Source organism: Carcharodon carcharias, chromosome 22 (assembly GCF_017639515.1).
Source record: "Carcharodon carcharias isolate sCarCar2 chromosome 22, sCarCar2.pri, whole genome shotgun sequence".
Classification (NCBI taxonomy): Eukaryota; Metazoa; Chordata; class Chondrichthyes; order Lamniformes; family Lamnidae; genus Carcharodon; species Carcharodon carcharias.
Genome location: NC_054488.1, coordinates 6,739,882 through 6,884,060, shown reverse-complemented (window position 1 = coordinate 6,884,060; position 144,179 = coordinate 6,739,882).

Sequence of the window (144,179 nt, the reverse complement as noted above, 5' to 3'; positions counted from 1 at the left end):
GTTTCCACCTGATGAAGGTTTAATCATTCAATTTGCTTTTAGCTGCTTTTGTTTAGTCTGTCAACTGGCCTTTATGTTAAGTTTGTTCCTAATTTAATGTGCACCTGTAACTCATCTTCTCTAATCTGTGTGTTTTAACTATTGTTAAATTCCCTTCTGCGTTCTGCCACACCTTTTGATTTAAAGTCTGCCTGTATGAGCCGACCTGGTTGGCCTTGGCTTCAAATGGGATGTTTGTATTGAAACACTTAAGTGGTGTGGTCTCCTAATCACAAAGGTGTTTTTTCTCCTGTAATTCAAAAGCAGCTAATGTATTGTTTGAGAAGAGGAGTTCTGATCATGAAAACTATGTTTGAAGCTTCTGAGTGTTCCTGTTTTAACAGTGAAGAGAAACTTAGTGAAAAATCCAATGCTGCATGAGCAGAAATTTCCTCCGTTAAATATTGGGAAGACTGAAGCCATTGTCTTCAGTCCCTACTGCAAACTTCATTCCCTGGCAACTGCCTTAGGCTGAAATTAACTGTTTGCAACCTTGGTGTTATACTTGGCCCTGAGATGAGCTTCCAGCTATAATTGTGCCATCATTCAGACCCCCTATTTCCTCTTTAACATTGCCAGACTCCAGACCTACTTCAGCTCGGAAGTTGCTGAAAACCTTAACCGTGCTTTTGCTACCTCTGGACACAGCTAAGCTAACATACTCCAAGCAAGCCTCCCATGTTTTATGCTCCATAAATTTGCTGGCATCTAAAACTCTGCTACATGTGTCTTAACTTACACCAAATTCCATTTGCCATTGCCACCTGTACTCATTGGCTCCTGTTTTGAAATACCTATCCTTGTTTTCAAATCTCTTCATGGCCTCACTCCTCCCAATTTCATAATATTCCATCCCACAATGCTCTGACATAACTGCCCTCCTCTAATTCCAGTCTTAAGCACCCATGTTTTAATTTCTCCCCCATTGGTGGCTATGCCTTCAGCTACCTAAGCCATAAATTCTAAACTTCCCTCCCTATAAATCTCTGCTTCTTTATCTCACTTTCCTCCTTTAAGGTGCTCCTTAAGATCTACTTTTTTTGAACAAGCTTTTGGTCATTTGCACTAAAATCTCCTTATGTACTTTGGTGTTATACCTTGTTTTATAATGCACTTGCACAGCACCTTGGGGTGTCTGATTATGTTGAAGTTGCTATATAAGTTGTTGAAATACATTTTTTTGAATGCTAGTCTATGGAGCGGGAGTAGTTTAACTTGATTGTTGCGTTAAACAAAAGACTTGATTTCTAAATTTGTAAGACTGTTAATTCTTCCGTGCTTTGCTGCAGTTGGGGAACAAAGAAGTTGTTTATGAATATCTACACATTCTTAACACATGTACCAGATCAGAGGAACTTGTATCTGAGAGAAGATGAGCATTCACTGTACCTCAATCGGATTTTACACACTTTTTCTTTCTTCCGCCCCAACCTTATCTAATTTTTATTAATGGTTACCACCCACCTGGTATTGGACCAGACTATCTGTTTTTAGTGGGGCTGTCCAGAGATTTCTAAAATAGAAACCAGACACCCAGAGGTCTGGATTTATTTCTCCCCCACTTGCTGTCATTCCTATGATGTGTGGCATTAGTTTTAAAGATGCCAGGGCCATGAGGCCACTTTCTGCCTCCCTCATCCTATCACCCATTAATATAGTTTTGTTAATGCATGTGATGTTTTAAAGTCAACAGCAAGTGGGCACACCTATCTTATCATACCTACCAAACCGCACTGAATTAGTTCTGCATCCTTGGTGGCAGCCCTTTCAGGAGAGAGTTTTTAAAACTCGCCTTTATAGAGTTTTGAATGTTGAAAAAAGGCAGGAGTCGCGTAATGTTTTTTGTTTGTATTTCAAAATGACCGAGCTGTATGTTTTCTGATTATCTGGTTGCGGGGGGTTGGGGGGGCGGGTGGCGGCGGTGGTATAAAATGATCTATGTAATCAATCCCCCAGTTTTGCTAAAACCCAGTTTTGCTAAAGTCCAGTTTTTCCGGATGGATGCAAATCAGGAATTGAGAATTCCAGTTTAAAATCATCAAAATTGGTGAGTGTTAAGTTCTTTAGTTCTGGTTGTGTTGATGTAACATTCCCATGGCTACAGGGTTGTGCCTGGGCATTGAAGTGGGAATCAAGACAAGATTCTGTGATTTAACAGAAAACGAGACAAAGACGTGGAAATAAACCTGGAAAGAAAATAAAGAGGAGGTGAGGAAGGAGTTTGGGAGAATACATGGAAATAACTAAGGTAAATGCTTCTGGAATTACAAGCAAAACACAGAGGAAGCAAAGTTTACCCAGTCATAGAAACCATCTAGCACAGAAGGAGGCCATTCAATTGATCATGTCTGTGTTGTTTTTTTAAAGTGCTGTATTTTGTTTTTGACTATGGTTCAATTTGCCTGCAGTGTCTGGAGCCATTAAAATGAAAAGTATTAAGTTTCACATTTATAAACCTGTGCATTATAGTCCAGCAAATGGCTATAGTTACTTTTGGAAAGAGGAGAGAAGAGTTTAGATTCCCAATTTTAACACAAACCCGTTGGCCATTCCTGTATTCCTACTCCCAATTAGCTGTTGTCTCTCAAACCTTACTAGGATCGTCTTTTAGGGTAGCAAACATAATAGTCCCTTTGCACTTCGCAAAAATGGAATGGTATGAAAGAACTGAACTTCAAAAGAAATTATTTTCTGAAGGTTGACATTAGTGTAGCAGTTCAATATTGAAGCCCACCTTTTTAAAAATTAAATCAAGTCTCAAGAGATGTCCATATTTTCTTAATATTGCACAGGGGCATTTGTTATAAGCAGGAGCAGTGAGTGTTGCTTGGTAAAAACTGGAAAGAAAGTTACTCGAATCAGCCTTTTCAATTCTAATAAATTGCAAAAATCAGCACTCAATGGACCTCTGAAGCTCATCTCCTTTGTATCCAGCAAAGTTAGCTGCTGCCTTAAAACTCATAAATATTAAAAGGATGCATGGTATTTCTTCTTTCGTGTCTTTGGTGATGATTGGTTACAAAGCCAGGATTATGGGTTACTCTGTGGCTGCCTTTGTGTAAAGGATAAATCTGAAAAGCTATTTGATCTGTTTTAACAAATTCCTACTTCAGAACTCCTTTACTTCTTTAACATGCAAAGATGGATGCACCTGTAGCTTTGGTCAGGTACCTGTGCAAACATGAACTCGTAATTGGATTTTCAAAGAATTTCCTGTGCTTTGAATGGCTCATCCACATTGGGAATGATTTTCTTTAATAGGAATGTGGAGGTGCACTTGTCAATAGTTTGATTCCAAAAATAACTGTCATCTGGAAAGTTTGATCGAATGTAAACGAAGCATTTACTTCCTGTCTGCAGGCATCATAATTTTCTCCTTTATACTTGGTTTAGATCAGGCTATTCCTACTTGTGTATGAGGAAACAGGAACGAGTACAGAAATTGTATTCTCCAAAATACTCAGCTGTAGATAACCTATCTAAAGATGATTGCCGGAAAACCATCTGCCTTTTCATTTTGATGGCCTCAAAGTCCAAGAAACTCTTCACTGGAAAATCTTACGTCAAGGCAGATTAAATAATCTCCTAACTGACCCCACCCTCCTTAAAAAAAACTATACAGCACACACCACCTTTGTGTGTTTACAGTTTGGAGCCCCTTACATCTTGGGTCCAGATTTGATAATGTCAGGAAATAAAGATAGTTTAAGTAAGTTATATTTGTATTTGGATGTGCTAAGAATAAGGTATATCTTTAAGTTTAAGTTCAATTTATATATTTTTTCTATTTGTGGGTTAAAAGGTGAAATCTGGGATCTAGTTTCATTTTTGAGTTGAGACAGCAGGTTTACAAATCTGATTTTATACCTGCATTTCTGATGAGATTTTTATGACTCTTGAAGAAAAGTTAATGCCAACAGAGTAGATAAAACAACTGTGCTGTTGCCTAGCAACAGGGTCCAGAGAAGGAGGCCCCACCCACACATATACAGACAGACAGTGGGGAAAAAAAGCTGTTTGAGTTCAGTTGGAAGCAGATGATAGAGAGACTGGACAGCAGAGGGACAGATAGCAAGTCCCAAACTGTAGTTGAAGCCAGGATTCCATAGAGACTGGATACTGGGGCAGGGAATTGCAGCGAGAGCAGATTTCCCAAAAGAATTGAAAGGTCCCAAGCCAAGGAGTAAGACAGGAAGGAGGGGTCCCAAGGAGACCTACTAGTCAAAAGAAGAACAGGAGTCTGGAAAAGGTCCTGTTCTGTGGAAATGAAAGAAAGGAGCAGAGAGGAAGGCTTCAAGCTTAAAGAGAAGAAGGCTGGGGGACACAGATTTAAAGCAATATAGGCGTGCGAGAAGCCGGAAGGTCCAAGTATACAGCTGAATGGGCTTGTGAAACAGTGGTGTACTATTGGCATTGACCACCTGTGCCCATGCAGGGTTGGTTTCCCTGCTCAGCCTCCTCCTCCCATCAGCCGAGTAAAGTATATTTCTCTGGACATCATATGGTCCAGGAGAACGTGCAGGTCGGCATCACTAAACTTCGGTGATAGGCCTTCACCTCCCCTTCCAGACATCTCCGTAGTTTGTATTGACAGTTAGGATGTCTGGGTGCCTTTTAAATATGGACCCGGATATGACAGTGAGCGCATGTCATCCATCCCACCTCACCATGGAATACGTCAGGAAACTCCCGGCTGCATAATTAATGATGCTGGAGGGGGAAGATACTGCGGGATTTCCCATCAGCCTCCTCAACGGGAAACATTCCCCACCCCCACCCCCAGCCCCACCCCCGCCAACACCCCCACCTCCGCCACCACCCCCACCCCCACCTCCGCCCCCACCCCCACCACCGCCCCCAGCCCCACCACCAACCCCACCACCACCACCGCCCCCACCCCCACCACCAACCCCACCACCACCACCGCCCCCACCCCCACCTCCGCCCCCACCCCCACCACCACCTCCACCACCACCACCGCCCCCAGCCCCACCACCAACCCCACCACCACCACCGCCCCCAGCCCCACCACCAACCCCACCACCACCACCGCCCCCAGCCCCACCACCAACCCCACCACCACCACCGCCCCCAGCCCCACCACCAACCCCACCACCACCACCGCCCCCAGCCCCACCACCAACCCCACCACCACCACCGCCCCCACCCCCCCCACCCACACCCCCACCACTGCTGCCACCACCTCCGCCACCCCCACCCCCACCACCACCCCCACCACCAACAACACCACCACCTCCGCCCCCACCCCCACCACCGCCACACCCACCGCCCCCACCACCACCTCTGCCCCCACCCCCACCACCGCCACACCCACCGCCCCCACCCCCACCTCCGCCAGCACCACCGTCGCCACCCCCACTCCCACCCCCACCCACACCCCCACCACTGCCGCCACCACCTCCGCCACCCCCACCCCCACCAGCCCCACCCCCACGCACACCCCACCCCCACCCCCACCACCCCCACCCCCAACCCCACCCCCACCCCCACCACAACCGCCACCACCACCACCACCCCCACCCCACCCCCACCCCAACCCCACCCCCACCACCCCCAGCCCCACCACTCCCACCCCCACCCCACCCCCACCCCCACCACCCCCACCCCACCCCCACCCCCCCCACTCCCACCCCCACCCCACCCCCACCACCCCCACCCCCACCCCCACTTCCACCCCCACCCCCACCCCACCCCCACCCCCACCACCCCCACCCCCACCCTCACCCCAACCCCCCCCCCACCCCCACCCCCACCACCCCCACCACCCCCCACCCCACCACCCCCATCCCCACCCCCACCCCCACCACCACCCCCACCTCCACCCCCACACCCACCCCCACCCACACCACCCCCACCCCCACCCCCACCACCCCCACCCCCACCACCCCCAGCACCACCACCCCCACCACCAACGCCCCCACCACCACCCCCAGCACCAACGCCCCCACCACCACCACCACCACCACCACCCCCACCCCCACCACCAACACCACCCCCACCCCCACCACCCCCACCACCCCCACCACCACCACCGCCACCCCCACCCCCACCTCCGCCACCACCACCACTGCTCCCACCACCACAATCCGCCCCACCACCCCCACCCCCACCACCACCACAGCCCCCACCACCCCCACCCCCATCCACACCCACACCACCACCCCCACCACCCCCACCCCCACCCACACCACCACCCCCACCACCCCCACCACCACTCCCGCCCCCACCCCCACCACCAACGCCCCCACCACCCCCACCCCCACCTCCACCACCTTAGAATTATAGAGGTCTACCGCACAGAAAAAGGCCCTTCGGCCCATCGAGTCTGCGCCGGTCAAACAAGTACCTAACTATTCTAATCCCATTTTCCAGCACTAGGCCCAGAGCCTTGTTTGCCATGGCATTGTTGCATATTACAGAAAAAAATAATGAGTTCATGGTGCAAGCCAGTATTAGTGCATAAAAATTACAGCAACTTGCAACTGGGGGAAGGTGATGGCGTAGTGATATTTTTACTGGACTAGTGATTCAATTAATATTTAAAGATAGAAGATAGAACTTCTGCTTTGGGCTCAATCAGCAATCTCAGCACAAAATGCACCCAGGACTGCACGCACCTTGAAAAGATTCTTCTTCCCCCCGTGTTTCTGGTCATGCACATCAAAAATTGCAAAAATCTGCCATGAACCAGAATAATCTGGCCATGTTTTAAAAGTGCAATTAAAAACTTTGACATAAAAATATATATAAGGCTCGCAAAAGATTCAATTGGTGATTAATCAGGATGTGGTTTGTATTGTGGACAGGGCTTGTTTGCAGTACAATATTTCAAAAAAGAGAGGCAAAGATCCTGGAAAATGAATTTCACTGAATGCAATTTTGTTTAAAATTTGACAACCTTTTGCACCGGTCACACCGATATTGGGGAAGTTGCGGTGAAAAAAAACTCAATAGAGCAGGAAGTCGAGTCATTATCTGATGGCTGGCGTTTGATTTTATTTGTGAAATTAGTCCCAAAGCCAATGATGATTTGATCCAATCCGATATGATGATGTACAGCTAACGACCCTGACATTGCAATGACTTAAGGGTAAAAGGAGAAAGAAACCAATAAGAGCTCAGGCAAAAGCACAACAAAAAGATCGGCACAAAATGAGACCAGAAGTGCAAAGATTCCTGTAAGTAACAAAGAGCCAGACACTGGAAACAATGTAAAGATGAAAAAAGCACAGGATCGGCAGAGAGAAGAAAGGGTGAGTAGTACAGAAAAGAATTCCAATTAGTTGACTGAGTTTTTAAATGTTGTACAGGGTTTTTCTGCATGAATATTTTTCCAGTTCTTGTGTTGAGTAGAAAGCACATTCGTGTCAGATAATTTCAGCCATATGTAAATTGAAGTTTTATTATCCTGAGTTTGCATTTCAAATTCAAGATAATTCTTGAAGTTTGCACAATTTATTTTGCTGCTTTTTAGTGGCTTCAGAATGAAATTTCAGCCAATACTTTTCCTTGCCTACAGAGCATAAATGTTTATAACCTTTACGTATTGGTGTATACAAAACTATATTTTAGTTCAAATATTGAAAGCCACAGTGAATGCCCAAGAAAAGTATTCCAATGAGTAAAAAGTCCCAAAACTTGATTTGGTTAGTAATCTGGCACTTTTTAATTTACCTGAGGTGATCTGTCTCAATCTAAAGCCCTAGAATCCATTGCCATGTTAAGGGAAGTCAGGGACACATGAGGTCCATGCTGTTTCAGTGTCTCCAACCTACGGCAAATCTAATGATCTAATGGTTAAATGTGGGGTCTAGTCAAATTTGCTGGGGATTTGGGGTTTACATAAATCCGACCAAGAGCTCTGCACTGTCTTAACTCTTTATTATGTTTGGAACAAAATATTCCTCAAAACTAAGATGTAAGAGATAACTTTGATCTTAGCCTGTCCTCAGGACACCACAACACGTTTCACAGGCAATGAATTACTTTTTGAAGCGCAGCCTCTGTTATGTCAGCAAATATAGTCGTCAACTGTGTACACAAGGGCCCCAGAAACGACAAGTGATAGTTGATCTATTTCTGGTGCTGTTGTTTGAGAGGGAGATTTTGGCCAGACACTTAGAGGATTCTCTGCTCTTCTTCATTCGGTGCACTGGAAATGTTTATTCTTATCTGAACAGACTGTTGAGGCCTTGGTTTAATATCTTATCCAAATGATGGCACCTCCAATGACATTTCTTCCATGCTGCACTGAGCTGTGACCCTGGACTCCATGGTCAACTCTTAAAGTGGAGTTTTGCAATCATTTTAAAATAAAGTGTGATGATTCCAAAATTAGGAGCCTGGAAGTAGCAATGACCATATAGAATCAAATGGCACAGAAGGAGGCCATTCAGGCTGTTGGTCTATATTTCTTGAAGGGGTTTAAACTTTTGTTAAGATATCACTGGCATGTGAAGAGGATTGCTTAGCTTTCTATCTTTCTACTCATTGGAGAGTCTAGGACTAGGGGGCATAGTCAAAAATTTAGAGCCAGATCCTTCAGGGGTGAAATCAGGAAACACTTCTTCACACAAAGGGTAGTAGAAGTTTGGAACTCTTTCCACAAATGACATTTGATGCTATATCCATTATTAATGTTAAAATGAATAGATTTTTGTTAGCCAAAGGTTTTAATGAATTATGGGGTAAAGATGGGTATGTGGGGTTAGGTGACAGATCAGCCATCATCTCACTGAATAGCAGAACAGGCTTGAGGTGTTAAATGTCCTCCTCCTGTTCCTATATTAATATGTTCCTACAATCCAATGGGGCAATATTTTGAAATGTAATTATGAGAACATTTAATTTAGTTTATTTTCATGTTATTTATAAAGTAATCTTTATATTTGGAGCAAGTTAGGGTGTATCACAATTATAGTTATGTAGAGTGGCTTTGTTTCACACCCACCCTGTTGTAGCCCTGTTGTAGTTTAAACTTAGGCCAGGATTTCGTGGTCAGTAAGCAGGGGGCGGGGCCTGCTCGCTTCACGTAAAGTGATGCGGGATGATGTCAGGCGCATCTCCATACACCTTCTCCTAAACATCCCCCCCCCCCCCCCGACCAGGGGAAAGTTCTGCCTTAGAGTCAGAGCCCACCCTGACTCTCGGACAAAAGTGAGGGAGGCACCATAGGAGAGTGTCAGCTTCTCTCTGGAATCAGTCCATGACTGTGGATTTACACTGCAGCTTCTTAATGTCAGCGCAAGTAAAACAATTTTGCATCGATAGTAAAGCAAAATCGTGCTGATACTGGAAATCTGAAATTAAAGCAGAAAATGCTGAAAACACTCAGCAGGTCTGGCAGCAACTGTAGAGAGAGACACTGAGTCAGCATTTCACGCCAATGACCTTTCATCAGAACAGCCATCAAGACTACTGTTGTGGTGATGCAAAATAGCTGATCAGTTTAAAATGGGGGATCTAATTGTAGAAGATGTATTTTCCTGGTCCTGTAATGCTGGATTTATTGGTTTATATTTGCGGCCAGTGGCAGAGGGAGTAAATGACTCCAATTCCACCATTAACTGAAGTAGATGGAAAATTGTGCAGATTCCCTTATAAGTGCGTACTCCTATCTGAACTTCCAATTTTGTTGCTGGACTAGAAATCCAGAGACCCAGGGTAATTCCCTGGGAACCTGGGTTCAAATGCAGATGGTGGAATTTGAATTCAATAAAAATATGGAATTAAAAGTCTACTGATGACCATGTAACCATTCTTGATTGTCATTAAAACCCATCTGGTCCACTAATGTCCTTTAGGGAAGGAAATCTGCAGCCCTCACCTGCTCTGGCCTACCTTTGGCTGCACACCCACAGAAGTGTGGTTGACTCTGAACAAGGGCAATGAAGGATGGGCAATAAATGGTGGCCTAGCCAGCGACGCCCATATCCCATGAATGAATAAAAAAAAGTATTTACTGTGCTGAGCTGATCTAATTATGTCAGGCACAGGACCAGGAAAATTTACTCTCAAATACAGAAAATGTTGGAAGCATTCAGATGGTCAGGCAGCATCTGTGGAGAGAGGAAGGTCGGCTCAACATTTCAGGTCTTTGATTTTTTTTTTCTGAATGAGCCTTTTTATTCTCATGTCTTTAATGTAACCACACAGATTTTCTGGATCACACCTTTCTTTATCCCCTTGTAGAAAACTGCTATGTCCTACTCATCTTTGTTACTTGTAAACATCAGATCTGTCTAGACAGCACTTCCCTTTGCAGCGTTTTCTTTTCATGATGTAATGATTCATAGTAAAGTTCACCGTGTAACAATACCTTGGCCGCAGCAATCTATCATTAACCAGTCTGTCATGTCACACAGTGACAGAATCCCAACCCACTATATTCTTCAAACGGGTTATTATCTCTATCATTAGCAACAATTGTTTGATGTCTGCAGGCCAGCCTGCAGAGAACATAAAGATAAACATATAATTTAGGCAGTATTGTCTAATTTTTTGTCTAACAATTAGGAAACTAAGCAGAATTTTGACCCAGTTTTCTTAAAATATTGTAGTCATTTTCTGAAATTAAGCCATAAAATGTTTTATTTATATTTGTGGTAAAGACGTTCAATGTGATTTTTATTTCCCAACAACTTACTGTGACATCAGTTAAAATGTAGAATACATGAAAATATTCCCAATATGTTTATTAATAAGCACATATTTCTTGGCCAATACACTGGTGAATTACAAATTTAAAACATGAAGTTTCTTGTTACGATTCTTATAGAGACTGATAACATTTTAAATGAAATTAATTTCTCAAACGACCAATGGGAATAACTGAAAGAAAATAAATTCATGTTTTAACACTTTTACTGTAACAAACAAACTAAAATCCACATATAGTCACTTGGTAGTATAGAACTTGAATATTGCTGAAAAAAGAGACTTGCTGTCAAAGCTTTTCATCTTGCACTCATCAGTACAGATGCAAGAATGCCAAATTTCAACGGGAACAAAACTTTATACTGCATGAAAACTGGATACTGATTGGTTGGCAAATGGAGCCTGATTGCTAGAGGTGTTACCATGGAGAATGCACCAGGGAACAGTTAACTGCCAAGCTTTTGTTTAAATTCAAGCCAGGCAAGTCAACTCTGATTGATCAAGGCATTGACATGGGGACTAAATCAAGGAATAACTGTGCCCCAAACTTTTGTTCAGTTGAAAAGTTTGCAATGCATGGGCATGCTTTTTTTTATGAGAAGGACAGGGTCTTGTGCGTGAATATGTGTAGCTTCTAGTACGTGTAAGTGAGCCACACTGCGAGCTGGACAGATAATCTTACATCGGTTGTCAGTGTAATTCTTAATGCAACCAAGATTGTTTGGTAAGTGTTGTTCAATTGCGGAATCACATTTAATGTTGGATACTATGTTCTGAGTTTTGTAAGCCCGGGCTGGTTGAGTATGTTCAGTACTTTGCCTGTTGCGAACAGCCAAAGGGACATGCTATTTGATACGATGCACCAATCATTGGGACTTACAGCCCACATACCTGGCATCACACTAGCACTGAAATTCATAGTGCACATTACTTATTTGTGTGATTGGCAGAACATCTTTTCGGCTTGATGGCTGACTGAGATCTGAAGAACAACACTTGTGCTGCTACTGAATAGTACAGTGTAAAATAACACAATGATAAAATGATATTTGAATCCTAGAAGACACTTTTAATTTGTATTGCACTTGGACATTAAATGACATTGATTGAATTTCAGTTGACTGCATTATAGTTTTCAGCACTAAGAGATGCTAAAGCCATTTGACTTTGACAGCTGGGAGAAATGGCCTGAGATAAGATAAGTGACTATTTTCCTCTTGTATTCTCTTCTGATCTCCAATAGCATCTTTATCATCAAAAGGATTGGCTTGGATTCAAGTATTTTCATTGAAGAAGTCACCTTGTGGTCTCATAATGGCTATGTGTTCAATTTGTGAAACGATTCTCTTCCTTACTCCAGAACAGTGAGATACAATTTAAATATATTTCAACACGTGGTTGACACCAGGGGAAGAATTTTCCCCCTGTTGAGGGGGAAGTTGATGGGCTACGCGCTCCCTGTGCAGTTGGAGGGGATTCTCTAAGCCGAGAGTGCGCTCTTTCACGCATGCACATGAAAGAGCACACTCACCTCCCTGAGGCTAAGTACTGCCTCAGGGAGATCGGCGCCAAATTCAAAAATGTTAAAGGTAGAAAAATTAAATTGCCCTGAATTGTCCCCTCATGTGACACTGTCACATGAGTTGGGACATGTCCATCACTTTCAATTAAACTTTTATTAAATTTTTAAAAGCCTACAGGAAACCTCATCCTGCCCATGGATGAGGTTTCATATTTTCTCTAATGCCCGCCAGTGCTCCCAGCCTGCCCGCCAACCTTAAGGTTGGACAGCCAGGTCCTTTAGCTACTGCAATGACTTTTTAAATGGCCTCAATTGGCCGTTGACAGGTCGGCGGGTGTATAACTGATTCAGCTGCGCCCGCGCCGACCTGAAAATTGCAAAGACATGGGGTGACGTCAGGAGTTCCGCCCGACATCATCCCGCGCCATTTAACGTGTCAGCGAGCAGGCCCCGCCCCCTGCTTGCCGACCAGGAAATCCTGCCTCAGGGCACAGACATATTAATCATAAATTATTCCTTTATGTAATGCAGGAACTAAATAATAAAAATTCACAGTGATGACTGAACCGATCTCCATCCTTCTCGATATAACGTGTGAGAATACAGAACAGGTGCACTGACGTCAGATTTGGGAAGTGATGTACTCGGAAAGGGAACTCCCGTGACAGGAGCAAAAGCCTTGGGCGGAATTTTATGGCTCCGTTGTGGTGGGGGGTGGGCCTGGAAAATGCACGAGCTGTTCAAAACTCCATTGACTTCAGCAGGACTGTAAGATCCTATCGGCAGGAGGGGGGGCCATAAAATTCTGTACCTTGTTCAGCTGTGAATATGATGCGTAGATGCTCCATAAATCCGAACATTTGAAAAAAAAACCTGGAACCTTTCTGGACAGGGATAAATCACACTTAACTGGTTTACTGTTGATTTGTAAAGTTGTGCTCAAGTGTTAGACTTTTGATTGGTTACATGGATAATGGAATCATATTTGGTGAACCAAACTTGCATCAGCATGTTGTTGGACATACCAACTTTTTATTTTTTAATCTAAATTTTCTGCCTTTCTCTCTATCTCCTAGTACTTCTACAGTTAACTTACATATGTTAATTGATTCAGCTTTTGCTTGTTTTTAACATTTTCACAAACAGTATAAATTTTGCTGGATTTGTTTTTAGTTAGCTTGGTTCTCATTCTACGATTAGTTCTCTTTGTTCTGGATTCTGTAACCGAGATTCTTCGTCTATCTTGAGGCATCAAAAGTAATGAAGGAATTTGATAATAACCTTATTCCTTAATTTCCTCATTTCTGGGGGATATAGGGCAAGTTGACACAGCCTTCTCTCATAATTACCAAAAGTCTTTCTATCTATTTATGAATTGTTTAACTCTAGGACTTAAAATAAGAATCCAATTGGTGGGTAAGAATTAACTTCTGGAAGCCTACTCAAAAAGGAAAGAAAATTCATTCGTTCGTTTCATTTAATTGGATGATTGTTTAAAAGTGCATGAATACAGTTCTGTAGCTTGCTAACAATTTAACTGGATTCGAGGGAGGTTAATAATAGATGAACTGATCCCTTTTGGAAGAGTAGAACTAGGGGATAATTTTCCCTTCAAGTTCTAATCCCATGTAAACACTAAGGGATGTTAGAAACTTAAGAGTGAAGATGTTATAGAGTAATTGTCAAACTAGTGACTTGACCCTGAATCAATCATTTAGAGGAACTGTCATTTCTCAAAGACGATCTACAACAGTACTGACTCAGAAAGGAAAACCCTTAGGTAGCCAAACGTGCTTGCAAAAAAAAAAGTTCTAATTAAATTTTCCATTCACTCTCTTCTATCCCACATGTGTAAACTTTATAATATGAAGCACAAGGTGGCAAATTTCACTTGAAGCCCTTGCTTCTGTTGAAGTTCTGTTAAAGAGTCATGCAGACTCGAAATGTTAACTATGTTCCTCTCCTCAGATGCTGCCAGACCTGCTGAGTTTTTCCAGGTATTTCTGTTTCTGCCTGGCTTCTGCTTCTCGTTTTAAAGATTTGTATATTTTCTTTTCCCTAAATTGGATGTCAGTGGTAAAGACTCTTTGCCTGATCACAAGAAGAATGTTACTAGCCCTATAACTAGCTATGCCAGAGGACAGTGGACAGTGAAGTCTTATTATGCATGCATCTCTTTAACAAATGTTTAAATAGTGGAGTTGATTTTTGTTTTCAGGTCTCAGTCAGCTGTCATGTCCATTAGACCTGAAAGAGATCATAAACTGTTTAAATCAAATCTAACTTTCTGCTTATTCAAAAATGGGCTGTGCTGGACCAAAAAAATGGCTGCTACACGTCACATGATTTGCAAGATGGCTACAGTTCTGGAAACTTCCAACAGTATTTACAGGACGAAGCTCAACCCTCCTCCTTGTGGAATCTCACACCTACCATCATGGGGACCCATTACAATTAACAAAACAAGTGAGCAGCAGATGGTCTGTCTTCCCAGCCAGGGTTTATAACAGATAGAGAGCCACTGAAGCTTGTTATAACTGTGGAGGTGCTAATAGCCAACATCTATATGATAATGTGAACAATGGATTATGACTAGAGACATAGGAGAGAATTTTCTTTATGTTGGATAGGCCGAGCAGGTGCAGCTGCGGACCTGATTGGCGCCTGCGATCGGGTCTGCGCCGCCATTTTACATGGCCAGACCAATTATGTCCCACCCAGTGTATTTCTCAACTCCCGAGGATAGCGGGAGTGTGTGGGCTGTGGTGGGCATGCACAGACTGCCGGGTCCAATGGCCACCCAGCGGCCTGTTTAACTGAAGGCCTGGCAGCCTTTTCTAGGCTGCTCACAATGGCCGGGAGAAGAGCACAGCAGAGGGTCACTCTGCAGCACACAAGTCCGGAGGATAGGCCAGTGGGGCAGATCAGGCTGGAGGGTAGGCCAGCGGGTCAGGCCAGGCCGGAGGGTAGGGCAGTGGGGCAGATCAGGCCGGAGGGTAGGGCAGCGGGTCAGGCCAGGCTGGAGGGTAGGGTAGCAGGGCAGTGTGCCCCTCGTTTCTTGGATGAGTGCCTAGCTGCCCTCCTGGCAGAAGGAGGTCCTGATTCGGAGGGACAGGAGGTGGAGGCCTCCCCACCTGACCAAACATGCGTGGGAGGAGGTGGCTGAGAGTGTGAGCTCCTATGATGTGGTGATGCACATGGGTCCAGTGCTGCAAAAGATTCAACGACCTCCTGTGCTCAGGGAAGGGTGAAGTCACTAAATGCAGCCGTCACCCTTTTCCCCCCAACATCCCCCCACACCCCCCCAATAACTCTGAGTACAGTAATGGCATTGGATCCTTCACAGCTTGTATCCCTCGCTGGGTGTGCCAGCAGATATTGCCCATGCCTAGTTCACGCTGAGAGGGTTGAGCTAAGATGGGTTCTGCACCCGCAGCATGTGTGACACTGACTCCCAGAGTATAGAATGGGGGTGAAACTCAAGGATCTGCACCTAGGCAGAGTGCTGGAACTGGGAAGCATGTCAAAGTCAGGATGCTAACACGCTGGGAGGGGAGATTCCTGGTGACGGGGCAACAATCCATCTGCTGGACTTTGTGTCCCACGTGCTTGGGCCTCCTTGTTTAGCAAAGTTACACCTTGTGGTGCCACATGTGAAGGAGGCAGCATTTGGGCAATGGTGGGGGGTGTGGTCAGCCCTGGCTTGTTTGGGTGAGTGTGCGGCAGCTGCAGGGTAACGAAGAACTGGAGTCCTGCAATGTCCCACTCTGGCTGGGTTGGCAGGGATGCGATGGGAATCCAGGTACAGGCTGGACTAATCAATGCTCTTCTCTCCTTTTCAGGAGAAGACTGGGCGCAATTCTGCAGAGCAGATGCGAACTGGCGGAGGCCAGGCCCAGTTGGCCATCCTGACACCTTTTGAGCAGCCGGCCATGGATCTGGAGAGGTGCCATGCCCCCAGGTCCCCTGGTGGCGGTGAGGCTGGGGTGCCACGGGGAGGTATGTTTGCCAAATGCTCAGCTCACCGTGTGTGTCCCAGCAGCCATGGCATTGCTGAATACTCAGTGATTGAAGCTTCCAACATGGGTTGACCATTGATTATGGAAGGACAGGCACATAATGATCCGGGGGATTGGGATGCACATTGACGTTGTCTCCACTTTAATGAAATGTTCTTGTTCTTCCTTTCAGCATCACAGGAGCAGGGCTGGGAGGATGAGGCAGAGGAGCCGCATCTCACCCCTGAGAGCCCAGAGGAAATCCACTCACCAACGTCACACCATCTCTGCCAGGTAGGCGCCAGCACAGATACTAGCACCTCGGTGGGAATGAGGTCTTCGGCAAGAGTCCCGGGGCACGGCGGTGAGCACACTTTACACTTGCTTGAGATGCGGGGCAGAGACAGAGAGTCCCTGGGCGCCGATAGTTGGAGGACTGCTGGGGACCAGGCACATACTCGGTCGGTGGCCAATGATGTGCCTCTGGATTCATCCATGAGGCAGCAGACTCTAGAAGTCCAGCAGCGTATGTGGGAGGATCTGGCAGAGATACATGAGGTTATGTGTGGCATAGTGCCCATGCTAGAGGGGTCCATGCAGAGCGTCACCGATGCAAAGAGCCTCAGGGTCAAGCACCATGCTTCGTCCATGGAGAGGGTGGCAACTCTCATGGAGAGGCTCCTCCAGGAGAACAATTAGGGCCTCCTGGGATTGCGCTCAGATCTACAAGCCCTCACAGCGGCATTGACCTCAGCTGGTCATTGCCCGTGTGGGAGATGGTTTGGGCACCAAGTATCCCAGCTCGGTGCCCATCCATCCACAATGAGCAGGGAGGTCTGAAGCAACATCACATTGGCACCGCAGCTGCCTGGCGTCTCTGTGGGCTCCTCTCAGGGCGCTCTGGATGACGGCAGCAGCTCCTCCGCCCCTCTGCCAGTGACCATGGCATCAGGTGAGGCTGCGGTGACTGGGGAGATGCCAGCTATGGAACTGGCCAATCCCTCCCAGGTGGGGTCAGCACAGGCTCCACGGGCCAGAGGACGCCCACCAAGGTCATCGAGGCCAACAGGACAGCAGAGTGAGCAGGCTGTCTCAGATACCACTCCCAGCGAGGGGGCAGCACCAAGACGTAGCACCTGAAAACGTAAACATAAGGCACGTTAGGAACACCACGGGTTTCTCACTGATGCTTTCATGTTGCCCCATATTAGTTCATTTAAGACTTGGTGTGATGTACAACAACTTTTGTTTTTGGTTTATGAAGTTACATTTGTTCTCTCCATAAACTTTGAAATGTAACCATGGCTCAGGGTGATTCCTTATTTCTGCAGATGGACGGGAACACATGATGTTATGGGTGAGTTGTTTGACGTTGAGCTTTATTGACAAGGGCTTTGGTTAATGTTACTATCCAGGCAGATTTAGCACTCAGTTATCAAGTATGGAGCCTGCAGCTCTGGTGTGTGTTGAAGGCCCATCTGTGGTGGGCTAGCTGAAGGTTCATTGGATTGAAGCCTTCCAGGTGTCCCTGCCTCCCTGGTGTAGTCCCGGGTCAGCGTCTACCCCCTCAGCATTTCCTTGTGCTCATCCTCGGACTCACTGCTGGACTCATCATGTGCAGCTGCAGACACTGCGTTGACATCTTCATCGTCCACTGCGTCCCCCCTTTCCAGCACAAGATTGTGGAGAGCGCAGCATGCAACCACTATCACCAACACAGGACCTGGGGGGTACTGGAGTGTGTCCCCTGAGCATTCCAGACATCGGAAGCGCATCTTGAGAAGACCAATGTTTCTCTCCACCACAGCCCTTGCGGTGCCCTGGCTCCTATTGTACCGCTGCTCAGCTTCTGTTCTTGGATGGTGGAGAGGCGTCATGAGCCACCTTCTGAGGGGATAGCCCTTGTCACCCAGCAGCCATCCATCCAGCCGGGCTGGAGCACTGAAGAGCCCCAGCACCTGGGAGTGTCTGAGGATGTAGGTGTCGTGGGAGCTGCCTGGGTACCTTGCACAGACTTGTAGAATCAGCATTCTGTGGTCACACACTATCTGCACGTTCATGGAGTGGAAGCCCTTCCTGTTGACGAAGGCACCGGGCTCAACTGCTGGCACCTTGATGGCCACATGTGTACAGTCTATAGCACCCTGGACACGGGGGAAGCCAGCAATGGCCGTGAAGCCTCTGGCTCACTGTGTCTGACTTACCTGGTCCCAGCAGAAGTGGATGAAGGTCAATGCCCTTCTGAACAGAGCATCTGTAACCTGCTTGACACAAGTGTGGACAGCTGATTGGGAGACTCCGCAAAGATCACACACCGACATCTGGGAAGAGCCAGAGGCATAGAAGTTGAGGGCAGCTGTGACCTTCAGAGCCACTGGCATGGGGTGTCCACCCAAACAGTTAGCGGAGATCTCAGGGCCCATCACCTGACAGGTATAGTTGACTGTCTCCCTCAGTCATATTGAGGTAGCTACTTTGCAGCCTGTAAACCGTGGCAGCAGGATAGTAGCATATTCTACGGCCCCTTGCGCCTTGGACATCCTCTTGGCCCTGCGCCCCTTGTGCCTGCGAATGTCCTCCCAAAGGTGGTTCCCCTGGAGGCTGAATGTGGACTCCTGACCTCCTCCCCCTTCTGGCCCTCCCTTCCTTCTCAGAGTAGGTGCCTCCAGTGGAGAGCACGACCCCATTCCCAGGCTAAGGGAAGGCTCCCTGAAAGCTGCAGGCCCCAAAAATGATCTTTACTGTAGAGTCCTGACCTGAAGGCTGTTACTCCTGTCCAAGCAGCTGGTATGAGCTTTGAAGTATCAGTAACTTTCATAATCAAATATCTGACAGATAACATTCTCGACCCCACCCTCCCATCTTATCCCGCCCGTGAATGAGGTTTGTACAAATATCTCCTACCCACCTGCCCATTGCACCCATGTGACATCCTGAAGATCACGTGGGCCCCAAAAAATTGCAGTCAATTGCTGTTTCAAGGGCCTTAACTACATGATTAATTAATGGGGGGCGCGCATCGGAGAGCATCGCGCGCCCTCCCACCTAAATATCGTGACAGCGTGCTGTGACATCGGGAAGCTCGTCTGACATCACCGCGCGTCATTTTAAGTGTTGGTGTGTGGGCCCCGCCCCTGCATTCCAACAGGAAAATTCTGGCCATAGAAACTGATTGTTAACCTGAAACTGACTCATCAATGGGCAACACCACTTGACCTAGGCTCCTCTGGCTTTTCAGAAGCTTTAATGTGACATTACCGGACGCTCAGTCTGCTGTTAACATCCAGCCTGTCAACAATTAAGCAGGACTCCAGGTTGACAACAAAGTCTGCCTCAAGTCTAAACCTCCTTGAAGCCTTGGTCTCTGGAAGATTACTGCCATCGCCTGTACAGAGGACCAAGTCTCTGGATACCAACCTCACCTTGCTGCATCATCACCACCTTTAAAGGAATTCGGCAACTCCTGCTTTCAGCTAGCTGAACCCGCCTGAACTTTAACTCTTACGTTAATTAACCCTCTCTGGACTCTGACATTCTGGACTCCAACATTCACATGAATTAATATTCCTATCCTTGCTTTCTTTCCCTTTGTTCTAAGTTATTCCTAATTGCAAAGCTCTTTTCTATTCTATTGGATCTGGAAAAATTTATTAATTTTGTTTCCAATCTCCACCCTTCCATCATTTTCACGTGGTCCATGTCTGAAATTTCCCTTCCCTTCCTCGACCTCTCTGTCTCAATTTCTGATGATAGACTATCCACCAATATTCATTACAAGTCCACCGACTCCCACAGCTACCTCGACTACAGCTCCTCACACCCCGCTTCCTGTAAGGACTCCATCCCATTCTCTCAATTCCTTCGCCTCCGTTGCATCTGTTCCGATGATTCCACTTTCCAAATCAGCGCTTCTGACATGTCTTCCTTAACTGACATTTCCCACCCACTCTGGTTGACAGGGCCCTCAACCACATCTGGCCCATCTCCTGCGCATCCGCCCTCACACCTTCCTCTCCCTCTCAGAACCATGATAGGGTCCCCCTTATCCTCACTTATCACCCCACCAGCCTCCGGATTCAAAGGATCATCCTCCGCCATTTCCGCCAACTCCAGCATGATGCCACCACCAAACACAAGCACCTTCGGTCTGTCTGCAAGCATTACCCAGACCTCCCTGTCACTTGCCATTTCAACACTCCACCCTGCTCTCATGCCCACGCGTCCATCCTTGGTCTGCTGCAATGTTCCAGTGAAGCTCAACGCAAACTGGAGGAACAGCACCTCATCTTCTGATTAGACACTTTACAGCCTTCCGGACTTAACATTGAGTTCAACAACTTCAGACCATGAAGTCTCTCCTCCATCTCCTCCCCCTTTCTGATCCCCTTTTTCCTAATAATTATTGTATACATTTTTAAAAATATATTGTTCTTTTCCCAACTATTTCTATTATTATTTTAAAATTTATTTCCATCCACTGTTTTACCTTTTAGCCTATTTTGATCCCCCCAACTAGGGGCTATCTGTCACTTGCTCAACCTACTTTCTACCCTTAACATCGCTATTAGCACCTCTTTTAGCCAGAATCACCACCATCAACACCCCTTTGTCCTTTTGCCTATGACATCTTTGGCAATCTCATCCTTGCCTCCACCTATCACTGGTCCTCTATCCAGCTCCACCTGTCCCAGCCTCCCTCAAACAACTTATATTTCACCACTTTTCTATTTCTCTTTAGTTCTGATGAAGAACTCGAAACATTAACTGTGTTCCTCTCCACAGATGCTGTCAGACCTGCTGAGTTTTTCCGGCTATTTTTGTTTTTGTTTCAGATTTCCAGCATCCTCAGTATTTTGCTTTTATCTTTTCTACCCTCACCTTGTGTGCTTATGGTTGTGTGTATGTAGTTGTGATGACCATCCCCCAGGATTGAATGTATGAATAAACAACACTAAAGAGAGTTTTCTGCGAGTCACTTTAAATTTGAATTCACAAACAGAGGGTCTGGGCAAACGCACCACAGTCTGTTTCAAAAATTAAAACACTTCTGCTTACGGACTGACAGCAAGAAAAAAAGAGTTCAGTTTGTCTCTCTCCCCTGTCTGTTGCACAGCTTTAAATGGTTAATAATTGGTGCAAATCCAACCTAAAGAGATTAAGTGTAACTAGCGCTCAAACTAATGTAACCTCATTCACACAATTATTTTCAGCATCATAGGCCGGCTTTGAATATTGGGAGCAGAAAACTGCATGGAAGTTAAATTAAGAGAAATGGAGCCATTAAATGGTCAGCAGGGGATAAAATTTAGGAAACTTTGAGCCTCAAAAGACTTAACCCATTAACAGCTTCTGCCTATTAAGGCATAAAGAAGAGGGTTCCGCACTTGACAACCTGCCCGTCTTCCCCCACCCCTAACCCCCCCTCTGATAGGTAGGTGTATTGTTGAGTTTCCCATTTTTAAGAATTAACACCCACCATCACCACCACCACAGCTGTCCTGCCCATCCTGTAGATTTAAATTCCACTACAACCTCAGGTTAGAGTGTACACCTGGCCTTAACATCCAGCACATCCATTGGCTGGGAAATTAAGCATGGACATTCTGCAACTTAGTTTTGTTATTGCAACAAAGGGGATCGCTTCTTGGCCTTTTGGCTAAGATCAAGTGTAGTTGTGAAGCGATGGCTATAACCAGTCGAACCCCAAACCATGGGGTACATAATACCATTCGGGTAGCGGTGAAGGACAGCAAAGGACAAGCACCCATGGATCGTGCCTTCTTCATCAAGCGGATCCTGTTGCAGTCGAATGGATTTGAAGCTGTGGAGATCTACTGACTGCAAGACTTCCCCAGCACTGGATATTTTGATGTGACTTTCAAGCGTGTGGCTGCTTGCGTCAAGTTCCTGAAGGTTTTCAAGGAAAAGAGAGACCAACCAGAGATGAAGATCCTGATGGTGGAGTCGCTCTTTGCTCTGCCGTTGCAATGGGACCGTGTGGTGATGGTGCATCTCTACAACCCCCCACATCCCTGTCGCTAACGTGTTCACCTTCCTCACCAGGTACGTCAACAAGGTTGGGAGCTGCACCGAGGTTAAAGACGTCTTCGGGATTTGGACCAGCAAACGCCAGGTCAAGGTCAAGCTCAAAGCCAATGGTAAGGGAGCCATCCTCCACCCTCCTTCCAGCTTTGCTATCGGGGGAAGCCGTGGTTACCTTGTCTACTCTGGGCAGCCCAAACTTTGTCACTCATGCGGCAAGTCTGGTCATGTGGCGGCCAACTGCAGCGCCGTCCTCTGCAAGAACTGCAAACAGGAAGGGCACCAGACAAAGGACTGCAAACAGACTAAGTGCTGCAACCTGTGTGGCGAGGCAACTCACCTCTACAGGACCTTCCCCAAACGCTGTCTCACTTATGCACAGGCAGCCAAAGCCAACGAGGGTGAAGCAGATGAAATGCTTCGTATCACTACTACCAAGGACACTTCCAACCACCAAGGCCCCCAATGAGAACAACGGGACAAAGGAGGACATGGAGAGAGACAAGGTAGAGGAAAAGATTGAGGCAGAAGACAGCGAATCAACTGCACTACCCCCTGAACTTCCCACTCCTCAGGAGAGCGAATCAATGGAGGAGGAGGAAGCAGTGGAAAATCAGTAGGGGGAGCGGCAGCTGGTGAAGAGAGCCAAAAGGAAGAAGGGGCTAAGAAGGGACCAAGCCACTTCCCAGACAAGTGGCAAGAGGTGTCTCCCATCCGACACAGATGACAAGGGCAGCAGCTCTTCGGACGAGTAAGGACAAGGGTGGCATCTACAGAAGAAGCAACAAAGCTCTAGAGAGTTGGAGGACTAGACACCCGAGCTCCAGAACATTGGAGACAATGAGGAGACCAGCGCACCCCAACTTTGCCCACAACCCGAAGAGGCCAGTGCACCCCAGCCCCAGGAATCTGGGAGCAGTGAGGCACTCAGCGCACCCCAGCTCCGGGAAGCCGGGAGCAGCAACGCCCCAGAGGGCGGGAGGATTGGAGAGACTTCTCCAACAGAGGATAATTCAAAACTCGTTCCTTGCAGAACACCTCCAAAGGGGTGGTTCAGGACAGTTTCCTCAGCCCATCCAAATTGAGCCAATTTGTGAACACCAATTAAGGCCCACCCAGCAGGCCACCTGACGGGAAGTGCTATGCACTTCCTGTTCTGGGGGGGGGAGGGAATCCCCGACTGTCAAAGTGCGCTCTTTCTCGCATGCGCACAGAAGAGCGCACTGCTCCTTGAGGCTAAGTGCTGTCTCAGGGAGACCGCTGAAAGTTTTATAAACTTAAAATATAGAAAAAAAAATTATTAACATGTCCCTCTCATGTGACAATGTCACAGGAGAGGGGACGTGTTAATAAATATCACATAAAGTTGATTAAAGCTTTTTAGAACAGACATGAAACCTTATCCCGCCGGCTGATTTCACCGTCCGCCCACCTTCCTGAATATTTAAATAGGATGGGATAACGTTGGGGTTTCCTCCGACATCATCTCGCATCATTTTCACATTGGCGAGCAGGCCCCGCCCCCAACTCACCAACAGAAAAATTTCTGGCCTATGGGTATGCAAGAGCCATAGGGCACCGAGGGGCTGGGAATTGTATAGACCCCTCGGGCTGTATAGCTCACAATGAATGTATCCATTGAACACTAATTGTATTATAATTGTACTGAAGCACCTCAGAATGCAACATGATGTATGTTGATAACTCCAATCCCATTGTCTGACTGTCTGTAATGACCAGATTGAAATGATTGTAATATTCATTGATTGTATTGAAGCCCCTCGTGATCCATGTGTAAAAGTTGGATCTGATTGCACTTTTTGTGATGGCAATTTAGAAATGTTTGTAATGTTTCTTCAGATATTTTATGAATAAAGTATATTTTTCAAAAAAAAAAGGCAGAATTTTCCCCTCCAGCCAAAATTGGCCACAAACTGGACCACCCACTGGTGGGAAAACAGTTTGGAATTTTCCCTCATCAAGTTCATGGTGGGTGGGCAGTGGGCCGGTTCCCCACTGATCCATGGCAGGAAACCCAGTTGCGTGTATTACCATGTCATGAATGCACGTTAAAAATGCCACTTGCCAGAATCACGTAGTTCTTCCCAATCATATCAACGGGAAATTCGACTGGTCTGGAACATGTTCAGAAATAAGTAATGTGCAGCTGTCGGCCCCTCACTTTGCTTCAGGCTTCGAGGTGAGTGCAACATTCAAAGCCAACCTGCAACCGCTCGCACAAAAGCCAGGGGGACACTACATTGGTGGGGTTGGCAGATTGCGCTCTTCACTGGCTTCCTCCATTGTCCAGGAGGCTGTTACCTGGGGGGCTCAGGCAGGGCAGCAACCCAGACAGAGACCAGCAGAGAAAGAGTGGGGGGAAGGAGGAAAGAGACACTTTGGGGGGGGGGGGGGGGGGGGGGGGGGGGGGGGGGGGGGGCGCAAGGGGCAACAGGCAAAGGTGGGTTTGGGGGAGTCAGAGGAAGGAGACAGGGGGCCACGGGCAGATTTGGGGCTGGGGGAGTGGTGGAGGGGGTGAGAATGATAGCAGTCAGATGGGAGTCCTAGGCTGTGGAAGCTGGAGCCCAGCATGACAGACTGGAACACAGACATAGTAGGGGGTGGAATGGAGACAGAACTACACAAACTGGAAGGGAAACATGCAGACTCAGGAATCCAAGGGAGTGGAGGGTGTTGCCTTAGTTTGGCACAAGAAGGTAAGGCTTGCACAAAGATTCATGGAGGTCGGGGAGGGGAAAGGATTGCACATGAAGGATGGATTGCACAGAGACTCATGGAAGCAGGAGACTGTGTTGTCAGTAGTCAATTAGGAATGGGAGAGCTAAGAGAAAGACAGTCATAGCCCCTAGTCTGGGGCCAAGTGGTCAGGGTGCGAGAGTGAAGTCAGTCCTGGGGCTTTGCGGGTCATTCTACAGGACTATGCATGGCACGCACGTAATAGTGAAAGAGTGAAATGAAGTCAGAGTGAGAGAAAAGTGAAAGGTCTCCTTGAGAATGTTCCATTGGAGACATTGCCTTTTTTTTTAGCACTTTAAGAGAGACTGTAGGAGTCACTGGCTTCACAATGAAATCACTCCATTTGAGCTTCACCAGCGAGATATGTGAAAATGTTAATGAACACAAACATCTAGGAAGCACAACTGCTACCAATGTGGCAGATTATCAATGAAAACCTCTAATGTGCTTTATCCAACAGGCCAAAGAGCATCTATTCAAAGCTGAAGTGTTAGTTAAGGTTGATTAGCCTGCATGATGAAAGATCGCAGGAGTTCCTTTGGTAAAGTCATATATTTCATGATGTCTCCAAACCTCTCACAAGTTCTGTGAAATTGAGATGTAAAGCATCAGGGTTGGCATTGTGGGCACCTAGATTTGTAAATGTGCCCCTCAGCTGTAAGACTGTATCAACGAGAAGCTATTAGGGCAGATGCAGCTCTGGGGCATGACATTGTCTTTCTGTGTTCAAGTGGGAGGTCCACTATATCTGCCCTGTGTTCATTAATCTCTTGCACCAATCATTCCCCAGGGAGAAGGAGAGCTGAAGAATGGAGCTGTGGTCAACGTTGCCATATTGATGGCTATGATCCAACTGAGGAGGAGGAGAAGTTCCCAACAGCGCCTAGTGCAGCTTCAAGAGGAGGCCCAATCTGAGGTCCATGGTCCACGGGAGCCCCAGCAAGACCCAGAGGATGAGAAGGTTGGACCTATTCTAAGTAGGCAACTTGCACAACCAAGGATCTACTACAGAAGGCTCTCCTATCTGGAGGTGAGCAACAGACAATGCTGCGCACATCTGTGCTTGTCAAGAGAGTTGGTGGATTGTATCTGCCACATTCTGCCAGAGGATCTAACGCCCCATGGACTGGGAGGACATCCCCTGCCAGCGGCCCTGAAGGTCAACGCCATGCTCAATTGTTTTGCCTGCGGATCATACCAGGGATCCACAGGGGATCTATGTGGGATCTCACAGTCCTCAGCTCATAAATATATCAAGGGTGTGCCAGATGCCCTTTACAGTAAGGCTCATCATTATATCAACTTCACACTCAAAGCTAGCCAGGCTGCTAGATTTTGGGTGTTTGCAGAGATCTTTGTTTTCCCTGGAGTACAGGGTGTAATCAATTGCATACATGTGGCTTTGAGGGCTCCATGTTCATTAACAGAAAAGGGTTCCACTCCCGAAATGTTCAGCTGGTGTGCGACCATCAGAAGCACATCATGCATGTTTGTGCCCGGTACCCTGGGAGTTGCTGTGATTCAAACATCCTCAGTCACTCCCAGGTGCCTCACATATTCGAAGGGCCTCTGTTAATACATGGCTGACTGCTTGGGGATAAGGGATACCCGACCAAACAATGGCTCATGACACCAGTGTATCATCCTCTGAGTCACTCGGAGAAGGGATATAACGAGGTACATAAGGCGACACAATCCACCATTGAGCAAACCATTGGCATCCTGAAGATGCGCTTCCGATGCTAGGACCGCTCAGGTGTGGCTCTGCAGTACACTGCAGAGAGAGTGTCCCGCATCATTGTGGTCTGTTGCACCCTTCGCAACCTTTAAAGGAGGGTCCCTTTCCAGAAGAAGATATGGAGGAGGCTGAGAGCTCCTGGGATGATGAAGAGCAGGAGGGGTAGAGAGCTGAATTGGAAGATGAGGGTCAGCTTCCACATTTGGGTGCCCTTGAGGAAGCATGACATGGAAGCCATGCCTGTGCCACACTGTTAGCTACAAGATTTCAGGAGAAGTATGGTACAGGTAATGGACACATCCACATTGCTTCTGTCCCTTACTGCCATGTCTGTGGAATGAAAGGCCTTCACAACCAGTGACAATGTAGGTGATCTCAGCATTCGGCCTTCCACCTTCAACCCTTCTGATTCACTCAGCTCTATTCATTGGAAAGTTTAGTGAACCCTCCATCGGTGCGCTCTGAGAAGAGATAGTCACCACAACTGTGCAGACGCTGCATCAAAAGCCTTGGTGCAATGGTGACGATCTTTCTGGGAAGGCTTTTGCCAACACTGAGATGAGCACATGGTTGGAGAGAGCATCACGACTGCAGGTCTCGTGCTTTGGTACTTATAATGAAGGCAGCCTTCTCCATTGGAGAGACAATTACAGTGACCACTCCAAGGCTGGTGAGCACACAAACCTCCATGTTGTCTTGTACAGAGTATGGTTGCTAGCGCATTTTGCAGACTCTTCAATAGAGCTTGACCCATCTCCCTGACATGACACACACGGGTCAGCTACACATCGCATGAATGTGAGGCTCACAAAGGGAGACGAACACTGAGTGTGAGCATGATCACCCGCACAATAAGAGGGTGCATGGATGTACATGCACAACACTTTCAAATGAAGATACCACTCTTATGAACAGCAAATGTATTTACAAAGGTGCATGATATTTACAATGATTCAACATCCATGACCCAGGAGTGAAATCAAAGCTTCTTAATTTTCCTCACCCTATCTCATTCTTGACATCTGCAGCAGATGTGGAGGTATCCATGTTGTCTTTGATAACTTTAGCAGCCATCTTCTAGATGGTCGGGAGCAGGAGAGCCACAGCCTGCTTTGGGTGTCCTGCTGTGGGGCAGGTGCACCCTCCTCAGCCATTGGAGCTGGAGGTGGTTGGGTCACAGGCAAAGGGAACTGGGATCAGCTGGACACTCTTGCAGTCCCCTGGGTGGATTGTCCCAGGGTGTCCAGCCGCTGTCCTCCTCCTTGTGGATGCCCGGAGGCCCCTGCCTGACTCCCTGAGGAGAAGGGGCTCCTGGAGGGAGGTTTAGGTGCTCCACTCCCTCTTGCCTATCCACTGATGGATCCCACCAATGCCTATCACCATGGAGTGCAGATCCAAGTCAAAATCTGGCAGGATCTGCTGGACCAAGGCATCCAAGGCGGTTACCCCACTTCCCATAGAGACCTCAGATGTTCGCATTTCAAAGCTAGGATATCAGAGAGAATTCCTCCATCCTTTGCTCTAGTCAGTTAACTGCCTGTCACAACTCTACCTGATTTCCCACCACCTGTCATTGCATCTCAAGCATGTTTGACATGGTCATTTCCAGAGGTGCATCATCAGACTCAGACTTAGCGGGTGCCTGATCTCCAGCAGTCCTCCGAGTGACAGAGACCTGGGCTGTCAGTGCCTCTGACTGCTGTGGAGACGTGTCTGTGAGGTGTTCCCCAGAACGCGACCCCGAGCCTAACCTAGAACGAGGACCCACCGGGGTATGTGTCTCTGAGCTGGTGGAGGGTGCAGGTGAAGGCAGTGATGGGTCTTCCTCAAATGGATCCTCAGCTTCCTCATCTGAGGTAGCCTGGGGGCTGGAGCTTATGTTGGGTCCCACTGTGCGTGTGGACCTGCTGGTGCCTGTAAGAGAGAGCAGATAGATTTAGTTCAGGAACAGACTGAATACGACATTGCATGTCAGTCACTGAGAATATCAGGATGTGGTGCACGTTTGGTGGCCTCATCTGTACTGACTTGCTGGGAGAAGCCGATCCTGCCTTCCCTACCAACTCGGTGGCAACCTCCTCGAATTTAGTCAGGTCCATTATATCAGCCCTCCTTCCTTCAGTCTGTGTTGTGCACAAGCTTGGCCAGGAAGAAGACAAGTAGATGGAATGTGATGAGAAGAGACGGAGGAGAGGTTGGGAAGCATGCATGCCTAATGTGTGTGCTGTGCCCTCCCCAGTAAGGACTGAGGATGGAGTTTGTGCAGCTTGATAGGTGAGATGCTGTTGATGTTAAAGTGTCCATGCGACAATCAGTGGTGACATGTCCCCCGTTAACATTGTGTGAGATCCCTGGGCAGTGTAACCCTTTGAGTGCATGGTGCTATAATGAAAGTGTGAGATTGGAACGAGGAGAAGGTTGACTTTTCCTGGCGGAAGGGATGAAATTATTCATCCTCTTCCTGCACTGGATTGAGTTTCAAGGGCGGTTACCCAATGTGCTCACCACCCACGCAATGGCCTCCCAGGCCAGTAAAGTGATGCTAGTGGGCTTCCTGAAGCCATCCCTGGGGTAGAGGGTATCCCTGTGTTTCCGTACACCATCTATGAGAGCCTCTAGGGAGTCATTACAAAACCTCGGAGTGGCTTTCTTCCTTGCAGCAGCCATTTCCACACATCATATTCTGAAAGCCGGGCTGGAGAGAGTGAGGGTAGCGTTTAAATATGGCACCCGGACCTCCGAGCCCATTAGGTGTTGGCGGGGCGGACGAATCAGTTCCCAACCTGCCCCGTGATTCAGAGAGAACTCACCTCATAATTATTTAGCTTCCGAGCGTGAAATCGGGCACGATTTCCTGTCACACTGCCCAGGGGGAAATGTACCACGGAACCCACCTGCCACCACACTTAGGGCAGAATTTTGCAGGCAGGGACGGGGCTGTAAAATGCAGCGGGGCCATTATAAATCCCATTGGTGACAGCGGGAACGTAAAATCCCGCTGTTGTAAAATTCAAAAGCGGAAAATTCCACCCAAAGCTTCTGCCTGTTTCAGATGTAGGTGTTTTATAGAAATCACCTGGTGCAACATTTAGGAGGTAAAAAATGGGTGGATATCATGGAAAATGGATTCAGAAACCCGTTTTTCAATGCAGATGGCACAAAATGATTACTAAAATTGACTCATTTGCCTGAAATATGATAAATACTCTGGAACTTTTTCTTAAAGATAAAGTTTTCAGAAAATGTTCTTTTCTCAGATTTGTGTCCATATTGCACAATGTCCTTTTATTAAAGATGTTAATGAGGAAATGCCTCACCTCCAACATAATAACCTGATAGTTTTGAGCTGCCTACATAAAAGGTCATGGTTCAACTCCAGTCTTATGTGGCAGAACTTTATATGATGGCTGCTACCTTTAACCTCAATGTTAGGACTTTAAGAATTGACCTAAGCTGGGTACTACTAAAAGTTCTGTAAAGCCCAAAAGGCCTTCACTGAGTTGTGGTCTCAGCTAGGCTGGCAGCACGACTACTAAAATTGGTATTAGCGTTCCTGAATTGAGGAGTGGAAAAAAAATCAGGCCATCCTGCTGCCCCCAATAGCGATTTAATCACTCCTGCTGCAAACTCCATCCATGTATCTTGGGTGAAGTCAGTGTCAAGCTTGGCTCGATGATCAGGCAGCCACTAACATTTGTGATCTAAGCTCATGTGAAGAATGGCCGTGTGAAGAAACGAGGACACTAAAAGTAGAAACGAGACACAAGGACACCGAATGTGTACGTCAAACTTGACCTTGGTTTCAGAACTGGTCGGTAATTGCACTTGTTTGATACCAACATTAACATATTTGTAAAAAAAAAGCCCACTTCCAGAACTGAAGGTTTGCAATGATGTTAGATGTGGCGGGGGAGGATGATATGTTGATGGAGCGGTGACTGGGTGGTTATCGTACAACAAAGTTTCTCTTAGACTTCGGTTTGAACTGAATTAAACGAACAAGGTTTTATACTTGGTTGGTCTGTTCATTTCCAGGTAATAAGAGATGCTAGTATAAAAATGTGATGTAACTACACTGGCATCTGTTTATACAGCAGCAGAACCCAGACTCAAAGAAGCAGTCAAGTGAAATGATGTGAAGCCGTGTTGAGCAGGCCCATTTCATCCATGTAAATTCAGCTGTAAAGAAATCAGTGAAAGACAAACTGTTCTGGTAATTCCTAGCCAAGGGTAACAACTCGGGAATGTCATTTTGTTTAAAAAATCCAAAAGTTAAACTAAATGAAATGAATCAAAAGACTAACTAGTTTAGCTCAATGAGCTCTTTTAGGTTCATGATAATTTAGTGTTTTAGCTGAATAGAAATTACATATGATGCATTATAACTGGTGCCATGAGTGGCATTTCATAGATGTACGTGTATTCTATTCATATCCCACGTTAAATACTTAAAGATAATAAAGTATGTAAATATAAATTTAAATTACAATTTCTAATAATGGGCTAGTTGCAGTAATGTCATTGTGAAACAATGCTACTCACCATGTTCTCTGTTCTGCTTTAGGAATTAACCTCAGTTATGAAGTCATCTCCATTAAGCATTTTAACTATGAAACACCTATGGTCCTGACATCAAACACTACAGAGCCCTACTAAATTCACAAATAGTGTGACTTGTCACACACATTTCAAGATGATGGTTGTTATAAAATTGCCTTGGACTTAATTTACCTATTTCTACCTTTATCCTAAAAAAACAGTTAATGCAATAATCTTCACTGTTACCTAGTTTATTTTTAAATTTACAATTAAGAAAGCTGTTGTGAATGTGTGGATTTGCTTGTGCCCTTGTGAAATAAAGGTCCTGTTGAAAGATTGAGCACAAAGTGTTTGCTCTGGTACACATAATATACTTCTTAAAAATGCTAATGGCTGCATCAGGTGAGGGACATAATTTCCTGTGTCTGGAACAGGCTAATGAGCTTTCTGTTCTGTTTCTCTGGTAATATGTAAATGAAGTCAAGGTAGGTTGGTATCTTGGCTTCAGTGGCAGATTGTGATTAATTGATCGTTAAAGGAAGCTGTGCATTTGCAGGAACAGAGAGACCTGGGGGTATATGTGTACAGATCGTTGAAGTTCGCAGGACAGGTTGAGAACGTGGTTAAAAAGGCATACAGAGTTCCTGGGCTTCATCAATAGAGGCATAGAGTACAAGAGCAAGGAAGTTATGGTGAACCTTTATAAATCACTGCTTCGGCCACAACTGGAGTATTGTGTCCCAAGGTGGGCACCAAACTGCAGGACAGATATAAATTCTTTAGAGAGAGTACAGAAAAGATTTTAAGAGAATAGTTCCAGGGATGAGGCACTTCAGTTGAGTGAATAGACTGGAGAAGCTATGGTAATTCTCTTCAGAGAAGAAAATGTTGAGAGGTATTCAAAATGATGAGTCTAGACAGAATAGGGAGAAAGAGAAACTGCTCCCATTGGTGGAAGGGTTAAGACCCTGAAGGCACGATATAAGGTGAATGGCAGAAGTGACATGAGGAAAATCTTTTTGAGCAGTGAGTGCTTACATCTGAAATGCATTGCCTGAGACAGAGGTTGAGGCAAATTGAATCATGACTTTCAAAAGAGAATTAAATAAGCACCTGGAGCTGCACTTTATGCGCACCCGCTGGGTGTGTTTTCAGTGTGGGGGGAACACAAAATAGGGCAGGTGCCCATTTCATCATCTTCCCACCCACCCCGGAGCTCACCCTCGTAATGTGAGGAGGTCAGGCACTGAAATCAGCAGTCCATCCATCATACTTAAATAGATAATCAAGGGTTAATTAGGCTTGTTACCAAGCCATCTGACCCCGATAATGTGCTGCCCAAGCCATAAAATGGTTGGCGTGGGCAGTTAGGCAGGAATGGGGGATCCAATTTTTTAAAAGAATCTTTCAAAGAGTGAGAAGGAAGCGGGGGAGCTTCTACCTTTGCACTTTACACATTGGGGGGCAGCCCCGTACAAGATAGAACCCTTCCATTTCTTCCTATCTGCCCGCTGCCTTAAACCCACCACTCCCACCAATATCTCCCCCCCACCCCACCTTAATCTACCCAAACACTACTTATCCAAGATCCTGAACTTGCTTGTTTCTGGGGATCCATTGGTCCTTCTTCCTACCCGGCAGCTCCCGAGGAAAGGGCTTCCACCCTAGTAAAGGGCAGAAGTCCTGCACCCACCCTGTTTAGTATGCCTCTCGCGCTTTATGGCTATGATGCAGGCTGGGGTAGAATGGATCAGCTCCACACCAACTTTGCTTCTTTTGGGGGGTTGGAGTTGGGGTGAGCCATCTGAACCCCACCTGTAATGTTCAGCCCCTGGAGAGAAGCTGCAGGGAAAGGATGGGGGAATGCAACTGGTTGAGTCGCTCTTGCAGAGAACCAGTACAGATACAATGGATTGAATAGCTTCCTTCAGTGCTGTACCTATTCTTTGATTCTATGAAGAGTAATCACATTGTATCTTGAATGGAAATTCATCTTATTTCATCTGATCATTGCAACTTCTTTGCTAATTATATTGATGAAAATCAATCTAGTCAGGCTTCAATTCAACAAAAACCACTTGCATTTATATAGTACCTTTAATTTAATGGAATGTCCCAAGGTGCTTCACAGGAGCACCTCAAACCAAATTTGACACTGAGACACATAAAAATAAAGACTTGCATTTAGATAGCACTTCTTCATGACCACAGGACGTCTTAAAGTGCTTTACAGCCAATGAAATACCACTGAATAGTAATCACTGTTGCATTGAGTTGTGCTCAAGGTGAGGTATGAGTGACTGCCTTTGACATCAAGGCAGCATTTGACTGAGCATGCCAATATTGAAGTCAATGGTAGTCAGGAGAAAATCTCTTCACTGGTTGGAGTCATACCTGGCACAAAGAAAGATGGTTGTGGTTATTGGTCAATTATCTCAGCTCCAGGACATCACTGCAGGAGTTCCTCAGAGTAGTGTCCTAAGCCCAACCATATATAGCTGCTTCATCAATGACCTTCCCTCCATCATATGGTCAGAAATGGGGCTGTTCACTGATGATTGCACAATGTTCAGTATTATGTGCGACTCCTCAGAAACTGAAGTTGTCCATGTCCATATGCAGCAAGACCTGAACAACATTCAGGCTTGGGCTGGCAAGTAGCATTCATGCCACACACGTGCCAGGCAATAACCATCTCCAATGAGAGAACCTAACCATCTCCCATTGACATTCAATGGCATTGCCATCAGTGAATTTCCCTGCTATCAGCATTCTGGGAATTGCCAGCCATATAAATACTGTGGCTACAAGAGCAGGTCAGAGGCTGGGAATTCTGAGGTGAGTAATTTACCCCCCTGATACCCCAAAGCCTGTGCACCATCTTCAAGGCACAAGTCAGGAATGGGATTAAATACTCTCCACTTGCCTATGCGATTGTAGCTCCAACAATATTCAAGAAGCTCGAAGCCATCCAGAACAAGGTAGCCTCCTTGAAAAGAACCCTATCCACCACCTTAGACACTCACTTGCTTCACTGCTGAAGCACAGTGGCAGCAGTGTGTGCCATACACAAGTTGCACTGCCGCAGCTCACCAAGGCTCCTTTAACATCATCTTCCAAACCCTTGACCTCTACCACCTAGAAGGATAAGGACACGACCTGGAAGTTCCCCTCCAATCTACACACCATCCTGACCTGGAAATATATCACTGTCACTTCATTGTGGCTTGGTCAAAAACCTGGAAATCACTTTCTAACAGCACTGTAGGTGTTCCTACACCACTTGGACTGCTGCAGTTCAAGAATACAGCTCACCACCATCTTCTCAAGGGTAATTATGCCTGGACAGCAAATGCTGGGCCTAGCCAGTGAAGCCCATATCCAATGAAAGAATATTTTTAAAAATGCGGCAGTCAGTTTTGCGCCAAGCAAGCTCCCACAAACAGCAATGTGATAAATTACCAGGTAATCTTTTTGTGATGTTGATTGAGGGATAATATTGACCGGAAAACTGGGAATAACTCCCCTGCTGTTCTTCAAAATGGAGCCGTGGAACATCCTCGAGAACTGACAGATGGGGCCTCGGTTTAACCTCTCACCTAAAACTAGGCACCCCTGGCAGTGCAGCACACCATTATACTGCATTGGGGTATCAGTTGCTATTTTGGCGCTCATTTCCTGGACTGGGACTTGAATCCAGAACCCCTTGCTTCAGGCCTGAGCGAATGCACTCAATTGGGCCACAGACAACATGTGAGGTAATATGAGCAGGTAGCCAAAAGCTTGGTTAAGGAGATAGGTTTGGAGGGATGCCTTAAAACAGGAAAGAGAGGTAGAGCCAGAGAGGTATAGGGAGGGAACTCCAAAACTTTGAACCTCGGCAGCCGCAGGCACGGCCACCAATGGTGGAGAAATTAAAATCAGGGATGCTCAAGAGGCCAGAATTGGAGGAGTGTGGGTTTGGAGAAGATTACAGAGATGGGGAAGGAAGCTGCCATGGAGGGATTTGAAAGCAAGGATGAGAATTTCAAAATCGAGGTGTTGCTTCACCAGGAGTCAGTTAGATCTATGTTGGTAGCACTGTGCAAGCGGCAGACAGCCATACCCACAGGCCTCACTGAAAGCATGTCCCGACTCAGAAATTCGGCCACTGTCCCTAATTCGATGGAGCTTCTGGACACAGCGTCCTATTTGGTTGCCTCCAAGGATATCTACCAGGCAGGCATACCAGCGCCGATGCACCTCCCTGTCCTGGGCTTTGGCCAACTCCCCTGCTGTATGCAGAGCCGACAAGCAGCTCAGGCGAAGAGCATTCAGCACTGGAACTGCCTTGGGTCAGCACTACAATGATGCCAACGAAGTGGTACATGAAACTGGCGTGTCATCCACGTCGATCTGCATTGGGGTAGGTAGGCCTTGAATATCACTGACCCCATCCCCCATTTACCCAAGAAAACCACAAAAAAACAATTGTCAACCGTATTTGTTGGAGCAGAAAAATTAAGAAGAATTTGATCAGTTTGAAACTGCTGAAAGGGAAAAAAAATCAGCTTGAATGTCCAAGAAAAGTGTAGATTAATTAGGTTAAAAGCAAAATACTGCGGATGCTGGAAATCTAGAACAAAAACAAAAATACCTGGAAAAACTCAGCAGATCCGACAGCATCTGCGGAAAGGGATACAGTTGACGTTTCGAGTCCATATGACCCTTCATCAGAAAAAAATAGGTGTAGGTTTAATGATGTGAAGAAATTGAAAGGAAAAAATTGCTTCATCATTTAAAAGTTATTTAAAGATTTAGCTTCACTCTTAAAGTGAAAGTTTTATTATACTGCTTTGTAATAAATTATAAGGCTGTAAAATGCTGATGGTTGACACGTATGTAAGTAATATTAACCAAGTACTGGAGAAAGCGGGAAAGCAAATGTCTTGAGGCTGGGAATCAAAAAGAACTTAAACAGGTTCTTGCACAAACCACAGGAGAGGGTAAAAAGATGAGACACATTCTTTTCAAAGCTTTTGTTCAATGTCTCAGTTCAGGTGAAATAGTTTCCAAGTCACCAGTGACTTGAATGGGGTCAGGATCCGGAGATGGTCCCAGGTCACTATTATTTTCTAAGTCCGGGAGAGGAAGAAAATCCCGGCTGAATGGGAACCTGCTTCTGACTCCCACTTTTGTGTGAGTTCCACTGAGGCCAGCTCCTGGTGTGCGCCACCAGAGGAAAATGTGAGGCCAGTGTTGGTTAAGCCCAACTCCTTATTTGCCCTGGTCCTCTCCCTCTTCCCTGGTGACCAGGACTTGGACACTAGTCTGTCTCTCTCTAGATCAGCTTCTTAAGCGAAAAGGCAAAAAGGGTTCTATCCATTAGATCTGCTGCTTGGCACGTTTTAATGGTCATTTTTATTAATTACTCATTTTTAGAATTATCAATTTATTGTTTTGACATTGATATTTTTTTGTTTAAGCAAGTTGTTTATGTTTTCTTCATTCCTTAAACCTTTTTTTTTTGGAATTCATGTTTAATGTTGTGCCAAACCAGATCTCAGGCAGTTGCTGCTGTGTTTCTTGCTGCAGGGGAGTGAAAGGCTCACTAGAGCCCAATTGCTTTTTGGAGGGCTGGAAAAAGGGGTTCTTCCACAAATAGAAACGAGAAGTATTGGAAATGCTCAGCATGTCTAGCGGCATCTGTGCAGAGAGAAACAGAGGTCAGTGTCTTTTCGTGAGAACTAGCACAGATTGTGGACCTGAAGTACAGACTCTGTTTCTCTGTCCACAGATGCTGCCTGGCCTGTTGAGTATTTCCAACATTTTCCATATACTTTTCAGATTTCCAGTACATTGCTCTCATATCATATACTCCATGCTGACCATTTGTAAATGTGATTAGTTTCAACATAACATGATAAGATATTTATTGCTCAATGTAAAATTATTTTTTCAGTCAACAAAGGCCACTTGAATGGATAGAAATAGCAGATTATTGCAGGTGAATTGGTTTGTGCTAATTTACTAGAAGGCTTTGCCATTTTTAAACTTGGAAGTGAAACCAGGAGTCATGTGCAAATTGAATGTGTCACTGTTTGTTCAAGATATTCTCATTTGTGCATGGGATTGTTGTTTGCAGTGCTTGTGAGGTTCAAGTCTTTTGCATGTTGCTGTCCAGATGTTACATAGGACCATGTTCAAAGAAGCAGAGCTAGTTGCATTATATAAATGACCATGTTGTGTGTGATTGTCTGCGGTTGGAGGTTCACACGGGCCTTCAAACAACTCATCCACCCAACCCTCTGAGCACCACCTGCCCCACACATGGCAGAGTTGCAGATTGAACATTTGACTTAACAGCCATCTCAGAACCCATCAAACCTGCTTGGAAACAAGCTATCCCTGAGGCACTGCCTAAGAAGGAGTTGAGGTAGAAGATTAGCCATGATCTTATTGAATAGTGGAGCAGACTCGAAGGCTCATATGCCTATCCCTGTTCCTATTTCTTATCCTCTCTTATTCCTATGATTTTCTGCTAGTTTAAGGATAATTAAATGAGACTATTTTCATTTGCTCTGATTATTACAAATGGAGTAACTGCTAATCCTACGCGTCATAAAAGCAATAGCTCCCAATTCATAGGTCCACCAAACAACAGTTTCAGTGAAAGCATTGAGAGAGAAAACTAGTTCAATTAAAAACTCCAAAATTGCTACGTGCTTGAAGGCTCCAACCTTGAATTGAATTCTGATTAAGAATTACATCATGTTTAAGTTATTTTGCACATCAATCTTAGTTGCGCATCACATATATTTTGGTGTCGAGTTGAAAAAATAATTCTTAGATAAGAACAGTAAAGGTTTAACTGCAAAGCTCCATTTATCCCACACAGCCAGATTGAGAAATTATCTTAGACAGAGATTTCCTTCACTGATATTTGACTCCAGCCTCAACCATTCCCATATAAATTAGGATCTCACCTGGCTGTCTCTTGACTGGTGTATTGGTTTACATAACTCTGCTTTGTTATATCTTACTTTGTAAGATTGTGGCTTAACTTTCATGGAGCATGTTGTTTCTTAATCTTATAATTGTTATCTGTTTCTGTTTTCTTTTTAAATGTTGTTCTTCTCTTCATTTCTTCAGCTTTTCCTGAAGGGGCTACATCTTTTTTGGAAAAATATACTTTACTCATAAAATATCTGAAAGAACATTACAAAACATAAACTTTTACACATGGATCACGAGGTGCTTCAATACAATCACTGAATATTACAGTCATCTCAATAGGGTCATAACAGACAGTCCGGCAGTGCAATGGGATTGGAGTTATCAACATACATCATGTTGCACTCTGAGATGCTTTAATACAATTATAATACATTTAATATTCACTACATACATTCATTGTGAGTCATACAGCCCGAGGGGTCTATACAATTCCCAGTCCCTCGGTGCACTATGGCAGAAAGGTCTTAGACAGCGACCTTTCCCCATTGGGCCTTTGCAGTGGCTGCCCCAAGCTTTAGTGCGTCCCTCAGCACGTAGTCCCTGACCTTGGAATGTGCCAATCTGCAACACTCGGTCTGGGACAACTCTTTACACTGGAAGACCAACAGGTTTTGGGCAGACCAAAGAGCGTCTTTCACCGAGTTGATGATCCTCCAGCTGCAGTTGATGTTTGTCTCGGTGTGTGTCCCTGGGGACAGCCCAGAGAGCACAGAGTCCTGTGTCACAGAACTGCTCGGGATGAACCTCGACAGAAACTACTGCATCTCTCTCCAGACCTTCTTTGCAAAGGCACAATCCACAAGGAGGTGAACAATGGTCTCTTCCCCACCACAGCCACCCCAAGGGCAATGTGCAGTGGGGGTGAGACTCCTGGCTTTTTGGAAGGATCTGACGGGCAGGGCCTTTCTCACCACCAGCCAAGCTACGTCTTGGTGTTTGTTGGAAAGTTCTGGCGATGAGGCATTCTGCCAAATGACTTTGACAGTCTGCTCGGGGAACCATCCCACAGGATCCACCCTCTTCTTTTCCCGCAGGGCCTCTAAGACATTACGTGCTGACCACTGCCTGATGGACTTGTGGTATGAAGGGGCTGCACCTTGTTTTTATTAATAAAATATCTGAAAGAACATGACAAAACATTTCTAAATTGCCATCACACAAAGTGCAATCATATTCAACTTTTACACGTGGATCACAAGGTGCTTCAATACAATCAATGAATATTACAGTCATCTCAATATGAAGAGGCTACATCTAAAACTTTGACTCAGCCATAGGAGCTGACTGATCTGCCTAGTGTTTCCAGCATTTTCTGCTTTTGTTTAATGATTTGCTCCTCAAGGTGGGGGCTGGTGTGGGTGCAATATGGCTCTCGAAGTTGCTGAGGAACATAAGCTCTTTCTGTTTTTCTATGCAAAGTGTCTCAGTGATTGACTTGATTACATTATGATAGCGCCAGGTTAATCAGTATTCATGGCTCTGGTGGTTGATTATGCAAAGATTCAAATTTCAGGACTTGTTAACTAATCATTTTTAAACTGTTTCACGGAGACAAATGAGATATGAAAGGGATGACCTTCCAAAGAAAAAAGAGTTTAACAGTAAAACATTATCAAACAGATAAATTGCATTAGATGAGATTGGAAGAAAGGCAATTCTAGAAAAAAAAGCGAGAGAATTGGCGTGGAGGGAGAATGGCTGGAAAACCAGAACAAAAGTCTTCAATTTTAAATGTTTTATTTATAATTAGGATTCATTTTTGTCGTTTAGCATTAGTACTGCAGCGAGCAGATCCTGATCTGAGTAATATGTTACTGTAATAACTTCACCAGAATCTAGATGCATGGCTTGAAATCTTTCAAAATGGCTGACCAAAGGAGACCTTCACTTCCTTGTCAGTCAGTAAAATCAAAGACTATGCTTAGATGAAATAGGATAATATTGCATTCTTAAAAAGAAAAGAATCAAAATAAACTTTTAATTACATTCTACTTGTCCTTTGATCTGGGTTAAAAGTCATGCAAACAGCAAGTCATGGCATGCACGTTCAATGTCTAGCCAGCCTCACTGTTAATCATACAGTGGAGAGGTACATGCTGCGAGCTGTGATCTGAATCCCTCCAGCTAACAGTAACGGCTCTGAATCTTGGTTAAACTCTTGGCTCAAGCTTTTCGCATAAGAATATGCCTTCAACAGATCATGTAACCGAATACATTTATACACAGAAATATTATTGCAAGGTTAATTATTTTCTGGTAAATTTTGACAGTCTTTAAGGCTTATTATGTTAATACTTTTTATTCACAGTGTGGTCAAGTCCATGTAAATCTTTTTACAATTAGTTTGAATTATTGGTTTGTTATTTTTAAACAACTAGAATAAAACAAAACCAAGGGCTGAATTTTCTGGTTGGCAGGGGGGAGGGTGCGGAGTGGGAGTGGGAGTGGGTCTGCGCCACCATTTTATGCGGCTGGGCCAATTAAGGCTCGCCCAGCGTACTTCACGACTCCCGTGCATAGTGGGAGTGGGTGGGCAGCCGCGGGCACACTCAGCCTGCTGGGTCCAATGGTGACCTGGCGGCCTGTATAAAGGAAGACCCTGGGCTGCCTTGGAAAGGCTGCTTGCAATGGCTGGGAGAAGGGCTCTGCAGGAGGGGCAATGGAGGTGACGCAGGTCCGGAGGGTGGACCATCGGGGCTGGCCAGGCCAGAGGATAGCCCATCGGGGCAGGCCAGGCCAGAGGGTAGGGCAGGGGGCCAGAGTGCCCCTGGTTTTTTTGATGACTGCCTTGCTGCCCTCCTTGAGGAGGTGGCAGCACAGTGGGAGGTGCTCATACTCCAGGATAGGAGGAGGAGACCCCCCCCCCTCATGACCAAACGTGCCTGGGAGGAGGTGGCGGAGGTGGTGAGCTCCCATGATGTGGTGCAATGCAAATGGATCCAGTGTCGCAAGCGCTTCAACGACCTGTTGCGCTCTGGAAGGGTGAGCACAATGTTGGCATTGGTCACTTAACCCAGCAGGTAGGCTTTCCCCCCCTGTTGCCCCCCCCACTCCATCCCACCAAGCCTGAGTGCATTGAATCATTGGGGTGAGCCAGCAGATATTGCCCATGCCAAGGTCAGCTGGAGAGGGTGATGAAGAGATTGAGTGGTGATTCTCATGAAGAGGCTCCTCCAGGAGACCCATCAGGGCTTCCTGGGGATGCATGCAGACCAGCAAGCCCTCACATTGGCATTGATCTCAGCTGGTCACTGCCAGTGTGGGAGATGGTGTGGGCACCAATTTTCCCAGCTCGGTGCCCATCCATCCACGGTGAGCAGGGAGGTCCAAAGCGACCTCATGTCGGCACAGCATCCAGTGAGGCTGCAGTGACTGGGGAGGTGCCAGCTGTGGAACTGGCAGCTCCCTCCCAGGCAGGTCCAGCACAGACTCCATGGGCCAGAGGACGACCGCCAAGGTCATTGAAGTCAACAGGACAGCAGAGTCAGCAGGCTGTCTCAGATACCCCTCCCAGCGAGGGGGCAGCACCAAGACGTAGCACCCGGAAACAGAAACATAAGGCACCTTAGGCACCCCACGGGTTTCTCACTGGTGCTTTTGTGTTGGCCCAAGATGAGGTCTTTATGATTAGCTTTGAATTGGAACACCATTGTCATTTTTTTCGCTTAAGTTTCTTTGCTTGTGATATTAAATTCAGACATGTGACCGTGAGGGTGCCTCTTTTCTTCTGTATGTGTATGGCTTCCAAAAATGTTAGGAGTGCTTTGTGGGACATTCAGCTTTATTAACAAGGCCCTTAGTTAATGTTCCTGACCAGGCAGATTTTGCACTTAGGTATCGAGTATGGAGCCTGTAGCTCAGGCTTATCCTGGAGGTCCATCTGTGGTGCGCTAGCTGAAGGTTCAGTGGATTAAAGCATCTCAGGTGTCCCTGCCTCCCTGGTGTAGTCCCGGGTCAGCGTCTACCCCCTCAGCATTTCCCTGTGTGTGATCATCCTCGAACTCACTGCTGGACTCATCTGGGCTCACCTGCTGGCGCCTTGATGGCCACATGTGTACAGTCTATAGCACCCTGGACACGGGGGAAGCCAGCAATGGCCACGAAGCCTCTGGCTCACTGTGTCTGACTTGCCTGGTCCCAATGGAAGTGGATGAAGGTCAATGCCCATCTGAACAGAGCATCTGTAACCTGCTTGACACAAGTGTGGCAGCTGATTGGGAGACACCGCTAAGATCATCTACCGAGCCCTGGAATGAGCCAGAGGCATAGAAGTTGAGGGCAGCTGTGACCTTCAGAGCCACTGGCATGGGGTGTCCACCCACACAGTTAGGGGAGATCTCAGGACCAATCATTTGACAGATATGGTTGACTGTCTCCCTGGAGAGACAGAGCCTCCTTCGGCACTGCACCTCAGTCATATTGAGGTAGTTGCTTCGCTGTCTGTAAATCCTGGCAGCAAGATAGTGGTGTCTTCTGCGGCCCCTTTTGCTTTGGACTACTTCTTGGCCCTGCGACCCTTGTGCTTGTGCCTGTCCTCCCAAAGGTGGCTCCCCTGGAGGCTGAATGTGCACTCCTGGCCTCCTCCCCCTTCTGGCCCTCCCTTCCTCCTCAGAGGAGGTGCCTCCAGTGGAAAGTTCAGCTCCCATTCCCAAGCTAAGGGAAGGCTTCCTGAAACCTAGAGGCCCAGAAAAGATTCCTCACTGCAGAGTGCTGACCTGAAGTTTGTGAGTCCAGAACAAGCAGCTGGGATGTGTTTTGAAGTATTGCAGATCACACAGGCAAGTATCAGTCACTTTGAAATATCAATACTTGACAGAGCACACTCGCGACTCCACTGAGCCCTCTTATCCTGCCCGTGGATGAGGTTTATACAAATGTGTCCACCCCACCTGCCCATTGCGCCCGTGCGCTGACCCGAAGATTGCACGGGTGCCGAAAAATCGCTGTCAATTGGAGCGACAAGGGCCTTAAGTGGCCCGTTAATTAATGGCAGAAATGCATCAGAGAGCATTGCATGCCCGCCCAATGAAATATCGCGATGGTGCACGGTGACTTCGGGATGCTCGCCCGACATCACCACGTGTCAGTTTACGCGCGTGCCTGTAGAGCCTGCCTCTGTATGCCAAAGGCTTTTAGGGACAATTTGAATTTGCTTATTTGCTCACCATGCAAACTTGATGCTGAAATAGGGTAGATTAAAATTATCCTGCAGGCTTTTGGCTACCCTGACCTGATCATCGCTCACTGTGCCCAGTCTACCCTGGAAGGGTCAGGTGTCTCAAAAATCTGAGCAACAGGTGAAGTTAACTATTTCTTGCTGCCACTATACAGTAGCAACATGAGCGGTGTTCTCTGCTAACAGGATGCTGCTGTGAAACCAAAAAGCAGCCTGCCTACCATACAAATGAGCCGTGTGGTATATAAATTTTGGTGCCAGTGTGATGTCAGGTAGCTAGGCCATGCATCCCAATGACTGGTGGATCGTATCAAACAGCACTTCCCTCCGGTTGATCGCAACAGGCAAAATTCTGACCATACTCAACCAGCCCATGATTGCAAAACTCAGAACATAGTGTCCAACATTAGATGTGATTCCATGATTGGACAACACTTGCTCAACAATCCCAATTGTGCTAAGATTTGTACTGACAACGAATTTAAGATTATCAGTCAGGCGCACAGCGTGACTCACATGTACTACAGGTTACATATATTCAAACACAGGGCCCTGTCCTTTGCAAACAGAAAGAGAATGTCCACACATTGTGCCTTTTCAACTAAGCAAAAGCTTCGGGGACAACCATTTCCTGGTTCATTCCCCATGGCAATCTCTTGAGCAATCAGAGTTGATCTGCCTGGTTCGAATTTAAACAAAAGGGCTTGGCAGTTAATTGTCCCCATGTGCATTCTCCATGGCAATGCTTCTACCAATCAGAGTCCACCTGCCAACCAATCAGCATCGTCCTCTCATGCAGTGTGGATTGTTGTTCCCTTTGAGATTTGGTCCTGGTGAGTGCAAGACGAATGCCTCTTTTTTCAGAAATGATTTGAATTATAATTCAGTAACTCTGAATTATAGGGAGTAGATGCACTAAGCTTTTCAACATGTGAGAGTTCTAAGTATGTGCATTTGAAGCCATTCGATCGACTTCATTTCTGCCCCCTACTATTCATATCTGTTGAGGGTGGTTGATTTACAATTGGAAGTTCCTGGTAATTGTGTTAATTAGAATGTTCTGTATCTGCATTGATTTGCTTCTGTCATTCTGAATATGAAACCTTAGCCAGTTGAAACTGTGACATAAAAATACGTTTGAGTCCTAATACCTGTCATAGAATGGGCACAAATGTATATTGTCTAATCAACTTTTGGTGATGCTTACAAAACCTGTCAAGTCCTGAGCACAGTTGTGTTGTCTTGCTGCTGACACTGCACAGATACATGTTGTGGGGAAGTTCTCTAAATAGGGATGCTTCAGTAAGGAAAGAATAACAATGTTAGATACATTATTGTATAAATAGCTTTTAACTATATAGTAGAAATAGACTGTTCACAGTTTAGCTATTGCTATTATCTATTGTTACTGATTTCAATCTTTCACCTGGTATCACCTACTATTTGAGTTTAGATGCCAGGAATATGGTGTTCTTGATCGTTGGGTGGTTTTTCATATTTGAGTAATTTTTAAATTGGTGAACTAAATTTTAGTAAATCATAATTTGCAATGGTTGATCACCTGACTCCCTCCAAGATGACAAATCTCTAACCCCCATCCCTAATAATTTTCCTGGCATACAATCTTTAAATTATTGAACTGCAGATTGCTTAATGATCTCTTCTTGAGTTCTAGTGGTTTCTCTAAGGGTTTATTGTGGTATTTCTTTAATCTATAATAGTCATTTGTCTATAAATGTATGTATAAATGTCCTGCAAACTCCCTTAAGGCCATTTTAGCACTACAAGTAGCATTTAACGAAGTGCTAAGAAATATAATGGTAACATTAGATTCGATAATATATAAATATAACTGCATCATTAATAGATAATATATAAATATAATGGTATCATTAGATTAGATAATGTATAAAAATTGTAATATTGTGGAGGGTCAATTGTGGATCTCATGGACCAGTTTAGGATCAATATTGAGGAGTTATTTATTCTAAGGATCTTTAGATCCAGGAGATAAAGCTTTTGAAACTTTGGTTTCTTTAGACTGCGACTGGAAAGGAGTGTTTATTTGTTTGACTGCTCTTCCCAGTAAGTATTGAACATAGAAAATGGCAGACGTTTGTTTAGTTTGAGTTAATTTAGAAAAAATATTCCTTGATCTGATATTTATTTAAGTGTCATCTACCAGTATTGGGAGCAGTAGATTTCTTTCCCCTCGAGGTCCACTGAACCCATTTATCAAACCAAGATCAAGAGATGCACTGATGAATACACAAGAGAAAATATGGTACTGTGTTTTAGGAGAGTCTGGCAGAAGTTCAAAAGTGAGATTAAATGGGAAATCCTACAAAGCAAATTTTTAATAGCAAACATACGTTCAGATGTAGCGTTAGATTACAATACATAAAGAAGCACTGTCTCTTTTGTTGCTTTACAAAGACTGCATTTCAAAGCGATCAAAAACGTAGAAGTATTCGTCATCCTTTTACTTATCTCAGCATGTTGATCATAATTTAAGCATTTTTTTTGTTGCTCCATGAACTCTCCAGCTTCACTCTGCTGATTCTGATTGTTGTACAGTGATGGATCATGGCATTGTAAAGTGAAGATCAATAATGAGTCATATTCAAACACAGATACTGGCCAGCTCGTCATGGTGATCAGAGGTATTTGGCAGCAGTTTGAAGATGGGCAATAAAATTCTCAGTTTTAAATTTCTTCTTTGTCATGTGAATACTTTAACCATGCATTTACCTGCCAAAATATGCCAGCCTTCACTTGTAGTTGATGCATTTTCCCTCATAAGTATTTCCTCTTCCTTTATCCTGTTGCTGTTATTATTCAGCCTAGATCTTCCATCTAGATCGTTCATTGCCCAGGAAGTTACCAAGGTTCAAAAGAGTAATAGGAGGAAGTTATAGAGTGATGGGGAAAATATTACATGAACTTTGCATGTTAAAGTTTGTACAAGGCACATGTAAGAGAAAACTTTAGAATTCAATTTGTTCCATTGTTTGAGCCCTTTGGAAAGATTGAGTTAGCATGCAAGCTGAAGCCATAGAGTCATAGGGCTGGACTTTCACTACCAAGGCAGGTAGTCACAGTCCGTTATGGCATAAAAGGAAGCCATCGGGCCACTGAGTCCATGCCAGTGATCTGTGGAGCAACCTAGTCAGCCCTATTCCTCCACTCAATCCCTGTGGCCCTGCAAGTTTATTTCCTTCAAGTACCCATCCAATTTCCTTTTGAAATAATTGATCATCTCCACTTCTACCATGCGCAACATAGGCAGTGAGTTCGAAATCATTACCACTCTCTTCATAAAAGAAGGTTCTTTCTCATATTGACCCTGCACCTCTTGCCCAAAACCTTAAAACTGTGTCCCTTAGTTCTTGTGCTAACAGCCACTGGGAACAGTTTTTATTTGTCTACCTTATCCACACCTGGCATAATCTTGTACACCTTTACCAAATCTCCCCTCATTCTCCTTTGTTCCAAGGAGAACAACCCCAGTTTCTCCATCCTAACCTTGAAACTAAAATCCCTCATTCCCAGAAATATTCTGGTAATTCTCATCTGTGCCTTCTCAGGGACACTCACATCCTTTCTAAAGTGTGATGACCAGAACTGGACACAACATGTTAGCTGCAACCTAAGCAGAATTTTATATAGGTTCAGCATAACCTCCCTGCTTCTGTACTCAATGTCTCTATTTATGAAGCCCAGTGTCCCATATGTTTTGCTAACCAGTCTCACATTATGTCCTGTTACCTTCAAATATTTATACACATGAACCTACAGGTCCCTCTGTCCATGGACCCTCTTTAGACCTAGGCCATTAAGTCTATATTGCCTCTTACAGTCAATTTGTATCATCCTCACTGTTTGCCACTCCTCAAGGTTTATTACCTGCAAATTTTGAAATTTTACTCTGTATTCCAATGTCCGAGCCATTTATATACATTTTTTTTAAAAAGCAGTGGTCCTAGGACCAACCCTTGGTGAACACAACTGTCTGCCATTCTCCACTCTGGAAAAATAAACACCTACCATGACATGCTGTTTTCTGTCCTTAAGCCTATTTTTAATCCAAGCTAACATTAACCCTCGTATTGCATGAGCCACAATTTTATTAATCAACTTCTATGTGGTACTTTGGCAAACCTTTTTTTTATATCAATATAGGCAACATCCACCGCATTCCATTTGTCAACCTTCTCTGTTATTTCATCAAAAAAGTCAATTAAATTAGTCAAACTCCATCTGCATTTTATAAATCTGCCCTGGATATCCTTTATTAACTCAAATCTCTTGAAGTGCCTGTTGCTTTTTCACTCGGATTATTACTTCTTATTAAGCCTCACCCGCTGCCGATATTAAACTAACTGGTCTGTAGTTATGAGGACCGCCCTTACACCCTTTCTTGAATAAGGGTGTCACATTTGCCACTTTCCAAACATCTGGCACTTCCCCATATCTGGAGAAGATTGGAAGATCCTGCAAGCACTTCCTCTATTTCCACCCCTCTTCCTTGGGATGCAAGTCAAAAAGACGAGGTGATTAGTCAGACTTCCCAATACCTGCAGCCTCTCAACTTTCACCTTTACCATCTCCAATTATATCTATTTTTTCAGGTTCTTTATCATTAGTAAATGTTGATACAAAGCACTCGTTAATTACTCTAGCCGTGACCTGGTCTCTAATCTTATTTCAACCTCTTTGTCCCTAATATTACCCAATCAAACCTGTTGCTACCAATTTACATTTTCCATGTAGATAGAAGATTTTTAGGTTCCCTTTTATGTCGACTGCCATTCTATTCTCATATTTTCTCTCTGCCAGTCATAATTTTCTCTTCACTTCACCTCTCAATGTGTTGTAATTGACCTGACATGCATCATGCACTCTCTTTTTCTCTATCTTCCTCAGCATCCAAGAAACTCTGGCTATGGTTCCGCTACCTTTCATCCTTGTTGGAATGTATTCAGCCCTTAACCGAAGCATCACCTTCTTAAAGATCACCTGTTGGTCAGTTACAGTCTTTCCTGACAGTCTTTGGTTCAATTTTGCCATTGCTAGGTCCCCTCTCATTCCATTGAAATTAGTCCTCTTCCAATTTTGACATTCTATTTTAGACTGTTCCTTGTTCTGATAAGTCTTAATTTCAAACTGTGGTATGGAAGCAGAATGCTGTGGTGACCTGATAGCTGAGGTGGTTTAGGGATAATGAGTTCAAGCTCGGAAACTGCTCTCCCATTGTGGGAGGGGAGCAGCAGAGGGACTGCCCCTGACAACATGGCAGTATTTGACTGAGTGTGGCATCAAGGAGTCCTGGTAAACTTGAAGTCAATGGGGAAAACTCTCCACTGGTTGGAGTCATACCTAGCACAAAGGAAGATGGTTGTCGTCGTTGGAGACCAATCATCTCAGTCACAGGACATTGCTCCAGGAGGTCCTCAATGTAGTGCCTAGGCCCAACCATCTTCGGCACCTTCATCAATAACCTTCCCTCCATCATAAAGCCAGAAGTGGGGATGTTCGCTGATGATTACACACTGTTCAGTATCACTTGCAACTCCTCACATACTGAAGCAGTCTGTTTCCATATGCAGAAAGACTTGGACAATATTCTAGCTTGGGCTGATAAGTGGCAAGTAATATTCATGGCACATAAATGCCAGGCAATGACCACCTCCAACAAGAGAGAATCTAACCATCTCCCCTTGACATTCAATAGCATCACCATCACGGAATCTCCCACTATTAAAGCCTTGAGCTTACCATTGACCCTAAACCTAAATGAACCAGCCATGTAAATGCTGTGGCTGCAATAGCAAGTCAGGGACTGGGAATTCTGTGGACATTAACTCATCTCCTGACTCCCCAAAGCTTGTCCACCATCTACAAGGCACAAGTTAGGAGTGTAATGAAATACTCTTCACTTGTTTGGATGAGTGCAGCTCCAACAACACTCAATAAGCTTAACACAATCCAGGACAAAGCAATATGCTTGTTTGGCACCTCATCCACCACATTAAACATTCAGTCCCACTACAGTGGCACAGATGCATGGTGACAGCAGTGTGTACCATCTACAAGATGCACTGCAGCAATTCACCAAGGCTCCTTCGACAGCACCTTCCAAACCCATGACCTCTACCATCTAGAAGGGCAAGGGCAGCAGACAGATGGGAACACCACCACCTGCATGTTCCCCTCCAAGCCGCAGATCAGCCTGATTTGGAATTATATCGCTGTTTCTTCACTGTCGCTGAGTCAAAATCCTGGAACTCACTTCCTGACAGCACTGTGGGTGTACAAATGCAACATGGATGGCAGTGTTTCAAGAAGATGGCTCACCACCAGCTTCTCAGGGGCAATTAGGGATGGGTAACAAAGACTGGCTTTGCCAGCGATGCTCACATCCCACTAAAGAATAAAGACAAAGATTAGAATACCTATTGCACACACAATACTTTTCCATGTAGATTCTATTGATGAACATGTGCAGATCCAACATCAAGACTTTGTTTGTCCTTGGAAGAACAATCTGGTCCTTAATAGCCTGAAGATAAAGATAAATGTGAACAAATTGTTTATTTTAAATGAACAAAATAACTGTTTCCTATTCCTATTAAAGTCAATGTTAAACTAGATGTCTGGAGCTGGCCTCCCACATATTTAGGTACTTGTAAGCACAAACTATAGATCCAAATGCCTGTAGCACATCAAACTGTTTACATGTGCTACAGATGTCACTGTATTTTATGTAGTGTCAAACCATGTTCAGCAAAAGCTCCCTGGAAAAAGTCAACATGAAGTGTTTACATGTGGCTAAATGGTATAAAGATACATGGCTGTTAGAGAAGTGTTGATGCAGAGTCTCCATATAAACATAGCTGTCAACCATGTATAAAAACACTGGTGATTATATATTTTAAATGTTTTTCACTGTGTGCATGAAGCAAAGTAGCATTAGTAGTGATGTTTGGTATTAGGCAGGATTAACAAACAAGGGTGTTACCTTCATTCCAGGACTGCTGTGTCCTCCTTCAGATATGCTTTAAAGTATCATTATATTACCTGAGCACATTGAAATAAAATCAACTCTGCTTCTATTTGATATAATAAAGTATGTAATTAACATAATGACAACTGTTTGATCTCTATGCTTTGTGAGTTAGTTAATTTCAATTATCGCAATAGTTGAATATTATTGTTTGGTTTATGTGTTCCTGGACTTGGAGTGGTCAAAGATTAGGGCCAGGATTTTACGACCCTGCTATAGCTCAGCAGATGTGGCGAGCCATTCAAATCTCCATTCAGTTTGGCAGAACTATAATACCCTGCCGGGCAGGATGGGCTGCAAAAACCTGGCCCAGGTTTCTGTTTATGCTTGCTATCCAGTACTGGAAAATGGGCTTGTGTAGGAACTGAGTAAAGGCAGGAATGCGCTTGACTGTGATATCCTCTTTGGGAAGCCAACCTTCCGGCTGGACCCAAAAATATTCACTTCAGCGAGATTACAAGAATAATGTTGTTTCTCTGACCGCGGAGGTCTATTGACAACTAAAATGATGAAAGCAATCGGTGTTGTTTTAGAAAACAAAATGTGTTTACTTAACTGATTTAATTTTCTTTGGCTTCTATCAATGGTATGTTAAAAATCTCATAGCTAAAATTTGATTATGCATTATCATTCCTTTCGATCTATTGCTATTCCCATTCTTCCAGACTATTATTATGCTGGATAATATCTTGGTTTGCTTAAGTGGGATATTTCCGCCCCCGACGATTACTGATTCATATGCAACTCTCGCTGTTCATATCCTTAGACCGACTCTTCCTTCCAGGCTATCGAGATTGGCCCCCACTTTTCTGTCATATGCCTCTGATTTTACAACTTTGCTTCATCCATTGATGTCATTAGGAAGTGCACAATTTCTGATTGGAACTCAGTGTTAATGGCACCTTATCAGCAGTTGTCATATTCAATAAGAACACCTCTCTGGACTTATTCATACTGTGAATCATATGACCTTAATGGGGACATTTTATCACTGCAATAAAAACTCTTCCAAGACCCTCGCTGAAAACTTGCTTATAATGTGAGACCGACCCTCTGAAGAATGTGACCATCAGTGGAGCTCTGTAACAAGCCTGCAAATATACACAAAATAAGGAAAAAATATATATAATATAGCAAACATGAGAATAAGAGATAATTTTCAAGTCACTCTAGGTTTAAAAATTTCCACAAGGCAAATAAAAATTATGCATAGAGATTTAAGGGAACATTGTTATGGCAGAGTAACTTGCATGCAACTTTGCCTGAATAGCAGCTACACATTGGGATGTGATTGGGCCTGAGTACCTTAGCCCAATGATCCCCTGCCCTCCATTCATCTGAAGACTGCATTTGATCTTGACTCCCTGTGCACATCAACACAGAAGATCGACTTCTGTTGTAGAAGAAATGCTGGAACAACATCCCTGAATGTATACTGATTAATGTATTGAGCCACCACATACTTTGAGCTTTTTAACACAACATGACACAAATAAAATTGCTGCCTAACACTCAGATCCCACTAACTCTGCTGGAAAATAATTCCTAGCATTAGTGTAATTGATATATTATGTAATGCCACACACCTCTAGGCAATATCCCCATACATCTTTTTCACCTTTCCCTGGAGAGTTTACTGCAACATTTAAATACAAGAAAAATTATCAGCATTATTTTTATATTAATTATATGCTATATAATAAAAAAATATGGTGATGGAGCATTTGAAGTGGTCATTTCAGTTGTTTATAAAATGCCCTCAAGCGTTGCTGTTATTTTGCCCAATATATTTGGAATCATACATTGAATGTTAGCCCACAGTTTGCTTATAGTTGTATCGTATGCTGTATTTACAGTTACCCTCTTATCGGTTTAATCATGACTTCATTAATGGAAGACATTTTATGAATTTGATGATTTATAATTCAGTGTGGACTGTCAAAATATGACAGATTGATCACTTTGTGTTAGGCAGTCAAAGTGTTCGCTTACCCCAGACATTAACTGACCTCATCTGAGTAAAACTTTTGGTCCAAAGCTACAATGTTGTTTATTGACGAGGTGCCTATGAGGGAGGGTAGATGTTCTCTATGCTTGAATTGTGCCTCAGTTTCTATGGGTGGAATTTTCCTTGACCATTGGCGGCTGGCATTTTTGGCGGCGTGAGTGGACAATATGATGAGAAGGCCAAAAATCGGTTCCACAACCTCGTGAAACCAGTTTACAAGCATCCGCTTTGTCTGTCAATGGCAGGCCACATTTTCCACTGTCGGACGTAAGGAACTTTGTTGTAATACATCTGCATGTCATTATAAGGCCAGCCTGCCAGAATCATCCCCCCACGCTGGATCATCCGAGCATGCCGGTGGGAGAACACGCCAGCGGGAAAACACGCTAGTGGGAATACAAGCCAGCGGGAAAACACTCCAGTGGGAAAACACGCCAGCGGGAAAACACGCCGGTGGGAAAACACGCCAGCGGGAATACAAGCCAGCGGGAAAACACGCCGGCGCACAACACGTCTTGATAACTGTGACGTGCAGAAGTCGGGACTTACCATCAGGGCCTTGCTCACATCACAGACATCCGAGAAACAGAAGGTGCTGGAGCCTGACAGCAACTGGAGTCTGGAGGAAAGTCCGTTGCATGTTGGGTAGATCCTGATGGACATGGCTCTGCCGTGAAACAGCTCACGGAAGGTGTAAAGTCACCATTGAAAGTCTGCTCAGTGTTTTGGCCATGGTCTGCAACAGATGTTCATCGAGGGGGTGGAGAGGAAGTCCAGCTGTGTTTGGGAGAGGAAGGTGCATCGGGAGATGGGAGAGGAAGGTCTAGGTTCAACTGGGGGAGGAATGTATGTCAGGATTGGGGGAAGTGAGGTTGGGGCGGGATCAAAGATGTCAGAGGGGTGAGTTTAGGTGGGGGAACAAAGGTGTCAGAGGGGTGAGGTTGGGAGGGGGAGGGAGTACAGGGGAGGAGGGGTTTACTGGGAGAATACAGCAACCGGGAAGGTTGGAAGGTTTAAGGGAAGGAGTTTGGTGGAAAGAATCTGAAGAGAGGAAGGACTGCAGGGGGAGGAAGGATTCCAGAGAGGGGAAGGAATAAGGGTGGAAGAAGGAGTCAGGAAGAAGGACGGAGTAAGGCTGGAGCATGAAGTAAGGCTGGAGGCAGGAGTCCAGAGAGGGATAAGAGTAAGGGTGGAGGAAGGAGTCAGGAAGGGGAAGGACTAAGGGTGAAGGGAGGAGTTCGGGGGGGAGGGGCAACAGGAGTCTGGGAGGGAGAAGGAGTCTGGGGGTGTTGGGTGAGGAATCTGGGGGTGGGGGGCGGTGTTGAGGGAAGGAAGCCCAAAGGGTGAAGGAGTTCCAAGGGGGAAAGGAGTCCAAAGGGGGTTATGTCTAGGTGAACATGCAAAGGAAGGGTCTATGGAGTCGGTGACTGCCGACTAGCGAATGAACTGAGGGAGGCCATGGTTAGAGTGAATGGTGAGAATGACTGAGGGCAGAGTGAGGCAGTGGGGTGTGAGGGTGAGGGTGCAACAGTATTTGTAGAAGGGACGGTGAGGGTGTTTGTTGGGGACTCAGGGCAGACCTGGATCCTGGCGTTGGGAGGGAGGACGTTGGAGTGTTTAATGTGGATGGGGATGGGATTTTCAGGAAGGTAAGGAACCTGCACGTTCACCTGAACATCCTCAAAAGAAAAGGGTTGTGGCTGGTAGCTAATGGAGGGGAGCTGGAAGGTGATGCCAAGGGGATCGACAGTGATGGGGGAAAGGACATAGGTGACTAGGGGAGGGGTAAGGACAGGAGACCTGAAGACAAACTGTACCACTACCATGCTTGTTAAATCGAAAGTGAAACAAGACTCATGGTGGGCGAGAACAGGTGCTGCCTGAGAGAGCGGTCAGTGGGTGGGTGGAGACTCAGGTCAGCTCACATGGACAACTGAAAGCAAACCCCAGCAGGCCACATTGAAAATGCTCAGGACAGTGAAATGTCTGATGGATAAATGCTCCACATGTGTGGGAGAGTGATTGCACGCGGCTCTGATAGGCCCTGCCACATACATATTTCTCCCTCCAGGATCACTCGTAGTCAGGCTGCGTGCAGCTGTACTGCTAGCGGGTGGGTGGGGGAGGATGCAGGGGGCTGTAAATGAAGCTGAAAGACACCATTATACATTATTCAGTGAAAGTGAATATATTTTCAGATCGTAAAGTGACAAAATGTGTTCACCCGTGCAACCAACTGTGATCAGAATTTCTTAACTTTTCTAGGCCTTACACTTCTAGGTGCTGCCCTGACATCTGCAGCAGGGGTGAGGACACTCTGCGCAATTGTTGGCCCTGTTGCCGCTGATTGCATCGGCTTGCGTCCCCTGGAGAGCTGAGGCCTTGGGGGCTCCTGCTTGCTTTGGCTGTCTTCCTGCGTGCCAGCTGCTCCCTCTGCAGTGACAGAGGACGAGGTTGAGGAGATCAGATGTAAAGGGGACTCAGAGGGTGAGCCTCTGAGATTCCTGAGTAATTGACCCAGGGGTGTCTGCTGCTGTTCCTCCTTCCTTCGGGTGCCTGAGGGCCCCGGCCTGACTCCTCGAGGGGAAGGAGGACCTGGAGGGATGTCAAGGTGCCCCGTTTCCCTCTCACGTTGCCACTGCAGGAACTCAGTCATGGCTACCGCAGTGGAGTGAAGGTTTATGCACACCTCCACCTTCTGCTAGACTGGGGTCTCCATGGTCATCCACCATTCTTCCCATGGAGACCTCCATACCTGCGGGTGTGGGCACCGCTTCATCAGAGAGCAGGTGGATGTATTTCTCTGATTCGCGTGCCACTCAGTTGAGGGTTTCCAACAGCTCTTCATGATGTTCCCCCGCCTTCTGCTGACTTTCCAGGATGAGTTGGAAGGCGGAATCCAGAGGTTCATCATCTGACTCTGACCTCACAGGCGCCTCTTCCCCAGCAGTCCTCTGAGTGCTGGGGAGCTCGGTGATCTTGCCTCCTCCTGCTGCAGACGTGTGTCTGTGCAGTGACCACCAGGTTGTGAACCCGAGCCTGCTCTAGATCTAGGTCCCACTGAGGTGTGTGTCTCTGCGCTGGTGGAGGGTGTGGGTAAGCGCTGTGATGGGTCTTCCAGGCTGCTTATTTCCAGCTCTTCAATGGAGGAAGTGTCCTCTTGGCTGGAGGTGAGGACCTGGATGGAGCTGAGGGACTGACTGGCTGAGGGTGTCAGTCACTTGGCAGAGATCCCTGTGAACCCAAGTAGAGATAACTAGTGCATGGCAGCAGAGTCAAAAGCAGGAGAGGGAGAGCACTCACAGTTGCGTTGCGAGAAGGATGATGTAGTGCAGGATCCTCACATGAGTGTTCACCACCGACCTCACCATCACCTCAGGCATGGTCCACATCCTCACCAGTCAACGCGATGGCGCACTCCTCAAAGTGAGTGAGGGGCCTAATGTGGGCCACTCCCCCCACCCCCGGTCTGGCAACTCTTCCTGCTGCTTAGAGCCAGCTTCTCTTGCATGAAACAGATGAAGAGAGTGTGAGCAGGACACATGGAACTGCGTGGAGTGTTTATGTGGTGAGCGGGGACATGGACAGGATGAAGAAGCTAGCTCGAGAGGGTATGAACCTGATGGAGATGTGGGGGTGTGTGTAAGAGTTAGTGGTGTTGCCCCTTGAGGTGTGAGATCCCCGTAGATATGCGATGGATTTGTGAGAGTGTGAGTTGAGCGTGATGAGAAGAGTGACTCACTCTGATGTAACGGATGAGACTATTCGTCCTCTTTCGGCACTGGGTGGCCTCTTTTGCAGGGCATTTGGTGCTGACCACCACTGCCACTGGCTCCCATGCTGGATTGGTGACCTTGATTGCTGGTCCTCACCGAGAGCGGGGGTAGAGGACATCACAGCGAGCCTACACGGCATCCAAAAGGCACCCAAGGAACGCATCATTAAACCGGGAGTCTGCATTCCTCTTTCATTTTGGGGCCATGTCTTCTGTGCAGCAGTCCTGGGCTAGAAGCACTGAGAGGTGTGCACGCGGCTGCACTTTAAATATGGCGCCCAGCGAGGTGATGACTTGACGGGCGACTGAGAGCCTGCCTGCCATCAAAATGACATTTTTCCCGGGAATGCCTGATTAATGAGGTGGGGTTGGGATGATACAGCGTGAAAAAATCCGCCATTGCAGCCGGCGGGTAAAAAGTCCTTTTACCCGCCCGTTACCTCCCTTAGCGCAAATCTGGGACAATTTTGCCCAATGTTGTATTGAGAGTCAAGGAAGTTTATCACTTGATTGGTTCCCCATCCTTCACCTAAACATTCACCTCCTCCACCACAGTGGCAGCAGTGTGTACCAGCTACAATGTGCGCTGCAGCAACTCAACAAGCCCCCCCCTTTGGCAGCGCCTCCCAAACCCACGATCTCTGCCACCTAGAAGGACACGGGCAGCAGGCACATGGGAACATCACTCTCTGTAAGTTCCCCTCCAAGTCACAAGACATCCTGACTTGGAACTCAATCACTTTTGCTAGTTCAAAATCCTCTCCTGAAAGGCAATGTGGGTGTACACACACAACATGGACTTCAGCTGCCTATCACCACCACCTTCCCAAGGGTAATTAAGGATGGGTCAAGCACATCTTTCAGTCAACCATCAGATAAATACAAAAGATGCAACGATACAGTTGCTTACATTTTGCTTTCTTCTTTCCTAACACAGGGTCGACTTTTAGAAGAGACTTCTGAATGAATTAGAAACCACCTTTTTTGGGTAACCGTAGAGCAACTATAGATCTTGGAGAAAATCTGAAACTGTTTTGGATGAATGAGCCTGGTCAGTAAGAGATCACTATAGGCCAATGTGAGAGCAAACATGCTTGGGGAGTCACTGCAGTGAAGATCACTCTTGCTTAGCCAATGTTACTGAAGTCATTGGGTCAAGTGTCGTGGGAATATGGAGGCCTCTTGAGCTTCTGATTATAGAAAAGGGGGAAAAAATGTAAACTGAGAAATCAAACCTGCCGTATGTTGTGCATATTGAAATGGAAGCCTAATTGGTAATTGCAGACATATGAAAAGTAAAGAAAATATTTACACCAGTTGCATTTATTTTTAAAAAGACAATTACTTTTGATTACGAGTTAATGCATAGGTAAAATCTCATAGCAATCCCCTGTCAGCAATTAGAAGCCTGACCCAGGAGAAAATAGACACAGGGGAGGATTTTCTCCCCGTCGGGCGGGCTGGGTTAGGAGCGGGCACGGGCAGGCGCAGAGCCAATCACTGCCCACGGTCGGCTGCGCGCTGCCATTTTGGGTGGGCGTGCCCAGCGCGACACATGCCCGGAAGCGCTCAGCGCCCTCTGTGCGGGCGGGGTGAGGAGGGAGGCTGGGTGTATGGGGGTGAAAGGGCGCGGAAACCTCCCTGGGGCACGGAGCTGCCTCAGGGAGATGAAGTTCAGTTATAAAGATGGCAAAAAAAAAAATTATTCAGGCACGACCCCTCCTGTGACAGCGCCAAATGAGCTGGGACATGTTTATGAATTTTCATGAAAAATTTTATTTAATTAGTAAACACTTGGTGAAACCTCCCACCCACCCCCCACCCCCACCCTTAAGGTTGGACGGTCAGTCCTGAGAATCACTTTAATTAGTTTATTAATGGCCTTAACAACCCTTCGACAGTTTGGCAGGCGCGCAGCCGACTCTGGCACGCTCCCGCCGAACTAAAGGTCAGATTGACGCGCGGTGACTTTGGGACACACGCCCGATCTCACCGCAAGTCATTTTACACATCGGTGTGCGGGGCCCCCCCTCCACACGCCAAACGGAAGATTCTGCCCATAAAATTCGTGCTTTCATCATTTATCATATAGAAAATTGCAGGTTGCCATCTTTCACCTGGCAATAATTCTTTGTAAATGGTTATGTTTTGCATTACAAAGCTTTTAAAAGCCGAATCGGCTGCAATAGGAACAATAAAATGGGCTGAGGTAATGATGTGGTTATAATTTTGCAATAATAAATCAACTAGAATTCAAATAGAAAAAGAGATTTGTTTTATTTTTCTCTATATTGGCTATTTCTTGTAAGCTGATAAGTGACCCATAAATCTGCCACCTTGTTCATTTCATTTTAATATTACAATTATTGTACAATGTTTGTGTAACCTAGCAGTTAAAGCAATCACTTAAAGTGAAACTCTATACCAACTTATAAAAGGTGCATTTCAGTTATTTTTGCCAAACGCTTTGAACCACATGTTGTAGCATTGTGAGTTTGAGCTCTCTATAACCTTTTCAGTATTAGGAGGATGCAATTTTAAATGCATTCTGGTTAGGACAGCATCATGGTGATATTCTGCAGCTGTACTGAATGACTCCTCATCAGATTTGTTTGGGGCAAAATTTCACATATAGGCTGTGAAGTGTAACGATGTCAGCTCATTGTTTATGCTCAGTTGTTGACTTTATAGGAAATTGCTGCTGCAGTTCAAAAGATATCAAGAAACTACCTAAAACAGTCAGCCCTAAATGCCTGTTAAAAAAAAGTTATGATGACTTGTTTTTGTTTTTTTTAGAGTGGGAACTGAGGATGTGTTGTATAATGTCCACGACCCCACAGTAACACATTGAAACTTCATCATGTCTGCTCGCCTTCCAAAAAAGGTGGGAAGGAGTGGGTGGAGATTTACTGTTTTTTGAGTGTGAGAATAACTAGGGTAAGTGAATTGATCTGGTGTAACATCCTGTAGCAGGTCCTGTGAATTTCTACACTTTGCTGCATGTAACACAGTTTTAGCCGGATATTCTCAAATGTGTACAAATAGCTCTGGGGTAATTAAAGTGCCTGTTTTTGGGCAGGTTTTAATCACTTGCAGCTAATTGCTTAAATGAGCAATAGCCCGAGGAATCTTAGTTGTTCTAAGAATGGCTGGTAAGCACATATAAAGTTGCCACCCCTTTTATCTTGAAGGCACTCAGTTGCACTATGCAGATTAACTGTCCATTCTTTCAGACTTCTGCGAAGAGTGGTTCTTTATTTTATTTTTGCAAAATCCCTGAAGCTCTGTGAATCTGGACAAACTCCAATATATTTCATAAATGTAGATGACCGCTGAACATTTCTGTGAAAAATATGTGGACGAGGGAAGGTTTCCCCTGGGCTGCTGTTGTTAATGACACTGTAAACATGGGCAGAATTTTACATCTTGGTGGGGGTGGGGGTGTAGGGGCGAAGGGGGAGTTGGGGGGTGGGGGGGTGGTTGGGGGTGGGGGTGTGGGGGCGAAGGGGGAGTTGGGGGGTGGTGGGGGGGTGGGGGTGGGGGTGTGGGGGCGAATGGGGAGTTGGGGGGTGGGGGTTTGGCGGCACCCGACCCGATTGGGTGTAAAATCGTCTGAGCCAACGTTGGGCGAGGATCCTGACATCGTCGCACACTCGCTCGGCTATTTCTTTCGGCAGGCGCGTGTAAAAGTCAGAAGCGCGCCCGCCAACAATTATGAGGGCAATAACTTCCATTAACAGCACAATTGTCTCCGATTTTTCGTGGCCCGTCCAATCTTATGGTTGGCGGACGGGCGAATCATCCGGGCGGCTTTTACATTCTTCACCAAACCTCACCCGAGGACGGGATGAAATCTCCGTTATGAAATAAAATAAAAATAAATATCTGTGGGCAGCATTTTTATGAGGTTTATTTTCAGGTGCTTGATTGTGATGCGTGGTACATTTTTTTTTGCAGCTTTTAAAATCTTTATTTGATTGTTTGAGGGCCTGCAGCTCCCTGAGGCAGCTGTCTGCCCTCGCCCACCCTCTTACTGCCCCCATCCCGGCAGCGCTGAGCTTCTCAGCGCACGTTTCACGTTAATTGGTCAGGGTCCGCTTCCCGGGGCCATCAATCACTAGAAGAATATTCATTGGGTCGTTTCCACAAATGCTGCGATGGTAAACAAAAAACTGCGGATGCTTCTGCAACCAGGGCCTCTTGGAATGCCCGTACAATTTTGGCGAAAGCAGGAAATTTTCCAACCATGTCCATATTCCCATTAATGGGGCAACCAAGAGAATTCTTATTCTGACTATACAGAGATCAAGATACTCGACAGGAACATACACTGCAAATTATGCAGCCCTAGCCAATTAAAACTATACATATTATATTCTACACCATGGACACTCACTTAGTTTGGCCAGTAGTCCAACGCCAGTCTTAACAGGGAAAGGAGGAAAGACTTGCATTCATATAATGCCACTGGACATCACAAAGGGCTTTAAAGCCAATGAAGTACTTTTGGAGTGTAATCACTGTTGTAATGTAGGAAACACAGAAGCCAATTTGCTCATAGCAAGCTCCCACAAGCAGCAATGTGATAAGGCCCAGATATGATCAGTTTTTGGCACTTATTAAGGGATAAATATTGGCCCGGACACCAGGTGGAACTTCACCCCTCTTCTTCAAAATAGTGCCATAAGATCTCTTGCATCCATCTGATAGTGCAGACAGGCCTCAATTTAATATCTCATTTGACAGGACACCTCTGACCATGCAGCACTCCATCAGTACCCTACTGGAGTGTGAGCCTAGATTGTTATGCCCAAGTTCTGGAGTGGGACTAGAACCCTTCTGGCCTAAAGATGAAAGTGCTGGCATCTGAGCTGTAGGTGGTATACTTGTCAGTAATATGTTAGATCCTATATTATTAAATAGTGGAAGCAGCATGCTATGGACAGAGCTAAGTGATATCATAACCAACAGTTCAGATCAAAGCTCTGCAGTCTTGCAATGTCCAGTTGTGAATGGTGGTAGACAATTAAACAATTCATGGGAGACAGAAGGGACAGAAGGACCTTGATGTTTATATACAAAGGTCATTGAAGATGGCAAAGCATGTTGAGAGTGCCATTAATAAAGCATGCAGTATCTTAGGCTTTATTAATAGGGGCATTGAGTACAAGAGTAAGGAGGTCATGTTGAACTCATTTAAGGCCCCAGTTAGGCTTCAACTGGAGCACTGCGTCCAGTTCTGGGTGCCCTACTTGAGGAAGGATGTGAAGGCATTGGAGAGAGTATAGAGGAGATTCACAAGAATTATTCCAGGGATAAAGAACTTTAGCTATGATGATAGATTGGAGAGGTTGGAATTGTTATCCTTGGAAAAAAGGCTGAGAGGGGACTTCATAGAGGTATTCAAGATCCTGAGGGGTATGGGCAGGGTAAATACTAAGAAACTGTTCCCACTCAAGAGAACACCAAGAACTAGAGGGCACAGATTCAAAATAATTGGCAAAAGGAATAAATGTGATGTGAAGAAAAGTTTTTTCACCCTGAGAGTTGTTGGAGTCTGGAACAAACTTCCTGACAAGGTGGTGGAGGCAGGTTCGATCGAGGTATCCAAAAGGGAATTGGGTTGCTACTTGAAAAGAAAGAATGTGCAAGGTTACAGGGGTAAGGCAGGGGAGGGGCGCTAGGTGGAATGCTCTTTCAGAGAGCCCGTGCAGACTCGATGGCTGAATGGTCTCCTTATGCACTGTAAAGATTCTGCGATTCCGTGATTCCATGAACAGCCCCATCGTTCCTGATGGTGGCACCCAGCACATCAGTGCAAAATACAAGTCTGAAGTATTTGCAACCATCTTTAGCCTCCTCCTGAGGTCCCCAGCATCACAGATGCCAGTTTTCAATCAATTCTATTCACACCATGTGATATGAAGAAACAGCTGAACATGCTAGATACAGCAAAGGTTATGGACCTCATCAAATCCAGACTGTAGTGCTGATGCCTTGCACTGCAGAATTATCTGCACCTCTGGCCAAGTTGTTCCAGTACAGCTACAACACTGCCAAATGCTTACCTGACAAAATGGACAATGCCCAGTTACGTTCTGTCCACAAAAAGCAGGGCAAATCCAATCCAGCCAATTATCACCTCATCAGCCTACTCTCAATCATCAGCAAAGTTATGGAAGGTGTCATTGGCAACGCTAATAGCAATCACCATCAATAACCTACTCACCTATACTCAGTCATCAAGACCTTTCAGCTCAAGCCCTTATTATACCCTTGGGCCAAACATGGACAAATGTTCTAAATTCCAGAGTTTAGCTTAAAGGGTTAACATCAGAACCATACATGATACTGATGTAATACTGACATCAGATCACATTACTGACAAATAGAGATCTGGAAGGAGGAGAAGCTCCATCCTCATATAGAGTTCCAAATGTGTAAATACTTGGAAATAAAGAGTAATGGTTTTGAGAAGGTACCATTCAGCCCATCTTCTCTCCTCCATTCAGAAGGAGCCTACAATTTCATCATGGTGGCACCTAATTTTCTTAAATAATTTTGCTTCGTCCACTTAACTCTGAAGCCTGTTCCATGTGTTGATCACTCAATGTGAACAAATTCTTGATATAAATTCTACTTTGAACCTTTCGTTCCATATCTTACTCCTGTAATTCAGTTTAAAATAATCTTTAAGATTTTCCTTTTAATCCCAGCTACTACCTTGTGTGTTTCTATAGGATCGCTTCTCAGACGCCTCCAATTAAGGCTATAAATCTTGCATTTCTCTAGTCTTCTCCGACACCAGGCTCCCCTTTGAACTAGTTTGAATGACTGCCTCTGTCTTGCATCACCTTCCTTTACTAGCCAGTTGAGCACAGGGACAGCCTGAAGCCAGAAAGTCGGGGATATTTTATGATTGAGGTCTATTTCACGCTAGATTGCACCTTGGACACAAATATAACTTGATCACTCCGAGAGATTATTTTACCCTTCTTATTGGTGTGACTTTACCTTCAACAGGAGCCTAAACTACAATTCTGTGCAGCCCTAAAACAGGAACAAGGGGAGACTGTTTCACTTTTCAGATTCCCAGTTCAGCAATATTACAACTTTAACCTATCATTTCTTAATTTCCTCAAAGTCCTGCATGGAAAAGTCTGCACATACTGAAATATCGATATGCAAGATATCCAATTAAGGAAAAAGAGTGCAGGGTTCTGACTGTGCATAGATTGAATGGGAACTAGGATGTGGAGTGCAAGAGATGTTCCATACATCAGGGACTGTGGTGAAAATAGGTTGACAGAAAGTCAGTTCCATGCTGTAGTCCAAACTGTAATTGTTTCCCAGTCCAGTGCAACAGATCATTGTTTGCTATTTGAGCAAATCTGTTATCTTGAAACATAATCAGTAAAAATGAATGAAATAATGACGTTTTAAATCAGTGCTGCTCTAGTCCAATGTAGATCAATCTTACTCTCCATAGTGAATTAAAATGTAAAGGTTAAATGTTTAACGTTGTTTGGTCTTCATTGCATTGAAGGAACCGGCAGGTCCCTAAGCTTTGCTACAAGAAATATTTTTGGACAGCTCCATGTATTCATCCCTCACGTTGCAAACTACTGAATATCCTGTAACATGGCAGGACAGCTTACATGGATGTGAAAATATTGGGAAATGATGGCCTGGATTTTGTGGTAAAAATAATGGTGAGGCCATCAAATCTCACCATTATTAAAGAGTAAATTGAACACCACTTTCCAGTGACCACACATGCACAATACAGTGTGGCAATCAGGAAGATGCTCTGAGTCGTCCTCTTCCAGAAGTTTTGTTATACTGGTATCTCACTGAGAGATCAGCATTAAAACATATGGTATGGCGTAAAGCTGTATCACTTGCATGTTGGATATCCACTAACATGTGTGAAAACAATAGGCTTTGTCCATTCCAGCGTAAGTGAATTTTTAATGTGTGATCAGTCTCAATTACTGCCAAACAACTTCTTTGGCACTGAAAATTAACTTTTACATCATTGCTTCAGAATTGGAGAATTTTAAAAATTAAAAAGATTATTTTCATTAACTTTTTCTTCTGTCTCTTGTTCAATCTCATCTTTCTCTCTGCTATATCTCACATTTTGTATTTAATTTGACATTGAATTAAGTATTCCAACTTATGCTTCCCAGTTTAGAGACTGCACGCCTCATTAAGGGTTCTTCATTCTGATTCGGTTAAGGAAATATACAGTTGCTTCCCCTGTTCACACAGGTCACAGATCTCCTGTAAAGGGCACCATACTGAAATGGATTTCTAAATACGACAACATTCATCACAGAAGTCCATAAAAAATCTGGGTGAGTGTTAAGTGTAATGAACGGCTGACACTGTTCATTCACTGACCACAAAATCCAGCCCAAAATTGCTGTACAACAAACTTGGTGATGAATGGGGCCTTTGGATCATTTTTGAAAATCTTATAGTGTTTCAGCTGATGACAGTCTGTGCTTTTTAAAAAAAATAAATCTTTTCCCTAAACTGCTGAAACACCCAGTCCCTGTGAACTACGTTTAGGGCTTTTAACTGGTACTGGAATAAAGACCACTGAATCCCTTTAAGACTGATGTTTAATGTTGCTATGGTGAGTACATTAACAAGGATGCCAGTGGATAATGTACCCGCATTACTAATTGCAATTGGCACACGTTATTTAGTGTCAAACATTTCATGAAAATATTTTGTATAAGAATGGGATAAAGTACTCGTGATGTCTCTGGAATTGTCAAACTTGGTTTGCCATCCACTAGATGATCCTGCAGCTGAGCTGTTCTTGACTGTTCCAACAACCTATGTCTCTACCATAGATAAAAATTGAAGGCTGAACAGGGATTTGGGTGTCTGGGGCCATATAATTCATTCAGAGAGCAATTGGAGCTATCCTCAAGCAGGCGCTGGGTCAGTGTCTCATCAGAACACACATCACCTCAATTATCGTCTTTCAGATCAGTGCTGGAGTTTCATGCCCACTGACTCGAACCATAGGTCTAACTGCAAGAGGCAAATCTTCCCTAATTAAAGGACAATGAAGCTAAACCTTCCTGCAACATGTCACAGTGAAGAGTCGACAGTTTTACAACACTACTGAAGGGAGCAGCTGAAAAATTCAACATTTTGATCTAATCACTGCTGACAGACATGGGTGACAGCTTCTTTTATGGCAGAGGAAATGTATTAAATGTGGGAAATTACACATAAAGTTGATAAGGATCTTAGCTTGACACAGACAATTAGTTGGTGTTTACAGGAATAGAAATTGATAGATCAAAGACCCTCAGTTTATGTGTTGTGGCCGCTTTTCCATTCAGTCCAAATCTCTCTGTATTCTACACTTTTGAAGTTGAACCTTTCTGGTTCCAAATAACTGTCTATTGACAGCTCCCAAAAGATGCATCACAAATTAATTAAAGGAAAATATTGGAACATGACTACTGTAGTGCTTCATTGATCAAATGTTTCTAACTCCTGAGTTTCACAAAGAAGAAAAATATCAGTGCAAATTCATGCAAAACAAACTGTATCGGTTTGCATTAGCGAGAAATATAGATGGAATACAAGTGAACCTCAGGCTATTAGCGAGCTGTGCAGGTTGTCATTATGTGGTCATTCTGCAACAACCAACTTCTGTAGAATACACCCAAAAGTAACTTGCAATATTATAGCACCCTTATTAGCAGGCATCCCAAGGTGCTGAATCAAAAATAATACTGAACAGTAGTGGAAGAGTTAGATTGATAAGTTAGCCTAAGAGAGGTTGGAGGGAAGTTTTAGAAAGTGGGGGTTAAAGTAGCAAGGCATTAGGGTTGCGGTGGGGATGTTCAGAGTAAAGCTAAGATAGCTGAAGGCTTTTCCTCTCCAAAGGTGGAGCAGATGGAATGGGGGATACACAGGAGGCCAGCACCGAGGGCATATGTCTGGAGAAGTCGGCAGAAGCCAGACTATGAAAGGCTATATAAGTGGCCCTGAGGATTTATAAGTGAAAAGAGAACTTTGAATTCAATGCTGTGGGGAATGATATGAAAGCAGCATGTATAGTAGGACAAGGTCCAAGCAGCAGAATTCTGAATGTGCTGGAACCTGTGTAGACTGCAGCTTGGAGAAGCTATTGTAGCAGCAATGGAATTAAGAGCTGATGGAGTAAAAGTCAACAGTGGAGGTTATGCACAGCCCATGGGCTTTGAAGCTCAGGTCTAGAACAAACAGAACACCAATATTTTTGACTGGTTCACCTGAGCAAGCAGCCAAAGAGAAGACCCTAGCATATTTTGGTGGGAGCTGTGTCAGGCCTTGATCTGATGTTCAGTTGGAAAACATTTTGACTTATCCATGACTTGACCTCAGAAAGATAACACTAGCACTGTCATAGTCCTGGAGTCAGGGGTGCTGGCGCAAAGGTAAAAATAGGCATGGTCATCATACATGTGGAATCTCACTACATGTCAAGGATCAGGCTGCCATGGAGCAACATGTAAACCAGACAAAAAGAGGTCAAAGGTGGATTCTTGGGGCATTCATGCATAGGAAAATCAAATGCTAGAGATGTTTACCCTTAATTTAGTTTTGTGAATCTGCAGGTGTTGCAAGAACAGCAACATATTGACATCTCAACTACTCTATCATTATTGTACATTGCCATTAGATAATCCTGTGTCTTAACTTGAAAATTTTCATCCTTGTTTTAAACTCCTCCATGGTTTCACACCTCCCTATCTCGATAAACTCCTCCAACCCCACAATCCTTTAAGATTTCTGCACTCCTTTAATTCTGGCCTCTTTAACATTCATGATTTTAATTGCTCCATCATTGGTGGCCAAGCCTTTGGTTACAAAGGTCTCAAGCTCTGGAATTCCCTTCCTCCACCTCTCCGCCTCTCTACCTCACTTTCCTCCATTAAGATACTTCTTAAAGCCTACCTCTTTGACCAAACCTTTTGTCATCTGACCTAATATCTCATTATGCGTCTCATTGTTATATTTTGTTTCATAATGCTCGTATGAAGTGCCTTGGACTGTTTTTTTATGTTACATGTGCTGTATAAATACAAACTGTTGTGTTGCACGTACATCAATGGCGATGGAGAAAGTGAATACCATCTGCAATCTGTCCGATTGAAGTTCTGAGAGTTTTGAAGTTCAACTTTAATCTGACATTTTAAGATGAAGCTTTGACTTTTAAAGCAGTCATTGTTGAAGTAAACTTATATGGCTTTGCATTATTTGTTCCCAATCTGTTATGGTAAATCCTTAAGCTACCTCTGCAGCATTGCCAATAGGACAACATGGACACCACCACACAAATTAAGACAGACACAGCCTTTGGCTTAACAGCTAAAATGATCTCACCTGTTAAACATTTCCCATTGTTAAGGAATTTTGGCTTGTCACAACAAATCCTTGTTGACAATCCTCAAGAAGTGATAGTTCTGTCTACTGTTGGAGCTGTACTTAGTAATAGCAATAGTAGCAGCACAGAAGATTTTTAAAAAAAATAAAGATTCTATAATTAATGCTGTTCTTAATGGTATTCCCTACAACATCTGTCAGGAACTATTCTAATACAGTGTTAAAAGCCTTCCTTAAAGTAATCATCCTAGAGAGGAATTCTTGAAGCTTGAGTCTTGACAAAATTTTGCTTAACAGAAGTGTTTCCTTGTTCTCCATTTTAAGATTAATTTCTTGCCAACTGTGACTTATACCATTCCAGACTTTTGGGCACTTTATGTGAGGGGGTACAAGAAGATGGCATGGATTAATTTATTCCATTCCTGAAGAGTCACATTGTTTTTGGTTGGCACTTCCCCCAGGTTATGTAGTTGAGATTGGGAATTTGTCCTGTAGGGAATCCCAGAATCAATCTCTTGACTGCAAATGTACATCATTGTTATCTCCCACATGATCATTAAAATTTCACTATTTTTCAAAGTAAAATACTCATTTATCAAGCCTAAATTCACCATATGAAGCTAATTTCAGATTGATTTTTCTGCCGATTTAATATTTGCTGTTTAAATTCTAGAACTAACTTTGAGAAATGTTAAATTGTGGGCCATAAATCATGAAGCAGAAAAAAGACACCAATAAACATAAAGGGTAATCCCAGATTTCATGACACATGTCACTCTTGTATTAAACTGGAACAAAATATGAGCTCATGAATTGCAGTAATTGTAACAGCAAACACACAATGAAGAGCTTTCATTTTGGGACAGAACGTTAGAGGACTTCATGATACAAATCTCTTTATGTGAATCAAAGTGCCACTAAAAGCTACGTCACTGACCAAAGCAATGCTCAGTTGAGAAAAAAAAGACTAGAAGATGGATTGCCACAACACGTTTTTATGACCCTGAAGTGCCTCTGAAGCCATAAGCCTCGGCCACACAGATTGCAAAATAAATCAGAAATTTGTGAACTATATTCAGGTATTTCTGCATGCTTTATAATGAGTATTGGCTCAAATCACCCTACTGTAATATGAAGTGTATTGATGGGTCACAAGCAGCTGTATGAGAGCATGCAATTTAAAGAAAATGATAGCTTTGAGCTCAGGCCAAAAACCTTCCATTTTCCACCTCAGTGTGGATTATAATTGCATTTTATGTTGAAACTTCTTTGGTGAATGATATTGATTTCAGCAACAAATTATAGGGCTAGGAAGCAGCTTTAGTATATTAGGCCACTTCAAAGGCCATGATTAAAAAAATAAATTAAATGATTTAATACTATTTTGGTGTTAGGTGACTCATACGTGCATTACTATTAACCCAAACATGACATGAGCAAAACTCCTTCAGCCTAAAACTGGTGTAAAGACACAGAAACAACAATGTAGAGTAGTAAATGGACAAGAGAAAGGTAAGAAGCTGCAAGTGGTCACCAGATAAAATACTCTACTTCAAAGCTCCTGACTAAAGGGCATTTGGTAGCAATCATGAGAAACACATTCTGTTGACTGCTATTTATGGCTTGGGTTTCAACTCTGCCATCTGATACCTTTTTAGCAACACTGGTATTGGTGATAGCCTACAGCTGGTTCAGGCTGCACTGGCCTGTGACAAGCAGCATATCTGTGTAAGAGGAAGTACAGTAGACCCCCTTTATAAACCTGCCCTTGGGAGTCATTCATAAAGTGCGTTATAAAGAGACTGTTTTATATGGGTTCTTTGTTAAAGGGAAGAATATCATTGCATGCTAATATCAAAGGTCATGGTATATGAAAGAGGCTTATAAAGGGGGATCTAGTAGACACACAAATATACCTTTAGCAAGAACAATGAATGCAAGATTTGTCTTCTCATAGAAGGTCACATTCACTCTACCTTTTAAATTTCTGATATCATTTCAGATTGCATCCCAGGTTGTCTTCAGCAGATGAACTGAACACTCTTTGTTTCTCTCTCTCCCCTCGAGTGGAAAAAGTCTGCTTCATGTCCTGTTTCAGTTTATGATCTTCATCACCTTGAGGTCTTGTGATCTCCATCTCTAGCTTCCTCTTCTCCTCTTTTCCCTTACCAGCTCCACCTCCTCCAGCTTGTTTTCTCCCTATTCCACTCCGGGCCCCTTATAGTTTCAATTTGATCCTCATTTCCTCCAACCCAGTTTTCTCCTCTGAGACCCAGATCTGTCACCGTGTTTTCCACTCAACTTCGGAATGCTCACTGCTTCTCCTCGACTCAATGTTTATTAACATGATCAATGACGTGCCTTCTTCATGTACAGTTTCCTCCTCTGAAAACCTCTGTCATTAAGGCCTTTTCATTACAAAAGTGTTGTTGTTCCATATCCTTCCCATTAAGATCTTTGAAAGTATTTGTTGCCATGCAACTCAGTGATCACAAGACTGGCTAAAGCCACTATGGTCATAATCCCGGAGGATATCATTAGTATCTTCCTGTTAGATAATCTCAGTACTTTGGGCAGGTTAGAAACCATGCTATAGTGATATCTCCTGTAAATGTGACCATGGCCGGAATCATCTCAGATTTGATATAAGTGCGGCAGTGGGCCAGTAAAATGACAATTTACCCGCCAGCCACAATGATAGGTTTTCACGCCGTATTGTCCCAAATCCATTAGTTATGCATTCCCGGGAAACACGTCGTTTCCATGGCAGGTGGGCTCTCGTTCACTCGGCACACCATCACCTTGCCACTTCATCATGCCAGGTGCCATATTTAAAGTCTAGCCATGCACTCACATCTCAGCGCTTCCAGCCCACGACTACTGCAGGGAACATGCCCACGAAAAGGAAAAAGACTGCAGCCCCCAGGTTTAGTGACGCGTCACTGGAACGCCTTTTGGACACTGTAGAGGCCGCCAGGATGTCCTCAACCCCACCCTGGCCACAGGAGGGGCAGCAGTGTGACCAACCAAGCTTGTGAGGTGTTGGCAGTGGCGGTCAATGCCAGTGCTGCACAGAAGAAGTTGGCTGTCCAGTGCAGATAGAGGATGAATGATCTCATCCATGCAGCCAGGGTAAGGCAACCATCTCATCCCTCTAAACTCACACACTCACAAGCCCATCACACATTCACTGGCATCTCACTCACTGCCAGCTCAAGGGACATCACCTCTCAATCTCTCACACACACCCTCTCATCTCCATCTGGCCTCATCTCCTCTGGAGACTGCCTCCTCAGCCCTCACCATCTTGAGGCCTCGTGCAAAGATCAACTTGTACCCCCACACACAACCTGGGATACCTTCTTTTCCCAATACAGCCCTCATCCTGCAGCCTCTTCCCTTGCCTGAGGCCACTTCTCCCACTTCCCGAAGCAAGCCCTCACCCTGCAGCCATTGAAAAGCCACCCACATACGGCTGATCTGGTAGGTAGAGACCTGCCATGTGTCCCCCTAAAAAAGTGATGTGGTGCTGTCTGTGAAGCCTGGCGCCGATGACTGCGAGAGCTGGTTGAAGCAAGGTCGGCAAACAAACCTCGAAGTCCCGAGCCTGCCAGGTGCACATCGCTTATGTGCTGTTAAAACACGTCAACGTGTTTTCCCACCGACGTGGGTGGATGATCCAGCGGGGCCGGGGGGTGGGAGGGGGAAACGATTCCGGCGGGCTGGCCTAATAATGATATGCAAATGTATTACAAAGAGATTCCCGATGTCCAATGGCAGGAAACACAGCCCACCATCGACAGGCTGAGCAAACAACCGCAAACTGGCCGTCAATTGCGCCATATTGTCCACTCACGCTACTGAACAGCCCAACGCCAGCGGACACAGAAAATCCCGGTCCATATCGTGATATCCCCTCATTGTCCACTTTTGAGTTTATGCACTGTTTGACACAGTCGACAATTCTATCCTCTTCCATCATCTCTCCTCTGTGGTTCATCTTCCAAAGATCACTTAAGCATGGTTGCTCTCCTACTTGTTCCAGGCAAGCAATGGTTTCTGTGTAACCTCAGGTTCCAGCTTTGTCATTAAAAATCACATCCTTACATGCTGCCTATTATCTGATTTTCCACACATATTACATATTACTGCTCAACCTCCCCTGTCAGCAACTTTGGTTTCATGACCAAGTCTGTGTCGTCAGGACCCCTATCTGCTAAAGAGTTGTGTAGATGGACCAAAATCTTCTACATTTGAGGAAACCATGGTCATCCTTATTTGGCTCTCAGGAAAAACTCCATACCATTAGCCCTGATGTATTCTCCTCCCTTAGGTTGACTCAGGTCATATGCAGGCCTGGTGTCCTGTTTGGGTCACCTGAACTTCAAGCCCTGTATCCTACACATTATTAAGATTGCATACTTTCATCTCTGAACATTGGCCACAGTCACTTATACTCCCTGTCACCATGGAAACCATGCTTCCCATCAACACCAACACACTGATCCATTTTTGTGTTATCATAATCCTCTTTGACCGATCCTTACATAACCTTCAACTTGATCAAAACTTTCCAATCCTGTATCATCTTGAAGAGTGTTGCTTTGGTGAGGTGCCGGGTGAGGTCATGTCCAGGGGAACTATATCATCAAGAGAATAGAAGAGAAGACAAGAAAAAGAAGAATCAGAAATATTTTTTATGTTGCTTTAAACATATGTATATTTGAAATTTCCCTGGTCACTAATATTCATTATTTAACTTTCGCCTTTCGAAAATATTCACCCCAACATTGTGTGTGTCTATGCGTGTGTGTGTGTGAAAAAGACAGCTAGAAAAGCAATCTACTCCCAAATTTGTGTCATTATCATTCACTGATTGAATATTTGGAGACACATTAGAGTAACCGAGTGCTAGTTGATACATGTTTTATTCTTTTTTCACTTTATTTCCACAATCCAAACCAATAATAATCCATCAGAGTGAGAAATGAAGAGTAATTCATGTGAGTGTCTCACTTAATGATCCCCAACCACACATAACTTTACACAAAGCTTCACTTTCACTCAAGATCTCATAATACCCGCAATGCATTATTTTCTTACACGCAAGAAGATGGTTAGAGTCCAGTAACCAGTCTTGTGTAAAAATCAATGAATTAGATTTTAATTGATAGCACTACAAATGCACATTTTACCGCAACATTAAGAGCAAATCAGCTTGACTGCATATATGAGCAGATTCACTTGTGGTTGAAATATTATTAATTAGCTAAGAAGGATGTGCATTGAAGCATATTTAGTGCTCATTTTAAAAAAAAGACTTTTTGCATTGCAATTTATTCTCAACAATATTTGCTGTAATTTTCAAGCTTTAATTGGTAAAATATAGCCATAGGGTAGAAGAGATAGGGCCACAAGTTAACCAGTATTTCCCAGTATTCAATCCTCAAGTACAGCTAAGCTGTGGATGAAATATTTTTAGATTACTTACTATTTAAATATGCTCCTATAATTCGTAGTTTATATTCGTATTTTATAGCCCACTACACTTAATACTGCATCCTTTCTCATTGGGTAACTTGATTGTTACTAAATCATAAACACTGCAGGAAGACTGTGAAATGCTATCATTGCCTGTGGCTAAGTTGGAAATATTTCAAACTAAATATCTTCAAAATGAGGTAGCATGTAGCGAGGAACAGGAAAGATGATTATGTTGCTGAGTAACTACATGTTGGTTAGAATTTTACAAAACTCTTCTGACTGGAATTCTGTTCTAGCTTGTCCTGTCCAGTCACATAATATGTATATAGTTTGTGTGTATATGGCTTATAATTCAAATGAATTCATAAATTCATGGCAAATTTGAAATTTAGTATCCAGTAGAGTTAATGGTCAAGTTTATATAGAATGTCTGTTTTTAAGAATTATGACCATATTGCTTTCATTTTCAAAATTGCACAGTCATTATCTAATGCTTTAGCATTTTTTAAACTGCATTGTTATGTGCACATTGCCGAGAAGCACATGTTCTTTATGCAGAACAATTTGATCATGAAACAAGGGAAAACTTAACAAAATAAGTTCTTCCCAAAAATACAAAACTGTATTCACAATGAATTCCATACTATTTTAGAGGGAGGGAACATCAGTAATTCCTGCAGTAAAACATCAAATTGCAGTATTTTTCTCGTTCATTGGTTAGTATCTGAAATGGTCAAAGATCTTGCCCATGCTGCTTCACAATGATGAAATAGCCTTGAGTGTGCTTGGATTTTACCTGCATGAAAGCATATTGGTAAGAACCCCTACAGCACCATGAAACTGCTCTGGAATTACAGAATCATTGAATTCAACAACATGAAAGGAGGAAAGAAAGCCATTTGGCACTTCATGCCTATACTGCCCCTTTGAAATAGCTATTCAATTAGTCCCATTCCCCTGCCTTTTCCCTATAGCCCTATACATTTTCCCCTTCAAGTATTTACCCAATGTCCTTTTGAAAGGTATCATTGAATCTGCTTCCACCACTCTTTCAGACAGTGCATTCCAGATCACAGTAACTAATGCTGAGGAAAATGTTTGTGGCCTATCTAGAGATTGAGTAGTTCCTTTTGGAAATGTAATTACACCACCAGATTCTAAGACCCGTGTGTCAAAGTGCAAAATGATTCATATTTAAAGCTACAGGTGTACTACAGGTCTCCTCATAGATATCCCTTCAATTATAATTTCCCATATTTGGAATAAGGCTCAAACCTAGAGTGGTTTAATTTCCTCTGCACTATTTTTAGCACACCAGTTCATGTGTTGTGTGTTAACTCCCTGTCTGTGCTTTTTACTGCCATCACCAATAACCAAGGTTAATAATTGTTAAAATAGCACAGAGAGGAATAAATATGTTACATCAGTGCTAAAAATGGAAACTCAACTCCTGAATGTCTAATATTAAGAAATAAATTTAAAGTGTAACAGAAACTAAGAAAGGTAATAGGAAGGGGGACTCCCAATGTACCATTACAATACAGTTACTTTAGAATTACTATCCTCCTTGTAGGATATTATCAATGGGTCTTTAGGGATTTAGCTTCTGTTGGTGAAGTGAATGCTGTCACCACCCTTTCTCATCTTTTATAGGAATGTCTGGGAGTGAGCAATTTTTGGCTGGATGTTATTAAGTTTCTGCCAATGATTTCTAATCATAAAATTTCATACAATTCCAGATTATTGATTCTGGAGATTTATCACTCTTATATTGTTTGCTAGAGGTAAAAGTATTTATTGGATTACGTATTTTATTAGGGAACAAGACTATATTACAGAATTGGAAGACTAATGATGACATTCCCATACCTCAATGGTGCAATGCACTACATGATCAATGGACTCTTGAAGTGATTACACATCGGCTTCAAGAAGGGAAAAATACGTTCACATTGATCCAGCCAATTTTTAAAATCCTTCATTAAATCACAAGATTGCTAGGCCTAGAAAATACACAATCCTTCTTTGGCCCTGCAAAAGCACAAAAGTCACATAGAGTGGAATTTTACAACCCTGTTGTGGTGGGGGCAGGGCAGAAAAATGCAGCAAGCCATTCAAAAGCCCACTGACTTCCTCAGGACAGTAAAATCCCTCCAGTGGGAGGGGCCATAAAATCCCACCGCATAATGTTTGAAAAATGCAGAAGCCTACTGATTTTTGAATTGCTATTTATCTGACCTTGATTATTTGTGATTCGTTAGGTCATTGTTCAATAGTGAATTGTTTGTCAAATGTTTAAGTATAATGTTTATAACTAAATGGACCCGAATTTGCTAGAGCACACTTTGTCGGTAGGATCTGACTTGTATGTTACCCAGTTGACTGTAATATGGTGTACCTGAAGCAGAGTGAAGGCTTGCAGTCTGCCTAGTTCCATGGGGAGAGCTTGAAAATGTCTCCTGAAGGGAGAACCAGGAAGATTTGATGATAATTCAAAAGCTGTAAAGTTCTTCCTCATAGATTATAACTGGCATCAAATCACTTCCAGTTGTTATTACTTTCAAAAATTATACATAAGTGACATCACAACTGAGCTGAGCCTCTCCTTATTGGCATCCTCACATTGACATCTTCCTTCAAAGGTCATTGACCAACCATCTAGGATGAGAATTCCGGTTTACCTTTTATACTTCTCTAATCCAGAGTCACTGAAAGCAAATCTGTTGACTTAATCCCAGCTGAGCTCAGCTAACTCAACAGAAAAAGGTATCGACACTGAAACTTTCCTGATGCCTATGGCTCATTACTATCATGTAAATAGGAAAGAAAGAGCATCTCTTGTCTTATTGAGTAATGTAACCCCTCTCAAAATGAATGTTTACACCTCTCATTTTTCTTATTTCGATAAAATAAATGCAATTTGTGAACTGCTATAAAGAAAGAATGATGTCCACATATCTAATTCACACAATTGAGCCAGAAATTTACTGTCCTTTCATGGCCAGGATGGGGCCATAAAATGCGGTGAGCCATTCTAAGCTCCATTGACTTTGGAGGGACTGTAAAATCCAGTTGGCATAAAATTACACCCTTGGTGTGTAATAAAAGGTAACAAACTGCATTCGTTACCTATAAAAGTATTAAATGTTCTCTACTGAAGTCTTAGGGCACAGTGTCTAATTGATACCTACCATGTTTTGGTCCAACACTGGAAAGGAGAAAAAAGGAAGAATTCACTCTTATATTGTTTGCTAGAGGTAAAAGTATTTATTGGATTACGTATTTTATTAGGGAACAAGACTATATTGTATGATGACTTATCACATTTACAGGATACCCCAAAGAACTGTATCTTCAACATATAACCTTTGAAATGCAGCCATTATCATTCTGCAGGAAAATATGGTCCTTATATTTTGTGAGCAGCAAGTATTCAAAAAAACTATTTTTATGGTGTTGTCCAAGACACAGGGAGAACTCACTGCATTTTTTTTGAAGTAGTAAAATGGGGGAGAATTTTCTCCCCATCATGGGGTTTGGGCGGGACTGGGTGCGGGTAGGCACTCAGCCAATCACTGAACAGCAAATTCTGGCCATGGGAATTTTACATAGACAGAAGAGGCTTCAGCTTACCATTCCATCTTATATTGTAACACTCCTTCAGTACTGTACTGATATATTAGTTTGCATTATATGCCCAAAGTCTTAGAGTGGGGCTTGAACCTATATCTCCGGATTGAGAAGTGACAATGTTATCAACTGGAGCTTGGCAAGCAGCTTGTTATGCCTTATGTTGTGAGCTTCCTTTCCCGTTAAAGAAAATTCAATAAAAACAGTCATATTTGATGTATTCACAGCAAAAGAGAAAGTGGAAAGAATGAACTTCTGTTTTGAATCCCAATCTCTTGGTATCTGGTTAATATTTTAGACAGCCCACTCAAAAGCCAGACTGTCTAGTATAAAACTGAATGGTGGCAAGCTAATTTTGTGCCTCACTCAGTGTTATATCACAGCCGATGGTAAATGCTGAACTGCTCAAATCCCAAAGGGAAACTTGAAACAACTGCCACAACTGTTTTGCAACTTGCATAAAGTTCGAGAAGTGTACCTTGAATTCAATAGTAATAAATCACTGAGTCTTATAGGTTTCTTACAAAACTAAATTAAACTTTTATTAATAGAAGAAATGATTTTGAGTATACACGCAGATCTACAAATTACTATTATGATAACTTCTAAATCCTCTAGTTAATCTAACTCCCACTTACAATTTCATTAAGGCAACAGTAGATACATAGATTTTAAAAAACCCAGGCAAAGGAACACAATATCCTGAACAATCCAATTCAAAGTGAGTTTTCTTAATTTCAGTTCTTTGTAGACAGCAGCTTGAGGCTTAGACGCTGGAGGCTTTTCACGCTTGTTTGAGATCTTAGAATGCCTACCCTTACACACAGCCTTCTCTCCTTTATACATATTTTCCTCTTTGAATGAAAATTCCTATTGTTTCACTATGCCTTTGGACTTTACCTCTCTAATCATAAAAATCTCTCATAGTACCAATTTTATCAGTAATTTGGGGAAAATAAACACACTGGCCAGAATTTTTCCGTCGGCGAGTTGGGGGCGGGGCCCACTCGCCAATGCGAAAATGATGCGGGATGATATTGGGAGGAACCCCCGACGTCATCCTGCCCCATTTAAATATTCAGAAAGGCAGACGGACAGCGAAATCAGCTGTCCGCCCACTGAACTGTCAATGGCCAATTGAGGCCATTGACAGGATAATTAAGACAATTAAAGGCCCTGCCCATCCAACCTTAAGGCTAGTGGGCAGGCCAGGAGCCCCAGCGGGCTTCTGATAATACATGAAACCTGGCGGGATGAGGTTTCAGGTCTGTTTTAAAAAACTTTAATAAAGTTTTAGTCATATTTATTAACATGTCCCATCTCGTGTGACATTGTCACATGAGGAGGACATGTTAATAATTTTTTTTATTTTTCTATTTTTAAACTTTGAAGCACTGTCAGTGATCTCCCTGGGACAGCACTTAGCCTCAGGGAGATCTGCGCTCTTTTGTGCGCATGCGTGAAACAGCACACTTTGACAGATGGGGAATCCCTCCCCCCCACCCCCTGCACAGGAAGCGCATTGCACTTCCCGTTGGGCAGCCCGCTGGACGGGCCTCAATTGGTCCACCCACTCAAAATGGCCCGTTTAGGCAGTGGTGATCGGCTGCCCGCCCGCTGCCGAGCTGGTGGGGCCCACAAGCCCATCAAGAGAAAAATTCTGCCCACTGATTTTGAACTTCTCCTGGCTAAGTGAAACATTTCACCCCTCCTTTGAATTCAAGCTAGTCTGGTTCATTTAAAATGTAAATGTTCCTTTTACCTCTTACATTCTAAAACTTGCCCCATGTTTACCTATTTAATATTTCAAACCTGGCTTCTCTTCTAATACATCAAAGTCTTCAAACCAGCTGCCTTTAATTCAATTAAGTCCCACACCCACACACTCACAGACACAGACACATATGCAGGCCCCGCGATTACTCTACAATAATATTATGAAAATTATTTTATCTTCCTGACACTCAGTCACTATTGTAAAGTGAGAGGTTGGTGTCTGAGTTCATTTTAATTGTCTCATCCTTGATGCAAACTGAGAGTTAACACAGCTGTAATTCAGTATGCTTTGGGTGCACTATATTGCAAACTGTATCAGGCTTCTTACAAAAGCAAATCTGCACAAACCCAGGTGGCCTTCTGAAAATGCATGAAACCTCATCCATACATTAAACTAGAATGCCAAGTTTTTCAAGTTAAACACTTGAACTAGACTGTCTGCAACATCGACTCTGACCTGAGCTTCCACTCCCACTAACACCACTGCCTCCTGCCAACTGCTTAAGTCCAAATGCTGTTCAAAGCTTCATTCATGCCTTTATCAAATCCAGAATTAACTTTTGCGTCCAACCTCCATGCTCTGTAAACTTTATCACATTAGCATATCCTATCCTGCACCTAGTTCTGCTCATCCATCAATTACCTTCTTGCTAACTAACAGTTTTTGCCTGCCTGCTAATGCTTCCAATTTAAAATTCTCATCCTCATACTTAAATCCCTCATGGCCTCACCCTAACTTCCTCCAGTCCTATAACTCCTCCATAAATACCGCCCCCGGAGTGCTGTGTACAATGTTGGTCTCCTTATTTAAGGGAAGATGTAAACGCATTAGAAGCAGTTCAGTGAAAGTTTACTAGATTAATACCTGGAATGGGTGGGGTATCTTATCAGGAAAGACTGGTAAGCTAGACTTATATCCATTGGAGTTTAGAAGAGTAAGAGACAACTTGATTGAAACATATAAGATCCTGAGGGGACTTGACAGGGTGAATGTGGAAATGATATTTCCTCTTATGAGACAATCTAAAACTCGGGGTCACTGTTTAAAACAAAGGGGTCGCCCTTCAATTCTGACCTTTTGTGCATACGAATTTGGAGCAGGAGTAAGCCAATTGGCCCCTCAAGCCTGCTCTGCCAATCAATAGGATCATGGTTGATCTGATTTTAACCTCATATTCCTTCCTACCAGGATAACCTTTCACCGTCTTGCTTATCAAGAATCTATCTACCCCCTGCCTTCAATATATTCAAGGGCTCTGCCTCAACCACTTTTTGAGGAAGAGAATTCCAAAATCTCACAACCCTCTGGGAGAAAATTATTTTCCTCATTTCTGTCCTAAATGGGCGACCCTTTGTTTAAAACAGTGACCCCGAGTTTTAGATTCTCCCATAAGAGGAAATATCATTTCCACATTCACCCTGTCAAGTCCCCTCAGGATCTTATATGTTTTAATCGAGTTGCCTCTTCCTCTTCTAAACTTCAATGGATACAAGTCTAGCTTACCAATCTTTCCTGATAAGATACCCCACCCATTCCAGGTATTAATCTAGTAAATTTTCACTGAACTGCTTCTAATGCGTTTGCATCTTCCCTTAAATAAGGAGACCAACATTGTACACAGCACTCCAGGGGCGGTATTCCCCGGTTGGCCAGCAGGGGCAGGGCCTGCTTACTGGCACGTAAAATCACGCAGAGTGACATCGGGCGTGTGTCCCAACATCGCCCCGCGTCATTTAGATTTTCAGCTTGGTGGCCCACAGCTGAATCGGCTGCACGCCCGCCGACCTGTCAACAGCCTATTGAGGCCATTAAAACAGTAGTTAAAATGATTAATGGACCTGCCCGTCCAACCACAGGATGAGGTTCCATGAGGGATTTAAAATGCTCGGAAAATTTTTAAATAAAAGTAATGGACATGTCCCAGCTCATGTAACAGTGTCACATGGGGGGGGGACATGTCAGGAAAATTTTTACTTAGCTTTAATAAATTTTTAAAAGTTCAACCGATCTCCCTGAGGCAGCACTTTGCTTCAGGGAGATCCGTGTGCTCATTTGCGCACATGCGTGAAAAAGCGCACAGGTCTGCTCAGGGAATCTCCCCCTGCTCGCACAGGGAGGGCTCAGCACTTCCCAGATGGATGTCACGCTGGGAGGGCCTTAATTGGCCCCCCCATGTAAAATGTTGGCACGTCCCTGACCGGAGGCGCTGATCAGGAACTCGCCCACCAACCCCCGCTCCGGCACAACCCCCCCGACAGGGGGAAAATGCTGCCCCAGACGTAATCTCATCGATGCCCTGTATAACTGAAGCATAGCCTCCTTATTCTACTATTCAATTCCCCTTACAATAAACATAAACATTCTATTAGCTTTGGTAATAACTTGCTGCTCCTGCATACTAACCTTTTGCTATTCATGCACTCGGATACCCAGGTCCCTCTGTTCACTCTCACTGTTTAGATAGTATGCCTTTTTTTAATTCATGCTGCCAAGATGGACATCTTCACATTTTCCTGCATTATATTCCACTTGCCAGATATTTGCCTACTTGCCTAACCTATTTATATCCTATTGTAGCCTCCTTATGTCCTCTTCACAACTTACTCTCCAACCTATCTTTGTGTCAATGACAAATTTAGCACCCATATCGTCATCCAAATCATTTATATAAATTGCAAGGAGCTGAGGCCCCAGCACTGATTCCTGTGGCACACCACTCGTCACATCCTGCCAACTAGAAAATTAGCCACTTATGCCAACTCTGTTTCATGTTAATAGCCAATCGCCTGAACATGCCAATATGTACCTCCTATATCATGAGCTTTTATTCTCCGCAATAATCTTTGATGAGGCACCTTATCAAATGCCTTCTGGAAATCTAAGTACAGCACATCCACCAATTCCCCTTTATCCACAGCACCTGTTACTTCTTCAAAGGGCTCCAATAAATTGGTTAAACATGGGGCAGAATTTTTGGGTTGGCGAGCAGGGGCAGGCATTCCGATGTCACCGCATGTCATTTAGATTTTCAGTTTGGCAGGCATGCAGCCGAGTCAGCTGTGTACCCGCCAAACTGTCAACGTCCTATTAAGGCCATTTAAAAGCTATTTAAACCAATAAACTGTGCAGCCCATCTAACCTTAAGGCTGTCAGGCAGGCAAAGAGCCCGGGCGGCCTTTGCATTTTTCATGAAACCTCATCCACGGGCCTGTACAGGGACCACTCAGTGCTTCCGCGTGCCCATCACACTGGGCGGGTCTTAGTTGGCCCGCCCATGTAAAATGGCGGCGCGGACCAGATCGCGGGCACCGATCGGATTCACGCCCGCCCCCACCTGCCCCCGCACAACCCCCCCAATGGGGGGAAAATTCTCCCCATGATTTTCCTTTCACAAAGCCATGTTGACCCTGCCTGATTATCTTGAATTTATCTAAGTACCTTGTTATAACACCTTTAATAATAGCTTCTAACATTTTCCTCATGACAGATAATAGGCTAACTGGCTTAAGGTTTCCTGCTTTCTGTCTCCCTGCCTTTTTGAATATTTTCCAAGCTAATGGAACCTTCCATGAATCTAGAGAATTTTGGAAAATTAAAACAAAAGCATCAACCATCTCACTAGCTACTTCTTTTAAGACCCTCAGATGAAATCCATCAGGATCCAGTGACATGTGCACCCTTTATCATTGCCCCTACCACCGACAGCCATACCTTCAGCTGACTAGGACATGGTTCTGGAATCCGTAGACCCCTCTGCTTCACCAACCTCAGTCAGTCCCTTTAAGACCCTCCTTAAATCCCACCTCTTTCCCTTATCTATACAGAAGCCCCATAATGTCCCAGATCTTCCATTCCCGTATAGTGATACCCCAGAAGATATGCAAGTCCCCAGGCAAGGACAGTACAGGAATTGCCCTGGAAATTTCCACTTCTGTTGGACAACTACCCCGCGTCTCGTACCCTCCGAAACTCCAGTTTAAATTTGCAGACTGTGGATAGTCCCCACTCTCTTAGCAGAATAGTTACACAGGAAAAGTTACAATTAAAACCTGTTCTAACTCCTGGATACTACTGACCCTGCTCCCCCAACACCCCCTCTGGATCCCCCGACTACACCGCCTCCCACCCCGTTAATAATCACCCTTGGCCACCCGACAACCCTCCCGATCCCCCAACCCTCCCCATCTCCCGATTATTCTCCCAATCTCAAACCCCGACCATCCGACTGCCTCTACCCCCTGACCATCCCCACACACCTGACTACCCCTTCCGAACCCCGACACCCCCCACCCACCACCCCCCCCGCCCCCCAAACCCCCCCACTCCTTGACCATCCTACCGGACACATCCTGCCCACTTACTTTCCACACTTAACTTTCCTCCTGTCAAAATGGCTGGGGCATTTAAACTTGGCCATTTACAACAGCTCGTGCCGTATAAAGGGGGCAGGACTTTGATCCCCCTGACGACCCTACACTGCACAGAAGGGCACCTGCACTGCACGTTTCTCAGGATGCCTGGGTCGGAAGTCCGGGTGAGAAATGTGCAGCTCCCGACTAGAAAGGAGTCGAGTGGCAATCTGACAGTGATTGCCAACCCAACAAAGATTCGGCCCAATATCTCCTTTGCCTGGGTGTCCAGCTTTGTCTTTTATACCCCTTTGAGGCCCTGTAGGACATTTCTTTATATTAATGGCACTATAGAAGTGCAAATTTTTTAAAAAAAATATTGAAGTCCCCACTGAGAGGCAGTGAAACGGAAACCCAGAAACACCATGCCCACTCGCTTTCTCATTCCGCTATCCCAAACCAAGATTTCTGTGCCAAAAACCTGCAACAAATGACTAAAGGGGAAGAATTTTACCTCCATTAGTTGAAAATAGAAACTTGCAAGCACCTCACAAGATCTACAAAAATCTGAGCATCTGTTGCCACCGGAGCTGTGGAAAGAGTCTTGCACACCTGCCATTGAAGGCACTGTTTCAAAGTTTAAAAAAAGTCCCCATTGCATTACTGCAACTCTTTTTATATGCTGACAATGTGGAGTTTCCATTGTTAGAAGAAATGACCCATGATCTCATGTTCTGCAGTAATCTGCTAGTCGGAACTGATCCAGGTGTGATAGAATTCAAATAGCATTTAACAGAAATGTTCATATTTACACTTGCTTCATACATGCTTGACATTTCTTGCCTTGGGCCACCAATGCTGTCAATAGTGATAGAAGTGTTAGTACCTTTTAGCAATAAATCATTGATAAAAGGCCTGTTAAGCAGTAAAACAGTCTCACTTGAAATTAACCTCGGAAAATTGCTTGAATCTGATGAGTGTGTAAGTCTTGATCCCAGATGGACAATTAATTACTGAGCAAAGTGTGGTTTTCAGTTTAAGGAGACAGGATTCATTGATGAGTTTCTTTTGAAGAGACACAACCATTTATCATTTCCAACTAAACTGTTGTCCACAAGTGAGAGAAATCAAATTGTTGCATCATTTAAAGGACAAATGTGTGTACAAATATACTTAGTAAATTTTTCCTGTTCCATCTTTGGTGATGGGTCTTATTTATGATGCATTTGGTCACCAAATGGTTGCCTGACACTGATCCATCACAGAAAATTTCATCAGCTACTCACTGAAGGAATGGAGAGCGAAGCCACAGACTACATCTGCAGATGTGTTACAAAGTAATTGCATTGACTGGGCATTTTTGGGAATTCCTTACACTTAGCTATTTTCTCACTCACGGCGAGACCCCATGTCATTTTTCTTGAAGTTTGGTCTTTTAATGCTTTTCAGGGATATGTTAGTACGTATCGCAAGCACTTGTAGCTGAATATGAGAAACTTAGATGAAAACACTGAAAATTGCAAGTAAATTCATTTGCCATGTGGACAAAGTAGTAAATTGGATTGTAACAACCCAGTATCCCTGAATTGAATCTGCGTTATCCTGCAGTTTCATTTATTGCAAATATACTCTGACTGTTAAATATTTGGAGCTGATTATTTGAATGCATATCCCTGAAATAAAACAATATTAGATTGTAAGTCAAGAAAGTGGCTTTGATAATGAATTCCAGTGGTCAATGATAGTTTACAGAAGTTGGCCCAATTTATATTTGACAATATGACATATTTACTTTTACAGTGTGTCATCTCATTAGAAGGTTACGTAGCTCCCATGCATAATATCTTTCCCTATACTGTAAGGCAGAGGAGTGGGACTAGGTGGAATGCTCTTCCAGAGAGCCAGTGCAGACTCGTTGGGCCAAATAGCCTCCTGCAGCTCTGTAAAGATTCTGTGATACGGTGATATAACTTAACGGAAACATCAGACTGCCACTTTGGGAATAGGACATTCCCCAGGAAATGGAATTATTGTTTCCACTTCATTCCTGACTTGATGTTGTCACTTAAAGCAAAAATCAAAGCTGGAATGTAAAGCTAGGCCAAATTCGCCACATTTCTCTGATCATTATCTTCATGAAAATGTCTTTACTTAAACAAATAAGCTAATGGCACAGAGAACTGTGCAAAAGCGACACAGTGATGATGGGCAGAATCATCCCAAGTTTGCACTAAGTACGGTAGTGGGCAGGCAAAATGGCATTTTACCATTGGCCGCAGTGGTGGCTTTTCACTCCATATCGTCCCAAACCCACCGCATTAATTATGCATTGCCAGGAAACATGCCATTTCCATGGCTGGCAGTTTCTCATACACCGGTCACGCCATTATCTTGCCGCTTCAGTGTGCCAGGTGCCTCATGCAACATTTCAGTGTTTCCAGCCCAGGGCTGCTGCAAAGAAGATTTGGCCCCGAAAAGCAGAAAGACTGCAGCCCCCAGGTTCAATCACATGTCCCTCGAGCGCCTTTTGATCGCAATGGAGGCTCGCCAGGATGTTCTATATCCCCACTCTGGCCGCAGGATGGGTAGCAACCTTACTAATCCCACTTGGGGACACGATGGTCAGCACCAACACCCTTCAAAAAAGGACAGCCACCCAGTGCTGAAAGTCTCCTCCATTCCACCAGGGTTAGTCACTCTTCTCATCATTCCCAACTCACACACTCACAAACCCATCACACAGGGCCCTCACTCACTGCCAATTCAAGGGACATCACCATTCACTCTCTCACACCCACCGGCATTGTCCTCATTCTGTCCATGGGACCACTCATCATCCACACAAGCCAGGTATACTTATCACCTGGCCTAGCAGGCATCCTGCTTACACTCTCTCCATCTCTATTCATACAGGACAAGCTAACACACAACAAGAGTGAGAGGTCACAAACCGGTGGAGGAATGCCCGAAATCAATGTCCTCACAGACTTTGAAAACAGGACCATCCAGCTGGCTGGCGATGATCTGGACCATTCCTGTGCTGACGGTGAGTTTGGTGCTGCTCTACCAAGTAAGGAACCAGCAGTGCAACATACATCAGACAACCATGCTGTGAATGATGTGTCCTGTTTCACAGGCCACTGCCATGCACTAATTATCTCCCCTTGCTTTCACAGGCACATCTGGGAAACAGCTGATGAAGTCCATGACCCAGGCCCTCCAATCAAGCCCCGAAGAAACATTGAAGAGGAATCTGGAGGAACCCTCCTTGAAGTCCCATCACAGCGCTCACCCACACCCTCAACCAGTGCAGCGACACACACCTCGGTGGGACCTAGCTTTACAGTAGCCCCGGAATCACAATCTGGTGAACACATCGCATTGTCTGATCCACAGCAGGCAGCAGTAGGGACTTCCCAGGTGTCTGACACTCGGAGGACTGCTGGGGGCCAGAACTTTGCTGAGTCTGAGTCAGATGATGAGCCTCTGGACTCGGTCATGTCACAGTTGCTGGAGCTGCAAAGGCAAGCTCAAGAACATCAGGAAGGGATGTCCGCAGCATCAGATTGCCAGGCACGATGGAGGAGTCTGTCTGCCTTCAGGCTGAGGTGATAGCGCCGGCATGCCAACGCACCAAGGTCAACACTGGTGGGATAGCGGTTGCCATGGAAACCTTGATCCAGGACATGGGCTCAACTCCATCACTGGCCTCCAAAAGTGTGCACATGAAAGGGGTGTGGGGCAGCTCGATCTCACTCCAGCTGCCCCTTCTCCTCAAGAAGACAGCCAGGGGCCCTCAGGCATCCAAAGGGCGGAGGATCAGCAGATGTACACCAGGGGCCATCCATCCAGGTGACTGGGAGTGTCCAGCCTATCAGAATCCCCTCTTCCTGTGACCTCAGCAGCTCCAGCTCCACAGGCCGAGGAGGGCGCGCTGCCACACAGCAGGACCCCGAAAGCAGGCTGGGGCCCTCCAGGTCTCAGCCCTCCAGACGACCCCCGCCAAGGCCATCACAGACAGGGCGCCACAGTCAGCAGCTGCCTCCACCTCTGCTGTGAATGGCCAGGGAGCACCAAGACATAGCTGCAGGGTTAAGAAAGTTAAGAAGATGTAACTCTTTTTAGAGTTAAAACAATTAAACTAAATTAACAAAATTAGGATAAATCAAGCAGTTAAGAAGATGTAACTGCACAGCCTGGGCACGGGTGATAATCACTTGTACATACTGTTCACTATTGTCGATAAAATCCCAAGAATGTCTCCCTGCCTATGGCTCCTTGTTCTGATGAGCAGTGTTTGTGTCGCTCAGATGTGAAACCTTTCTGCACAAGATAAAGGCAGGTTTCTCAGTCCAGGGCCTCCTCCCTATGCTCTGTGCAGCCTTCAGATTAAAGCGATGGTCCAGCCTCACATTCTCTGGACACATTACTGATGCCTGCACCTCAATGGTGCTGGTCATTGCTGCCAGATGTCGTGGGCAGACATTACAGAGTTCTCTCATTCTCTCTGTGTGCTCTCAGCACCTTTAAGGTAGGGCTGGTCACCATCTCTTCAGCATCGGTGACCAGTGACGCTGTGCTCCTGAAGGGCTCAGGTGCTGAAGGTGGACAAATGATTAGATGCTTTTAAAGTTTCATGGCTGCACCTGTATGATATGATCCTGATCAAATAATGCAAGTGAGCTGCCCTCGGCCAGACAGGAGTCAGACATTCTCAGAGGCTATGTGAAGATCTGAGGAGTGTCCTCACTGCATGTTGTCATCATCCTCCTGCAAATGAGTGACTACTAAGGCCTCCACTGTGTCTCCATGACAGGAGCATTCTTACAGAGGGTCTGTGCACTGCCAAAAACCAGAATGGAGTCAAATGTTCAAAGATGCAACGTGAGGATCTATGGTGTCTCCTCACTGCATGTCATCATCATCCTCCACAAATCTAACAGCTATGAGGGCCTCCCAAGTGCAAGGACCTCATAGAAAACCAAGCAGGAGTAGATTATTAGACCCTATGAACCTGCTCCGCCATTCAATATGATCGTAATCATCCTCTATCTCAACCCCATACTCCCGCTTTCTCTCCAGTGCCCTTGATGCCTTTAGAGTCTGGAAATCTATTTCCTTCTTAAATGACTTGGCCTCCATAGCCTTCTGTGATAGAGAATTCCACACATTCACCACCCTCTGAGTGAAGAAGTTTCTCAAGGAGATCAAAACTGTACACAATACTCTGGGTGTGGTCTCACCAAGGTCCTGTACAGCTGCAGTAAGACATCCTTACTCCTGTACTCAAGTCCTCTCACAGTGAAGGCCAACATACCATTTGCCTTCTTAACTGCTTGCTGCACCTGCATGCTTGCTTTCAGTGATTGGTGTACAAGGACACCCAGGTCCCTTTGTACATCAACATTCCCCAATCTATCACCACTTAAATAATACTCTCCCATTCTGTTTTTCCTACCAAAGTGGATAACTTCACATTTATCTATGTTATACAGCATCTTCCATGTATTTGCTCACTCACTCAACTTGTTTAAATCACCTTGAAGCCTCTTAACATCCTCCTCACCACTCACATTCTCACCAAGGTTTGTTGTCAAGGAATTTGGAAATATTACATTTGGTTCCCTCATCCAAATCGTCGATATAGGGAGGTGGACCCAGGGGACCCCTGCACTACCTCCTTAGTGCCCTCACACTTTCTGATGGTCACCCATTCCATTTCTGCCTATACATTCTTTACCTGAGACCACCTCACTTTATGTGCTATCCATGAAGATCTCAGCCCTGCAGATGCTCCACAGTGACTCCAGCCACTGCTCCAGATCCAAAATGTGGATTTCAAGTAGCTGCAGCTGGGGACACTTCCTGCACATGTGGTCACCATGGACACTAGAAATGTCCCGGACTTCTCACATCGCACAGGATGAGCATTCCACATGATCAAGCTGCCCTATCATTACTTACCCTTAAATTACTCCCTTTACTTTTACTCCCTCTAGTTTAGAGAATATTAAGGACAGTAGAAATACTCACCAGGTCCTACTCACCAAGGCCATTGCTCATCTTTCTGAGGAAAGGCAGAAAATGAAAGAATCACCTCCTTTCCTCTTCATGGAACTCCCTCACTCACCAAACTCCAACTGAAGCACACAAATGCAGCCCAAAGCAGCACTCCAACGCAGACAAAAGCAGCACTGTAGGTGCTTTTATGCTATCTGAATCTAGATTCTGAAAACCTGTTTAAGCCAGTTAACAAATAACTAGCTGCAAGCAGAGCCTGAATGAGCCCTGTTTTGAAGCTGGACTAAAACTCGCCTTCTCGCAACCCAAAGAGCAGTTTAGTTAATTGCTTCAATAATGTTAGACCAGACTGTAGATAGAAATTAACCCTTCAATTAAATTAACCCTTAAAACTCCCTCATTTACTCCCCAAACTCCAAGTGAGGCTCTTAAATGCAGCCCAAAGCACCACTTCAGTGCAGACCATCATCGTCACCCTTGAGGACATCCTCATTCTCATCCCCATAGGTGGCCTCTGAGGAGGAGGAGACCTCCAGCTCCTTCATCTCCTCCTCAGCAGCTCCTCTCCTCGTTGCAGCACCAGGTTGTAAAGGGTGCAGCAGATGACAACGATGCGTGATACCCTCTGTGGACTATATTGCAGGGCTCCACCAGACTGGTCCAGGCACTGGAACCTCAGCTTCAACATCCCAATGGTCTGCTCCACCAAGTTGTGAATTGTGGCATGAGCCTCGTTATACCGTCGCCCTGCTGCAGTCTGAGGCCACCGCATGGGTGTCATCAGCCACGTCCCCTGTGGGTAGCCCTTATCCCCAAGGAGCCAGCCCTGCAGCCCCTGTGGACCCTGGAAGATGTCGGGGATCTGTGCCTGACTGAGAATTTAGGAGTCATGCACACTCCCTGTAAACTGTGCGCAAACCTGCAGGATGCGTTTGTGGTGGTCACACAAAAGCTGCATATTTAGTGAATGGAATCCCTTGCAGTTGACATAGTTGACCACGTGTTGCAACAGAGATCTGAGCTCCACGTGAGTGTAGTCGATCACACCCTGCACCTGTGGGAAACCCAAGATCTGGGCAAATCCAATCACTCTTGCATCCTGGCTATCCTGGTCCTGGGTGAAATGCCTTGTGGCTTACAGAGAGTGGAGACTATGGAGAAAGGAGTGACTGAGGTGCCTGGCTGCCCAGAGGGAGGAGCAGCACCCTCAGGAAGAAGGAGCCGCTGGGGTTCACACACACTGCCCGCACACTGGTCAGCGCCTAGCTAGACCCAGGGTCTATAGATGCCACCTTTCATTCCTGCAGATGACCGAGAGCTTGTAATATCCCACAGGGGTCACCTGTGGAGCCCTGAAAGGAGCCACTGGCATAGAAATTGAGCACCAAGGTCACTTTCATGGCCACTGACAGCGGATGCCCTCCATGTCCCCTTGGTGCCAAATCCTGCAGTAGCTGGCAATGTGACTGACCAGTTCCCTAGACATGCTCAGTCTTTGGCAACACTGGCTTTCGGTCATCTGCAGGAATGAAAGGCAGCGTCTAAAGACCTTGGGTCTAGCAAGACGCTGACCAGCGTCAGCTCACTGTGGCTCTTTGGCAGCGTGTGTGGGAACCCCAGTGGCTCCTTCTTCCTGAGGGTGCTGCTCCTCCCTCTGTGCAGCCAGGCACCTCAGTCACTCCTTTCTCCGAAGTCTCCACTCTCTGTAAGCCACAAGGCATGCAGCTAGTTCACCATGCTCCATGCTCCTGATGTGCTCCTCCTGCAGGCTGAAAGAGAGAGACATGTGGGCTAGCTTGGGTGTACTAAGTCTGAAGGCCCCTTAACCCATCCCGGAGAGTGCTGGCCACCATGTGGATGGCCAGAGATTAGGCTGCCTGAAACCCCACCCACCTCCACCCCACTCCACCCGCCCGACTGGCGGCAGCTTTGCCCATTGGACTGCACGCTGTGCTCTCAGCTCAGGCACAGGCATTCTCCCAATCCGCACTGCAAGGCTGCACTGTTAGCTTGAACCATGGGGGAGACTGGTCCAAACTGGGATTATGACATTGCAAAGGGCTGTGAGCGCCTCCATCAGTAACTGCTCCATGGAGGCCAGTTTTAGCTTGGAGATTGTACAACGTGCCCAGTTGTCCAACTGTTCTGTAGTACACTAAAACACTCATCAGGTTGCAATCTGTGCCAGAGGGGTGAAAAGCTGTAGAGCATTTGGTGGCACTTTGATGCCTCGACGTTACTCGAGTGGGCAGAGAAGCTAGAGGCCCAACTCCAATCGGATCAATGTGGCTGCGCCTGAACTGTCTCAGCTGCAGAGGAATGGTCACTTTATACAAGGTGTCCCTAATGTGTGGCCGCTTCCCTCACCCACCTCCCTCCCCCACCCTGCACGTGCTTGTGTGCTGCCTTCAACCGCAGGGCAGCCCTTGCCCACCCACCCCACCCCGGCAACATGCCTCAACCTTGAAGTCCAACAAGGCCGGGTGAGCACTCTGCAAAGTTACTGTGTACTCAGCTCTGAGTAATCCCGCTGATGTGGGTGGACGGTCCAACGGGGGTAGGGGGAACGATTCCAGGGGGCTGGGCTTATAATGATGTGCAGGCGTATTACAATGAGGCTCCCGGTGTCCAAAGGCAAGAAACACGGCCCACCATCAGCGGGCAGAGCGGACGATCACACACTGGTTCACAACATTGTGAAACCGATTTTTGGCCTTCTCGCCAAATTGTCCGAACACACCCCCACCAGGGGGGATGGATGGTTCCAGCCAACGTATTCAACACAGTTTACAATAGTGACCGATGCTAGATCAGTATGGTGTGAGGGGTGGGACCAGGGTGGGGGGGAGCGGGGGGTGGGGGTGGGGGGGGATGGTTTTGTAGACACACATTTGTTAGGAATATGTTAAATGTTGATAGAAGCTTTGAAAAAACTGATTACTCTCACTGCCTTTTTGATCTTTTTATTGATTCAATCTATTCCCTATGTTTTTCCGCAGGCAACCTCAGTCTCTGTCAAGTTCAGAAATGCTCAGGTTTCTATCTCCCACATAACCCTGTATTTTCGTTTCCTCTATCTGGTCAATTTAACCTTTATATTCTGATGAAGGTAACAAATATGTACAGAAATTGATCTTTTAATTCCACTACCCTCCACTTTAGCAAACTTTCCAAAAGATCTTTGTATATTAATCACACTGAATACACGCCCATCCCAATGTGTTCATCTGTGTTGATAATCAATTTTACCTTGAAGAACATGATACAGTACATTAATCTGTTTCAGATCATCAACACATCTACATCAAACACTTACACTCAGTTCCATTAAAGTGTGTTCAAGTCACAATTCACTTACATTTAAGTGATATTCCTTGTCTGTCAGGATGCAGTAGTCAACCCATTGTTGGGGTGAATTTGCATGATAGCATAAACTTTCTGATTCCGATTCAGATTTTTGTTTCATATAAAAAAAACACTGATCTGAATTTGAATTACAAACTTCATTAACTGGGTGCGAGGAAGGGGAGGGAAAGAACCTTCCCAGCTTTGGTACTGACCAGCAGGATATGGATGATTCAAATGCAAAACCTTCCTCATCCCACACCACACCATCATGAATACTCAAGTTTTAGACGATGAGGGAAATGGATCTCTGGGGCTCACAGTAATTAGCCTACTATAGAAACCTGACAGGCTGGATGTATGTCTGCTGGAATTTTACTGAGATCAGACACAGAGTTCTCCTTCTCCCCAAACACCGAACCCCACCCATCTTTACCCCCTCCCCAATCCAGGACCAGCTGTGAAACAGATTGCCTGGATTCCACTGTACAAAAGCACGTTAAAGAGATATTATAGAGGCAATGACTTAATTAAATTTGGCCAAACACTTTTCATTGTTTGAATCAAAAGAGTCCTGTCATTTTGTCACAATGATGCTATACTCAAGTGACAATAATGGTCCTTTTAATATGATTTTCGTCAGCACATAATGTAAGTAAATAAAAACAATTACCCATGAAGATGGTGTCCCTTTAAGAAAAACACTTTTAAATTCCCATATCTCTTCAGCTTATGGGGAAGAATATTGAGGCTCACATATGTTTACATTATTGCAAACATAGCATTGCACACTGGCATCCAGACAGTGGCAGAATGCCCACTGGTACCATTTTTCTTAAAGAGGCAGATTCCCAGAATCTAAATATTTTGAATCCAGACTTTGTTTCAAATGAACCTGCTGAAAAAATGAATTGTTTTAGATTGACCCAAGCCAACAGATTGTATTTCAGGTTTTAGATGGATTTCATACAGGACACCTAAAATGGAAATACTATAGTGCCTCGATCAGAATCCTATCTTGACTTCAACATAATCTTCAAAACATCCACTAGCTCAGTTTGAACTGAAGAGATATGATGGTCAAGGAAAAAATGCAAAGTGTAAAGTCTTTTATGAGTCATATTTCAAAAATTCCTAACACGAGGCTTTTAATATTAATTATATTTAAAGGTTCAAAATTTTCATTAGTAAGTGGTGAGTTAGTTTTGAAGGCACAACTGCCATCCTTTGTTTAATTCCTCACCGGTGCTCATATTCATTTTGGTTCAAACAGTAGATAGGGCTTTTGGGGGAACACACTTTTTCTCTTGCAGAATTTGGCTCATGTACAAGGTAGGAAAGAAGAAGGACAAAAATTAAAGGGAATGCGAGTTCGTTTACCAGGATGGATAAAACGCTTAGTCTTTTCTTTCACTGAGAACACAAAATACCAAGTACTGACAAATTATCATGTCACTCCCTCCCCTTACAGAAAGTTAGACAACGCTATTTGTTTATTTAGAATTTTAGCTTTGTGGATTTGTACATTGCAGTTCATTCTGTAGCTGGTTACATTCCCAAAGGCAGAATTGCCAGTGAAGTTCTGCTATATGAGAAATGTCTTTTGCAATGAAGTGCAAGTTGAGCAGATGAAGCTGAATTAAAACGGAATTTTAGCACACGGGTTGAAAATAGATTTATTTTGTGAAAGCTGCTTAAATCTTCAGTGTGTCATAAATACCGACCCCCAATAACTTTCCTTGCTTTATTCAATCATGCTTTATCAGTACAATTTTTTTCAACTACCTGCCCACGTCCCCCACTCACACCCCAACACACACAAATTTTGTAAACTATTTTCTCCAGCATTTTTGTGCACCCTCACATGCCATTCCAAGGGATAGAGTGAGGAAGAGGACTGAATTGTTCAAGGCCTCTGTAAATTTTACATTTATACTCTTACTATTACTTGGCTACTTCCAAGGGAAATTATTCTAAGATGTGTGAGACTTTCCGCTGTGCTAAAACTGCCCAGGTTATGTCACATGGCAGATTGACTTGACAACAACTTGCCACTGGCCATAAATGAGCTCTCCTAAAAGGCAAGACCAGTTAAACTTGAAGGAAATGGAGGGTAGCAGTAAAACTTGTCTGAACTGGTCTTGTACATCATAAAATGAAACTCCAGTCTTACTGGGCAGGATTTTGCCCTTATATAAAAACAAAAAACTGCGGATGCTGGAAATCCAAAACGAAAACAGAATTAACCTGGAAAAACTCAGCAGGTCTGGCAGCATCGGCGGAGAAGAAAAGAGTTGACGTTTCGAGAACTGTTCTGTTGAAGGGTCATGAGGACTCGAAACGTCAAATCTTTTCTTCTCCGCTGATGCTGCCAGACCTGCTGAGTTTTTCCAGGTAATTCTGTTTTTGTTTAGGATTTTGCCCTTGACAGGGGTGCTCAGTGGGGTACAGCCGGGGGGGTTGGGAAGCCAAACACTGCCCGCGATCAGCTCCACACCGCGATTTTATGCGGGCAGGCTGTTTAAAGCCTGCCCAGTGTAGAGCGAGAGCGGGGGGTGCTGAGTGCTGTCTGTGCGTGCGGGGTTGGGGGGGGGGGGGGTGTAGGTGGGGGGAGGAGGGTGAGCAGGCCAAGGGTGCAATTCGCCCATGTGCGAGAAAGAGCACTTCAATCTCCCTGAAGCACGGAGCTGTTTAAGAAAAAAGGAAATAAAAATGTCATAAAACGTCTCCCCTCATGTGGCTCTGTCTCATGAGCAGGGACATGTTTTTAATTCAAGTATTAAATTTTTATGTTATTTGTATTTGATTTTTGAAGCCTCATCCCGCCCGTGGATGAGGTTTCCTAAAAAAATCTAAAGGCCGCTTGGCCTTTTCGCCTGCCCGTCAACCGTTAGGCTGAACGGGCAGTGAAAAATTCAGCACAATTGTTAACTTAATGGCCTTAGTAGGCCTTTTAATTGCCAACGGGCGCACTACCAGCTCCAGCATGCACCCACCGATCTAACTATCGCGAGAGTGAGCGTTGACATCAGCACACTCAGCCAACAGGCGTGCGCCCGCATGCCAAGCATAATTTTCTGCTCATTGATTTTGACCGAGATTTATAACTTGGTTCTTCCTGCAGGTGCACTTTTCAATGAGCCTGTGCACACCTGAGGAGTTAAGGGGAAATTGTATTCAGTACTTCTCCGCCTTCGTATTGAGGGAAGGTTAGCAGATGGCTGCAACGCCACAATCTACAGATGGATAGACCTGACCTTGCTGCTTTTGGCAAGTACTGTTTTGGCAAGTACCCATCCCAAGTTGCCCTAAGATAACATTACTGCTCTGACTCTGCTTGGTAGAGGTTTGAGATGAAGGAGATGCTGTTGAAGTAATCTTGGTGGGGTGCTGCAGTGCACCCTGTATCATTATAAAAGCAATAAGATCTGCAGATACTGGAGAGATCTGAAATAAAAACAGAAAGTGCTGGAAAATCTCAGCAAGTCTGGCAGTGTCTGTGGGGAGAGAAAAAGAGTTAACGTTTCGAGTCCATATGACTCTTCTGCGGAATCTGTATTGTTGTTGGACAGATGTACATTCAGCCCAGTGGCAGGGGGGCCAGTAACTTGAGATGTTTAGATGATCGGACTTTGAGAGTTCAGGAGGTGAGCCAATCATTGTGGAACAGCCTTTCGCTTGCTCTTGTAGCAACAGTGTGGTTGATTCAGTTCAGCTTCTGGACAAAGGTGACTCCCAGGATGTTAATGCTGATGAAGTCCATAATGGTGGTGCCAGTGAAGATCAAGGGACGGTGTCTGGGCTTTATTTGTTGTAGATGGTCATTACCTGCTACCAGCGTAGCTCAAACATTACCTACCTCTTGTCCATCTGGATGTTATTTGCCCAAGTCTTGGTTCCCCTCAATGATTGGCATGGGTTGCATCATTATTAGAGGAGTTGGATTTTGATTGGAACCTACCATTGTGAAATCTTCACTGAACAGCTCTACTCTGATTTAATAATGAAATTAAAGGTAGTCGGGCTGACGATGCTTTCCTGAGAAACTCTTGCAATGATGACTCACTTCTGACAATCAGAGCCATCTCTCTTTGCATCAGGTATGACTCCAGCCATTGATTCCCATTGCCATCAGCTTTACTAATACCCCTTGATGCCATGCTCAGTTGAATGCTGCCTTGATGTCAAGGGCAGCTATTCTCACCTGCCCTCTGGCAATCCACGCTTGTGTCCATATCTGGAGGCTGTGATGAGGTCTGAAGCTCAGTGGTTCTGGGAGAATTGAAACTAAGCTCCGATGAGCAGGTTATTGTTGAATAGGTATTGCCTGATGACAGTATTGATAATTCCAATCACTTTACGGACCACTGGGAGATGGTTCATAGTGGTAATTAGCCAGGGTCAATTTTCCTCTGTGCTTTTGTGTATAGGACAAATTTGTGCAATCGTCTACATTGTCAGGTAAATCCATAGATCCAGTGCCATAGCAGACTGCAGCAGCGTGGATAGGGAAGCAGTCAGCTCTGACACACAAGTCTTCACCACTATATTACAGAGTTTATAACGTCACTCCTGCTGTAAAAGGCTCCCTTTATTTTAAAAATGCCCATTAGGCAGGGATTAATCGAGGACAGTCAGCATGGTTTTGTTAGGGCGAGGTCATGTCCGACCAGTTTGATTTCATTTTTCGAAGAGGTGACCAGGTGCATAGATGAGGGCAATGCATTTGAAGTAGTCTACTTGGACTTCAGCAAGGCTTTTGATAAGGTCCCGCATGGGAGACTGATAACAAAGGTAAGAGCCCATGCGATCCAAGGCAATTTGGCAAATTGGATCCAGAATTAGCTGAGTGGCAGGAAGCAGAGGGTGATGGTCGAGGGGTGTTTTTGTGACTGGATGTCTGTGTCCAGTGGGGTTCCACAGGGATCGGTGTTGGGTCCCTTGCTGTTTGAGGCATATATAAACGATTTAGACTTGAATGTAGGAGGGTTGATCAGTAAGTTCGCGGATGACACGAAAATTGTTGGGGTGGTAAATAGTGAGGAGGATAGCCTTAGATTACAGGATTATAGATGGCTAGTCAGATGGGCTGATCAGTGGCAAATGGAATTTAATCTGGATAAGTGTGAGGTGATGCACTTGGGCAGAACAAACAAGGCACGGGAACACACAATGAATGGTAGCACCCTGGGAAGTACCAAGGATCAGAGGGACCTTGGTGTGCGTGACCACCGGTTCCTTAAGGTAACGGGACAGGTAGATAAGGTAGTTAAGAAGACATATGGGATACTTGGCTTTATTAGCTGAGGCATAGAATATAAGAGCAGGGAGGTTATGCTGGAACTGTATAAAACGCTGGTTAGGCCACAGCTACAGTATTGCGTGCAGTTCTGGAATTCGCATTATAGGAAGGATGTGATTGCACTAGAGAGAGTGCAGAGGAGGTTTACCAGGATGTTGCCTGGGCTGGAGAGTTTTAGTTATGAGGAGAGATTGGATAGACTGGGGTTATTTTCCCTGGAACAGAGGAGATTGGGTGGGTTGGGGGGTGGGGTGCGGGGGGGGGTGGCGGTGGGGGGTGGGTGGGGACATGATTGAGGTATGTAAAATTATGAGGGGCATAGATAGGGTAGGCAGGAAGGAACCTTTCCCCTTGGTGGAGGGATCAATAACCAGGGGGCATAGATTTAAAGTAAGGGGCAGGAGGTTTAGAGAGGATGTGAGGAAGAATTTTTTCACCCAAAATGATGGGAATCTGGAACTCACTGCCTGAAAGGGTGGTAGAGGCAGAAACCCTCATAACATTTAAGAAGTATTTGGATGTGCACTTGCGATGCCATGGCATTCAAGGCTATGGGCCTAGTGCTGGAAAATGGGATTAGAATAGTTAGGTACTTGTTTGGCTGGTGCAGACTCGACGGGCTGAAGGGCCTTTCTCTGTGCTGTAGAACTCAATGACTCTATGACTCCATAAATTGACCAAGTACAGGTCCATGAAAATGCCACTGTTTCTTTCCCCCTTTGCATTCTGGACAGTGGCACAGAGGAACTATGTGGGGAGTCATACAACAGAGTCTACTCCTTAGAAATCTGTGTCAATGAAGTATCTCCTATCTTTTTCCTTCCTTTATTCTTTCATGGGATGTGGGCGTTGCTGGCAAACATTTGTTGCTCATCCCTAATTGCCCTTGGAGAACTGAGTGGCTTGCTAGGCCATTTCAGAGGGCAGTTAAGAGTCAACAACATTGCCTTGGGTCTGGAGTCACACGTAGGCCAGACTGGGTAAGGATGGCAGATTTCCTTTCCTACAAGACACTAGTGAACCAGATGGGCTTTTACAACAATTGATGATGGTTTCACAGTGACCATTGTAGAGCCTAGGTTTATACTCCAGATAAATTAAGCAAATTTAAATTCAACCAGTTGCCGTGGCGGGATTTGAACTCAGTCCCTGTGACAGTAGCCAGGGTCTCTGGATTATTAGTCCAGTAAGATTACCACTACACTTCCATCTACACTTCTTGCACAAATGCCACCTTCAATATGTTACGTATAGGACTTAGGTTATGTCTGTTAAGCAAATTAAATTTTCAAAGCCTCCTGGCTAATTTAGATAAACAGCAGAATGCATTCCATGAAGAAATGCACTAAAGTTTTGAAAAACAAAGTTGCTGCTTTGCGCATCCTTTCAGAATACAGAACATAGTGAGATTCCTGTGTTTTGGCACTGCTGCTGATGTAAATGCGCAGCATAAGGTCAAGGGTCAGTCAGGCCCCCACATCTGCAGCTTTGTAAGGCCTCACCTCTGAGCGCCTCAAAGTGTGTAGCCAGGCAATGGCTAATGTGCATTAGCAAGACAAAAGATTGGGGAGGAGAGGAGAGGAGATGAGCTTTAATTTAGTGAAGATTTATGAGGCCTCATGAAATCAGGCTGAACCGCCCATTTTCTATATCATTTACTCAGATCTAAAGGGAAGGGTTTTGTTTTGGGAGACAGTCATTTAGAATTAACCGGCAACAAATCTTCGGAAAATAAAAGGATGTGGATTGGAGCTGAACATTTAAAAAGTTCAAGCTCTTAAGATTGAAATAAAAAGCCCTAAAGTATTGCAACGTGGGAATTTCTTTTTGATCTAGTTTCTCTGGGTACTGGGGCTTTATTTCCACTTAAATACAGAGCTGTATATTGATTTTATGAAATGTAGGCTGTAACAAGTGTTTGCATTCAGATTGGCAGTGACTCTCACTGACTATCAGTGTTTAAAGTATGAAACACACACACTGATTTAGCCAATCAGCAAGAAAATCTATTTCAATTCTTAATAATATAATCTACGTGATAAAATCTTACATTCAGAAAGCAGTATAATTAAAGCTCACAAGCATTGTTCCAGCACACCATCATGTAGATTACTATAAAGCCACAGAGAAGAAACCCACTGCTGGCAAAATTACTGTGTTTTGAAAATATTTAATGATTGTTTTCACCTTTTCTCCACTTTCACAGCTTCAAGATTACATTTGCTTTGCAATGTCACTGGACATTTCTGCAGATTTAAGCAAAAACCTTACGTAAATATATTTTTCCTGAAACCTAAATCACGTGGAAAATGTCATAAATGGAACAATTTGTCACCTCCTGGGTGCAATTTTTAAAAATTCCTTCTTACAATTGCTACGCATGAAAATATACAGTTTATTTCACAGGGCGACATTTCTTTTACAAAGGATTTTCAGCCCAGAATTGGAAGGTTGGAGAATCTGTGACAGATTATGGATGCCTGCCGAAGCCAAAAGGGACTCATTCCTTTTAAGGCCAAGGCAAAAAAGTGCACATGGTCCTTGTGCCACCTGTAATATACACCTGCACTCTGCTCATACAATAACTAGTTTGCAGGAATTGAACATGTTAATATCTAAATTGTCCCATGTAACTAAAGTTCCTTGGGGCAGAAATTTACAGCCGTAAAATTCTGCCCTTGGGTTTTATTTGTATCAACATAATTAAGAATTATGAAACAATAGTAGTGGAATCACATACAAGGGCATACCAGAAGGATTCATTCCCTGATACAAGAAACCAGCACCTCACACAGTTTTCCTAAGCCAGTAGTGAATGAATGTATCTTCTTTAAAAACAAAAATACCTGGAAAAATTCAGCAGGTCCGACAGCATCTGCGGAGAGGGATACAGCTGACATTTCGAGTCTGTATCCCTAACGTCAACTGTATCCCTCTCCGCAGATGCTGTCAGACCTGCTGAGTTTTTCCAGGTATTTTTGTTTTTGTTCTAGATTTCCAGCATCCGCAGTATTTTGCTTTTATCTTCTTTAAAATACTGTTTTATTGTGCATCGAATTCTAGTTTTATTATGTTGTTACAAGTGAACACGGATCTTCACAAGATATATGGAATTATATATGGAGAAATTTGGATGGCCTGTTCAACTCATCAAGTTGTTCTTGTCTGAAACTCTGTGTGTATTTTGGGCAGAGTGAACTCCACTCAACGTGATTTTGTATTGTGCTTAGTGCAGGAAAAGCGCAGGGAACAGAACGAAGATCTGTCGTCAATCTTTTGAACTGACTAAAGCATCTGTGACAGCTGGCATTTCAGAGTAATAGAAGGTGTTATGGAGTCACATTCACAAACATTATTTGTCACCTACACGAGATCATGACCTCATGTTTGAGAGCGCCATCTTTATCTCTAATCAGCAATAATGTTCAAGCTCGGCTAAGTACGCGTGCACACGCCAAAGTGTCTATGAACACTGAGGCTAATCACTATCTATAGAACCTTAGCAAGGGATTAATGCTCTTAAAATAAAGGAGAAAAGGAATAAAATCATTTCTTGTTGAGATTTTAAATAAAATCTTTAGACAACATCAAGGCACTTATTCTCTTCTTATCGTGTCCACGGACAGTCTATACATGGCCCAGCCAGAACTGGGCACGTTTTTGCGCCTTGTTGTTGAATTTGGCAAGATCTGCAACAGTGCAGGGTTCCTCTAGCGATAGGCATTGCAGGAGCTGTTGCATAGTCTGTGGCTCAGTTCCACATTCACAAGTTGTCGGGCTGGTTGTATATCCCCATTTGCTTGGTGACACCTTTGAACGACCTACACCAGTCCTGAGTCTGTTAAGGCACTTCCAGGTTGCCCAGTTGCAATTAGCTCCTGGGGGAAGGCTTTCATCTGGTAGAATTTCCATCGCTGGGGGTTGTTCGAGACTGGTGAGCCGGTCTTTCCACAAGGCGATGCGGGCTTCAGATGGGGTTGATTGCAATGGAACAAGGCTGTTCATGAAACTCTTCCTGGACTTTAGACGGCTGGGTGTAGGTGTATGACCATGTAGAGGGTGCCTCTCATCCGATGTTTGATGGAGTTGCTCTTTCTTGCTGGCTACCGTTCTTCTTATATCAGGGGGAGCGATACCCGCCAGGATATATAGGCTGTTGGTGTTTGTTGGTTTTAATCAACCTGTGATAAGTTGGCAGCTTGCATTCAGCACGGCATCCATCTTCTTAGCATGAGTAGATCTTTCCCATATGCAGGCATATTCAGCAGTGGAATAGCAAAGAGCAAGTGCACTAGTTCGCAATGTTTTCGAGCTTGCTCCCCATTTTGTGTTAGTGAGATTATTCAGGATGTTGTTTCGTGCGCTCACTTTTGCCTTTGTCTTTTCAATGTGGTTCTTGAAGGTGAGGCATCTGTCAAGGGTGACTCCTAAGTAGATAGGGTGCTTACAATGCGTCAGTGCTGCTCCACACCAGGTTACTTTAAGCTGGCGTTTGGCTTCACGGTTTCTAAGGTGGAATGCACAAACCTGTGTCTTTGATGGGTTTGTGTGAAGGTGGTTTTCTTCATAGTAGGATGTTAGTCCCTCCAAGGCCTCAGAAAGTGTTTTCTCCATGGTGTTAAAATCAGTGCTTTGGGCAGTGATACATAGGTCATCAGCATATATAAAACAGCGTGTGACACCGTCTAAAGGTTGGTCATTCGTGTAGATGTTGTACAACAGCAGTGTAAGCATGCTTATTTATTGCATTAAATATCTTGGGGTAGACTTTGCAGTTGTATTGGTTTCATCAGCACAATCTGAGTGAAATTGGTCAAACCAGCACAAACGATCTCAAGCGTCAGGTACTTCCAGGATAAATTGAGTTTCCATGATTTTTAACACTGGTTTAAAAATCATTGTGCACAAAGTCAGCCCTGCCTGTAAAACTGGCCGGGCGTCAAGGTCAATGCAATAAGGAAGACGAGTTTCCACCAATTGTGTCCATTTGTGGCAGTTCAAAGACGATCTTCAAATTGAGTTCATTTTCTTAGGTGCAGAGGCAACAGTAAACCTATTTTAAACATTTTTACATCAAAAATACTTACTTTAGTAAGAGGCTTATTAGTGTACACCAATGACACTAGTAAATGGTTTGGTATAGTTTTTATTGTAATTTTCAGTGATTTCAAGTTAGGTTACTCACAGATGGATGCTTATTTTTGGGATAAACCCTTATGTGGCTGTGTTAATAAAAGCTGCATCAGGTTACAACTCTTAAATAAATCAATGATTAATTTTTAAAGCAAAGAAAAAATAATCACATCCTATCACGCTTAATGATTCCACTGGTTCATGAAGGATTTTATGTTAGTGATTATGCAAATATATTTTGGCGGAAACGTGGACTGTAACCTAATCAGTGCAATTTCAAGCACAATTTGTGACCAATTTCCTGCTTGTGCCCAAAGCAGAAATTTTATCCTGATCCCCGTGTGCACACCCTGTCAATTTTCCCTGTTATAAATGCTCATTATAACCGTCAATGTAAACATGTAATGCTGTAATTGCATCATCCCCATTCCCAGTGCCTATGCCGCAGTGCTATAACTGGTAGGAGGGTGTAATTACAATGTTACACGTTTACTTGGGCATTTTCCATTACCAATGTGGACATAGGGATTTATAATGGTAATAGAAAAATAAGGTCAGAATGTTTGACTTTAAAATGAAGACAAAGTTACATCAGCATGCTTTGGATCCATTATTCTTGATCTTTGACCCTATTTCATCTGAAATTACATCTGGCCTTGATTTCTCTAATACGATGCCATGGACATCAAGAAGAATAAAATAAAAGCAGAATACGCTGGAAAAACTCAGCAGGTCCGGCAACATCTGTGGGGTAAAACAGTGTTCACGTTTCAAGTTGAATATGGTTCTTCTTCAAAGATGAGTCATACTCACCTCAAAATGTTAGATCTGTTTCTCTCCTCACAGATGCTGCCGGGCCTACTCAGTTTTTCCAGCATATTCTGTTTTTATTTCAGATATCCAGCATCTGCAATATTTTGCTTTGATCATAGAGATCAACTAGTAGATTAATACACACAAAGACTATGTGGAATTTAATAGTCTGTCCTTTACTACCCTTTAAAATAGTAGCACTCCCAGCATGAATACTCAAAAAGAAAATATTTTGAAGCGTATTGTCTAAAGTATTCCTTTAAAAGTATCTACAAGTCACATAATCAGCAAGCTCAACACTGGAACATTGCTTTTTGTTAGCTTCTCTATCTTATTAACTGACTCGGAACAGTAATAGTAACGACAGCCTGCTGCCTAGTAAGGCGATGGCTTGTGCCATGTTGGTCGGCTCTGTTTCAAGCATCACCTGGGGAAGAATTTTCACCTCAGTGTGAGGGGGTGGGCCCCGCAAACTGAGGCATAAAATTTCACGCAGTGATGTGGGGCGTGCATCCTGATGTCACCGCATGTCATTCCGACCTTTCACTCGGCGAGCACGCACCAGAGGCAGCTGCTCACCGGCCGCACTGTCAAAGGCCTGTTAAGGCCATTCATAAACCAATTAAACTGATTCTCAGGGCTGCCCATCCAACCTTAAGGTTGCCGGGCAGGGAAAGAGCCCGAGCGGCCTTCGTGTTTTTCATGAAACCTCATCCATGGGCGGGGTGAGATTTCATGAATATTTTATTAAATTCATAAATAAATTTAATTTCATAAACATGTTCCAGCTCATGTGACAGTGTCACGCGAGGCGACATGTATAAACGATTTTTAACTTTCTTCATTAAAAGTTCTCCATGTGAACTTAACCTCCCTGAGGCAGCACCGTGCCTCAGGGAGATTTCTGCATTCTTTTGTGTGTGTGCACGAAAGAGCACAGGCCCCGACTCTCCCTCCCCCCCCCCCCCCCCCCCCCCCTGCTGAGCACTACCAGGCGGCCTTAATTGGCCCGCCCATGTAAAGTGGCGGCATGCAGCTGTTCGGGTCCTAGCCTGCTCCTAACGGGCACACCCGACAGGCAAAAAATTCCATGCCTGGTGTAGCCCACTCTGGCATGGCCGTCTCTGCCACATTAGTTGCAGATGTAGACAGCGGGCTGAGAAAGTGCGCAATCCACTGCCCTGTTTTCTCTGGGCCCTCTTCTCGGCCCAGCTGAGCCTCTTGTTTCTTCTCACCCCTTCCAACGCCCTCCAAGCAGTCAGCCTCCAGCAGCCACAACCGTCAGTGACTGTCTCTCAGTCGTCAGTGTCAATATCCACCATCTTCATATCTCACTTGCAGGTGCCCTTGTAGCAGAGGCATGGATATCCAGGAGGTCATAACCCAGTGACCAATTCGCTACACAGAAGGTCTTTGTGTATGTGGCTGCAATCAAATGACTCAAAATATACTCAGTAAAAGCTGCAGCAATAGTGCAAATGACATTGATTGAATACTGTGCAAGTTTTCACTTGATTGAATTGATGGTTGAACATTGCAGCCTGAGTGTCAAAAATATATTCTTTCTTTACAGTTCAGCAAGTTTCCAACATGTGAAATGCTATTTTGTATCTTATTAAAGCAGAAAGATCTGTCATTTGAAAATAGCATTTGTAGATTGTGATGTTTCAGATTTCTCTCTGAACTTTGAGATACGCTTAAAATGTAGATTACAAATGTATTTGCATGACTGAAATTGCTTTTGAAAAGCAGACCCGTATTGTAACAGCATAGTTTCACTCTATTGAAAAGCTACTGGTAGCTCTTGGCATCCCACAGATTCGATGTAGCTACCTGTCTGTCCAAAAGCTTCCCCTTATATTAAATACAAAATGCGTGAAACAACTTTCCCACAACCACGTGCACAAACTTAAATCAGTTATTCTACTGACCATTCCCACCATTTAGTCTTGTCATTTTAGTTTTTGGACAATTCTCCTCCAACCATCCTTGGCTCCATATAGAGGAGCTAGGATCCATACCATTTTTGTTATGGGATATGATCATGGCTGGCAAGGAAAATACTTATTGTCCACCTCTGACTGCCCTTGACCTCCTGGTGTTGAGCTGCTTTCTTGAACTGCTGCCACTCTTGTGATCTAGATTCATCTGTTAGGAGGGGAATTCCTGGGTGCTGGAGGAATGCCAATATATGTCCAAGTCAGGATGGTGGGTGGCTTCAAGGAGAATTTGCAGGTACTGGTGTTCCCATCTGCTGCTGCCCTTGTCCCTCTAGGTGTAGAAGCCGTGAGTTTGGAAGGTACTGCCAAAGGAGCCTTGGTGAGTTGCTGCAGTGCATCTTGTAGGTGGTGCACACACTGCTGCTGCCACTGCCCCTGTGCTGGTGGCGGAGGGAGTAAATGTTTAATGTGATTGATGGGTTTGCTTTGTCAGTGTTGTGCTTAAGATCTTGAGTGTTGTTGGAACTACAATCATCCAGGCAAGTATAGGGTATTCCCTCACACTCCTGACTTGTGCCTTGCAGATGATGGACAGGCTTTAGGGAGTCAATTACTCCCTGCATGATTCCCAGCCTCTGACCTGTATTTGTAGCCACAGATTTATACGGCTGGTCCAGCTACATTTCTGGTCAATGGTAACCCCCAGCATGTCCATGATATTGAAAATCTAGGGGAGGCGTTTAGATTCTCACTTGTTGGAGATGGCCATTGCCTGTCACTTGTATGGCACAAACGTTACTTGCCAGTTATGAGCCCAAGCCTACATATTCACCGTGCATCACTATCTGAGGAGTTGTGAATGATACTGAACACTGTGGTCATCAGCAAAAATCCCCACTTCTGACCTTATGATGGAGGGATGGTCATTGATGAAGAAGCTGAGGATGGTTGAGCATATAGGACTCTATCCTGTGCAACTCCTGTGGTTATGTCCTATGGGACTGAGATGATTGGCCTCCAACATCACAACTATCTTTGTAAAGGACTTCAGCCAGTGAAAAATGGTTCACCCTTTCCAAATAACACAGCTGAAACAAGGAGTTCAGCCTATGAGGAACTACTGACACAAACTCACTACTCTATGATGTATTGCATTGATACTCCAGTGTATTATGTCATTTCTTTATAATGATTGAGTGGCAGGTGGAAAGTTCATGTGGGCCAACTAAATGAATAGACTCAACACTTGTAAAACATGGTCAATTTAGCAGCCATCAACCAGGAACGCAACTAAGTGAACCACACTCCATTACCCTCAAACTCTGTATATGAGTCTTGGCAAAACCAATATCCACAAATGTTACTTAGCTCATTCTGTTGTTTACTTTGAACAAAAAAAACTGCAAACAGTAAAGTTTGACAAGTCTCTGTCTGTCTGAATTCTACCACCCAACCCCCCAAACCCGCCCACGCACTAACACATCCACCTCAGTTCTCCAGCTTTCAAATGTCAAATATTAATTCCACTGAGGTGACTTCACATCGGAGAGAAAAATGGGGTAATATATGCTTTGCAATAGCAATGAGTTTTGTAAAATAGCCCAACTTATATTCTCCAGTAATAGTTCATTTTAATGCCTTTGATGGAAGAGCAAGATAACATATAGTAAGATTGAGAGTTCAAACACCCAAAAGCTGGGTGATGTTATGTTACCCTGTAACTGACACAGGGCTATGTGTCAGTCAGAGATCCTAACTGGACCCAGTGAAAAGACAGGCAATGCTAGTAGCTGATCCTTGATCATTCTTGTCAAACAGTTGTATATTACACAGAGAGTTTTGAGATCTGGAACAAAGTGCTTGAAACGTTAGCGGAATCAGATTCCATAGGATATTTCACAAGGCAATTGGACATGTACTTGAAGAGGATATAGCATGGAGGAAAAGCTGGGGTGTGTGACAGCTATTTCAACAGTGGCACAGGCGTCGTATGGGCCAATTAGCTTCCTTCTGTGCTGTAAGGTTCTATAACACCTATTGCAAACACAGCTTTTCACGTATACAGGCATGGATTTGACATCAGGTTTAGCAGGTTGTCTTTAGCAGCATTATCTAGTAAAATGTAGGGACTCCAAACTGAACCTCTGCATGGGGTTTCCACAAAGAAAGTGATACCCCTGGATACTTAAAGACCAGGATTTTCAGCTCAGCATGTGGGCGTGCATCTGACATGCCTGAGCGTGAAATAGCGTGTGATGATGTCAGGCAAGCGCCCTGACATCATCAGCACTCGCGCGATATTTCGGTCGGTGGGTGCGCGTGAGAGTTGGCAGCACACCGGCCGACAATTACGAGGCCTATTAAGGCCCTTAAGTAGGTAATTAAGTTGAATTTTTCGCTGCCCTTCCAACCTTACGGTTGGCGGGCAGGCAAATGGACCAGGCGGCCTTTGCATTTTTTGCGAAACCTCATCCATGGGCGGGATGAGGTTCCCGACAGTGAATAAAAATAAATTTTAAAAATGTTTCAACTCAGTTTCAACATGTCCCTCTTCATGTGACTGAGTCACATGTTTATATCATTTGTTGATTCCTCATTTTTCATTTTTAAAACCTTCAGCTCCCTTAGGCAGCTCTTTGCCTTCAGGGAACTTTCAGTGAATGCACCCCCCATGCATGCGCACACTTCAGTGCTTGCACTCCTCCCGCCCGCAGTCCAGCGGCACTGATGCTCGCAGCACACGTTTCACACCAGCTGGACATGAATTGGTCAGTAAGCGTGAAATCATGGTCGGGGCCTAATCGCGGGTAGAAGCTGTTTTGCGGCCGCTCCCGGATCCACCTGTCCGACAAGGGGAAAATCCTGCCCATAAAGACAGTGAGGTGTCATGCGGTCCGATGCTACTTTGTCTTTGCAGATAGCAGTGTTTGTTGGACTGCTTATTTCATTCAAAATCTGTACAAAGCTAAAAATGAAGCAACGACATTTGGCATCCTCACTGCCACATAAAATCCCCCAAAAACATCCTGTACATACATCTGCAAGAAGGAAACAGCAGAATCAGTGTTTGCAGATTCACATGTTTTAGCCAAAGTATTACCGCTTGGTCCATCTGTGTTCCTGCAGGAAAACTAAAAATGCCTGGAATCATCAGATCATATGTTGCTGTCACATCACAGGTATCCTCAAGGAATCTTCCATTTTCTGCCTCGCTATCAGGAAATTGTAATGCTCTCCGTCTTCTCTCCTGTATGGAAAGAGGGAACACTGAAATATATCAAAAAGTAATAATAATTTCAAATTATTAAGTCATGCTGATATCTCCCAGACTGTCTTGAGATAGTCTGTTTTGTTGGTTACCTTGCGGTACAACTTTAATGAAGTGACACATTTTAGGTTAGATTTACACTACAAAGGTAATATTTTGCCTTTGCATTTAACCAGGAAGCCTCACCAGCCAGGATTATGGGGTGAGAAAACTACTCATAAGTTTACTGTTGATTCAAAGCAGTATACACTGATACTAAACCTGTGGAGGACAAACCCTTAGTTAAGGCCCATCTTGACTTGGGAACAAAGCGGAATGAAACCCCATCCTGTTCCACTTCACTCCAGCATCACATTGGACTCATTTACACTACAATAATGGTGTCGGTGTGAAGTTTGCTTCACCATAATGCTGCTTACATTTTAAATGCATCCTTTTTAGTGATGTATTGAAAGTCAGATAAAAGGCCAATTTCAGCAAAAGAAATTGCTTTGTTTTAGTGACTTTTACATAAGTGCCTCTATTACCACAGAGAGTCTATTCAAATCCACCCAAAGTCAAAGAGAAGCAGGTATTCTTTGGTGCTGTCAATGATCAGTAAACTAAAACAGTCTATTAATAGGGATGGAGTAACAGACAATGACTAGCTCCTCGGGGTTGGGGGTGTGGGGCGGGGGAAGGTGGTAAGTTGAAAATACAGAAGATCGCCCCTTAGAAAGCCACAAAGGATGAAAGCAGTCTTCATTCAAGCTTCTATTTTGTTTTACCATCCTGTCTTTGTTCCTATCCGAATTAACTAGTTAGCAATTCTAATAGATGGGTCTTCGAAAACCAATAAACTTCACTCGCTGGAGGGTCTGAGTGAGTTTGCCGTTTTACATTCATATTCTGAAAAAAGTGGGTGTGTGTAACCACTAGACTGGAGAATTAGCAAGTACTCTTGGGAAGAGAGCTCTTCATTCAATGAGGTTTAAAGGTTTTATTAAGAGAAATGTCATCATCATTAACAAATTCTGGAGAGAAAGAGGTTGGAAGGAGAGACATTTCCAGCAAATAGAGAGTGTAAACAGAACGCCCATTGAGGACAATTGCTATTTGTTGTAGCCTCCAAACAGAGAACTATTTCTGTTTGTTTGGGACATGATTACTTATTCATTGTGTATTTCAGCATCTAATGACTCCAACACAGCATTGTGTCTGTGATATTTAAACAACACTAACTGTACCCATGTATCCTGTAATGGGACCTGGTTGTATATGCCAGGCCAATGTTTCTGAAATACTATTTTTAGTCAATCTCTATATTATCAATCAAAATCAATGTTCACCAATCTGTTATGTTGCAGCTTCCAATTATTCTTTACAGTATTGTACTGAGTGAACCTGTTGGTTTACAGAAAAGTTGAGTTTAGTAATCAGTCTTGATAATACTGTTCACCACATTTGAAGAAACTTGAGTACTAGACAGATGATGGCAGTTGATTGGAATCACCTGGTTTAAACTTTTCAGTATTTGCTGCATTAAATCTGGTATTTGAGAGGGCAAATCTTCCGCTGAACTGGAATGTGCCTAACCTTTAGGCTGTCAGTGCACACAAACTCACCTGGGTCTGTCAATGAATGGGATACCTGCAAACCCTGACCTTCAGTGAGATAGATATATATCCAGTGGGCGTTTTAGAAAGTTCATGAACATGTTATTGTCTCAAAGATATGCACTAATCTTTCCTGCAACTCTCCACTTGAATCACTCCAGTTGGGTTTCCACCCTCATACAGTCCAAAACAAAATCTCACTGTTGGCTTTGGCATGGTCTTTCATCCTGAAATTTTCATAAATTTCACTGTGTTTGCATACAAACATATAAACATACGGATTTAGAGCAGGAGTAGGCCATTCAGCCCCCTTAGCCTGCCCCTCCATTTGAATAAATCATGGCTGATCTGATTGTGGCCTTAACACCACTTTCTTGCCCACTCCCGATAACTTTTGACTCCCTTGTTAGTCAAAAATCTATCCACATCTGCCTTAAGAATATTCAATGGCCCTGCCTCTACCACTCTCTGGGGTAGAGAATTCCACAGGCTCACGGCCCTATGAGAGAAAAAAATCTCCTCATCTCGATCTTAAATGGGAGGCCCCTTATTTTTAAACTGTGTCCCCTAGTTCTGATCTCTCCCATAAGGGGAAACATCCTCTCTGCATCCACCCCTCAGGATCTTATATGTCTCAATAAGATCACCTCTCGTTCCTCTAAACTCCAATGGATACAGGACCAACCTGTGCAACCTTTCCTCATAGGAAAACCCCTTCACCTCAGGAATTAATCGAGTGAACCTCTTAAATCTCTACTACCCATATCACATCTTCCACTAAGTCTTGCCAATCCAGCATCCATGGCCATACCCCCTTCCTCGTACAACACCCACTCCATTATAAACTCTCCACTCTCCTGACTGTAGCCTGTAGTGCATTCCCCGCTCTGTTTGCCCCAACATTTTCGTGCCAGTATACTGAACCACTTAGATCTCAGACACTGTCATTCATTCCCTAAACCCTTCACCTCTCCACCTATTCAAAACTCTGCTCCTTTACCAAGATTTTGCTTACTCTTCCGAATATCTCCTTCAGCTTTAGCAACCAGGTTTTTTCCTCAAACCATTCTACATTAAGTGTGCTATAAAAATGCAAGTTATTCTTGTCCAGCTGTTGACATTTTTGAAGCTTCCTACGGAGATATTTTAACGTCATGAGTAAATGCTGCTCCTACCTGCAATCTCAAACCTTTAAAAAAAATCTGTGGCAGTTGAGCAGGGTTGGGGGAACCCTTATTTATGCATGTGTGTAAAGCCCTCTCCTAATGGCTCAGGCAATTGCAGTATAACTGGATTTTACTAGATGTACTTGACATTCTTGTCGTTACCTATCTTCATTGACTGGTTCAATATAATTGCAGTCTATGTGGCATTAACCTTATACCAGCCTCAGGAAAAATTGCGCTTAATAAAAATGTTTTCCACAGCTGCTAAAACAACATGATTCACAACTACTTCATTGTTTTTTCCACACTCTCATTCTGTTGAAGTCAAGACTCACTGTTCTACTCAACTCAATCCGCAAGACCTCAAACTGGAGCCATTTCAGGCAGGTTTCCCTCACCAGTGATAATACAGGCTCCTAAAACCCAAGGTTGGCATCATCAAAACTCTACTAGTTTTCCCTTCAGCCTTCACAATAGGCATTGACTCTTCCAGCTTTCTCAACTGTAAAAAATGACTGTTCTAAACAAAAATACAATCACAAATCTTTGCCCCAGATCTAATCTGTGAGCATACTGTGAACATGTTTTAAATTTAACCCCCAGAGTGTTGACATTTCTCGGTAGTTTAGTTTCACTCTGAGCTAGAGAGATTTTGCCTTGTATTATGACACAGCTGATTGTAAAGGCTGAGTTTCTCAAATCCCAGAGGGAAACTTAAAACAACTATCATAACCCATTTTTGCAATTTGTATGTTTCGAGGTACAGGCTTTGAATTCAGTAGTAATAGGACCACCAAGTCTCAATTTTTTTTAAAAATAAAACTAAATTAAGCATTTATTAATGCAAGAAAAACTGTAAGAGCATACATATGTCTATGATAATAACTTCAAAAATCCTCTAATTAATCTGACTCTCAGTTACACTCCCGTTAAGGAAACGGTAAAACTCATAGATTTAAAAAGACCCCAGGCAAAGCACATTTAACCTTACAAATCCTAAATGAGGTTCCTTGCAGAGACAGTTGCAGGCACACTAGCTGGTTAGATCTTAAATGCCTCTACTTTACATACACAAACTCCTTTTCATTAATACCTGGCTTTTCTTTTGAACGTAAGTTTCCCATTGTATCATTAGGCTTTTAATGTCACACCTCCTAATGATAATATTTTCATCCCACTAATTTTATCAGTAATGTAAACACATTGCTTGGCGTTTCCCAGCTAGGTGCAAGATTTCACCCAGTCTTTTGAATGTTTTTTTCTACAAATGCAAATGTACACCCTTGACACCTATGTTTCTAAACTTCCCCATTTTTATCTAATTACCATTTCAAACCTACTTCTTCCTATACATCAAAGCATCCAAACTAGCTGGCTTTAATCCAGTTAACACACACACACACACACACACACACAGAGACAGACACCACTAAACTCTATTTGAAAAAATAATTTCCAGTAATATTATAGGCATTAATCTCTTCATGACACCTGTCAAGTCTACCATTCCTACACTTAACTCATTATCAAGAAGACCATTCTGACATAGCTTTTTTTCATTACAGTTACATGCAGAAAATTCAAAATGCAATGGATAAGAATGGAAATTGGCATCTTGGACCTCACTTCACACTTCGAGTCTCAGGTTAGTGTAAAGTGCTCCATCTTGTGGTCAGTCGGATGAAACTTAGTCGTTGAACACAGTCAGGCTTTGAATAACAGTCAAGGCTGAGACCCAAACTGGGGCTTTGTGAAAAAAAATGTTTTTAAAAAAGTCTAGAGCTCTAGATTCCACTGTTTAAACATTATATTTTACCATTAAAGCAGGGAAGGGAGCAAATAGGTCAAAAAGTAAGGCAAAGGGAGGCTAGTCACCATGAAATGTTGTAACAATTATTTGCAATTTGATAACGGACTGCGATTATCAGCTGGATCATTTAACCCTTTCACTTTATTCATAGTTATGTTTCAGTAACAATGAGGTCTTGTTCCTTCCTTCTTTTCCATACCAGCTGGCTTCATCTGCTTTGCCAGTTAAAGAGATATTAAGATGCATTCTCCACATGCAGTTCAACCTTATTGGTTTGGATGCATTAACTTTTTTAGCCAGAGTTTTTAGTTTGCTTTGGAGGTGCCACATCCATCCTTTTGGTGTCAATTACATACTTTGTTCTATATCCCCTGGCAGAGTCAATGATCTCCTTTAAAAGAGAACAATATGCGGCAGACTGTTTTGGAGTGTGTGTTAAAGGAGGGAAAGGGGTTGATATTTGTATAAGTCTTGCAGAACTTGTGCTGTAGAAAAATAAAATTTGGCCATTGTGTGGAAACAACACATCAAACCACAAGTCAGGCACATTTTTCCGCCTTCTTGTTTTGATGCAGTAGACCCGTGATCACTAAGAAATTTATGTTTCCAGCTTTTATTAATGTATACTAAAAATTTCATAAAGCAGCAAGATTACAATGCAGTAACTCACAAATCATGACATTCATTATGAGGCAGCACTTGTGCTGTTGGACAGCACATTTATGTGGCTCCATTAGTAGTAATGCATTAGAAATGAATCATTGTTAAATTGCACTGTAAATGTGGTATAGCAATACTTTTGTGTCAGTACATGTGGTGTTGTAGTTCCACAGCTAACAATGCAATTACACAGACATCAATAACTTTACAATTGCATTGTTATTCACAAGATAACAAACATTATAAATTACCTTTGCTGACAACAGCATAGAAAATGCTAAAGTGCTTGTTGTCTAACTTCTAAGTGCTGTATAAAGAGCATGATAATGGGGTAGAATGAATGCCAAACTGATCCAGAAATCCAGATGTATCTCAACAGTTTGTCAGCAAGGCCTGAATGATTGCTTTTCCTTCCATTCCCTCACCCCCTCCCCACCCCCCAACATCCCACACCTTTCTGTATAACGTTTATAACTCGTGCTTAGTATCAACAACTCACCTCTAGCCAATTCAAGAGGAGTGAGCCAAAATCGAGCCACGTTTCATTGGAATGGTAGATGTAGTCAACTGACAGATTGGAAGGTATGGCAGATTTAACCATATTGTAAATGCTGGCATCATGCTGGAAAATTGTAAAACAGAAAAAAAGGAGGGTCAATACAGTTATAAACACCGGGCTTGAAAAGCTTAACTTTTCATAATAAAAACTTTGAAACACTTTTGAAAACATACTCACCTGTACATAAGAGAGTGAAAAAGGTGTCAGCTTCCAGTCTCAGTGTGGCCGCAGTGAAGTAGGACCATCTGGACTGGAGTACAAGCATGGCAAACAACAGTAACTGGCTGAATTTATATAACACCTTTAACGTAATCAAACATCCCCAGGAATGTCATCGGACAAAAGAAAATGACCCTCAGCCAAAAGAGGAAATATTATTATGGCTGATTAAAAGTTTGATCAAAGAGGTAGGTCATAAAGGGTGTCACAAACCAGGAGAGAGAGAGAAAGAGAGGGAATTTCAAAACTGAAGGTCTAGGCAACCGAAGGAATGGCCATCAATGCTGGGATGAATGGCGTGGGGGATGAACAAGCACCACAGTTACGATGGAAACTAAAGTGTAGTCGTTAGCACAAGTTGGTGACTGAGTTGTTCATGAACTAAGGAAATTATGTAATTTTTCACCTGCAATGTTAGGTGGTTCTCATATTGTATCCTGGGGACCATTTGTCACCCTCCACAGACCCTTTGGGTGGAATCTTCAGGTCCCACCAGCAGCAGGAGTCTTTGGCGAGCGGGAGAACTTAATTTGGCAGTAGACCAAAAATCAGTTTCGCGACATAGGGATGAACTTTAGGAATTAATTTCTTGGGACTTTAAAGCTAAGTTAAAGGTAGGTCAAGCCCTTTTCCATGCATTAGCAAGTATTTAAAAGGCCGCCTCACCGGAATTAAGTTCTCCCTCCAAATTAAGCTCCATGCCAGTGAGAAATTAGAATATTCGCTTTACAAATTTATATAAGTAGAGTGCACTTGGCGAGGTAGAATTCTTCCATGATTAATGATGAGGTAGGCTGCTTCCTTGATTGCTGTTGCATTGTACCCCCTTGGGAAGCGTCTATAAATGCCAGGCTATGCTTGAGACTGGGTGGTGCCGGTGCGAGTTGTGGGGAGGATGCCCAATGAAGGCTTAGCAGGGAAGGATGGGGCAGTGGCCGGGCGAAGGTGGAAGGGATAGTGCAGGCTGTGTAGGTGCCCTTTAAATATGGCAACCTTCGACCCCATGAGGTAATGGCTACTTCGTGCCTGCCCCCACCGTGATCATCAGTGAGCTCCTTGCAGATGCATGTTTAATGAGCTGACCAGCGCGAGTTCGCACATGGCCAGCCATGTCATCACCCCACCCCCCACCCCCGCCCCCACCACCACCCCCCACACCACGCCCCCACCCCCCATCCCACCAACCCCCCCACCCCCACACCCCACCTACCCCCCCCCCCGGCCCCCCTCCAACTGGAATCACTCTCACTTCTGTGCCCGCCACCAAACATAGACTCTAAGAGCGGAAGATTCCGCCCTTTATCTTTTCCTTTCAATTTACAGACCTCTGGAATGTTAGCACGTGAGGAGGAAGAGAAAGATTAAAAACAGGAAAAATAGAATTAAGCATATTCATTTATTTTATGGTGGGTCTGTGAAAGTGACATTCAAAGCAAATCACTGCCCAGGATTGTGGCCCTTATCAAAAAGTTAATGAACGTCTCTGACTTGAGCATCTACAGGTGTCAAGATGCAACCATTACTCCTCTCTTCTTATTAGATTTCTGTGGTTTGGTTTCTTATAAATATCATAAGCAAAATGGAAATTTGGACTCAAGTTAATTTTTCAGTTTGTCTCTTGAGTTAGAGTCAGTTTGAATTTGGCCTGGACTTTGCTTCAGTTCATTTCAGATTCAGTGAAATGATGTTAGCAAACCTGATGTGGGTGATACTTTATTAATGAGATGTACATGCAGTTATACACACAAGCTTTCCCAGCCATAACCTGCCCTTCTTAGGAGGACTTTCCATTAAAAGGAACTTGGATTTGAAAGATTTGATGGCACTGAAATAGCTCTACCTTTAATCTTTAATATTGGCTAGTAAAATTAAAAGGATTACATTTTCTTCCTTAAAATAACCTTTTAGATTGCTAGAGCTCACCTTAAATACTCAAAAAAAGCATTAAGCACACCAATGAAAGGGGTTTAACGGTTGTAAACACTATCATTTAGTGAAAATCTGATAAGATAACGCTAACAAAACAGAATGATGAGACAAGATGAAGTGTGATCCAAATCCACCTCTGTTTTGTCCTTGCTGCACTGGCTGTGAGTGGGGCTTTTCTCATTCATGATTTGTCTTATTAACTTCGACAAAATCAAAAATGAACTCATTGTCATCAGTCTTACCATTAGCAGTTTTCTAATGCAAAGTTACGGACAGCTATATTTCCGAATTTATGAATGCGCCCATATTTGATTGCAAATGAGTTGATTCCATTGTGAATGAACCCTAATGACAATGTATCGGAAAGTTGCTGCCATAGGTACCTCGAGACAAGGATGATGTCTGCCAGGCTTCAGGATTTGGGCACCCTCAGGTGACTCAGCAATCCAACACTGGAGCTCTAGGGCTTTGGGCAGAGAGGACAAGAGTTGCCCTGAGGGAGGGGGATTCTCAAACCAGGTTCCTGCTCTCTCACTCAAGTTCTGTCGAAGGGTCATGAGGACTCGAAACGTCAGCTCTTTTCTTCTCCGCCGATGCTGCCAGACCTGCTGAGTTTTTCCAGGTAATTCTGTTTTTGTCCTGCTCTCTCTCTCCTTTCATTTCCATTGCTTCTCCACAGCAGAGTTTATGCAGTCAGTTCCTGCTGCACGGTGGCTTGTTCGATGAGGTGCTGCCATACGGCGAGATTTACATCAAGTTCCTCCCACACGCTGGTGTCAACTTGTCTCCTTTTCAAAACAGAGCTGTCTCTCAGACTGGCCAAGCAACAGCCTGATGTAGTCATACTTATGGAATCATACCTGTTAATGACCCAGACAGCACCATCACCATCCCTGGGTGCGTCCTGTCCCACCAGCAGGTCAGACCCAGCAGAGGTGATGGCACAGTGATATACAGTCGGGAGGGAGTTGCCCTGGGAGTCCTCAACATCACCTCCAGACCCCATGAAGTCTCATGGCATCGGGTCAAACATGGGCAAGGAAAAATCCTGCTGATTATCATATACCGCACATAGCCCCTCACTGCTCTTTTCCACCCCCCAAACTGATGAATCAGCACTCCTCCATGTTGAACACCGCTTCAAGGTAGCACTGATAGTGGCAAAGGTGCAGGATATACTCTGCCTGGGGGACTTCAATGTTCATCACCAAGTGTGGCTTGGTAGCACCACCACAGACCGAGTTGGCTGAGTCCTACAGGGCATAGCTGCTGGACTGGGTCTCTGGCAGGTTGTGACAGGGCAACAAGGGGGAAAAACATACTTGACCTCATCCTCACCAAGCTGCCTGCTGTAGATGCATCCACCCATGACAATATTCGATAGGGGTGACCACGACACAGTCCTTGCAGAGATGAAGTCCCACCTTCACATTGAGGATACCTTCCATTGTATTTTGTGGCATGCTAAATGGAATAGATTTCAAATAGATCTAGCAACTCAAAACTGAGGTGCTGTGGGCCATTAGCAGCAGCAGAATTGTACCCAAACACAATCTGTAACCTCATGGCCCGGCATATCCCCCACTCTACCATTACCATCAATCCAGAGCATCAATCCTGGTTCAATGAAGAGTGCAGGAGGGCATGTCAGGAGCAGCACCAGGCATATCTAAAAATGAGGTGTCAACCTGAAGCTACAACACAGGACTCCTTGCGTACCAAACAGCATAATCAAGAAGTGATAGACAGAACTAAGCGATCCCACAACCAGCGGGTCAGGTTTAAGCTCTGCAGTCCTGCCACATCCAGTCGTGAATGGCGGTGGACAATTAAACAACTCACTGGAGGAGGAGGCTCCACAAATATCCCAGCACATCAGTGCCAAAGATAAGGCTGAAGCATTTGCTACAATCTTCAGCCTGAAGTGCCAAATGGATGATCCATCTCGGCCTCCTCTGGTGGTCCCCAGCAAAACAAATGCCAGTCTTCAGCCAATTCGATTAACTCCACGTGATATCAAGAAATGGCTGAAGGCCCTGGATACTGCAAAGTCTGTGGGCCCTGACAATATTCCAGCAAAAGTACTGAAGACTTGTGCTCCAGAACTTGCTAAGCCCTTAGCCAAGCTGTTCCAGTACAGCTACGACACTGGCAAATACCAGGCAATGTTGAAAATTGCCCAGGTTTGTCCTGTACACAAAAAGCAGGACAAATCCAACCCAGCCAATTACTGCCCCATCCGTCTTTTCTCGATTATCAGTAAACTAATGGAGTTCCTGACCTCATCACGACCTTAGTTCAAACATGGACAGGAGAGCTGCATTCTAGAGGTGAAGTGAGAGTGACTGCCCTTGACATCAAGGCTGCATTTGACCGAATGTGGCATCAAGGAGCCCCAGCAAAACTGGAGTGAATGGGAATCAAGGGGAAAACTCTCCACTGGTTGGAGGCATATCTAGCACAAAGGAAGGTGGTTGTGGTTGTTGGAGGTCAATGATCTCAGTTCCAGGACATCAGTGCAGGAGTTCCTCAGGGTAGTGTCCTCGGCCCAACCATCTTCAGCTGCTTCATCAATGTCCTTCCTTCCATCATAAGGTCAGAAGTGGGGATGTTCACTGATGATTGCACAATGTTCAGCACCATTCACGACTCCTCAGTGACTGAAGCAGTCCATGTCCAAATGCAGCAAGACCTGGACAATATCCAGGCTTGGGCTGACAAGTGGCAAAGAACACTCACACCACACAACTCCCAGGCAATGACCATCTCACAAGAGGGAACCTAACCATCGCCCCTTGACATTCAATGGCATGGCCATTACTGAATCCCCCACTATCAACATCCTGGGGGATTGCCATTGATCATAAACTGAACTGAACTAGCCATTTAATACTGTTGCTACAAGAGCAGGTCGGAGGCTGGGAATTCTGTGGAGAGTAACTCACCTCCTGACTCCCCAAAGCCTGTCCACCCATCAGCAAGGCACAAGTCAGGAGTGTGATGGAATACTCTCCGCTTGCCTGGATGAGTGCAGCTCCAGCAACAGTCAAGAAGCTTGACACCATCCAGATCAAAGCAGCCTGCTTGATTGGCACCACATCCACAACATTCACTCCCTCCACCACCGACACACAGTAGCAGCAGTGTGTGTACCATCTACAAGATGCACTGCAGGAACTCACCAAGGCTCATTAATCAGCACCTTCCAAACCCACAACCATTACCATCTAGATAGACAAGGGCAGTATACACACTGGGAACACTACCACCTGGAAGTTCCCCTCCAAGCCACTCAGTATCCTGGCTTGGAAATATATCGCCATTCCTTCACTGTCACTGGGTCAAAATCCTGGGTCAAAACTCCCTCCCTAACGGCACTGTGGGTGTACCTACACCACATGGACTAAAGTGGTTCAAGAAGGGAGCTCACCACTTTCTCAAGGGCAATTAGGGATGGGCAATAAATGCTGGCCTAGCCACCGAAGCCCATGTCCCATGAATGAACAAAATAAAGTGAGGCTTTCAGAACGTCCTTAAAACATTTCCTCCGTCCTCCTTGAGATCAGGTGCCATCTTTATGCTGTGTGAAGAGGATTTGCTTCGGAAACCAATTATTAGCCATGTGGATACAGTGCCCGGATCAGAGGAGCTGACTTTGTGTGTTTTGGATTGAAATGTTGAACAAGGTATACCATTGCCAGTGAGTGATATGACTGTCTACTCAAGATCAATTTGACAACCAGTGAAGGCTGGGGTTGCTGGTTGGATGGGTTACACAATGCATATCAGAAGCAAAGGCTGTCTTAGGTACCATGGGGTGAATGAGGTGAGCAATGTAAGGTAGATGATGTGACATAAGAGTGAATAGGATGATGTAAGTATTATTCAGCTGAAAATGGCTGGATTTGGTGGGTGGTATGTGATAGGTGGAGCCAATGAAGGAGAGGAGCAGTACATCTTTTATAAGGTGATCGAGAGAGGTTTAATAAATGTTTCATAGACTCACGGATATGGTGAGCAGTGTAGAGTGAATTCAGTCAGTGATGTAGAAAGGAGAACATGGAGGATGAGGGCACTGGAATTAATTGGAGGTTTGACTAAAATCTTTATTTTGTCTTCATTAGCTGTGAAGTACATTGACAGCCTGAGAATGTAAAAGACTCGATACAAGCACGAGATCTTCTTTCTTTTCCACTGTGGGTCATATTTATTTTGTCAGGTGCCAAGGCATGATTGTCCTTTGACCAATCACCATTCACTGTCTGGTTGAAGCCAACAAAAAATATTTAGAGGCTGGGATTTTAGCCATTATAGCTCTGGTCTGTGCTCAATGTGTTCTTCTCTCCTTTCCTGAAAGCATTAATCCACACTGAATTTCAGAAATACTGATATTCCTATGATCCTTTACCCTGCTGGCCATTCTTCATGTATATTGCAGACAATGAGTGTCACTTTCTTGGTGGAAATCAGCACTATGCCCAACCCTTTCCTTACACCAGAATCCCACACGTGCTTTGCTGAAGCAATAAGGAACCTTGGTTGAGATTTTGCCTCCTTTGTTCAAGGATACTGAGATCAATTACAGACCTCCCCTCCCCCCCCGCCCTTTAGTTATTGGTCCAGTTGTGATGATTTAGTTGATCATAGATTAGTGGTGAAATTAGGGATGTTCCTAATTTATACATACCCCACCATTTGAGCTGCTGAAGCATCTGGGGATGTAAATATAATAACGTTAATAAGATTTTGGGACCTGAGGCCTTGGTGAAAAATACAGAGCAACTGGTCATCATTGAGATGGCATCCTCAAACAATATCCAAAATAATATTGTAAAATAAGCCAACTGCATCTTAAGATATTGATATCATGTGTAAGGAATAGGATAAAGGTCAAAGTTATGAAATACTGAATTGAAAGAAGGTAAAATATCTATTATTGTGGTTTGTGTGATTTTAGAGATATACACTATTGTTCAAGTGCCATGAGAGTGTAGTGGGACTACAGGCTCCACCCAGTCTTAAATAAACCCTGGACTTCTCCCACCTGCTCCATTTCTCAGGTATGCAGAATCTAGCACCCAACATCTGTTTCTACCCTTTCCATTGGCTGGAAAACCATTCGCTCCAATTTGTTGACTCCAGTACGAGGGGGAGCCATATCCAAACCTCCAGCAGATCTCCTGTGTAGAAACGTATCTTGGTGATCAAGCTCTGGGCAGGTCACAGGGCACAAGTTGAACTGCTCAATGAAAGAGTTAAATGCCAAGTCTGAAATGCGACTGCTTTGGGAATTGAATGGACATTTTTCTGAATTTTCGAATTAGGTTCCGGCTTTCTGTGAGGCAGACATTGTGAAATGAATGCTAAATCCATGGAGTATTGGTTCTCCAGATTTCTAGCATGATACATGCATGGTTGAGACACACCTGCCACCAAAGAAAATAAAACATAATATAATGAGCAGACTTGACATTAGATCTTGGAAATAATCAAAATGTTGCTTCCAGTGGGATTTGGACTGAAATGTTTTTAACAGCCAGATACACAGTCCATGCAGAGACATGGTTCAGACCTGTTTGCCTACTCTGGGTTGCCTTACAAGATTAGGACTCGGCAGCAAACATTTAACATGTACATTAAGTGTGCAGAGCTTTAGCAAACATTCCTACTTTGTTAAAGACACATAAGAAGCTACAACATGTCTGTTCCAGGTCATTTTTTTTTAACGAAAATCTAGAACTAATGAGATGTTGTGCAGGACTTGTATTTTAATTTTGTATTTGATATAAGCCACAAAACCCCATCAAATACCTCATGAAAATATCTGATTACAAATTATATTTCATTTTAAACTGTTAAGTATCACCTGTTTGATCAGCCCCTTCTACAAACAAGGCTTTGATGACAGTGTTTACAATAGACAAACGGCTCACATGTTGTATAGCAAGTAAAAAATAGAAGCTAGAACAGTGTGTACTATTCATTTTGTTTTAGTAAATTCTAATTTCTGCAAAAGAAACATTAAATAAGAAACAAACACCAACTCCAGTGTATGTGTAAAAAGGATCATTATGTGAAATAGACATAGAATTTTAAAAGAAAGAGATCCCAGGCTATTCGGGCCTACAAAATGGGTGTTAAATCTTTAATTTTAGGTGAAACAGAGCAATGCAGTGAGAAAGAATCTTTTACTCTCAGCAGGAAGCCTTCAGAGTACATGGACACAAACTCAATCAGAGTGATACAGGGTGACCAACAAGCAGAAACTCCATCTTCAATGGAATTTAGGGAAAATGTTAAAATACGAGAGGGAAAATGGTTTTAAAAATGCAAATTCTGTAATTTCTTTACGTGTGTAGGTCAGGGTTTGTCTATTGCTTTTGGAAGAGACTGTAGTTGAGACAGAGGCTTTGTGTCCTATTCAGTGGAATGAAAGGACCCAAGAGTCCGAATGGAGGGAACAAACTTTTGAGGGTCAGTGCGGTCAGGCCTGGATAAATGTGTTGTATTGTTTGTATTAAGGAGATGCTCCCAGCAGGGAGTCCCTGGACCACAGCACACAACATTGAAGCTGTATTTGTTCAACACTCTAATACGTAAAGCATAGTTGGTTAAATTGTAAACTGCTAATAAAGGAAAATATTCAACACGAGGGCTTTGCAGACATATTTGGAAAGACGAAATATCAGTAATGGCTACCTTTTAAAATAAATAAATATGTAATATATATATATATATAATACACACACACAAACACACACACACACATAAAACATAGCATGGTAAGCAAAAGGAAATAAAAACTTACGAGGAGTGACAAAAGACACCACATTCCATTGGAAAAAAGACAATCTGGGTCATTGAAGCTGAGAATGGAAACAGTCTTCACATAATGTTTGAAAACAGCCCTTTGTTTGCTTGAAGCTGGCACAAGCTTCGAGCTGTGGCCCTCACTTCATCTGACAATTCATTGTGGTTTTTTTTTTGGGGCATTGATGAAAAGGGAATGCTGTTTGGTGTTTCAGAAAGGGAGATGGGCAAACATGAAATCAAAGTGGAAAAGCTGCACAAAAGCGGAAAATAAAGATAATTCGTTAGCTGTATCCTCACGGCCGCCCTGCAAATCTCGAGCAAAAAAAAAGAGTACCATAAAGTTTCCTAAGTTTCAAAAGTATCTTTTGATAAAAGAGCGAACGTTTTGTTTCTGAAAGTCCAGAATTGTTGAGGAGGGAGGCTGTAAACAAGGAAGTACTGCAGAATGATACAAGTTACCAGCACTAAACAGATCATTGTTTGGCCAAATGATAGCTTTATTGTGTGTAATTGAGGGATTTCATCCCTGTTCAATATTTCTCCTTACTGCAAGATCGTTCCCTCAAGGTGGCTAATACTTAATGGTTGTTTAATGACATCATTTCTGTTATCTGTTTGATCTGAATGATTCTATTACTGGCACAATATGTGTGGTCAGACTCTGAGTTTCTAGTGGAGAAATCACCTGTGGTATTAATGCTTGGCGGTAACAGATTATATTTAAGAAGTAATTACTAGAGGCAGACTTAGCTTCAGATTGAAAATTTGCTCCTGTTCCTTGCAAGGAAATTATTGATTTTTTCAAAGTATCCTGAATCTTTGTTACTGTAAGCTTAATTTGTCTCAGCAATAAATTATTCTGCAAGTTAATTATTCTGCAGTGCACTACAAAATGGCATTTTTTTTAATGTTACTGTATTTGCTGTCTCTGCATGAAGGGGACACCGTATGCATGAGTCTGCAGGCACTGTACTATTAAAGTGTCGACCACTGGAGGAAGATATTTGGTCTGCTTAATGCACTGGCACGGTGAATTGTATGATCTACCCTGCACCGTCTCGGACAAAGCAGTCCACTTGATTGGCACCACCTCCACAAACATTTACTCCCTCCACCACCGATGCTCAGTGGCAGCAGTGTGTACCATCTACAAGATGCAATGCAGGAACTCACCAAGGCTCCTTCGACAGCACCTTCCAAACCCACAACCACAACCATCTAGAAGGACAAGGGAAGCAGACATGTGGGAACACCAACACCTGGAAGTTCCCCTCCAAGTCACTCACCATCCTAACTTAGAAATATATCGCCGTTCCTTCACTGTAGCTGGGTCAAAATCCTGCAACTCCCTTCCAAACAGCACTGTGGGTGTACCTATGCCACATGGACTGCAACGGTTCAAGAAGGCAGCTCACCACCACCTTCTCAAGGGCAACTAGGTGTGGGCAATAAATGCTGGCCCAGCCAATGATGCCCACATTCCGTGAATGAATATTAAAAAAAAACCCACTGGGTTACAAAAATCATGGGGATAAAGCTCAGCTTCAGCGGGAATGAATATCAGGCTGTAGTAGATTGGCCATCTAATATAAATCCTCTTTCTTTAAAATTAATGGAAAGGAAAATTGGGGGTTTGTATAATGAGCGGCCAATTGACTACCACCCACGTTGAACCCCTGCTAAATTTGAATTTCAACCCCATATGTTACTGCCAGCTTGGAAGGGATTATAAACTGAAAAAGGAAGGATTTCTCCATATGCTATGTGTAGTGACATTGCACATTCATTCTTAAGAATTACATTGGTTGACATGCCTTTTGGGAATTGCATTCTGTCAGTTGTGGCTTAGTGGATAACGCTGTTACCATTGAGTCATAAAGTTGTGGGTTTAAGTCATATTCCAGAGGCTTGAACAGAAAGCTCGACACTGATAGTCAGGGAGTACCTTTGGATAGGTGCGTCTCTTGGGTAAGATGTTAAAAAAAAGGCCCCTTTTGCTCTCTCAGGTGGACGTAAAAAATCCCATGGCGCTATTTTGATGAAGAACAGGGGAGTTACACCATTACCCTGGCCAATATTTATACCTCAAGTAATAGCCCTAAAAGCAGAATAACTGGTCATCATCACATTGCTGTCTCTGGGAGCTTGCTGTGTGCAAATTGGTTTCCATATTTCCTAGATCACAGCAGTGTCTACACTTCAAAAGTACTTTATTGGCTGTCAAATGCTTTGAGATATCCTGAGGCCACGAAAGGGCTACATAAATGCAAGTCTGTCCTTTTCTAGAAAAAGATGGATGAGAGAAAATAATGCCACAACAACATCAATTTGCATTTATATAGCAGCTTTAATCTAGAGAAAAATCTGAGTCTGGAATGCACTGCCTGGAAGTGTGGTGGAGGCAGTTTCAATTGAGGCATTCAAGAGGGTATTAGATGATTATTTGAATAGAAACAATGTGCAGGGGTACAGGGAAAAGGCAGGAGAATAGCACTAAGTCAAAATTCTCATTTGGAAAGCCATTCTACAGTGTAATCCTCTGTGATTCTATTTCGAGAAGTGTGGAGACCAGGTGGGTGAAAAAGCAGCAGCTAATGGTAGGACAAAGGGGGGCATCCACAAAGGCCCAGATGAGAAGGATGGAGATGGTGCAAATCCAGAGAAGGTTACAGGGATAGGAAAGGTTGAAGCTTTGAAGGGAATTAAAACACAAGGTTGAGAATTTTATATTGGAGTCACTGGGAAGCCAGGGACCCATATAGGTCAGGGAAGAGGGCAGCGTGGGAAAGGATACAAGCAGAAATGTTTTTGTATGAATTAAAGTTTAGGGGTGGGAACTTTTCCAGGAGAGTATTAGCATAACTGAGCCTGGATGTGAAAAAGGCATGGGTGAAGGTTTCAGCAGCAGATGGGCCAAGGCACTGATAGAGACAGACAATGTAAGCATTAGAAGTCGGCAGCCTTTGTGATGAAGAAGCAACGGATATGCTCAATTTGGAGTAGAATAAAGAGTTAGATGGTGGTGACGAAAAGAGAGTAGGGATTATTCTTATCTCTTTGGGATGATCTTGGAGTAGGAGGCAGGTTTGTCAAAAGAGAATGAGGCCCAATGTTTCCATCCATATATTCTATTCCCTACTCTGATAGTTGGTGATTCATACACCAAGACAGGATGTTGCACCAATGAGGTTTTGCCTGAACGATTAAAGAACTGGTCTGGGGTTTACCAAATCCAGCACAATAAAAATAGGATGTTGGTTGTACTTGTTATATTTGTTATAATTATTTTAATAAACCCTCTCCTAATACAATTTAATTCATGTTATCATTGGGCTTAAGTCAGAGTGGATAAATATGACCTGTGGCTCATACTAAAACCTCACTGGAAGAAATTATTAGCTGGAAAAGTCTAGCTTAAAGGGAGACAAGAAGAAGACTCTCTTTAAAACTAATGAGCAGATTCATCCTCTTTGGAATTAATTCAGGCAATAATGTAAGCAGTTATTAAAACGTTATACTCCTTTAAACAATTAGGCTTTGACTAAATTGCTTATTTATTTACCCAAGATGGTTTTGAAGGAAGTGCTGTGCAATACATTTTAGGTAACATAGGCTTGAATTTTCAGGATGGTAGGAGCTTGGGGAGTCAGTGGGGAACGCACCCTTTTCCCTCTGCCAATTCCAGCAGCCCCAATACCATGTCACACTCTAATGAGCATTGACCGGCAGGACTTGCACCCTCATTTGGGAGGAAGTCCCTCCAGGCTGCAGTGGCTGGGGGAAGACTGCAGGGAGCTGCCTGAAACGAGGTCCCGGGACCTGGAGGACAGGTAGGTGGCAGGGGTCCCAGGGCGGGGTAGGTCGGCACCGTCTGGGGGTTCGCCAGGTGAGCAAATGGGGTCTCGAGGGATAGGCTGGGGAGGGAGATCCGGAGATCATCAGGCCCTAAGGGGAGGGAGCCCCCAGTCAGAAGGGAGCTTCTCATGGGGCTGAATTTTCTGGGTGGCGGCGGGGGGGAGGGGGTTGGGGGGGTGGAGTGGGAGCGAGTGCGGGCAGGCTTGGACCCGATCACCGCTCTCGATCTGGTGGGCTAATTAAGGCCCGTCCGGTGTGAATCATGGCTCCCGAGGACAGCGGGAGTGGGCGGGCAGCGGTGGTTCTGCAATGACCACCAGGTCCAATAGTGACCCTGGGGGCCTGTTTAAAACAGTTGCTGCAGCCTCTCAAAGGCTGTGAATCACCCAGTGGATGGGCGCCCCAGAGTGCTGCTGGTGAGCAGGCCAGGCCGGAGGGTAAGGCAGGGGGGCCAGTGTGCCCCTCGTTTTTCTGATGACAGCCTTGCTGCCCTCCTAGAGGAGGTGGCAGCACGGTGGGGGGTGCTGGTTCCCCTGGACAGGAGGAGGAGACCCCCGCCACATGATAAAACGTGCCTGGGAGGAGGTGGTGGAGGTGCTGAGCTCCCGCGATGTGGTGCGATGCACCTGGATTCAGTGTCATAAGCGCTTCAACGACCTGTTGCACTCAGGGAGGGTAGGACAATGTTGGTGTTGGTCACTTAATCCAGCAGGTCGGCTTTCCCTCTGCTGCCCCCCAAGTCTGAGTGTAGTGACTGCATTGAATCATTGACGGTATGTGTCCTTCGCTGGGTGGGCCAGCAGGTATTGCCCATGCCGAGGTCACCCTGAGAGGGTGGTGAAGAGATGGGCTCTGCACGCGCAGCATGTGGTACACTGAGACCCACATGACTGTTTTGGGAGCAACTTGGAGGAGCTGCACCAGGGCGCAGAGCTGGAACTCCAGGAGATGTGACAGGGATACACTTTTCCCATTGTCAGGGTGATGAGATTCTGGGAGGGGAGCTTCAAGGTGGAGTGGCAATGCACCATCTGCTGCCCTCTGCACTCCACATGCTTGTGCCTCCTTGCTATGGAAGGTTAGACCGTGTGGTGCCTAATGTGATGTAGGCAGCATGTGGCCAAGGGGGTGAGCGGGGGGGACAGGCCTAGCATCTTTGTGTGAGTGTTCAGCAGCAGCGGGGTGAGGAGGCACTGGAGCCCTGCAATGTCCCACTCTGGTTGGGGTGAGCCGTCCACAAAGAGAGGGTCCAGGTACAAGTTGCACTAATCAATGCTCTTCTCTCCTTTTCAGGAGAAGAATGTATATAATGCCGCCGAGCGGGTGAGGGCTGGTGGAGGGCCGGCACAGTTAGCGATTCTCAGCCACTTCGAGCAGGAGGCCCTAGATCTGGAGAGGCGCCATGTGCCCAGGTCCACCAGTGTCGGTGAGGCTGGGGTACCACGGGCAGGTATGTTTGCCCAGCAGTGAGGTCACCATTGTTCTCCCAACAGCCATGGCAGTGCTGAATGTTCAGTGATTGAAGTTTGCAACATGGCTTGACCATTGTTTATGGAAGGATGAGCACATAATGATCCGGGGGACAGGGATGCACATTGACATTGTCTCCACGTTAACTGATCCAATGTCCTTGTTCTTCTTTTCAGCATCAGTGGAGCAGGGCCGGGAGGGGGAGCAGCAGAGGCCCCCTCTCACACCTGAGGGCCCTGAAGTCACAGACTCACCAGCGTCACACCATCTCTGCCAGGCAGGCACCAGCGCAGATACTGGCATCTCAGTGGGAATTAGAACATCGGCTAGTGTCCCGGGGCACAGCGGTGAGGGCACTTCACAGTCACTGGAGGAGCTGGCAGAGACAGAGAGTGCCCATGGTGCCAGCAGTCGGAGGACTGCAGGGGACCAGGCACATGCTCAGTCGGTGCCTGATGATGTCCCTCTGGAGTTGTCCGCAAGTGCAGGAATTGCGGCCGGGTGTGTGGGAGCATCTTGGGGAGATGCATGAGGCTATGCTTGGCTTGGTCTCCGTGGTGGAGGAGTCTCTGCAGACGCTTGTGGAAGCAATGAGCCACATGTCTGAGCGCCATGTGACCTCCATGGAGAGACTGGCGACTACCAGGATACCCATCAGAGCTTCCTGGGGATGTACTTGGACCAGCAAGCTCTCACATCGGCATTGACATCAGCTGGTCAGTGCCAGTGTGGGAGATGGTGTGGGCACCAAGTTTCCCAGCTCAGTGCCCATCCATCCACGGTGAGCAGGGAGGTCTGAAGCCACCTCACATCGGCACCAGCAGCTCCTCTCAGGGCGCTCCGGATGAGGGTAGCAGCTCCTCTGCCCCTCTGCCTGTGACCATGGTGAGGCTGCGGTGACTGGGGAGATCCCAGCTGTGGAACTGGCAGCTCCCTCCCAGGTGGGGCCAGCACAGGCTCCACGGGCCAGAGGACGCCCGCCAAGGTCATCGAGGCCAACAGGACAGCAGAGTCAGCAGGCTGGCTCAGATACCACTCCCAGCGAGGGGGCAGCACCAAGACATAGCACCCGGAAACGGAAACTTAACGCACCTTAGGCACACCACGGGTTTCTCACTGGTGATTTTGTGTTGGCCCACAATGGGGTCTTTATGAGTTGGTTTGATTTTTAACAACTTTGTCATTTTGTTTCATTAAGTTCCTTTGGTTGTGATATTAAATTCAAACATGTCACCATTTCTGAGGGTGTCTCTTTTGTTCTGCAGGTGGATGGTTTCCAATAATGTAATGAGTGTTTTGTGGAACATTCAGCTTTATAACAAGGCCCTTAGTTAATGTTCCTGACCAGGCAGGTTTTGCACTTAGGTCTCAAATATGGAGCCTACAGCCCAGGCTTGGCCTAGAACTCCATCTGTGTTGTGTTAGCTGAATGTTCATTGGCTTAAAGTCTCCCGGGTGTCCCTCCCTCCCTGGAGTATGCCTGGGTCAGTGTTTACCCCCTCAGCATTTCCCTGTGTGTGCTCACCCTCGGACTCACTGCTGGACTCATTGTGTGGAGCCGCAGCCACTGTGTCTACATCTTCATCGTCCACTGTGTCCCCCCTTTCCAATGCAAGATTGTGGAGAACGCAGCATGCAACCACTATCACTGAGACACGATCTGGGGGGTACTGGAGTGCGCCGCCCGAGTGGTCTAGGCATCGGAAGTGCATTTTGAGAAGACCGATGGCTCTCCTCACCACAGCCCTTGTGGTGCCCTGGCTCCTATTGTACCGCTGCTCAACTTCTGTTCTTGGACAGCGGAGAGGCGTCATGAGCCACCTTCTGAGGGGATAGCCCTTGTCACCCAGCAGCCATCCATCCAGCCGGGCTGGAGCACTGAAGAGCCCCAGCACCTGGGAGTGTCTGAGGGTGTAGGCATCGTGGGAGCTGCCTGGGTACCTTGCACAGACTTGTAGAATCAGCATCCTGTGATCACACACTATCTGCACGTTCATGGAGTGGAAGCCCTTCCTGTTGACGAAGGCACCGGGCTCACCTGCTGGTGCCTTGATGGCCACATGTGTACAGTCTATAGCACCCTGGACACGGGGGAAGCCAGCAATGGCCGCGAAGCCTCTGGCTCACTGTGTCTGGCTTGCCTGGTCCCAGCGGAAGTGGATGAAGGTCAATGCACACCTGAACGGTGCGTCTGTAACCTGCTTGACACAAGTGTGGACAGCTGATTGGGAGACACTCAAAGATCACCCACCGACCCCTGGAAGGACCCAGAGACATAGAAGTTGAGGGCAGCAGTGACCTTTAGAGCCACTGGCATGGGGTGACCACCCACACAGTTAGGGGAGATCTCAGGGCCAATCATCTGACAGATATAGTTGACTGTCTCCCTTGAGAGACGGACCCTCCTTCGGCACTGCACCTCAGACATATTGAGGTAGCTGCTTCGCCGCCTGTAAACCCTGGCAGCAGGATAGTGGTGTCTTCTGTGGCCCCTTCCACCTTGGACAACCTCTTGGCCCTGCGCCCTTGTGCCTGCGCCTGTCCTCCCAAAGGTGGCTCCCCTGGAGGCTGAATGTTGTCTCCTGGCCTTCTCCCCCTTCTAGCCCTCCCTTCCTCCTCAGAGGAGCTGCCTCCAATGGGGAGTTCAGCTCCCATTCCCAGGCTAAGGGAAGGCTTTCTGAAACCTGCAGGCCTGGAAAAGATTCCTCACTGCAAAGTGCTGACCTGAAGGTTATGAGTCCAGAACAAGCAGCTGGGATGTGTTTTAAAGTATTGCAGATCACACAGGCAAGTGTCAGTCACTTTGAAACATCAACATTTGACAGAGACACTCGCGACCCCACTGAGCCCTCTTATCCCGCCCATGGATGAGGTTTATACAAATGTCTCCTCCCCGCCTGCCCGTGAAGATTGCACAGGCACCAAAAAATCGGTGTCGATTGAAGCGACAAAGGCCTTAAGTGGCCCGTTAATTAATGGCAGGCAAGTATCGGACAGCATCGTGCGCCCTCCCAATGAAATATCACTTTGCCACATGGTGACGCTAGGACACTACACGCGTGTGTGCGGGGCCCACCCAAGGGAATATTCTGCCCATGGAGGTGCCCCCACCGCCCCCATCCCCCGCCCGAGATTGAACAGTATTTTTCCGGCCTTTCCCCTGAGCTGTCATGCGCCCGCTAACCTAAAAAGTGCTGGGCGTGAAAAGGCCCTTAAGTTGCTATTAAGCGGCCACTTAAGGGCCTTGATTGGGGTGAGGGTGGGGGGGGGGGGGGGCGGTGTGGTGGGTGGCTTCCCATTCAAGGCCCTGCCCACGCCACCGTAAAATTGCTACCAGGTTGGGATGGGTGGGAACCCGGAGAGAATCCGAACGTACAAATTCACGGATTTCTACTTCTCTTTAGCTCTGATAAAGAGTCATACGGACTCGAAACGGTAACTCTGTTTTCCTCTCTCCACAGATGCTGCCAGACCTGCTGAGTTTTTTCCAGCATTTTTTTGTCTTTATTATGGAGGAGTTGACTCCTTGCTAGATATGCATCAGTTGCACCCTTGATATTTCCTAAAGCCTGATGGTATCAACCTTCCTGGACTTCTTGTGGAATTACTGGTCTGAAAGTTGAGCTCCAGAATCACACCATTCTTTCCATGGTTCTTGTGCCTCTGTTGACTCTCTTACCAGAACTATCTAATCCAACTCTTTTTCCATACTGCATTAATATTATTCTTCAAGTTTTGATTAGTTCCATCTTAAAATGTTGTGCTTAATTCAGCTTAATAGCTGCACGCAGTAAAGCATTTCTTATCCCAGGAACATGTTTTTTTGGAAAAATTGCAGTTCTAATATTCCCCATTATACGTTGTGTGCTAATCCTAAATTATTTTTTCATATTTGATCCCAGACTGAATGTGCCTGCAGTCAATTTTACCAAGGAACAGTGCAATCTTTTCCCCACTTGACATTCATAGTGCTTCTAGTAGGGCTTACTGAACCGCGGTTAGCAGAAACCCTGTTTAGTTTTCCTCTCTCTATTTAAGGGAGATGAAGCCAATTGCTGAAACCCAAGATATTGCTGCACTCAGACTTGCTGGTCTGTATGGCTCTGCTATTGACTGCTTTAGCCAGCTGAGCCATGGGGTAGAGGGAAAGGGGTCAATGAAGAGGTATTTAGGATAATGAATTAATGATTACGCTGGTTTTGGTAGAATCACATTTTGCACAGGCTCTGTTATGCTTATTGGCTTGCCTGTTGAGCCTAATGACATGGTTTTAAAGTTTGGACATAAAATAGTAGAAAAATCTGCTGTATTACCCCCATGCTGATAGCATCCCACTGCTTATCTCTATCTTAAACTGCGTCTGTTCTCATTAACGAGAAACAAGCATTGATGAGTGTGTGGCTGTGTTGAGATTGTTTCAGTTTTTGTGTGTGTAATTAACAGATATAACCACAGTGGACTGACAAAACACATTTCACATATAAGAATATAGTCTTACAAAAAAGTTTTATATTTTTTTCATTTCAGCAAATGGTCTTTTGTCTTTCTATACTTATAACAGTGAGGTGTGCGACACATGACTGTGTATCATGTGCCCTCATGTGGTTTTGTTTGGTATAGCTGGTTTATTTGTTTTTTTTTAATCATTAAGCTAATTACGTCTTGGAGGAAATTAATTTATAGGTAAGTATTTTGTGAGAGTTTCATTTTGCGTGATATTTATGGTAGCCCTAATTTCACCATGATACTCAGATACAACGATCTCATCACCCTTCCCTCCATGGTGACCTCTCGCTTGAAGGATCAGAAGAAAGGACCCAATTTGTGGCAGATATGCTGCTGTGCATGTCTGTGATCTATTATGTTTAACCTGAGCAGGCAGGGCAGATTTACATGGCTCTGGGGCCCATAGAAATGGAAATGGAGCCAAAGGAGAAGCCAGCCAGTGCTACGGGCAAAAGCTATCCAAGGTGGTTCATTTAAAGCTTCTCTCTTCCCTGAGAGATAACCATGAATCATGAGCACTGAGTACAATCAGTGAAATATTGAGCTAAAGCTGCTGTTATCACGATCACCAGAACCCTGATGTGAAATCAACTTTAATTATATTCCATGTCAATACAGCGAGAGGCTTTAAAAAAATAATCCCAATGTTGAAATAGCAAGTCATAGGAGAGTTATTCACAGTTCCGAGCATTCACACAAATATAAAATGTTGCACCAAGAGGCTGGAAGTTCAGTATTATGATATGCTTTAGATGGAGAACCATTTTTATATTTGTAAAAGTGTCAAAAGTCCCAAGTAAAAATAAATTGAATGAGCATTGTTGCTGTTAAAAATAAATTGTTCCTTTTCACTTTGTAGACATACAAAACAACGTTGCAAGTTGATTATATTGCAAAAAATATCACAATACCTGGGGAGGCAGTGGTGTAGTGGCAATGTCGTTGGAGGGTAGTCAAAGAAGTCCGGGCTATTACTCTGGGGACCAGGGTTTGAATCCCACCGTGGCAGATGGTGGAATTTGAATTTTAAAAAAATCTGGAATTAAAAATCTAATGATGACCATTAAAAAAACCATTGGTGATTGTTGGAAAAACCCACCTGCTTCACTAATGCCCTTTAGGCCTGCATGTGACTCCAGACCCACAGCAATGTGGTTGACTCTTAAATGCCCTCAGAAATGGCCGAGCAAGCCTCTCAGTTTATGGGTGATTAGGGATGGGCAATAAATGATGACCTAGCCAGCAACGCCCACATCCCATAAACAAATAAAAAAGTACTTATATAAACCTTCAAATAATGCACAGCTCTTTCTGATCTTGTACTTTCAGTGATATGTCGACAAGCTTATTATATAAGCGAAATCCAGGAACTCCCTCCCTAACAGCACTGTGGGTGTACCTACAGCACGTGTTCTGCAGCGGCTCAAGAAGGCAGCTCACCCCCACCTTCTCAAGGGGCAACTAGGATAATAATTGCTGGCCAAGCCAGCAATGTTCACATCCCACCGATAAATTTTTTTAAAAAATTAAACTATTTTCATTCATATTGCACCTTTAACATAGCATGAGATACATTTAGGGAGTAGCTAGATAACCAGAAGAGGGAAGAGTACATAGAATGTTGATATGGTTAGAATAAAAAGGATTCGGGGATGCCTGTGGAGTTTAAACACTAGCATGGAGTTATTTAGCTGAATGGCCAGCTTCTGTGCTGTAAAAGCTTTCTCATTCTTTGTAATGCATTAAGGTAATTAAATGTCCCAGTACTCTACACAGGAGCATATTAGATAATAATTGATACCAAGCCAAATAAAAAGATATTAGGACAGGTGACCAACACTTGGTCGTTGGTAGGTTTTGAAGAGTGTCTTAAAGGAGCAGAGAGGGAGAGAGAAATTTAGGGAGGAAATTCCAGTGGTTAGGCAATAGACAGTTGAAGGCATAACCACCAATGGTTGTGTGAAAGAGAGGAATGCTGGGGGGAGTGGAAGGGACAGCTGGACAAGTAGCTAGGATTAGAGGAATGTAGGGGACAATTTTCTCCCCGTTGGGGGGGTGGGGCTGAGCAAGAACGGGTGAAGGCGGGCGCGTAGCTGATTGGCTGCGTGCCGCCATTTTATGTGGGCAGGCCAATTAAGGCCCGCCCAGCGTGATACACACCCGGAAGCACTGAGCGCTCCTTGCGCGGGCGGGAGGACGAGCTGAGTCAGGGCCTGCGCTCTTACGTGCATGCACGTGAAAGAGCGCAGAAATCTCCCTGAGGCTCGGAGCTGCCTCACGGAGTTTAATCTCATTGTGAAAAAGTGAAAAAAAGATTTTTAAAAATTATTCAGACATCTCCCCTCATGTGACAGTGTCACATGAGCCAGAACATGGCTATGAATTTTATTAAAAATTTTTATTAAAGTTTAAAAACCTTCATGAAGCCTAATCCCGCCCGTCGATGAGATTCCAGGAAAATTGCGAAGGCCACCTGGCAGCCTTGCGAAGGTTAGACTGGCAGCTCCGTTAATTATTTTAATTGCTACTTAAATGGCCTTAATCGGCCTTTGACAGATTGGCGGGGGCGCAGCCGACTCCGGTGCGCGTCCACCGAACTGAAGATCTGAATGACGCGCGCCCGACGTCACTTGTCATTTTACGGCATCGGCGAACGAGGGCCAGCCCCACACGTCGACCAGGAGATTCAGGCCAGAGCTCGGAGATTTGGGAGGGCTGGAGGAAATTCCAAAGAATCCCGGGCACCATGGAGTATTTTAATGATGGGGATGAAAATGTGCCTGGTGGCACATCTGAAAACATGTTGCTATCAAAGGCTGACGTATCTTGGATTACATTTATGCATACAGAAATTGTAAACTATTAGGCTGATATTTATGTTGCCATTAAAATTGTTTTACTACTACAAACTGACTTGCCACCAGCAGAAGGAAGTGGTACATGGGGCAGAATTTTGCCATCGGTGAGCAGCGGGGCGGTGCCTGCTCGTTGATGCGTAAAATGACGCGGGATGACATCGGTGGGGGAACTTCTGACATCATCCCACCCCATTTAAATTTTCAGGAAGGCGGGGGCGCAGCGAAATCAGCTGTTGAAAAAACATGAAACCTCATCCACCGGCAGGATGAGGTTTCGTGTGGGGATTTAAGCAGTTTAATAAAGTTTTAGTGTAATTTATGAACATGTCCCATCTCATGTGACATTTTCACATGAGGGGGACATGTTAAGAATTTATTGTTTTCGATTTTTCATATTTTTAAAAGTGTCAGCGATCTACCTGAGGCAGCACTTAGCCTCAGGGAGATGTGGGCTCTTTTGTGCGCATGCGTGAATGAATGCACTCTCGCTTTTGGGGAATCCCCCCTCCCCTCTGCCCGCACAGGGAGTGCACAGCGCTTCCCGCCTTAATTGGCCCCGCCCACATAAAATGGCAGCGGGGCCCACTTCTCCGGTGTGGATCGGCTCGGCTCCACTAGAGATTGGGTCAGGCCCGACAGGCAGAAAATTCTGCCCGTGGTGTTTGTCTGAAGTTTGCCTTCGATAGTTGGTATGCAGATATTGGTCATGAAAGGTGGTGGCAAAAATAGTTAAGGTGATAACTAAGGCAAATAGATTATTTTATTTTGTATCTAAAGTCAGGAGATAAAGCTGAACTTCTATGTTGATATAGTGAAGCTGCAGTCACAGATTTGTACTATATTGTGCACCCAATTTTATGGAAATCATAAAAGTAATAGGAAAAATTCAGCATAGACTGAATCATATGTTACCAAGGATAAGGTGACAAGGTTGTGATGAGAGAATTGCAAAATTATGGCATTTTTCCACTAGACCAGATAAGGTTAAGGGGTAATCTAATAGGTCTTCAAAGGCAACGAAGGGTTATGATAATGCAAATAGTGATGGATTGTTTCTACAAGTTGGCGAGATTTAACAAGAGGATACAAATTTAAGATAATCAAAAGAAGAATTAAATGGGTGGTGAGAAAAAAATTCTTTAAGCGGAGCTGGTTTGAAGATAGAATTTTCTGGCACAAATTGTTGTTGAATAGAGTCTATCAAAAAATTAAAAGGGAATTGTGGTTGCTTGAAAAAGAGGAATGTTGAAGAGCATGGGGAAGGAGCATGTTGTGGGGTGGCCGAGTTGTGGTGTTAATGATGGAATTGATTTGGGTGGAAATATTAAGTTTATTTACAATATACTCAGCAGCAACTACACGTATGTTTTCAACTCCAAACTCTATCTTCACATTGACTGCTGAGGTAGCCTGCACTAAGCTCCTATTGGTTACTAAAGGTCATATGATCTTGTCTAACATATTATTCTTAACGGTACATTATACACTAAGTAAAACCATAATTACTGCAGAGCAGGAGAATGAGATTTGATTGAACATGAAGGAAAGCACAAACTTCGACTAAGTGGCTTGTATCGAAATGCAACATTTTAAGATGCTATATACTTTGTTAATTTGTTCACAATGTAATAAATTGGTTTCTGTGCTACAGGCATCGCTGCAAATTTAGTTTATTTACTTTCCAATGTTGTTCCCTACCCTCCTCTTATTAGTGTAGAGTTCTACTAAATGGAATCACGCTCAAATAGTTTGTCCATGCGAAAATTGTTCTTGTGTGATCTATGACTATAAAGATCCGACTGTGGAGCAACTAATATTAGAGTCCAGTTCTGGTTTTACTGAATATCCACACCTACAAATTGCCAGTAAGTGTTGTTATGTGCTGGTCAGCAGGGGGAGTTATGACTAATTATTCTTTCCCCAAACCTCCTGTAACTAATTGTATCACTATAACTACTGCTGAGCTAAGGTCAGGACCAACAGGGGATTGAATCAGAGGCCTTTCTGGTTTGTGTGATTCTAAGACTTTACCTTAGCTATCAGATAGCCAGAAATGGATTTCCTAACATGGGTCAGATGCAATAAAACAACAGCAAGAAAAGTTAACTTGGAGCATTCCACAGAAAAGGTGCATCAAGTTATCTGATAGCTCACTGAGTAAGTACACCATGCAATGTGCTGCTCAAACAGCTGGTTAGAAATTCTCAGATTTATGCTGCATCACCTCATTTCAACCTGCACAGTGGTTAGGAGCGTGACAATTGGCTTTAGCACTTCTTGGCTAAAGAAGGCAAAGTTTGGTCTGAGCATTCATCAGACATGCAAAATAAGAGACCCTGAAAGTGGTCTTCATTTTTGGGCTGTCTGCATGCTTGCTATACAATTCAGCGTGCAGAGGAGGTGCACGGGAAGAAAGTTGTGATTGGATTGCTCTCTGCATCCTTGTGATGAAGGTGGTAATATCAAAGGATAAAAAGCCAATATGGAGTCTCATGAGCATCATATGAAGCTGGAGAGAATGTGAATGAACGCTCTCCTTTGTCAGTCTTAATCCTCCATTCTCCGTAAACTGAAGCACTGTCAATATTCAATCACACATCGAGCCCTGCAAATCCATCGCCTCTGTGCTCGCTATCCTACATTCGCTTTCGATCACACTTTGGCCAGAATTTTCCAGCTCTTACGCCGGTGGGAACTTCCAGTCCTGGCGATGTGAACAGAGATTTCAATGACCCGCTGACCCCTGCCATGCTGGGTGTGGTGGGGGGTTGGTGGTGGTGCGGTGGGGCCTGGAAAATTCCAGACTTTGTCTAAATTTTAAATTCTCATCTCATGTTTAAATCTTTTCATGGCCTGGCCCCTCCCTGGCTCTGTAACCTTTTCCACACCTATAATCCTCCAAGAACTTGTCTTCCCCTAACTGACCTCTCATGCATCCACTTTTTTTCTCACATTAATGGCTGTTCCTTTAGCTGTCAATGTCCTAAACGCTGAAATTCTCTCCCTAACCATTTCCTTCTCTCCTTAAATCTTTCCATCTCTTCATATGGCTCTTCTCTTTTGAACATTTTGAACAGAAGGTCTCATCACCTCTCCTAATTTCCCCCTCCTTTGGCTCAAGTTTGATGTTTACCTGGTTATTTTTATCAAGCACCATTGAATACCTTTCTGTGTTAAAGGTGCCAAATAAATTCAAGTTGATATGGTTGGATGGGTGTTAAGATATCCTCCAAATCCAAATTGGTACAGAGGATAGATAAGAAGTGATGTCCACCTTGAGGTTGAGGTTGTTGAATTGCAATATTTCTGCTGATTTGCCCTTTAGTCACTGTTTCAATGTAATGCTGCCCATGTCAGGTAGGATTCAGACCGAAGTTTTCAAAAATCCTGAACAATTCGCCTCTGAAATGTTAAGCAATCCAACTCTGTCACTGTCCTGTTGTGTATTTCCAAAACTTTCTGATCATATTTCTAGCATTTATATTATTTTTAGTCATTGTCATAGAGTTTTACAGCACAGAAACAGACCCTTCGGCCCATCGTGTCCAAGCTGGCCATCAAGCACCTATCTATTCTAATAGTTAAAGAATCTCAATCTTGCTAAATTGAAATGGAATTATTGTGGTTGAGGACGAGGGGTGACTGAGAAGGAATCAGGTACCACCATGAGCATCACATATAAGAAAGACCGTGGTCGTTTCATGATTATTGCAAATCACATCAATGTGTTTATCAGCGATAAATAAAAAAAATCCTAATTAGTTTTCCAGTACCTATAATATGTCTGAAATGGAGAGGAATTCTGACACATTTTTATCGTTTTTAAAGTGACAGAGCTAAAACCACAGCCGTACAGTTACTGGAAGAGATGCCACTTTTACAAAGCAGAAGGAGTCCAAAGACCTAAGGACTTTGAAAAGTAAATTTTGGGACCTGAGGAATAAGGTCCCTGAAAATGGGATGTCCGAGCCCTCAAAAGCGGACATCAATGGGCCCTCTCCCACTGCCCTGTGGTCATTGGTGCTAGCAGCTGACAGCAGGAAAATTAATCAGATTGATGGGTGGGCATTCCGGCTCTCATTGACATCAGGTAGCCTCATTTTCCTGTGAGAAGAGAAAATCAAAGTTGGAGTGGGGATGAGACTCTTCCTATTTTCCCTTTATTTTCCCGTGGTGTACACCGCTGTGTCAGTGTGATGCTGATACTGCTGCCAGTTTTACAATTAGGTCTGGAAGCAAGTTTTTACAAGCAAAAAAAATATCTATCGGAATGACTGACTTGCTGAAACCTCAAGGTAATCTGGTGTTTTGAGCGACATTTTCAGTATCTTGTTGCTCAGAATTATTGCCTTTGATGTGGCGACTTATGTTAGTTCTGTTGAGAAGATAAGTGCTGCACTGAAATGACATGGATAAGAAAGAATTACAGCTGTTCATATTTGACATGAAAATAACAGCATTGCGTAATGTGAACATTAGAAAACAATTTTGTGGTATTCAGCTGACAAAGGAGAAAAACAGAAAGGAATAGAAGAGGTACCATGAATACAGTCACAGACCCAGTAACTAGGCAGATCTAACTAGCTAAACTCCTCGGTGACTAACTCATAGTGAGCGGAAAGTTACAGAGAGTGAGCATGATTTTATTTCTGGTGCCTTGCCTCTTAGTAGCAATATTTATCATGCAAACATTGTTCACTGAGGAAGAACGCTGATGTTTTCTGGCCCTGGTGGGATGTGGGGGGCCAGAACAAAAGTCCATTGACTCTCGGCAGGACTGGAGATCCCAGAGTGGGCGGGATTGGAAAATCCAGCCTAAACCTTACACTCTTGCCCTTTAACAGCATTGGGAACTTTTCAAACGTTGCTGTTGTGGATAGAGTGGGTGAATCCTCAAATGATTATTGGTGACATTTGTCATATTGCTTTAGGGTTTCTGTGAAGCCACATGAGCCTCGGACCAGCAGTGTTTGATGTTAAAAATTAGATATAACTACATAAGGATCCCTGATCTTGTCTGTGTATGATGCAGAGGGATGTTTTGTGCTTTTCTGCTATTTACTTTTGCATCGTGAGTGTTAAATCAGAGAACGTGTCTCACTTTGTATGTATTCATTCTACTTTGGTCCTTCAGCATAATCTTTGTAGCTGCATTGCAAAAATCTGGTGAAAGAATATTATCCCATATTCATCTGGTAGCTCCATAATTGTGCAACATACCAGCAAACTCAATTATCTCGCAAGAAAATTGCACAGTTTGGTAAAATGTACCACCCAGTGCACAGTGGTTTACTTGAATTTACTCAATGTGGCAATAGTACTGATCTGTAGGATGCACTGCAGCAAGTCACCAAGTTTACTTCAACAGCACTTCCCTCTTCTGCAACTTCTACCGCCATTACTAGGTGCAGCATGTCATGAGGACATCATCATCTCCAGGTTACCCTTCAAGCCATACACCGCCTTAGGATATATGTCACAGTTCCATTATTGTCAGTGAATCAGTATCCTGGAAATTTTTTTGTTCATCCTTGGCATGCGATGCTGCTGGTAAGGCTAAAATTTATTGTCCACCCCGAGTTGCCATTACAGCTTAGTAACTAGCTAGACCACTTCACAGTGGCAGTTAAGATCTAACACAATGGTGTGGGTCTTTTTTTAATTCAAATGTGAGCACTGCTGGCAAAGCCCAGCATGTATTTCCCATCCCTAATTCCCATGAGAAGGTAGTAGTGAGCTGCCTTCTTGAATTGCTGCACTCTGCGTGGTATTGGTACACCCACTTAGGAAGGGAGTCCCAGGTTTTTGACCAAGCAATTTCGACCAAGAGTGACACAGTCCCAAATCAGGATGGTATTGTGACCTGGAGGGGAGCCTGACAGCGGTGGTGTTTCCATGTTCCTGCTACCTTGCTCTTCTGGAGGCTAGAGGTTGCAGGTTTGAAAGGTGCTATTGAAAGAGCCATGGTGAACCAGTGGTGGAAAGAGTAAATGTTTAAGGTGGTGAATCAAGAGGACTGCTTTATCCTGGATAATGTTGAGCTTCTTGAGTGTTGTGGGAGCTGCACTCATCCAGGCAAGTGGGGAGTATTCCATCACACTCCTGACTTTGCCTTGTAGATGGCAGACAGGCTTTGGGGAGTCAGGAGGCAAGTTACACACCGCAGAATTCCTCTGACCTGCTTTTGTAGCCACAGTATTTATATGGCTAGGTCAGCTAAATTGTGGTCATTGGTTGACAGGGGGGATTCAGTGATGGTAATGCTGTTGAATACCAAAGGGTGATGGTTAGATTCTCTTTTGTTGGAGATGGTCATTGCCTGGCACTTGTGTGGATTGCCACATATCTGCCCAGTCCTGCATGTTCTATAAGTCTTGCTGCACGTGGACATGGACTGCTTCAGTGTCTGAGGAGTAGCGAATTGTGCTGAACATTGTGCAATCATCAGCGAATATCCCCACTTCTGACCTTATGATGGAGGGAAGGTCATTGATGAAGCAGCTGAAGATGGTTGGGCCGAGGACACTACCCTGAGGAGCTCCTGCAGTGATGTTCTGGAACTGAGATGACTGACCTCCAACAACCACAACCATCTTCCTTTGTGTTAGGTATGACTCCAGAAAGTGGAGGATTTTCCCCTGATTCCCCTTAACTTCAATTTTGCTCAGCTCCTTGATGCCATTAAATGGTAAATGTTGCCTTGATGTCAAGGGAAATCACTCTCATCTCACCTCTGAAATCTAGCTTTTATGTCTATGTTTGGATCAAAATTGTAATGAGGTCTGGAGAGGAGTGGCCCTGGCCAAACCCAAACTGAGCATCGCTGAGCAGGTTATTGGTGAGTAAGTGCCGCATTGGTAGCACCGCTGATGATACTTTCCATCACTTTGTGATGATCCTGGATAGACTGATGATGTGGCAATTGCCAGATTGGATTTGTCCTGCATTTTGTGGGCAGGACAAATCTGAGCAATTTTCCACATTTTCGCATGGATACCAGTGTTGTAGCTGTAATGAAACTGGTTAGCTAGGGGTGTGGCATAAGTGTTTAGCACTACAGCTGAAATGTTATCAGGCCCATAAACTTTGTTGTATCCAGTGCATTCAGCCATTTCTTGTTTTAACATGAAGTGAATCGAATTGGCTGAAGAGTGGCATTTGTGATGCTGGGTCCTCAGGAGGAGGCTGAGATGGATCATCCACTCAGCACTTCTGACAGATGATGGTATAAAATGCTTCAGTCTTATCTTGTGCACTGATGTGCTGGACTCCCCCATCATGGAGAATGGGGATGTTTGTGGAACCTCCTCCTCTGGTTAGTTGTTTAATCATCCACCACCATTCACAACTCATTTGGCAGAGCTGCGAATTTTGACCTGATCCTTTGATTGTGAGATCGCTCACTCTGTCTATAACATGCTGCTTCCAATGTTTAGCATACATGTAGTCATGTATTGCAGCTTCACAAGGTTAGCACCTCTTTTTTAGGTGTGCCTGGTGCTGCTCCTACATTCCTTGTTGAACCTGGATTGGTCCACTGGGCTGATGTTAATGCTGGACCATTAAGTTACAGATTGTGGTTGAATACCCATTCTGCTACAAGATCACTTATAACAATATCAGCATTAAAAAAATCTCCCCACATATCATTGTGAGAGCATGATCACCGCAAGGATTACAGGAGCTAAGAAGAACCATCTTCTCAGAGTAACTAGGGAGGGACAGTATACTGTGGGAGCACTATCACCACAAAACTACAACAGTTATAAGGAGAAGGTCCAAAATCATCTCTTTTGGTCAACTACAAATGAGCAATAAATTCAGTTTAGTCACTCTTGTCCATCCCTGGAACATACTAATCCTTCAGTTCAGACATCAACATGCATCAAAGGCAAGGATCTCACTGTGAAAATATACATTGCCACCTGCTGCTGACAAAAC